The 119036-nt window shown below is 40.1% G+C and overlaps 6 protein-coding genes and 1 pseudogene across 13 annotated transcripts; 4 read left to right on the top strand and 3 right to left on the bottom strand.

Annotated features, from left to right (window-relative positions):
- Window positions 1–2553: 2553 nt before the first annotated feature.
- lim2.3 (lens intrinsic membrane protein 2.3) lies at window positions 2554–4350 on the top strand (the record flags this gene model as incomplete). The annotated part of the gene is made up of 4 exons (XM_080025187.1): window positions 2554–2728; window positions 3838–3987; window positions 4073–4207; window positions 4289–4350. The coding sequence occupies 4 exons, from the start codon at window positions 2554–2556 to the stop codon at window positions 4348–4350; spliced, it is 522 nt and encodes a 173-aa protein (XP_079881313.1).
- Window positions 4351–4949: 599 nt separating this feature from the next.
- hspa8b (heat shock protein family A (Hsp70) member 8b) lies at window positions 4950–10645 on the bottom strand. Its single transcript, XM_080025259.1, has 9 exons — window positions 10489–10645; window positions 7868–8077; window positions 7582–7787; window positions 7295–7447; window positions 6532–7087; window positions 6219–6421; window positions 5914–6112; window positions 5582–5814; window positions 4950–5469 (listed from the first exon to the last, which is right to left on the bottom strand). Exons 2-9 carry the CDS (start codon window positions 8070–8072, stop codon window positions 5272–5274), a joined length of 1953 nt encoding a protein of 650 aa, XP_079881385.1. The 5' UTR covers window positions 8073–8077; window positions 10489–10645; the 3' UTR covers window positions 4950–5271.
- An 11763-nt stretch (window positions 10646–22408) lies between these two features.
- On the top strand, window positions 22409–26380 carry LOC307248382 (zona pellucida-like domain-containing protein 1; the record flags this gene model as incomplete). Its single annotated transcript, XM_080024782.1, has 10 exons — window positions 22409–22422; window positions 23006–23121; window positions 23207–23343; window positions 23814–23998; window positions 24105–24177; window positions 24267–24364; window positions 24450–24530; window positions 24622–24793; window positions 24910–25009; window positions 26244–26380. The coding sequence occupies 10 exons, from the start codon at window positions 22409–22411 to the stop codon at window positions 26378–26380; spliced, it is 1113 nt and encodes a 370-aa protein (XP_079880908.1).
- A 3406-nt stretch (window positions 26381–29786) lies between these two features.
- sytl2b (synaptotagmin-like 2b) lies at window positions 29787–44475 on the bottom strand. 2 transcript variants are annotated; one of them, XM_080025322.1, is made up of 19 exons: window positions 44342–44475; window positions 42376–42536; window positions 41698–41815; window positions 40275–40323; window positions 40025–40127; window positions 39506–39935; window positions 39213–39418; window positions 36324–38858; window positions 34380–34493; window positions 34244–34294; window positions 33785–33879; window positions 33572–33688; window positions 32959–33128; window positions 32099–32201; window positions 31843–32004; window positions 31213–31297; window positions 30999–31101; window positions 30334–30539; window positions 29787–29958 (listed from the first exon to the last, which is right to left on the bottom strand). In XM_080025322.1, exons 1-19 carry the CDS (start codon window positions 44440–44442, stop codon window positions 29810–29812), a joined length of 5058 nt encoding a protein of 1685 aa, XP_079881448.1. In that variant the 5' UTR covers window positions 44443–44475; the 3' UTR covers window positions 29787–29809. The 2 variants fall into 2 exon arrangements, with proteins under 2 accessions (XP_079881448.1, XP_079881447.1); XM_080025321.1 differs by having other exon boundaries at window positions 40275–40326.
- A 3073-nt stretch (window positions 44476–47548) lies between these two features.
- picalmb (phosphatidylinositol binding clathrin assembly protein b) lies at window positions 47549–66349 on the bottom strand (the record flags this gene model as incomplete). Of its 6 annotated transcripts, XM_080053530.1 has the most annotated exons (22): window positions 65810–66349; window positions 61834–61976; window positions 61623–61698; window positions 61413–61515; window positions 60543–60636; window positions 60273–60384; window positions 60075–60181; window positions 59926–59967; window positions 58678–58763; window positions 58232–58355; window positions 57974–58107; window positions 57156–57256; window positions 56824–56976; window positions 56323–56406; window positions 55344–55436; window positions 55035–55145; window positions 53988–54104; window positions 53836–53866; window positions 53611–53710; window positions 53407–53466; window positions 51629–51733; window positions 51131–51223 (listed from the first exon to the last, which is right to left on the bottom strand). In XM_080053530.1, the coding sequence occupies exons 1-22, from the start codon at window positions 65937–65939 to the stop codon at window positions 51131–51133; spliced, it is 2199 nt and encodes a 732-aa protein (XP_079909656.1). In that variant the 5' UTR covers window positions 65940–66349. The 6 variants fall into 6 exon arrangements, with proteins under 6 accessions (XP_079909655.1, XP_079909656.1, XP_079909654.1 ...); XM_080053529.1 differs by lacking the exons at window positions 51131–51223; window positions 55344–55436; window positions 56323–56406; window positions 56824–56976 and adding an exon at window positions 47549–49113 and having other exon boundaries at window positions 60273–60396; XM_080053528.1 differs by lacking the exons at window positions 55344–55436; window positions 56323–56406; window positions 56824–56976 and having other exon boundaries at window positions 57974–58101.
- Window positions 66350–74108: 7759 nt separating this feature from the next.
- zpld1b (zona pellucida-like domain containing 1b) lies at window positions 74109–79775 on the top strand (the record flags this gene model as incomplete). The annotated part of the gene is made up of 10 exons (XM_080053569.1): window positions 74109–74247; window positions 76320–76540; window positions 76665–76846; window positions 77180–77252; window positions 77697–77794; window positions 78321–78401; window positions 78630–78801; window positions 78891–78996; window positions 79332–79361; window positions 79603–79775. The coding sequence occupies 10 exons, from the start codon at window positions 74109–74111 to the stop codon at window positions 79773–79775; spliced, it is 1275 nt and encodes a 424-aa protein (XP_079909695.1).
- Window positions 79776–81846: 2071 nt separating this feature from the next.
- On the top strand, window positions 81847–85794 carry LOC307248383 (zona pellucida-like domain-containing protein 1; annotated as a pseudogene). The gene is made up of 10 exons: window positions 81847–81943; window positions 82381–82601; window positions 83010–83180; window positions 83277–83349; window positions 83489–83586; window positions 83964–84044; window positions 84314–84482; window positions 84572–84674; window positions 85452–85472; window positions 85663–85794. The product of its transcript is annotated as a zona pellucida-like domain-containing protein 1 (transcript).
- Window positions 85795–119036: the final 33242 nt, after the last annotated feature.

Raw genomic sequence — 119036 nt, forward strand, 5'->3', positions numbered from 1 at the left:
TTAATAAAACAGAATAAACAAGAGAATAAATGAGTGGTCCTAGATATAATGTAATATAAGCCAACGGCAAATAGCAAGATTTAAGCCTCAAGTAAAATGAACCTAGAATTAAAAAATATGAGCAGGTATACAATGCATTTTATATATATTTTAAAATTTTTTATATGATTCAGTCTTTGCTGCAAGTCTTAATAAAATGCTCCATCTAGTGGTCCTAACTGAGAATTGCGGGTCAACTGTGAGGCCCAGTGACTCACATGTGCTGGATGGATTTAGTCATTATTAAAACCACCACAACTTAAAGGTGTGGTGCACATTGTTTAACTACAACTGATATTTGGAACATACAGAATAGGAGTAGCGTTATTACTGTATAAGCAAGTTAAATAGGCTGATGGTGTCAAAAAATTACTTATTTTACATTATCAAAAAACATGTTTGACTTGTCATAGCGAGAAAAGCACTGGTATTACTGATAACATTAATTATGTTTAATTTGTTCTATTCAAGTTTCCCAGTAAGACGTGATAGTGTCACAGTGAGCTGGCAGGCATAATAAAAGGACCCTGAATCTGAAGCAGCTAAACGGAGCTCAGCCATTGCTCATTTAACTATTAACACCAGTGCCTTCACTTTTGCAACAAACTTTTAAAAATGGTTTATTGAACACACTTTACACACTCTCAATCAGGATACCAAAAAGTAATTGAATAAAGTAAAATTGCCTCCTCGGTAGAATGTAAATCAGGTTAAGTGCGTTTTCATATTTAATAATGAAAAAATGATGTATTAATGACTCTGGCCGTGTCCCTGATTGATAAAATGGATTTCCTCGCTGACTCTTTATAGAGCAACACATCTTGGCATACACCAGCTGAACCATCTAAAGAGGAAATTAAATTCCAAATCCTCAGCCATATAACTTTCTTTTTCACCTCCTACTCTCGCTCTCTCTACAAGAAGTCACAACAAAGATAAATCACCTTTATTGCAGTTTTTTTCGCATAAACTGTACAGCACCCAGGAATGTTATTAGCCACCCACCTGCCAGCTCATCTGCCAAGTTAAACCAGGCACATCTTTTCATTTGAATTCATAAATGATATGCTGTTGGCTGTGTTCAAGTTCAGCATTTAACATGTGTTTTTTTTTTATAAATGTCTGAGCAAAATGTTTAATCTGTAATTAAATCAGTTTCTCTGGGCTGGCTCCGAACCAGCTTAGTGACAAGAAATTGAATATGTGGTACTGAATGGAGGAGTAATGACTGAAGTTTCAATTTGTCTTTCTGCTATTCATCATAAGGGATAGAGGTACATTAAACGCAACAGTGTAGTGAGTGTATAATTTATAGCACACGCCTGACATTTTATGTAAATGTAATGCAAATGTTAACACTTTGCACAACTAGAATTATGATCATTTCTACAATGTTTATATCTGCAATGGATTGAATATACAAAAAAATTACCCAAAATGCATCGACTAAAATTGACTGATTCTAAACGACAGCAGCATTCATATTTTGTAACCACTTAAAATAATCTCTGTTCAATGAACTTTTCCAGCAATGGCCATGGGTAAAACCCATTGCAGGCCATGAGTTTACTGTGGGTAGTTGTGCAGCGTTTTGAATGAAAAGCCCCCTGTCATCAGTATAACCAAAATGTGCACAGCGCTTTAACGTTTTGTATTTTCAGCAGATTCCCCAAAACACAAAACTCATCCTCTGTGATTGGTTGTGGCTCAGCATGCCTCATTGTTCCCTCAGCCCGTTTGTTCGCTTGGTTTCCTATGCACAAACAAAACTTTCCTGCCAGCCCGGGCAATATTGGTCCCCTCTGTGCTTTGACAACCCGAAATATTGGAATCTCTGACTTTTTCTGAAAGAGAAAAGGTAAAGGTAGGTCATTCATATTTTAAAATAATAATAATCATGTGTGAAAATGCTAGAGTATATACATGAACGTTTACAATTTGTTTTCCTTTAATGGTTAAATTGAGAGAAAACATTTTTTTATCTACATAAATATCCTGTAAAGTGACTTGTCAAATGGTTGAAAAAACACTTTTTTATGAACTATTGAAACTTCAAACATCATGCCTTTATGGATATACCATTTAATCAAATTGAATACGGAAAAGAAAAAAACTATAGATGTGTTTTGCATTGTTGTATACACTTTTTTCTCTTCAGCTAGTACACTTGGTATCTTTAGGAACCTGCTAGTGTAGGAATAATTTAAAATACATCCTATTTAAAAGATTGACCCACCTTATCAGTCTGACCATGTTATAGATTGATGACTAGTCAAACTGAATGTGTCTCTGTGTTTTTATTTGTTTTGGCCTAATGTTTCTATAATCAGATTTATCTAGCTGCAGCATAACATTTGATATTTAGACATCGTTTTATTCATATCCCAGACTTGCCCCCATGCTCTTTAACAGGAAGTGCCTGCTGTAATTGGTGTAGCTGGGGCCAAGTGTGGCGAGGCCCTGACCTGTTCCGTTTTTCTCCCTGTGTGTCAGTCAGACATTTTCTTTGGTAGGATGTACAGCTTCATGGGAGGTGGGTTGTTCTGTGCCGGAATCGGGAACATACTCCTGATTGTCTCCACGGCAACTGACTACTGGATGCAGTACCGTCACTCCAGCAATTACATGCACCAGGGCCTTTGGCGGTACTGCGTGCCCGGGAAATGCATGGCACACACAGACAGCATTGGTAAGACTCACCGGGTGTCTCCCACTGAATGTGCACAGACAGGCAGGCAGGCAAGTGCAGGCAGGCGGATCCTCATTCATATTCATTAGTCTGCCAACAATCAGGCCGTGAACTTGGCACTTACCCTCATTTACACACTGTTTTTTTCTTTTGGCGCTCTGCTGGGGTAGGCTAGTAAAATATTTAAAAAAAAACACTGATGTTTTTTTTCTATTGTATATGTGCAGTATTACGACATTCCTTCATAGAAATATACAGGTTGTTTTTGGTACTTTTAGGGCATAGTTTGTATATTTCCACCAGTCAAATAGCAATAAAAAAAAGGTTTCCTTTTTAGCCGCCCATTGTCACCAAATCAGGTGCAAATCCATTGCCAAACACTAGATGACAGTGTAGAGCTAGGAAAACATGAATATCAACCTAATATTTACTATCTATGATATCAACTGAGTTTTGAGTATAAAAAAGATGCTAGACTAACTTTTAAAGCGAGACATTGTTTTTTCAAGCACTAGTCAATTTGAGAATATTTGTCAAATTTTCTTCCATAACATGTCTTCTTTCAAACAAAAAGTCCAAAATGCACACTCAGGTGTTTATTTTACTAAACCTTGTCTGTCTGCATCTGTATAATTCTCCTATATTTTTAATTCTCTTGACTAAAAATCGCAACTTCTAAAGCACTTAGGCCTACGTCATCAACTAAACTTTCCATTGTCGTGAGCACTATTCTGAAGGTAATACAGAAGGATGTGTTCATATGTTGTTAATTGTCTGATTATGAGACATTTTGTTCTTACAAAAAACACTTTAAGACCTGTTATACTGTAGTATTTTTTTTCTCATGGAAAAAGTATATCCAAAATCTATTCTGTGAAAACTTTGGACACTCACATGTTGTAAAAATTAAATAAAGATTTTAACCGTGGCTTTATGAATAAACAAAAGTGTAATACAAAAGATAATAGTTTTAATGTTAGTAATCAACTGGCAAACGCTCATGATGATTCAATCTAAAAGCTAAAAATTGTACCCTATTCAACTGAAGTGACTCGCCTTAAGTTTGTTCTATCAGGTCTCATGCTCTCCTTGTCTCTCACTGTGTGCAGCGTACTGGGATGCCACCCGGGCCTTCATGATTCTCTCCCTGCTCGCTTGTTTCATTGGCATTGTGATCGGAGTCATGGCCTTCATCCACTATTCCTCCTTTGACGGGTTTGACAAGACCTTTGCTGCCGGCATCCTCTTCTTCATCTCCTGTAAAGCTTCTCCTACACAAGATTACACACATGATGCAGTAAAGACTGTGATTGGTTAGAACTAATGGTTTCATCTCTTGCACAGGCTTCTTTGTGTTGTTGGCCATGGCTGTCTACACAGGAGTGACAGTGAACTACTACGGCAAACGCTATGGCAGCTGGCGGTTCTCCTGGTCCTATATAATGGGCTGGGTGGCAGTGGTGCTCACATTCTTCTCAGGTATGCATCCTACCGAACCTGGATGTACCCTTACATAATTCTGATATTCTTTTCTTAATAATCTGATTATTATTTGTCTAGGTATCTTCTACATGTGTGCCTACCGGATGCACGAATGCCCAAGAAACTCTAACTCACGCTGACCTGCCAAAGACTTCCAACTCACACACATTAGAATCAGAAATACTCTATAGATCCCCAGGGAAAGCTGGGTAATCAGCACTGGTCCATAACACATAGACCAAGAGGAACCAATCAACGCCCCTATGAACTTTCCAACTATTTCCTAACCCTAACCTGAATATTCACGAAAGAGCAAAATAAATGATAAAAAAATAATTTAATTGTTGTGTGTGTTGTCTCTAAATGAATACAATATATATATATATAAATGTAATAATGCAATACAGTATAAAAGTAGAGGTGCTTAATACTGTCTTTGAAGCCCGCTGATACAGCTCCTTGAATGTGGGTGTAGCCATGGACATATAAAGAAAGGGGTGTAGCCAATTCATTAAGTGATAATTATCTTCTATCAAGAGGAGAAAGTGTTGTTCACAGATGCATTCATGAGTGTCATAGTACAATACTCATCAGCTGAGTGTGTAATGTTAAATCAATTACTTGATTCACAAAACTACTTAGATCTTAATACTTCACACAATCCACTAGGTGGATCAAAATAATAATTAGATTTTATTGTAATTGTTATAATTAAGGGAAATGAAAAGATGAGAGGGTCTTAATTCAAAATATTTTTTATTTTGTCTTATTTCAGCCACATTACCAACTCAGAAAGAAAAACACTATGATCATGCAAACATTAACTGGTTTATTTGAACGCAACACAGTTTTCCAAAAAGACTTCTAATTTTAAAAAAGCCACAGTGGAAAAATTGCCTTTAGCCCAGCCCAGCATACAAAAATTACCAAACAAATCCCGAAATAGGCATGGTGAATGGTTCTGAGTGGAACGATTTAGATGACTGTGATATCATGAGTGAGGTCAGCTTCACACTAGTGTCAAAAGAACAAAGCTCATGCATGTCTAGACAAGCTTTAGTTTAGTCGACCTCCTCGATGGTGGGGCCGGATGATCCTCCGCCTCCAGGAGCAGCTCCAGCTCCAGGGAAGCCACCTGGCATACCGCCTGGCATGCCCCCCGGCGCCCCACCTGCATCCTGGTACAGCTTGGTCATGACTGGGTTACACAACTTCTCCAGTTCCTTCTGCTGGTGCTCAAACTCCTCTTTTTCTGCAGACTGAGAAAAGAAGGAAAAACAAGAGAAATATTATAATATCAATCTCACGCCTGCCCGACATTTTGTTCTTAAACAAACAATCACTAAACTGGACTTAGCTTCCAATTCATACCTGGTTTTTATCCAGCCAGGCGATGACCTCAGTGCATTTGTCCAGAATCTTCTGTTTGTCCTCGTCGCTGATCTTGCCCTGCAGCTTCTCGTCCTCCACAGTGGACTTCATGTTGAAGGCGTAAGACTCCAGACCGTTCTTAGCAGACACCTTGTCTCTCTGCACATCATCCTCACCCTTGTACTTCTCTGCGTCCTGGACCATCCGCTCAATGTCCTCCTTGCTCAAGCGACCTGGTGGATTTTAATTAAAAAGAACACAAGGCTTAATACCATTGCCTCAAATGTCAGATGTTGTATACTGTACAGTGTTAAGGAACTTTCTGAGTTTACCTTTGTCGTTGGTGATGGTGATCTTGTTCTCCTTCCCAGTGCTCTTGTCGGCCGCAGACACGTTCATGATGCCGTTGGCGTCGATATCAAAGGTGACCTCAATCTGAGGAACCCCTCGGGGTGCGGGGGGGATACCAACCAGCTCAAATTTCCCCAAATGGTTGTTGTCTTTGGTCATGGCTCTTTCCCCCTCAAACACCTGCAGACATCATGTCAAATCAACCCATCAATAACATATTTATTTGAAAAGTAGTGTTTTTTACTAAATAAAGATATATATATAAAAAAAAAGAAGGTAGTCGTACCTGAATGAGCACCCCAGGCTGGTTGTCTGAGTAGGTGGTAAAAGTCTGGGTCTGCTTTGTGGGAATGGTAGTGTTCCTCTTGATGAGAACAGTCATGACGCCTCCAGCAGTCTCGATGCCCAGAGACAAGGGAGTCACATCCAGCAGCAGCAGGTCCTGCACGTTCTCAGACTTGTCCCCGGACAGGATGGCTGCCTGCACAGCTGCACAACAAAAAGAGGGAATTTGAGTTTTACATCTGCAGCTAATTTTTTGTTCAATGAATTATTTCAATAGTTCACTGCTACATTTAAGAACAATAAAGGGGTTCTACCTGCACCGTAGGCCACTGCTTCGTCAGGGTTGATGCTCTTATTGAGCTCCTTCCCATTGAAAAAGTCCTGCAGCAGCTTCTGGATCTTGGGAATACGGGTGGAACCTCCCACCAAGACAATCTCGTGGACTTGAGCCTTGTCCATCTTGGCGTCGCGGAGAGACTTCTCCACAGGCTCCAGCGTTCCTCGGAACAGGTCTGCGTTGAGCTCCTCAAAGCGGGCCCTGGTAATGGAGGTGTAGAAATCCACTCCCTCGTACAGAGAATCGATTTCGATGCTGGCCTGAGTGCTGGATGACAAGGTGCGCTTGGCCCTCTCGCAGGCCGTGCGCAGGCGACGCACCGCCCTCTTGTTGTCGCTGATGTCCTTCTTGTTCTTGCGCTTGAACTCGGCGATGAAGTGGTTGACCATGCGGCTATCAAAGTCCTCTCCACCCAAGTGTGTGTCTCCTGCTGTGGACTTGACCTCAAAGATGCCATCTTCAATAGTCAGGATGGAGACGTCAAACGTGCCACCGCCCAGGTCAAAGATGAGGACGTTTCTTTCAGCTCCAACCTGTAATTTGAAATGATTTCATTTCTAAATTGTAGTTCTTTTCACAAGAGTGTTGACTACATCTAATTTCAGCAAGCACTTGTATATATAAAAACCGTACCGTAAAGGCCATAAAGCAATTATTAGTGTCATCAATAAAATGCAGTTCACTACAATACACTTAAAACATGTATATTGTATAAAGCTGCAGCCTAACAATTATTTTACCTTTTTGTCCAGGCCGTAAGCAATGGCAGCAGCAGTTGGTTCATTGATGATACGAAGAACATTCAGCCCAGAAATGGTCCCTGCGTCTTTGGTGGCCTGGCGCTGAGAGTCATTGAAGTAGGCAGGCACAGTCACTACAGCATTTGTTATGGTCTGCAAGAAGGAAGGGATTTCAAGTTACTAATATATTTGTGAGCCTCTCAACATTAATAAACCGTTTAAGTTAAATTAGAGCTCAGAGATCTTTTGTCCACTAGTACACCACAACTTTTACATGGTTCTCTTACCTTCCCAAGGTAGGACTCTGCAATCTCCTTCATTTTAATAAGCACCATGGAGGAGATCTCTTCTGGGTAAAAGGCCTTGGTCTCACCCTTGTACTCCACTTGCAGTTTAGGGCGTGTAGCATCATCGATGACTGTGAATGGCCAGTGCTTCATGTCCGCCTGGACGACGCTGTCATCAAAGCGACGTCCAATGAGACGTTTTGCATCTGAAGGACAACATACATAAATTAGCAGGGACATCAGAGTTAACCGATCATACTTGACTTGAAAAAAAAAATTCTCATACCGAATACTGTGTTGGTGGGGTTCAGGGCCACCTGATTCTTGGCTGCATCCCCAATAAGCCTCTCTGTGTCGGTGAAGGCAACATAACTGGGTGTGGTCCTGTTTCCCTGGTCATTGGCAATGATCTCGACTTTGCCGTGCTGAAACACGCCTACACAGGAGTAGGTGGTGCCCAGGTCAATGCCCACTGCTGGTCCCTTGGACATGGTTCCTGATAATACAAAAGAATGAACAACGGTTAATCCCATATTGGCACTTGACTGAAAATCTGGGTGTAACAGATGAGTAACATAAGCCCTTCTTAAGCACTGTGGTAGGTTACCATGATGACGCACATTTATAGTATGGGGTAATGAGGCTATTATCAGGGTCGGAGCAACTCAAGTGCACGTCGCAACACAGAAGTGAAGCTCAACAGCACCTGTTTTCAAGACTCCCACGTTTGACAGCTTGACAACGGCTACATTTATTATGGCAACCACAGACAACACAGGAGAGGATTACTGTGGCCTTTTCGTAAAATATCATTATTATTTTAACAAAGAACTGAGATGTTTGTTGTTTAGTTAAGAGTTCATCAAAAGAAAATATGATACACTTGTGTGAATCCTTTAAAAATATAACAGGTTTGCTGCTGTTCTTTCCCTCATATAAAGAGTTTGAGACAGAAAATGTCTAATACATTCATATTAGATTCCAAGGTAGAACCTTTACTGGGTTTACTTGAGATAACCATATAAGCCTTGGGAAATGAGCTGATGGAGTAAAGACTTGTTCCTACTCTAACCAATTTATCAAGATGACTCAGCATGCAGTCACTTCTTGGAACAGGCCCTGTGTTTACTGTTGCTACAGTAGCACACCATCATATACTGTAATGGTAGCCTTGTGTTAAGGCACATGGGAGGTCATTATAGCGACTAACCCAGCAATGCTTCGCATACTCTGGAAAAGCATAGAGGGGGTGCATGATGAGGGGCGGGGGGGGGATGCTCTGATGATTCAAAAGGTTTTAGTTACTAAAATGCTAATTCAAACTTAAACAATCTGTACATTTGAGTTGATTGAGATTTTAGTTGATCTGAAAAGAAAAAGTTTTTGCAACTACATAATCACTTTTCAATCTCCCTTGGGGTTTGGGTTATAAAGAAATAAAATAAATCAAGACAAAATGTTACATCATGTCAGAAATATGAGGAAACTTACCTTGTTATAGAGTTCCCTTGTCAAGATAGCAAGAGAGTAGCCTATTGTGTGTTTTGAGTGTTTGTCAGTTCAAAGTCTAACGTTCACTTTTAAGTTACACAACAGAAACCAATGCGGAAACAGGCACGTGTATCTATGGCTATTCTAGATAAGATAATTGTGAAATTCAACTGGTTGCCAAGCGGTTTGTGCTCTATGCTAAGGCATAAGCTGCTGATTATGCTGAGGGCGTGTCACGTCATGTATTGGGTTGGGTTGAGAACTTTCTGGACTGTTCCTTTCACTTCCTTAGCACTCCCATAGCATGCAGGCCGGTGAAATGTGCATCACTAGGCCTACATAGCTTCTTTTTACAATAGTATCCAGCTGCAGCCCCGGAGAACAATACTGAGTCGGGGCGGGAGTACTGAGTCGGGGCGGAAGAAAATACAAATAAATCTCGAACGTTATTTAGACAAATTATATTGTTTTGGGGATTAAGTTCAGGCATCACAGCTGGGTGGTTAGGGCAAAGGGATAGGGAGAGGTTATAAAATATATATATAGAACATTAGATTATGTTCAGGCATCACAGCTGGGTGGTTAGGGTTAGGGCAAGGGGACAGGGAGAGGTTAGAATATAGATAGAACGTTAGATTAGCCAAGGCGCTAGCTCCACTCGGCTAACGGAACACCGCGGCGGCCATCTTGAGAAGGTCATGTCAAACAATAAAAAAGACCGCAGACCGATAGGCTACTAGCCCCGACACAGTACTCACGGCCCGACTCAGTATTGTTCTCCTGGTCTGCAGCTAGACTCTACTCTCTTTTTAAGCAACTTTGCGAAGGCAAATCTTTTGAGTAGAGTCTCGCTGCAGCCCCGGAGAACAACACCCTGGCGGGACATAACACCCAGGCGGGGCGGAAGTACTGTGGTTGGGCGGAAGTGGTGTGACAGCGTGATTTTTTTTACTAGTTAGCTTAATTTCAGCGATAAATACGTTTATTTGTCTAAATAAGGAATAATTATTTAGGTAACTTCCGCCCCGTTTGGGTGTTATGTCCCGTCAGGGTGTTGTTCTCCGGGGATGCAGCTGGATACTATTGAATCTTTTGATCGCAAGACGCGTCTCATTTATCAGAGGAAGGAACCAACCGTGTTAGCACGTCCATGCGTTAGCATCGTCATTTCTTACCGGTTGTGAGTCACGTACAACGTTAGCTTTAATGTTAAACACACGTCGAAAAGATTAGCCTGACCATGTACAACGATATTACAAAAGATTACCTTATAAGTTTCAGTGTATGACGTTATTGTAAAATAACGTGCCGGTTTCAAACAGACGCCAACACGTGACAGAAATGTAACGTAAATGTAACGTCTTTCTCAGCCTCACCTTCCGGAATAAGTTACGACAAAATCTATAGGCTACTCACCTCCGTTAAGTTGAGAATGTGTCGTAAAAGTATCTGTTTTTAATACTGCAAGCTGGCTTCACCCTGAGCAAGCGTCGGTCTGATGGGTCCCTGATCCGTGCTGAGAGTGAGTGGGAGCGGAAGCACCTCTTCCACTACATCCCCCTCAGAACCATCTAGAACACAGGAGGAGCAACGCTGCCCAATCACCAACCGTCCTTTCGCTGCTTCCGTCTGTGGTCCAATTAAAAAACACCATTTGTGTTGCCAACTTAGCGATTTTGTCGCTATATTTAGCGACTTTTCAGCCCCCCTGGCGATTTTTTTTTTCAAAACAGTGACAAGCGACAAATCTAGCTTTTTTTCTGGTGTTATTGGTGACTTTTTCGCCAAAGCAAGTATCACTTTTAACGCTTCTCAACGAGCAGCGGGAGCCTCCACGGCCCTTCCCCCTTCCCAGAGCACTGACAGGCGGTCCTCGCGCAGCAGCCCCTCCCAGCTGCGGTCAGAGCAGGAGATACACACCTCTCCGCTCTTGTGTTCCGTTAGCATCCCTATTAGCAGTTGTATTAGTAGCTTCCCCCCTCTTCTACAGTCTATAAGAGTAGTGCAATTCAAAATGTCATGCAGTGCTTTTTCAAACTATGAGCGTATGATTACTGCTAGACTTAACATTATCACGTTGGTTGTTTATGCGATTGTCACGTTCATAACACTAGAACCTCACCTATTCAAATATTACTGTATAAAACCCGTCTACAAATATGCAAATTAGGCGATGACGTCATCTGGCGACTTCTAGCGACTTTTTGGACAGCCAATAGCTACTTTCCTTACTGAAGAGTTGGCAACACAGCAGTTGCTACCAAGATTTTAGGCTAGCCTATTATTATATATCTGATCCTGATCTGAGTGGCTGAATCAGACGATGGCTGCTTAGTTATGGAAAAAAGTGATCCAACTAGGCTAGGCCTACTAGGTTCCAACCCGGTGGAGGACAGCTCCAGGGGCCTCATTTGTCAACAGTGTGTAGAAAAGGTTCTAAATTCACTCTTACAACTGAAATTTAGTAGGCCCTATGTGCTTAAAGGGACACTGTGTAACATTTTAAGTCATTCATTAGCTCAAATCAATATCCTCATTCATAAATATGTCGTCATTGGTGTAAAATCACCTCTGCCAATAATCGGAATTATCCTCCTGAGCGCAGAATTACAAATATTAATGTTACATTTTGTCCATTGAGCGGGCAAGTCGTATGGAGGAATCCATGTTTTTGGAATGTCATCGGGTGCATTGTTTAAAATTTAGAATTGTTCTTGTCCTTGAAGGCCACTGTAGCTTCTGTTATTATTCAAAAGGGGTGGGGTTAGGCTACCCAGGGAGCGTTGCATTCTAGAACTTTCTAGAACTTTCTTGATGATGTCACATTACACAGTGTCCCTTTAAAGGTGCAGTGTGTAATATGACATCATCAAGAAAGTTCTAGAATGCAACACTCCCTGGGTAACCCCAACCCTTTCGAATAATAACAGAAGCTACAGTGGCCTTCAAGGACAAGAACAATTCTAAATTCTAAACAATGCACCTGATGACATTCCAACTATGACACTTTCAAGATGGCGGCAATAGGCCTTGGTCCAAAATATGCAGAAATATGGACATATATGAGAAGGGAAAAAAATTATTAAAAACATTTTTTTCAGCTATTATGCACTAAATAAAATGTACTTATGGATATTATAATTACTTTCTACAAAATCTGCTTGGAAATAAAACCCCAAATTCTACACACTGCAGGTTTAAGTAGGCCTACAAAAAAATCTGTATTTATCAAACGTGCGCAGGCCTATGCACATTCAGTAAATCATCAATCTTGATAAATCCCACATGTTCTTAAGTGCATGGACATATAAAGAAATTAAAAAGCTTAAGTGTCATGCTCGTTCACGCTCAGACCATTTGCATTCAGAAACGCCTCCAATTAACCATATATGGTCACAACACATCCCTTTATCAACCATGTGAATGTGTTTTACCCCTCTCCGCAGGGCTGTACGCTTATTTTTTTAGGTGGTAGCACTGGTGCTAGCAAGCAAAAAAATTCAGTAGCACAAAAATAAATTTGGTAGCACACAAAGTATGATCAAAAACTTGCTTAACCTTAACCCTTGCATTTCGCTCTAATTACCTTTGAGCATGTCATCTTGGTCTCATTTGAGATTCTCAATTAATATTATATCCTAGTGTGTTCAGTAATAATTATGGAAAAATGAATAGGGGTGCACTGATAGAATAAAAAAAGAATCTAACCTGCCAATTGCAATTTTTTTGCTGATTCAGAATTATTATTATTATAATGTCCTTCTGTTAATTAAAACCAAACTTTAAAACATTAAACATAGCCTATTAAATAAATAAGTATACATATTGGTACAATTTAGGATAAATTAAATAGGTTGTTGTGAATGTGTTGGGAGTAGCTTTTCAGTGGCCTATTTAAAACTTTGTTTAAATAGACTAGGCTACTGATGACTGCTCGCTGCAGCTGAATGAGTTGCCTTTCAAGCTAGAAAAAAGCGCTAACTTCCTGTTCTTACCGGCTTCAAAATAAAAGTCAACTCACGTTTGGCTAGTAACAGGCTTTTAATGTGAAGGCGCACAGGAAATGTTCTGTTTGTACACGCGCTAACTTAACTGCGGTAATGTGCCGTCTCCTTCCGGTAATTGCCGTAGGTGAAGTTCAGATCCCGAGGACACATATCTTTCACCAGCCAAAGTGGAGGGTGGACTCAATAACTTACTTTCCTAAGACTCATTTACCCGCAGTGTTAATGTAGAGCCCTCTAAGCAGTGTTGTGCAGCACTCCTCTGTGTTTCAAAGACAGCCTCTCCTCATTAGCAAGCTGTCGCAGGAGTGCGAATGGATTTGTATTCATCATCGCACGTGATCAATTTCAGTAGCAAATGCGATCAAAACTGTCGCACTGTACAGCCCTGCCTCTCCGCCACAATGGCAAAGAGGGCAACGAAAAGGAACTTCTCCAGCACAGAAATGGAAACCCTTGTAGCCTAAACGAGGTTGAATCAAAGCGAAACATATGTTGTTGGCTCACTTAGTGCAGGAGGCATTAAAACAAAAGAAAGCTTGCTGCATGGGAAAATGTGATATTTTCGAGCAAGCTGTGTTAGGCAATGGCATTGTTTGGGGTCCGCGATCTGACAACTTGTGTGCAGTCATTCATAAACTCTTTCAATAAATAAGAGATGAAGATAAGTTCCTAACAACATTAGAGTTACTAAGTGAATAGTCTGGCTGAACCGTTTCCGCCAGCGTCTATTAGCGCTGGCGTCGGCTAACAACGCTACGCCTCCATTTCCTGCTGCTGGCGTTCCCGTATTGAGCTCCCCCTCAAATAGGAAACAATTTGCTCACAGTCAACCTGTGTGCTTCTGTGCACCACTCACACACACACACACACACACACACACACACACACACACACAGGGTGTGAGAAGTCACATTACTGTAGACAGAAATAAAGTAGACAGAAATAAAGTGTGGCGATACTTCGGGATAATAATATTGGCGGCGGTGGTCCGGGACGGAGCCTAGCTTAGCCTAGCCTAGCTGTCCAACTTCATTGTACATCTTCCCCCGGGCAGAAATACCCTCATAAACTCTGGAAAATTAAGCGTAGGGGTTTGAATTGAGCACCGGACCTTATAACCAGCTAGATTAAGATCCGCCGTTCCCTTTCTTTGGTGATTTACAGGACAACGGGCCGCCGATGATAATGTTACCAGAGATAACTGCGTGACTACGTGGCTAGTTAATTCCGGTTAAGTTTCCCCGTGAGCTCCTCGGGGGCTAAAGTGTATGGTGTCTTGACATGCTGGTTAGAAAGCACACTATGTGTATTCCTTTTGTCTTTAATAGTTTTTTTGTGGCGTTTGCGGGTTAGATTTAGCCATTTCTCTGACAGCCTTTGGACATGAAGACGTTCCATCAAAATAAGTTCTCCCCGGCACTATTAGTATTTTGCAGGACACCGCTGCTGTTTCCCGGGGTTAGCCCCGCCCTAGATGATTGTGATTGGTTTAAAGAAATAAAAACAGGCCAGCCCAGTTTCCCCCCGAATAGACGGCTTTAAACGGAGTGCTTCCAGACCATACTACTTGCTGTAGTTTGGTCTGGCTTTGCGAGACTACTTATGCCTCGTTTCCACCGAGTAGAGCGGGTCGGATCGGAGCGGCTCATAGCGGGACAGCTCACTTTTAAGAATCTCGGTGGTGTTTCCACCGCCGACCCTACCCTTACTGGTAGGGCAGGGTTTAGGCTGGACTGCGATAGCCAAGCTGACACAGCTGAATTAGCCGTGTGTCAGCTGGGTGTGAGTTCGGCGCGGCTCAGCTCCAAACTGACACAGGGGTAGTATTGACGGTACCGTAACATGGGATGCAAAGTAAAAACACGCACTTCATACAAAGCGCAGCGTGAACCTGTTGTCACTGTGCGGGAGACGCTCCCCTCTCCTTCATCTGATCGCTGAACACATCAGCATGCATTGCTTACGCGTCCTGTCTATCAAATGTAATATATTCGCTCGGGGCTCCCGGTCAAACCACAACTAATCTTCCTAACAATGGCGACAACAACACTTTCCTATAATGTGAAGCTGACAGCGATTTATTAAAAAAGAAAAGGCACAGTGCTTCCTGCAATTGGGTCGGATCGAGTCCGGCCAAATTCACACCACAAACGAACTGCAGCAGAGTACGTTTTGAAGCGCATCGAGACCACCTCTTCAACTGGGTCTCGGAGCGTTTGTTTGGTCCGCCCCCGAGTGCGATTGCTGTATTCACACCTGTCTGAAAGATGCGCACCGAAGGCGGAAGTGCATCTGAGTTCGTTTCAACTGAACTAAACACGGCATGTGTGAATACACCCTTAGATTATAAAACAAGAGGTCCAAAACACAGATGATGATTAAACAAACAACTGTATGACTTTATATTACACTAGAAATGCACGGGTAGATTTGACGCACGTGGCGATTATAGATATAAAGAGAATGCTGGCGGTTCTAGTGTCAATGCAGACGTTGAAACTCTTAAATGCTTTGCTTTATGCTTGTAATATCGCTATTCTACCGCTAGATTCTGTTCGTAAGCATGGTCAGAGCTGTGCTTAAATGTACACACATTCCTAAGTCGAAGTACATTTTGGTAAATTCCATACTTTGCGTGGCAATGTACTTACAATGTACCTTTTTTTTTTTTTTTTACTTACGTAGGCTACTAATTGCCGTATACACAGAGTGTATCTTGCTAGTAGTCACCAAGTTCCTTAGAATCATCACATATTTAAGGAACATTTGCTCCCCGGGGGGGGAGACGTCTAAAGGCCAGGACACACTAGTCCGACTACCCGAAAATGTAGACTGCCGATTCAGGGAGCTCCAGTCTTCCCGTCGCGGCCGAAAAAGTGCAAAGAACACACCAAACCGACTGCTGACTTTCCGTACGCTCTGCGCTTGCGCGGGACGTAATGTCTCCATAACAGCAGGCGGCGCTAATCTGTATTGTGGCCCGAAAAAATACGGAAGCCGGAAAGGATGGGACGGCTCTCTAGACCATAGACATAGATAGAAATACGTATTTATATTTATGGACCATAAAGAGCACCATTTTTAGCAGAGAGTGTCAAGCATGGTGTCGAGCAGTCAACAAGGGTTGATGCATGTGAGTACTCGCTGAACGAAACAAACAAACACATTAAAACGATGGCTAACTGTTGTTAGCTGTTTGTGCTACCCGCCTCACTTCCGGGCTTCACTGATTCGCTAGCCCTCCACAAATCAAATTGCTCCAACTGAAAGACTGCCCGCCGCCGACTGAACATGTTCAATCGGCTCAAAAGAAGCCCGACGACATCTACGACGACCGATTTCACGGCACACACCAAACAGATTCGTGTCCCCGCCCCCTTCCGACTCTACGACGGCGATTATCGGGCCGGTGTGTCCTGGCCTTTACAGTGGGGTAGGAGGAGAGACAGGCTGAGAGGCAGACAGTTCAAATATGCATACATTGATATTGTAAACATGGGAGGGGCAGGCCGACCAGAGAACAGTGGGGTTGGAGGAGAGACAGGCTGAGAGGAATATACATACATTGTTATTGTAAACATGGGAGGGGCAGGCTGACCAGAGAAACCGCAGGGGGCTGTCTGCATGGACAGTGTGTTATTCAGATGTATACAGGCTGGCTAGTTTCCCCCCACACTTTACTTACTTACTCACTTACTTACTAGTGCACCACTAAGCTTGTACACTTCTGTAATAAAAACACATGGGGAACTATTAACTATTAGATGCACATAAAGGAGTTTTCTCCACTGGAAGGACATTGTATCCCATTTCGCTCCAGTGACACCCTAGAGGCCTCAACATCCTCCTATATTTCCCTCTGAAATGTATTGAAAGTGGTGAAAGAAGAAAATATTAGTAAAGTCCATGTATCTGATAGCCTATTTGTACAACAGTAGCCTTCTTGAGTAAATGTACATGGTTACATTCCAGTACTGGCTGATCACAAAATGCTAAGTTTTTAGTTTTCCTTCATCCATTTTCATAATCAATGAAGAGATCTCAACGTCCAAAGATCATGGCCGGGACATTGTCGGCCATGGGGCCAATAGTGAGCTGCTTTACCTCCATTCCTCAACTCAGTAGTTTTGCTATGTAGCCCTGCCCCTTAATATTAGAATACAAAACATAAAAGCACTAAACTGATGCTTTAAAACTAGACATCACACAACAACCCTCCTAGAACCTGTATTTAGGCCATCCTCCTGTCAGTATATTGTGCTTTAGGGGATACTTTCACCAGTGTAGGGCGCTAAAAAGAAATCCCCCAAATGCAAATGAAACAATCCAAACTGTTATATAACATGTGATGAGCAATCATAAAAAAGACATTTGTTAACTTTAAGGCTTCACAAGTAACAATCAACAATGGTGGAAATTAAAAAAGAACATTTATTCAAGTACATTACTAATTTAATTTTTTTTAAACTTTTTTACTCAACTACATTTGTCTGAATACTGCAGTTACCTTGCATATACATATTTTTAATATAAAAGCATTTGAGGAGTTTATGAAAGTTTTAAAAGGGAAAGTTGTGCTCTTCCATAGAATAAGAATTACTTTGTTAGCCGTTCTAACAAATAACTTCTTCGTTCTAACATAGTTTGAAGACAGATATCAATCCAAAAGAGTTGAATCCTTGGACACGAAGAAACACTATTAAGACTAGTTTCCACTGAAGATAGTCAGGAAACGTGGTTTCGAAGAATTTTCATGTTGTACTGTGGGAAGCCCATGGAAATTTCCATGTGAAACTGGATCTTGCGATATGTGATCATATGTTGAAATTATGAAAAAGTAATATGGGCAACAGTGTACGAATTACTAATACACATCAATAATCATCAGTAAAAGTAATTTGTAATACTGCATATAGTACATACTGTACCACTCTGAGAGGGGCCAGCTTGCTGCATGAGTGCTCCTTCTACAACTTTCAGTACTTACAATTTTCAATGCATGATTTGACTTGAATATTAGTGTTGATCATTTTAATTGCATTTTAGTCAAGGGTGAGAACTTCTACCACCACTGTGTGAGTGATGTGCACAGTGCAAGTACAAGCAGACTCTGGGAGAATTGAAAATTTAACCACACCTATAAATAAATGCCAGATTATAACCCAGTACGTCATTTAAGAAGCATCAAGGAAACTGAAATAGGTCAATACCTCAAAAAAAGAAATAAAGGATATGTAGTTCAACACCAAGAATTCGTGTGAGATATGTTACTGAGATTGGGGTGGTTCCCTAAAACAAAAACTAAAAAATCCAAGTGGGTCAGAGATCATCATGTTATATGACAAACACTGGGATTGGTTTACCATTTACAGTACAGCACGCAAGAGTTGTGTCCTGATGTGGCCTTAATAAGAAAAGAGCGAGAGAGAGACAGGAAGCTCCTCCTATGTTACTGTTAAGACATATTATGATACTGCTCAGGTGTTGCAGGTGTATGATAGTGTGCATGGTCTAATTACAGTCAATACCTGTGGTTGAAAGAAATCAATTGTGAGATGACACAACAACAAAGAAGGCAATACTTTTTGGTTAATTTGATCCTTTAAAAAGGCAACACGCAATAAAGTCAGGAGAAGTTAGATTTCATAAGTCTTATATACAAATAAAATGTACGTATACCAAAACACAAAAAAAGTAGAGTTGACAATAACATGTAACATATAATAGAAAAAAACTAATATGTTAGTTTATCCAGAAGTGCCTGCAACTACATTTATGGCCAATAGGAAATGCCGGATTACAACTTTAAACCATTTATTTTTTGCAAGTTTCATATTTCAAGATGTGCAATATAAAGAAGAGCGAACATCTCAATTTATTTTGGCCTTCAAGTTGCCAACTATTCATGATTGTCAACTTGTGAATCATTCTCAGGTATTTTCATGCCCGCACAGGCTGTAAGGCTGACTCCAAGTGCTGGCAACTCCCTAGAGTGCTAGTAAAAATGTGATTATAAATGTTAGATCTTTGCCACCTCCAATGACTTTTGAAAAAGTTCAAGCTAAAGTGCACACTTTTTTAAGAATTAAATGAATGTCGGTCGGTTCCATTCAGGCCATCGCCAAACAAACGGGTCGACACAAAGTTGATAAAGAGTCAAACAGGTGATCAGTTAGACTCTCTCTGTATATCTCAGTATGGCAACGTTTACAAACTGGTGTTTCCCCCCAACACTGGCACAGGAGCTCAGAGAAATTCAGGTGGGCAAGAGAATGTATGCTCTATAGCTTAAAGTAATGTCTAAATGGTTCCAACTATAAATCTGTTACAAAATGGCAGCCATTTTTATCATTTTTTAATGTTAACAAAGGCTTCCTTCAGATGAAGGGCTGTTAATTGAAGGGTCAAATTATCACTTTCATCGGGTTATTAAAGCTACTACGGGTTATCTAGCAACTTCTGGTTCAAGTTAATTTTTTTTTTAACTTATTTTATGTTTCAGCTTTATATCTCTTTTCCATACTATCTCAAGGTAGTCTATAGCCTGGCTGGCACTGCCCGCTTACCTACTTCAGCTCAATTTTCATTTCCCTTCAGCAGTCAGTCTGGGTCCGCGGTATATTTGCGGGTTTTCCTCAACCAGATTTTTGGCTGTCCAATCAGCGAACAGAGGGAGCGGCTCAGAAGCTGGTGCATGACATACGTCACGACCAAACGTTATGCGATTGGTTGGCAGATCCAGAGCGGCACTGGGCAGATCCAATAGTTTTAAACTTCAACAAACACCTGCCTTCAAGTGAGTAGCGTTTGTCAATTGAGCGATTCCAGACCTTCTGTACAAATGAAATGAAGTATACGATGTTCTGGTATAGGACCAGGCTAGGTAGTCTGTGCCTTTCTTCTTGTAGCCTGTTATGTTTTTATGGCAAATTAACTCCACTTAAATAGCACTTTTCCGTGGTTTTTCACAGACCCATAGCGCTACACAACTTTATACAAATTCACCCAATCATTCCTACACCGATAGTAGCAGCTACCTTGCCCAGGGATACTTCGACATGTGGCGGGGAGACAGGCAATCAAATCACCGACCTTGCAACCCAGTGAAGGACCGCCCTACCCGCTTCACCACAGCCGCCCGTATGTAGCTATGTATGTTGTTATTAAGTTGTGCTCTGATTAATTTCAGGAGCAATACTTTTGTAACAATTTTTGAGTGCTATGATGCACTGTGGCACTACCGCTACCATACATTAGTGACATTTGTGACTTTTATGATTTTTTAAGCTTATTATTATTATTATTGTTCAATTTCTTTCTTTTCTTTATCATTTTCGTGGGGCTTGTTGATCTCTGAATGGTCCTCTCCCTATTGCGAAATTCTAATTAAAAGAAGAAAAATAACTCTCTAATCTTATCGGATGTTCTGGGTAGCCTTGTGTTATGTACGGGGTTATACAGTATATAGGCTGGGGATGAACTGCATATTTCACTGCAATCTTCCAAAGAGCCACAAGCCGACATGTTACAAAACCTATAGAGACTAGACACATGTGTTGTCCTTTGATATTTATGTGACTACCATTGTTGTTTCAATGTAAACATCCAAAAGCGTAGTTCCAAATTGAGAGGATGAAGTTCATTTTCCTTGCGTTTTGTGAGTCAAATGCATGGACACATGAAGGTGTTATGTTTGGTGGCATGGCATTGTTGCATAATTAATGCAGTGACTCCTGCACGGTCAAAATCCAAATCCTATTTTTTTTTTGTGTGTGTTTCAAGCTGAGTCATTATATTTGGATTGTTTAAAGAACAACATTTGTGTGAACCAGGCATTTAAAAAAGCATGAACAAACACCATCTTTATCCACTCCCTTTTAATACAGAACATTTTGGTTTTTGATTATTGGTCCTGACCTGAATCTGCCACAGGCCTCTAACAGGCTAGTGTTATAATTTTCCCAAGGGTGACCAGATTTACTGCTTTCGGGTCCGCTTTTTGAAAAAATGTGCCCTCAGTAACACTGATGGCATGTCTTGGAGACAAATACTTATTTAGACAACAAAGGGGACATTAAAACTGGCATTTGACATTGGATACGTCTAAAGTAATCTAGCAGGCACCTTTTTCAGGCTGTGTCCTCACGGTGCATTGTGGCAATGTTCTTTAGGGACCTGCGTTCCTCTGGAGTCCCTTTCCTGTCACGACTCTCGACAAAAGACTTTGAATTTTTTTTCTCTCAGATAGGTGTGTCTTTTATTTGACTGTACAAAACAGCACCGCAATTTCCTATTTACAGTTTACAGCCTGAAGCCATAACAAAAAATTATCCATTACAAAACCTGTGCTCTTAAGAACAATAACCAGACTCTTATAACATCACAATATCTTCAAAAGAGGACATCTATGATTACATCACTGATCCTGTTCTTTCACAGGCCCAAGAAAAATAAAACATTGTTTGCGTATATGAATTAGGGTTCCTATGCAACGCTCTCCCTGCCCATAGGCCGGCAGTAGTGTTTTTCCATTGCAAAACATCTTTCGAAGCCATTATACTTTATATAAAGTTATCTGATGCTAGAGCAAATGTGAGATTATGTCTAATGCATTACTTGAAGTTAGCCGACTGCTGTAAAGTCAGAATCAAGCTGACACCCTCCTGGGAAACGTCCACAATTCACTAGAATACACAAGACAGGAAAACTATGGATTTCACGATGTTGTCTTGGAAATAAGTGACAGAAAGTGCCTATGATTTAAAAACATTATTCCCTTTTTTAAAGAATAAATAGTTTGGAAATATTCATTTGTCTCTCAAGAAAAAGTCACTTTCAATATCCTTTATCCAGCTTGGAGATTTCCTGTCTGAACTCATTGAGGATTGGGATAAACTAGAATGAATAATCTCCACTGAGATCAATACCATCATATTAATAATACAATGGAGTAGCGGACATATTGCATGAGGATAAATAATTTTGAAGTAACCCATCTGACCAAAAACAGGCTGGGGATCATTGGTCAGTCTTTTCTGTGGCACTTTATGCATATTAATCACCTGAAAAGGTACATTCATTTCATCTCTTGAGTCTTGATTCCATAAAGTGTCACTACAAACGTATAAATGGAATTTTCCATGAATATATTATTTTAAATTCATTGGTATTCAAATTCAAAATGTATGTCAAATAATCATAGAAATGTTAGGAGATGTTAAAGGCCCAGCTCATGTTACACTTTTGTCTGGGACGTTCCCTCACACGCCCCTGTGGAAGCGACAATATAAATGGGCAGATCTGGTGGACGATAGCAAGACAGACACAAAATGAAGCTGTACAGGTGAGGATAACTTTATCTCTAACTCTTTTAATTTGATCTTTGTAGTTTGAAACCTTATGTTATATGTGTTTGTAATATATTGTGTGAAACATACTATGTTTTAATGAAAACTATATTATATATTAAAATTAAGTTGTTGATTTTTTTATTTCAATATCTTACTATACCAACAGTGGAGAAAAATCGGGTTAAAAATAATGTAAATTTGTTTCCTGATTCACTGGATCTTTAGATCAAACTTGACAAATGTGATATAATTTGACGCCCATCTGATAAATAGTGCCAGTTAATTTCTTATACTCACACAACATATGTTTATGGGGAAGTACAACTAGTATATCTTCAATTGTTTCTTGAATTTCTTTTTTTCTCAATGGTGCAACTGGGTTGAAGGACGATTTATCCTTCTTGAAAATGTAGTCTAAATTATATTTTTCTTTCAAGTGACTGCTTACTCGGCTTTAGTAACTCTAGATGGTTGATCTTTCCCCTCTGATCCTCCACGATTTATTTCAAAGCAGTTTCTTCTTGAAAGAAGATGATGAATGCTTTGGTTCCCAATGTTTTGCTGTTTTTCTCAAAGATCCGTACTCAACACAATGAGGCTGGTCATCCTTGTGTGCCAGCTTGGCCTCATTCTAAGGACAGAGGCCCAGACACCAGCAGCTTGCATTACAAGCATTACAAACAGGCCTCCAGGTTTGTGGTATTTTCTTTGATCTGTTATTTAGGTTTTCTCTTCCCTTGTAGTTTGTTTTACATCCTTCCTTTTCATCTCTTCCAGACAACTCGGACATACATGTGGTGTGCGGGACTAAATATATGGACCTGAGCATCTACCTTTGTCCGGTCTACCAATCTCGTTACAATGAGTCTATGTTGGCCCTCAATAATCAGTTCAACACACGAGAGTGTTACGGGGTTGCTGACTTTAACACTGACCCTCCAGTCTTAAAATTCAGATTCCCCTTAAATGAAAGTGCAATCACATCCTGCAAAAATAATTTTCAGGTATTTTTTTTTCTCTATCTTTATTCTATTTTGAATTATGCATTCATTAGAATGATTTTTCCTTAGCATATACTGGAAGATCTCGTGCTATAAGCATTATTTAGATATTATAGTACTTAAGAATATCTTAATAGTGTGGTAAAAGTTGGCTTTTGGTACATGTTGGAGAAATGTTATAGAATACAAAGGATTTTAAAAGCATACTATATTGTTAATTCTCGCATCAAATAATTTATATGAAAACTGCTTCCCATTGTCATAATGTACGGAATTGTGAAGCCCACTGCGGCAAATGTCTATTTGGGATATTGGGCTATACAAATCAAACTGATTTGATTTGATTTAAACTGATCTCATTGAAATATGTGTTCTTTCTATAGATAACGAATAAAGTTGGCACTGGAGCATTTGCTGACTACTCAAATGTTCAGTATGTCAACATCTCTGGCTTTATTTCCTCTGAAGACCCCACTCAAGGTATGATCACCTATCTCTCGACGCTCCTGTACCAATTCTCCTGCCTCTACCCGATGCAGTATCTCCTGAACAACACCCAACTTGCCGTGTGAGTGTTTATATGCGACACCCAGAGTGGCACGTACACTGCGTGTGAAAAAAGCAGGACAATACAACTTTATAATACAATATGCATTTCTTCTCATTTATTACAGATCAGGTGTAAACCTTGCCATAAGAGACAACAATGGTAGCTTCCTCAGCACACTTAGTATGGAATTATACGAGGTAAGACCTACTCAAAAATTTATAATTGAAATGAGTATTTTTGTTTAACATTTTATAACTTGACTTTTTCTCACTTTTCTGTCGAACAGAGTGCTGCGTTCAACAAGATCCTTGTTATCCCACAGACAGGACTCGATCTAAAGACCAAGATTTATGTTGAAGTCAAGGCTACCAATCTAACAGGAAGGTATTAAAGTGTTCTCAGTTTACAGTAAAGCACAATTTATATTAACAAGAAAAGACACTTTAAATCCACATGACTGTCATCAAAGGTTCAACGTGCTGCTGGACAGATGCTACGCGACGGCAGATCCAGATCCAACACAAACAAGATATTATGACCTTTTTGTAGGGTAAGTCATACTGTATATTTAACAAACACTATATTATGTCCACCACTTTCGCCTTGCACTCACACTTGTGCCCCCCCCCCCCCCACCCCAGGTGTAACCGTGACCCTCAAACTGTCCTGGATCTCAACGGGGAGGACCAAAAGGCACAGTTCAACTTTGAGGCCTTCAGATTTCTGGAGCACAAAAATCAGACTCTTTCAGTTTTCTACCTGCACTGCGTTGTCAGACTGTGTGAGGTTTCTGCCTGCACTTCACTATTGCCTGTGAGTAGACGACCGGGTTACTTAACAGTCCTAACATCATTTTAAGAAACACATTTTCTATTAATGAAGATAATTCATACATCAGTGTTTTGATTGTCCTCATTCATTTTGAACAGAACTGTAATACGAATAGCAGGAGAAGGAGAGAAGCCCATGATGAGTCCATCAACGCAACTGTCACCTCACCCCAGTTTATTGTGGGAGATAAAAGCATTGGTAGGTCTTTATTGCAAGATACAACTTAAAGCTGGGTGGAGGATTTGGGGAGAAAATGGCAGTTGGGATAGAGATTCAAATCCAAATACCTCAACCGCTCCACTTGTTCTCTTTGGTCCCTCCCATATGGTCCCTCCCTGACACGCTCTACACCAACAAAGTCATGCCAAAGTGAATGGACAGTCCCAACAGCCAATAAGAACAGAGAATCGGTGCCTCGCTCTGATTGGTCAAAGTGTACAGCTCATGTTAATTTTGACCAATCAGAAATCACATACCTCAGCTTTGAGAGATATCCCTTCATCCACATTCCACATGGTCAATGAATATAAACTCATTACAATCTACACAAATGCTAAAGTAAATAACACAACCTTTTCATCTGGCTGGGGTTTCTTGTTCAAACCAAATGCGTAACTTATATACATGGCAATAAACAGGATGTGTTTTTCTGATTTGACGCCCCTAGGGAACACAAAAAACACCGGTAAAAGATCATGGTTTTAATATAAAAAGTCCTTCATTGTCATGCTTATAAAAATAAATACATGGTCAAGGTTATGGTTATTAAGAAATGTGCTTATCTGCTTTCTTGCCACGAGTTAGATAATATAATTTGTACCACTCAACTGTCTGACTGCAATGAAGTAACATCCAGCAGCCAGTAAGGTTAGCTTAGCATAAAGGCTAGGGGGGAAACAATCATTGTTGTAACTTTTATAATTTTGAATGGATGAAACGAAGAAAATATGGCTAATGTGTTAACAAGTGAGATATGAATGTGCTGGTAGGTTGACTTGATAACCTCTAAACAGAGCCAGGCTAGCCGTTTCCTCCTGTTTCCAGTAATTATGCTAAGCTAAATGCTCAGCTGTCAGACTACAAGCAGTAGCTTTAGAAAGCAAATAAGGGTATTTCCCAAAAGGTTAAATTATTTGTTTTAACAGTAAATTTCCTTATTAATGACACAAACATGTAATCCTTTGAGTCGTTGACCATAGTTTTGGTTTAATTTTTCAGGCAAACCTCAAACGTTCTCAGCTCCACTCGGTAAGAATCTGCATTATTTTTTATCGTGACGTTCTTTTGGTACACTGTTACAATGTGTGGAGAGCAACACATTTGTCTTTGATTGACTACTTTGTGGGTCACTCCTTGTTCAGTCAGCCCCTTGCAACACACATTTTTACATAAAGTACATTATTGTCTGGTATGTTTATGTTTTCCCCTACAGATACCCAAACTGGGAACAACTACAGCAGCCCTGTAGTGGCTGTAATTGTCTGCATCGTCATCCTAACAATTGTCCTCCTCGCCATGGGTGCTTACTTTGCGTACTACATCAGACAGAGAAAGCCTTTCATTCAGTAACATGCCCGGACTGAGAGTGGAGTCCCGCCATCTTTCAAACAAACAAACAAACAAACAGTTTAATCCTTCATCATACACAGGATGGCCATTAAGCTACAGAGATAGTAAAACAAGTCATGAAACCATATACTCTCATACTATTTAGCTTTTCTATTTTTACAAAAAACATTGTAACAGGAAGGTCAGCAGTAATCTAGGCTTGAAGCTTTATAATTATTATGAATCACATAGTGTAACAATGTGGAGATGAGGGCACAGAACTTGTACAATAATTGTGTATTATAAGTAGGTGTTAGTTTTAATCATGCTGTATTAGAAGTATTTAATGAATGCTGTCATCCTTTGTAATAATTTAAAAATTGTGTAGTTTTAAAATGTTTTCCTTAGGAATGATGAAGAAAGTACATACTCTTTGATGAAACATTAAACTCACATTGTTGTACCGTTTCGTATATGGCTGATGAGAGGGAATCAGAGAGAGGGCTATCAGGTTGGTACAGATGATGTAAAACTGTTGAATATTTGTCAGGTTGGATATTTGTGCAGATTATACAGATCTTAACAACTGTTTTACTGTCCTCCCCCTGACTGTTTTAAGGAATAACTTTTAATTACATTAAAATATGCATTAATAAAAAAATATGATAGTTTGTCTCATAAATTCAGGGTAAGATATGTATCATTTCCTTTTTGGTAATTTTATTCATTACAAGTAGTTTGGTAATATATTATTACAATATTTATGTACAGCAAAATTGTTAAAGGTAAAGGCTCTGAGGGGGCTCCTACATGTTTACCACAGGTAAGCCTTGTTTCTAAACATACAGAAGCTTTAGGACTTAAAATATTTCAGTTGATATATATGGTAATTATCTTTAAACCTGCAATGTTTTGGCCACCTGGGGGCAGTGAAAACAAGTTCTGAAAAACAAAACCATTTGCATGCTGGTGACACAAATGAAAAAATAAGGGGATAACCAAAGTCATTTAGAGACTTAAGACTTACAGCCACAAATGTATATCTAATGATGACACAAAAGGAAAGGAATCATGTTCTCTGGACTTTTAAGGTCAATACAATTTTCCAGGAAATCCGTCAAAAAGCTGTTGAGATAATGCAATATCTCATTACCTAAAAGACTGTTTGTTGTTTTGCCATAGAGACAGAAAGTTGTGGAAACTACCCATCAAGTGTGGGTATTTTGACTTAACAAACAATATTTTAAAAATAAGATGCTGAAGGTTCTTCCTTAGTTTCTAGAGGGGGTAATCAAGTGTTCCCAGGGCTCAGTACCCATATTTATATGGCACCAAATGGGACGTTAAATTAGTTTCCTTTTCCAGTGGGATGGAAAGTGGAATGCGGTTTTGTTGATTAAATACAGTTGTAAAGTTAACAACACTGACTTCATGTTAAAGTAATGATTTACCTGATTGACTCATCTCTACCACTTGCACACAGTTCAGGTATCTTTTAAGTGAGTTAGCCTAGTTTCCCTCCTACATATTATCCCATTGAGCCCTACCCTGGGAACATTGATACGCTCCCGTCCAAAGGCTTTAGCAATGCTTATAGTGTAGCAGCTCTAGAGACGAGACGACATCAGTGGATTGGTCCAACACTTTGGTCACGACTGGATTCCCATACAGACATTCATTTTCCTCAGAGGATGAATACTAATGACTCTGCCGATCCGTTTAGTTTTTATCTAGTGCAATTGGCAAGTAACATTCTGGAACATTTCTAAACATCTACTGTATTAGATTTATTGGCACAACATTTAGTAGTAGTCATTCATGGTTGACAGACAATTAATTACACTGACTAGTTTTACTTTTCTTTTAGTTTTTCTTTTTTAGTTGTCTTTAATCTTAGAAAGACCACTTACAAATTCAACAAAGCTATTAGAGTTCTCATGATGTTAAGCTGGTAATGTATAATGTTTACCACGTTGATCATACTCGTTTAGCGTGTTAGCATGATAGCATCTGCTACCACAAATTACAGCTGAGGCTGATGGGAATGTCATAAATTTAGCATGTAATTATTGTTCAAGACTGGAGGACATTGTTGTTCAAGACTGGAGATGAGAATTTAAATCTTTAAAAAGTTAAGGGATCGCCAAAGTGTCTGCCATCCTGAAAGGGGGTATGAATAGGCTACTTGTACCAAATGTTAAGGCAAAGGTGAGCAACCACCACTGAAATGTATCAGATCATGCTAAATGACAAGGAAAAAGCAGACTTGTGTAAATTGTTCTGTGTTTCTTTAATCCCACTTGTGGTTAACATGATTAAATGCGAGAGTTCATCACATGTCAGATATGCTGTCAAATTAAATTAGATTCATCAATACTGTCAGAATAAGTGTTAGTGTGAGAAGTGAAGTTTTCAGACTGAATGAGTGAATAAAAGGATGTTTCGAACAGTTACATTACACGTGACGTAAGTCACCTATAAGACCTATAAGTTTCTCATAGGTCCAGCGCAATGTAAAACACATTACACAGTGTCTTAATTGTGACATGTTAATTTACTTTTATCGAGATCTTATAAGTCTTTGAATAATGGAATAAAACTATTTACAAAACCATTTAAAATGCCAGAAATTAAGAAAGTACTGACCATTTTCTTTTTAAAGTAACCCTGAATTTTTTCAACGGTCATTCCAATAATTTAACATAAATAATTTTTCATTCCAAGCACATTTGTCTTTTTTGTTAGCACTGTATGCCATCAAGTCTCTTACTGTTGAAGATGGTAATTATTAGCCTTATACAAAGCTAACTATAATTTGTCTCTTGAGATGTTTAAGGAGTACAAATTACTTTGACAACTAACAAATTACTTAACAACTGTTGGTAGTAAAAGTCTTTAGTAAAAAATATGTGCCAAGATGTGCAAGACTTGCACATGTTTTTTGTTACCTAAATGTAAGTCTGTATAAAATGTTTTCATTAAATTGCAGTGTGATCGATGTGGTTTCTTTACTACATTTCCCTGTGTTGCTTTTTTGTCTATTGATATTCCTGTTTGAACACCCTTAAAAAGGCAAAAAGTCAACACATGTACCAGCAGGTGTCTTGAATTTCTTCTTTCTTTCTAGGATAAAAGGTCACAGTGGTGCCAGACACTGGACTTACACTCAATTCGCTCCCTTGAGATTTTTTTCCTATTATTTTACAATTTCCTTGTGCACTTCTGAAGTTTCCACAGATATCTGGACAAAAGTGCTCAAAATGCCACTTTGCTAGGAAAAAGGTTTTGTTAGTTAGCACCACAGCAATGTTGTTAACAGCCATATGGTTGCATATCTTTTAGTTTCTTTCTTTTCCACTGTCGTTAAATTTTTTCAACCCGGTCTGGATTAAAATCAAATCACTTTAAAATAGTTAATTTACTGCGTATGGAGGTTTGGTATACATTTATTTATTTGAATGCGGTTTTGGCAGAGCTCATCATTCGTAATGGGAGTATGTCCTCCACCCACTCATTAGGGGAGGCTTTCATGCGCTCCCATAGGGCCATCTCAAAGGGAGTCGAGTCCATCCAGTCCACTGCCGCTCCAAAACTTTTCCCTATAGAAACACACAGGCACATACAAGCATTAAAACCATGCAGTGATATAAAGTGACAACTTGCTCTGATAATAAAGTATTATAGTATCGTATTGTATGTAACTAATTCACTCAAATACTTTTGTACAACTTGGATAATTTAAAAAACAAACCATACATTAAGAAAAAAATATACCGATTTATTGATCATTTCAATTTGCGGCCATACATTTAGGCTTTAACATTGACCTGAGAAATGTGAAACATCTAGTGTTATCTCGCAGAATATATGCTAGTTTATATTTAAAACAATGCGATGCACAAGCTGACAATCACTACCATTGCTACTACTTGCTTGAGTCAGATTTGTTACTGTGAAATTAGTTGGACAATTACCTGTCCCAACTCCAAGCCTCAGGCCCCCTAGCAGGTTGCTGGCTAGCCGGTCTCGGTCCCACACTGTGAGCTCCACACAGGCCTCTGATAAATCAGCCTCTCTGATGCCGTCGTACACCATTGTGTGGTTAAACGCTGGGTCGGCTGTCCTCCGCAAAACACGTGTCTTCTGGCGACTCTTCCTGCTTGTGTCTGGCAGCACAAAGCTTAAGACGAGGTAGGAAAAGGAAACGTGTTCACTGACACAGCAGAATAATTGAATTGGTACACTTTGTGGAAAAATTGTGACATTGTGGGAAATGAGTTGATGAGTAAGCTGTGAAGGTTGATAACCATTCTCATGTGTGTACCTTCAATACAAAGCTAACGCTGCAGCCAGGAAAGGGTTAGCTAAACTTAGCTTAAAGACTGGAAACAGGGGGGAACAGCTAGGCTCTTTCCAAAGGTAATAAAACTAAATATGTTGGCGCATGCTCCCCCGTTAAACCATAAACAGTTGTTTTAAGGCTACTGTATTTGTACTTATTAAAAAACAAGATATCAAGCGTAAATTAGTGAGCTTTAATACTGGTAGGCGATTTTTGTTTCTTTTGACACCAGGTTAGCTTAGCTTAGCTTATGTGGAGACCATGAACTTTCATGAACTAAGATGTATTGTGCCATACCATTTAACAAATGGGTCAATGGTGGCCCTGACAAGGGGCAGGTTCTTGCATTCTTTCACCCAAATGTGAACCTCTCCGGCGTTTGGAGCCTCCTTTGCTAATCCTTTGGAGAAGAAAGGACAAGATTTACAAAATGTTAAATTGTCATGGCATATTGAACATTTTTAATTGAAAAAAGTCCTACTTAAGTAATAGAATAAATCTGTGTTCAGACCTTCACTGTGGATGATCTGTGGCAGGAAACGTAAGGCTAGTCTCATCTCTCCTTGACCATTTGATGGCACTAGAGTGGGTGTAGTCTGAAATGTTTGATAGGTTATACATCACATTGACAGTAGATCCAAAATGCATGAAACCAAACAACTACCTGTGTACACAGGTTGCAAAATAACGGAAGCCTATCAATGTTCCCAGGTCTCAATAGGATGATATAGGGGGAAAACAAGGTTTACTTACTTATACTTCTGTATATCATAACTGAACCAAGTGGTATACAGATGAGGTTATCAGGTAAAGTTAACACGAATGTATCATGATGGATATCAAGTCAGTGCTGTTTACTTTACAGCGTTTGTTTATCCAGAATACTGTATGCATTCTGTTACACTGGAATAGTACATTATTAAACATCCCATTTGGTGCCATATAAATCTGGGAACTTTGAGCACTGGGAACATTGAGGATAGCTCCAAAATAACAACAGGTCAGTGATATATAACAAGATCATAAAAGGCTCTGGGGAAGTGAGCAGAATGATCACATTCTTAGATAACCAAGCCGTTGCTTGATGAAAAAACAACTTCTGAGTATCAAGCAGGCTGTTCATGCATGTCTTCCTTCTTACCCTTGCTTTCAGGGGTAAGTAGTTCTTCTGGGTGTGGTCAAAATCCCACTTTGAGAGGTCCACGTCTACCTCGCCAAGGAAACTGTTCCTGCCAAAGGTGTCGTGATGCCAAACAGAGAGAATGAGAGTCTGGGTTCTAAGGTACTCCATGCGAACACGATACTGCAAGGACAAGTAAGAGCAAGCAGCTTTTGTTTGTTGACTGTCATACATGCCAAGTATCAAGTGTGGGAAAGTGTAATCTGCAGGTAATTACTCTGAGGATCTCGTTGAAAGTTGGATTCAGTGTCTTCTTTTTGACCGATGTTTTCCTCTTTCCCAGATGAGCTTTGTCAGGAAGCAGGTAGCTTTTGACATACCTTCAGAAGCAAAAAACAACATCAATGCAAGATACACTTTTTTAACATACACATTACCTCATCAACTTGAAAACTGAAATAAATCAAGTACTAAGAATTATTTCGAAAATATTACAAAGGATTCACTGAGTATTTCGTGACATACTTGAGTACAGTGTTGTAGTATTCAAGACTGGTCTTGGTCTCGAGACCACTTTTAGAAGGTTTCGGCCTTGTCTTGGAATCATCCACATATTCTTCTTGTCTCGGCCTCAGACAAAGAGGACTTGGATTATATTTCAAGACAGGTCAAAACCACTACTGCAAGGATATCACTTAATACACCCACACATATAGTATTTATGGTAATACAAGAGGTGAATAAAGGAATCTTAATAAAGTTTTGTGGGTGTTTTTAGGGAAATGTCAATCTTACAGAGTGCTCATGGCTTGCATGTTCCACATTTTATCACAAGTGTGTCATGCAGTATGGGCTTCGCATTGGTCTTGTCCTGGTCTTGACTTGGTCTCAATCCCTAAAAGTCTTGGACTTGTCAATGCCTCGATAGATTCTGGTCTTGGTCACGACTTGGTTATGGTTTAGGTGGTCTTGAATACGACACTGCTAGGCCGCATGTCAACATACTCACTGAATTTCAGTGGTTGCTAATTTCGGGCACATCAACATGTCATTCTCACTTGGCAGAGGATGATCAAGACATATACTGTATAGAAATCCTAGAATATGATCCTGGAGAATTTCAGGTACAGTACTTACGGATCTGAGCGGCCCCTCTTTGGGTCGACTGCAGCCAAGTCTCGGCACTCGGCCACAAAGATGTGAAACTCCCTTAGCCTCTGAACGTAGTTGATGGAGAACTGGATGTTTCCCTGAACCTCCACATTCCCAAAGTCCCCGCTGTACATGGTCATCACACTCCCACTCAGCTTGGAGCACACACAAACAAGTAGGCAAACATTGTATACTGTCAATCACAACTGGAATCATTATGTAAAAAAAATGTATTGGACATTTTAAAATGTATAATGTATGTTCCTAATGTACAGTATATAGACATAGAGGTCAAGACAGAGCTGGTTGGTGCTGCAGGTGTGTAAAAAGTTGTACAAAGCCTCTTGTGTATCCAAAAACAGCTGCGGAAAATTTGATATACTGCATCACTTACCATGAGTCTGATGTGGCCGAAAAAAACATTGTTTAAACTTATAAACAGAGAAGGGAATAACATGACTATTGTTGATTGAAACAGCGATTCCACTGCTAACAGAAAATATTAATTATGGGTTAAAGTCAATCCCTGAATATCTCAATTTGCAGTGCTTAATGTGAAGCATGTGTAAATGACTCCCGATGTGGTGTGTGAACATACAGAAGACACAGACGCCATGTCAGGGGAACCAGTGAGGTCAGTCAAAGAGTTTCCCATCATTAGTCGTCCTCTGTGATCACTTTCATCGCAGGTGGAGTCAGTGTCTCTGCCAACGTCCTGCAACACAGACAGCACACATATAAAAGGTTCCGTGCTCACGGATGCAGAACAGTCTTTGACCAAGTGGACTTTAAGGTGCAGACTGGGCTTTACCTCCTTCTGTAAGAACGAAGGCACTGATTTGCGCATCTTCTTCAGGTGCTCCGGATCCGAAAATAAGGACGAGGAGGGTGACGCGACGGATGAAACTAAACAACAGTTGATCGGGAAGCAGAAGATACAAAAATGTAATTAGTTAAAGCTTGGGTATGTGATTTCTGATTGGTCAACAATTGGTTAACATGAGCTGTACAATTTGACCAATCAGAGCGAAGCTCCGATTCTCTGTTCTTATTGGCTGTTGGGACTGTCCATTCACTTTGGCACAACTTTTTTGGTGTAGAGCGTGTCAGGGAGGGACCATAGGGGAGGGACCAAAGGGAACAAGTGGAGCGGTTGAGGTATTTGGATTCGAATCTCTATCCCAACTGCCATTTTCTCCCCAAATCCTCCACCCCAGCTTTAATATGTTTGCAAAGACATCTACAATGAAAAGGATCAGGATATTTTTACCATCACTAATGCGCCTTATGTCAGCAGTCGGGTCTGGCCTTCTTTCTTGTCCTGTTACAAACAAAATAAATTAGAGTAACCCCCGATTCATCTGTGCATGAAGACGATCTGACTTGGAATCCGAGGACATGCTCACGTGGTGATAATGGTGCTGTGATGTCCTCCATGCTTTTAGCCAGATTTTTAGGCCGTGCTTCAGCTCGCCACAATGCTTTCCTTACAGGGTGTTGGCTCTGATCTTCATTATCACCTGCAGATAGAAAAAAAAGGCTTGATTCCACCTTTTTTCTTTGTTGGCTGACAGTTGTTCATGCTACAATATGTCAGTGCAAGTATTGGCATTATAGTAAACAGTGATGTTGATCATTATGTGTTCTGATTGCAGAGATTATTTTACCAAAGTTCAAATAAGTTGTGTGTCTGGACTAACACTTATTTTGTTATCAATAAATAATTTAAAGACATATTTTTTTGCATTTTTATGCTTTATTGATAGTGTAGAGACAGAGTTGAAATGGGGCAGAGAGGGGAGTGACATGCAGAGAACGACCGCGGGCTGGAATCGAACCCGGGTCCGCTGCTGGCCGAGGCCCATGGGGGGGACGCCCTACCAACTGAGCTAAGGGCGCCCCCTCAATAAATAATTTAACACTGCAAGGTCAAATACCTGATACCAGATGTTTGGAATTTTTGCTGAAAAGGGAATAATAATAATAATCATAATAATAATTGTTGTTAACAATTATAATCAATACACACTAATACAAATATTAAACTTTAATGTTAAGCTGTGAAATATAATAATAAAAACTGAATTCAAGGTATTCCTAGCAGTAGGTATCGGATCTGAAAGATAGAGGAACTGAATGGTACTTAGTTATAAATGTGTTATTATTTTTAGTTTTATTTGATTGCTTTAGTATGCATTAATTGGGAATTAGGATGATTTTCCATCGACCGGTTTGAAAGATACATAGGTGTAGTCCATACTTCATATTCAAACTACTGTAAAAGAACACCTGCGTTGTAGGTTGGTGATTATTTTTTTTTATCTGTGCGGTGGCAGTAAAGTTAGAAGAATGTATCACCCAGCCCACAAGTTAAACATGAGCAGCTGACCACAGTTTCACACAGTGTTTACAAGGATTTGCTTCTACTAACACAGATAACAGAGACACGGACATGATGTCAAGGATACTGCTGGATACAACCCATGGTAATAATAACTGTCCATGAATCTGCAAACAGCAGGAGTTGGATTACTTCAATAACTCTCTTTATTTTCAATACATTGTGAGAATTATGTCATACATTGGAACAGAATAAATATAAAAATATTGATTACATTAGATATTTTTCTGTTTTAGTAATTGTTTAAAATGCTTCTGTTGTAATGATCAGTATTTATATTTGTTAAAAATATATACATACTATTATAAAAAGAAAGAAAGAAAATAATTAATATTTCTGCCATATGTGAGAAGTTTTTATTTACTGTTAATCATATTCATGGAAGAACTCCTTTCCTCAAAACTTTAACCTTATACCTGATATAAGCAGAAGAGGGCAGATGCTTCCAGGCATAAAGACTATTGACTGCTGCCAAAAGGAACAAGCTCATACACACAATGCCTGCAAAAGCATGGCCTCCCCACCTGCAACTTCTAAGACCTCATCACCCGGAGAGCATGTACCAGCACATGACCCCAGACAGATTGCTTCCATCAGGTCAAAGATACAGAACTCTAGCCTGGAAACGGGCACGTTTTAGCAGGAGATTTGTTCCCTCTGCCTGACATAACTAAATAATACACCCCTGTAACTGGCGTATGGGAAGGTGCTGTCTATGCATCATGTATTTATGTTATGTTATGTATATTTTGTAAGGCTCTGTACAGACTGTGGCAACACATTTACAAAACTAAATAAATAATCGAATCTCATCTGATCCAAATGAACTTTGAAAAACTGCTCACGCTCATGTTACCAGAAAAAAGCATGCTAGCATGTAAATTGTATTGTGCTTTGACTTTCAACAAAAACAGCTTTAGTTGATTGTTCTTAAACTATAAAAACTCACGGGTGGAACTGTTCCTAGAGGTGGACCAGGTTTCCGATGTGCTGCTCAGAGCTGACTCTGGGCCTGTGTCTGAGCTGCTGTACATTGACCACAGGGGGCGTTGACTCGTCTTGCTGCTCCTCCTGCTGCTGTAACGCTCCTCTGAGCTCACTGGAGTGCTGGCCCTCATCGGCCCCACCAGGTCAAACCCATACCCAGACTTGCCATCAGACCCCTCACTCTTCACAGCCGGGGCTAGGGAGGTGTGGACGCTGGTCTCATCAGTCATGCCCAGGTAATGCCGGTAGTCTTTGGGAACACATGCCCGTGCACGTGGGGTCAGATTCTCGGTTTCCTCCGAAGATCTGCTCGACCCTCCAGCAGCCCTTTCAGCGTTCTGCCTCTGTTTCCTGCTCTGGGAGTGGACAGGGCTACCATCCACTTGAAAGTGGCTTTGATCGGTTTCATCAGGAGCACTCAGAGTGAACATGCTTCTGGCGCGACGCATAGAATTTCCACGACTGCTCGAAGTGTCTTTTCTGCGAGCCTCCTTTCCTGAACCGCTTTGTGGTTTGGTGGATTTCTCATCTCTGTTAGTGTCTTTAGAGCTCCTTTTGGACTCTCTCTGCTGCTCAGCTGTTGTATAATTGGACATAGCGTCATTCGCTGCTCTTGTCCCGAAGCCCGTCTGTCTATCATGAGGCGACTTCGATCGACCCTGTGAAGGTGGAGATGATTTCACGACAGCTGGTCTTGTTTTCTCAAAAGCAGGTGATACCCGGTAAACCTCAGGGTCGCCACCCTTTAACTCTTGATCTGTCAGCTGGGAACCCAATGGCTCTTTCCTCTTTGGGCTTTTGGGTTTGTCAAAGGTTAACGATCCCTTGTTATCTGACGTGGCCTCATCCCAGAACACACGCAGGGTGTTAAATTGTATTCGGCTTGTGCCCAGGCTTGGGGACAACTTGTCTAATCTTTGATTGAAATACTGATGTCGTCTTTCTGAGCCTTCCTCGTCGCTGTCTGAATAATTTCCCATTGAGCTAAGGTCATACTCCGACTTTGTAAATCTTTTAGTCAGTTTTGCCTGATTTGCACCTCGAGTGACCTTACCCTCCCCAAGAGCTCTGGCTTTGCCAGTGTAAAACACTGGATTGTTCCTCTCCTGCTCCCAGAAAGATTTGAGCTGCTTTATCTTCTCTGCAGTGCTTTCTTGATGCGATGAACCTCGTCTGTTTGAGTGAGGACTGTTAACTCTGTCTTTATTAGACGTATCCTCCTTTCGTTTAAGAGACATGCTTGACGGCACACCATGCTCCTCAATCTCCCTTCTCTTTAAATCTTCACTTGAACCTCTGCGTATTTGTGTTTTGGGGGTGATTTGTACCTCACCCCCACCTTGCTTGTATTCCATATATGGGATGTTTCTGGATGAATAGAGCTTGTCAGATTCTGGACTGTCCATTGTTTGGAGATCTGTATCCAGGTGGGACACAGAAATGTTCTTGGACAGTTCGTCTTGCGGCAACATTTCTTTATATTGGGAAATAGTGTCAGGTTGCGGTTTTGGTTTGACTAAGGAGACACTGTCGGACTCTGGACTCAGTCTAGACTGGATTACTGTCCATAGTTGTGGACTAAGTTTTGTAACACTTAAAACTTTAGTGTCTGATGCTCTTTTGTCTACTACTTGCGGACTGGCTGCTACCTTTAAATAATCAGAGGAAGATGGGTCGTTATGGTTCCTTTGAGTTGAAGTCTTCATCAGCAGACTGTCTACCTCCTGATCATTATATATGGGAACATTGTCTCCAGTGTCTTTCTGTGAGCTGATCACCACCTGTTGTTCTCTTTCAAGCCCATTTGAGGTATACTTATCATAACTACCCTTTCCATTGTATATTCCAGGCACAGAAGGCATATCAGACACTTTCTCCTCATCTCCCTCCACTGAAAGATGACCAGCTTTTTTTCCTTTGTCGCTGGGCGTGATTGATTTACCAATTAGTATTTTAGGACCTGAGTTGCTTTTCTCCCAGAATGACTTCAAATTGGAGATTTTTGCTGCCTGGTTTTCATCGTAAACGTCTTCAACCTCCTGTGACCACATTCTTTCACTCGTATCCTTCTTCACTTCTTCTTGTGTTTTGGCCAGTGCCTTGTTGCCTATTCTGTCTGTTGATCTTAACTCTTTGGCGTCGTCGGTCTGTCTTTGTAGGTGATTTCTCTTCATTTCAAAAGTTTCCATCTTTCTATCGCTTATAACATTGTCAGCATATTTTCTTGAGGAATCTTCACCTCTAAATTGCCGGATTTCTGCACGTTTGTCAGAGCCTTTTTTCAGCCCCTGAACGTCTTCTGTTTTTGGCCAGTCAAGGCTGTCTGTGCTGCGATTGAACCAGTCCAACACCTTTGCGATGGAGTCCTCATCCTCACCAGTTGGACAAGAGGTCTGAGTGGATAATTTAAACACTGATTTCGGATTTGATTTGGTCTGCATTTTCTTATCAGACTTATCAATGAAGTGGAGATCATACGATACTGGAGGATCTGAATCTGAAAAAAAGTGTGTAAAGAAAAGTAAATAACCAGACTAAGTCTGCAGCCATGTTAGCAGCAATGCGAGGCTGCACGTATAAAGGCTAGTGTCAACACGTTTACATTCTCACAATTACACAACATGCTGGTGCTAAGGAGATATCACTAAAGTTAAAACAAGAAGCACATTTTATAGCAGTCAATCTAACTACATTTAAAATTAAATAGTCTGAGAACTGCGCACAACTGTTCACATATACTGTAGCTTAATTTTAAAAACTTGGGAACCACTGCCTTATTTGACACTGAAGTCAACAAGTCAACACATACTTTTAACTATAGTAAACAGTTATTTCTTGTAACCGAACTCACCCACAGTGTTAAGGGTCAGACTCAGCTCTCCCTGCCTCGTTGATGTACCCACACTGCTGTTGTTTTCTCTGTCTGAACCCTGGACGCTGCCTGTGTGCACACTGACGATGTTCACCGCTTCACGTTCTCTCTGATCAAATCGTTCATCGCTCTTCTGTGGGATTTCTCTGTCAGTGGACAAGTCAGTCCTGGTGCGTGTGGCTGGTCTGAAATTGCACAGGTTGTGAATGGCAATGGAAGAATGAGAAGATTTAATTACATGTTGGGGGTCCAAGGATTTATCATACACTGACCTGTCTGTTGTTACCGGCGCTGGGTGTCTTTCTCTCTCCCAGCTGAAATTACAAGAAACCTCAGATACATCGCAAAGTGGCTGCTGGGAGTTTTCAACTAAAGATTTGGGCGGTGGAGCAAACTGAGATACTTGGCTAGAGACAACGCTTTTCTTTGGCATTTCCTCTAAGCCTTTTGGATGGGACTGTTTAGAACTGCCACTGGACCCTCGCTGCAGGCTCCGTCTTGGGGCAGGAACAACCCCCAGTGACCCTACCTGGGCTTCTAAGACGGGAATATTGCTATCTGATTGAGACGAGTTACGTCTTGAGATAAATGTCCTCTTCTTTGGCACTGGCCTGAACCCTGCAGAGGAGCCTTCTGATGTGACAGAGCCTGAAGTTTGACTGGCTTCTGCTGCCGCATGGCTCTTCAGTGGAGATACGGGCTCTGAAGAAAAACACAGAAGAAGTATTGGTTCATCACTTTGTAAATGATTTGTGTGAATCATTTGTGCAGTGTCTGTTTTCACTTCGAACCTATCTCAGTTGAGTCGTGGTCCCGACTGCTTGACATGTCTTTGATATTTTCAGGTGGTTCAACGACAATAAGGGAAGCTCGGTTGAAAGGGTTTGGCCTTGGCTTGAAGTGAAGTGAAAAAAAGAAAGAAAAAAAAAGAAAAAACAAACAAACAATGAATTAATGTTTAACATCGCAATATCTGCAATTCATAATGTGTAAAAGAAAGACATTTTTTTACGGAAAGGTTGTTTAACACGTATGCCATACCGTTCTTGGAGAGCGGACTGGGGAATTAAGATTATCTTTTTCTGCATCACTGCTGGAAAAACAGATGAAATGTTTGGTAAGGAAATGTGGATGTAATGGAAATACAAGTGCTGCTAAGGATCAATTGAGGTTACAGAGAGTAAGTAAATGTTAAAGTCATGTGCCTGCTGCAAAGCACCTCAGCAGCAAAGTCTGTGTGTTTTTAAGCAAACGTACAACTATGGTGTGCATGACTGGGGCTTGCTGATTCGTAAATAACACTGATTTCAAAGAAAAAGATGTCCACTCAATGTGATAAACCAAAGTATCACAAGAGCATAAAAGCATTAGAAAAACTGATAAATGGATAAAAAGATAAAAATTAAATCTCCTAACATCTTTTTGTTGCTGAATAAGACATTTCATATCACAGGGAAGCAAATATATTTAATGATTTAAAATCCATGTGATTCAGCAAAAAAACAAACAAAGGGAGTAGACTGAAAAACGTAAGATTGCGTCTATTTATGTTTTGTCAATTTGCAGCCCTCTGCTAGAAGAACAGAAGGTTAGCCAAATCAAACATTGACCCAACGTGTAGAGGGGTGTTAAATATGTCTCATCTATGGGACATTTTCTGTTGTTTTGGACGTTTCTGCCAAATAAAGTTCTTAACAGGATTAAGTGGCTCCGCACTGTTACAATATTCAGAATGCCATAATAATCCAGTTACGAAGAATAAAATTATCATTATCAGCCAGAAACTACTGGAAACCAGCTCAGAACAACAAGAGAAGAAACATTGTGATCCCTTCGGTAGAATTTCCCTCTAGAAATAAACCTTGCCACTAACACAAACAGTCACTTCTCATTAGGAGAAACTATGCGGCAAGCGTTATTGAATTAAACACTTTGCTCAACTGTCGACGTGTTTTCCCTTTTAATACCTCAGACCACATCCTGCAATGTTGTGAGCAGGAAGCTCCTGCTGGGCTATAAAGTTACCATGTTCCCTGTTAGCACCACCTATGTTTACACAGGTTGAGTCATACACTGCACACACACACACACAAATGTAAACTTATAGTGTAAGAAAGAGACAAGCTGCAACTGTCTCATAGTGATGAGGTTGTTAAACGTAAAGGGAAGTGGCCCTTTGAAGAAGAGTATTCAAGGGCCACAACGAGGCATATTAGAGTATTGTACACACCACGTGTGTGAGTGGAAACAACTAAACTAAAATCAATTAAGAGTGGTGAGAGATCTTTTGGCCAATCAATTAATTCTTTAGATGAAGGTGTGGCTTGCCGCCTTTTAATGTCTCCAACCCTGACCACATTGAATAAAGTCACCTCTGTGGCAGGCTAACTAATCATAATCATGTAAATAGGGAAATAAAGAGGTTATAGAAGGATAGATCTTTGCATAAGAAAAGATGTTGTACTTGATATCCCGTGGCCGTGGCGGTCGTGCATCCAAACTTCTGGCAGGTTTTGGTGGAGGGACGATATCCGGACCTCGACTGCTGGGTGCCTTGGATCTTTCCACCCTAAGAGACCCGTCTGCAGCATTAAGGGACAAAGAATGAGGCGCGTTTACAGGAGATTATGAAAACAACACAGTGTAATTAACCATTCTAGATTTGAAATACTGTTTTTTATTTTTATTTTAGACAGATAAAGTTATAGCTATAGTCCCTGTAGCAGCCCATTGGTTGCTTTGCAGTTCAGACGGACGAAGCTTACAGGGAAAATGGAATACATGGTTACTTTTTATCCAGTAGTAGCAGGTTTTCTGATGATCCAAAACGGTCTACTAGGAGGAAAAAATGTTTGGCGGGGCCAAATTTTTTTTATTTAAATCTAAGATTTTCACAAACTGGGCTGCTTTACAGTGATGTTCTTTTCTGCTGTCACGTCCATAAAGTCAACTTTGCAAGCCTCAGACTGTGAAAAGATTGGATTTATACTTTGGTTTTAGGATTTTATCCTTTCGGGCAAGAAGATAGGACCTGCAGCTGGATAAAAGGTTGAAAAAAAAGTACAGTGTGCTAGATTCTCTCCTTGATAGCAACAGGTGCTTAAAAAACAAGCCCTTTGTCAACAGTGCAAAGGGAACACACCTAAACCAGCTTTCCTCGGCTTCATGGAGGCTAGGATGATTTCCGAGCCGTGGATCTTGTCCATGTGTCTACGAGACTTGGCCTCGTAAAACCACTCTCCGGTCAGGTACTTACGCTCGGTGACCGTCTCTGAGCCACTGTTCAGTATTTTCTCCAGTTTCCTGAAAGGGGAAACACAAAGGAGCCCATGTAGCAATGTTTAAGTAAAAATGCTTTTCTATTTTGTCATTCATTGTGTTTTGTTTCATGTATTATTCCTAGAAATGAAAGTTACTCTCTGCTTCTCCAGCCCAGTGGCTACAGAGCCACATAAAGACCCTCTCCTGTGAATGAACAAATACGAGACAATGCTTACTTTAAGCGGAACGGAATGTGCATTTATTTCCAGCTGCCCTAATCTCCAAATTAAATTATTAAATCAAGGCCAGACAAAGTTGAGACGGACAACAACAGGGTGTTTTGAATCTGTTCACGCCACATATCTGAAACAAATTTCTGCTCAACTGGAAATCGTCTTTTTGGTTTGAAACCACCAAATGTCTGTTTTGCTTTGCTATTTTTAAAATTTAGAACTCAGATTAAAAAAATAAATAATTTTCATTATTGAATCCAAATTGTCACTGCTTCATCATTATCAGCTTTTATATAACAACTGCACATGTTCTAGCTAAAGGAAATAATTTTGTGTGGGAGAAAACATCTCCTTCTCCTAGTTCAAATTGAATCAAAGTCATTTAAATCGAACCACTACAACAACTCATCATTCCATCTTAATGGAGGACCACGGCGGTCATGTGAATAAAGGGCAGCACATTATTACAGGTTGTTGGCTTAATCCTTTTACACCAGACTGGTCGGGACACGGCGGGCATTCAGAAGAACAGTTGTCCAGGCCAATTCCAATAAACTCACATTTTTCATGGCATTCTTGACTCCTGGGAGTGAGTTGAAACACATCTCCAAAGAGTTTTGAGAGGTAATTTTTTTATGACACACACATGGTTGAATTCTGAAGAAGGGTAAGACGTTCCTGCTTTTGCGTCAGGACATGGGAGAGGTCAAAAAGAAACACAAGGCTTCTTGTTTGTCTTAAGAAAGCCTTGAACATACATCGAGAGGATTGGTTTTACTCCTCCCAGGTTAAATGGAAGGGCCAAGGAACAGCTAATTCGCAGGTTAAGCAAAAAATGTGGCCATCTTCACAGGTAAGGTGAAACTAATCCGCATGGCCTCTAAGGGTTTTCTATCCCTGTCTGTCGGGGCAGCATTGTGCTCTCCCATGTGTGGACTTGAATTTTGCTCTAATGTAATTGACCATCTCACGCTGAGAGGGGCAACGTCTTTGTATCCAGCCAAGCTGTTATTGTGTTATTCCATTACGGCAAGATGAGCATCATTTTGACCAGCATGGTTACCATCCGTCCCACAAAAGGCCTCATCTCAGAAACAGGCGATGGAGGGAGCTTATCAAATCAATAAAATGACATTAGCTCGAATGTTGGTCTGAGCATTTCTGCTCCTGTAAAATAATTCTGAAGGTTTGATATTGCCTTTACAACCTTTAATAGAAAAAACAAAAGTTCAAAGATAGCATGGACTTATTTTTCTTTTGACTGCCTGACAGAAGGGGTAACATATTTTCGGTAACACTTCATAATAAGGGTACATTAATGAACGATTAGTTTATGCTTAGTTAATGCTAAATAAACATTAACAAAGCATTAACTAACTGTTAAGAACTGCTTAGTCAGTGCTTAATACGCATGAACTTACCGTCAAGCTTAGTAAATGCTTAATTAAGTGTAGTCAATGCCTAACTAGGCATTGACTAACTGTTTATAACTTTGTATTAACAGTTAGGTAATGCTTCATAAGCATTAACTAACCAGTAATAGCATTAACTACCAAGTATTAAATAACAGTAATTAATGTACCCTTATTGTAAAGTGTTACCCATATTTCTAACCTGACTCTCTCCTCCTCAGCCTTCTTGAGCTCGGCATCTCTCCTCAGCACCGTCATTATCATCCCTTGCTCCTCCTCCGTCAGGTGGCTCAGGTCGATCATGGTTCCTCCTCCTGCGTTATCTCAGCGTGCAGGTGTGTTGGAATGACCGCCTAACTGTGTCTATTGCTGTCGGGAAAATCACGCAACAAAAAAATTTAATTGACATCTCTACAGAAGATCATTATTTTGCAACCATTGAACTACGGGGACTTCTGCTACATTACAATATTTATGACAGCATGTCATTTTACATTATTAAGAAATGAAAAAAACATATGAGTTTATAAAACAAGATTGTTGAGTTCAAACCAGTATTTCCCAACCTTTTACGGCTCTTGGCCTCTTACAAAAACAAACAGATGTCTCTAAATTGTTAGCAGTTTCACCAAAGGGAGATTTTCCCTCTAAACATACAAGTTGAATTCATTTTAATAGTTTTTTTAAAGACCAAAAAGGTGAAATAATCTAAACATTCACAAACAAGAGTCCAAAACCTGTGTAGCATAAATGTGTTTTTTCTTTCTTTCTTTCCTCACTTATGAATGAATAATTTTATGGCCCTTCAGATCTACAGTATCTTGCGACCCTTTGCAGGGCCCTAATCCCCAGACTGGAAGTATATAAAGTATGTATAACTAGCTCCAACTCAACCAGACACAAGAGTAAATTATGCTTATTCATTAAAGCATCCATATTAACAATCTAACAATGCCATGTATAATAGTGTTTATTTTACTTTACTCTTGATACATTAAGTATATTTTCATGACAATACCCAAGTACTTTCACTTAAATAGGATTTAGAATACAGGACTTTGACTTCCACCACTGTTTGTTTCTGCACCATAAACAATTTATATGGATCTTAGATCTTTTGCATGTTTATTTAAGGAACTGGCTGAAAACATGACATGAACTCTTGCTGAAAGACTACAAGCTCTATAGAGGAACTGTTAGAGCATGTATTGTCTTCAAGCCAAAAATCGTTGACTTTTTTATGCAGCACTCAACAGAAACACGATACAATGTCCGGTGATACTTCTCTTTGTGTGCAGGTGCAGATTCTGAGATAAAAGGGTGCAGTAAAATGTACCTAAAGTATCACCTGGACATTGTCAGTCTTTTATACTGCTTCTATATTCTTGCTGCATTAAGGTGCATGTTGCATTTGACTGTTTTAGATGTTTAGGGTGGAGCTAATTAAACTTTGTAACATCAAAGTTTTTAACTTTGTAATGAGCTCAAAACAAACAAACTGCTGTTTTCAGATTTTTGGCGATGCATTCTTCAGCTAATCCAATGAGCGAATAGTTTGTTTATCTTAAGAAGTAGTTGAATATTCTCAATCAATAAATAAACACTCAATCCTTCAGTTTATCAGAAACATTCAAATCGAATCACCAAATTTGTAGATGCTGGTTTACGACTGAACACTAAGCGTTGGAAAGATTGCAATATGAAAAGTAACTAAAGCTGCCAGACAAATGTAGTAGAGCAGAAGGTACAAAAATTGCCTCTGATATCATGAAGTGGAAGAATAAGTACAAAGTTGTATAACTTGAACAAACTCAAATGAAGTACAAGTAACTTGCAATTGCTACTACGCACAGTTGTTATTATGGTTATTCCACCAAGATAACGTTGATAAAAGTCACAAAGGTTTAGCTTTAATGATTCACATAATGATTTAACTTCTGGTATATTTTACTTTCTGAGTTCAAGTATTTGACAGGTTTGCCTACCTTACAGGACAGCTGGACCTTTGTCACAAAACTGTTCATATAACTCCCATCCTGAAGTGAAGGTAAAAGACATTTTTTTTTCAAATTAAAAGCAACAAAGTAAAAGAGTAAAAATGTATTCACCTCCTTTACAGGTCAGCTGCTGCTGCTGGATGGCCGGACTCCTATGAGAACAGCTGATCAGAGGGAGGCGGACTCTGGAGGGGGAGGAGGACCTGAGCAAAAACAACAGTTTGACTTTCATCCATCTTTCGATTCGGTATAGTGGTAAATGTTTATGATAAGACATTGATTGTGTGTATTTACTATTACTATTATTTAATTGTTTCATCAACTTATGCATCGTCCAAAAATCTGCTGTCTGCAGTCAGGAGGACCTTCTTGAGTTATGTCCTCTGTGGCGTAATGACGGGTAGCGTCCAGCAGGTGTCCTCAGTCTCCACAGGTTGATGTCATCATCGGTGTTTGACAAAAGGGTGTGAGCATCCGCCACTGGAAGGCACGCTCGAGGGCATGATGCACAATACAAACACATCGGCCGTACAGGTGTTTGGAGAAGGCTATAGTGGTCACTATTCCCACACTGACGTGACGCCATATCAATTTCAAGGCACCTGCATGGTTTTATCTTGATAAGCCCATAAAATATTAGAAATGTAGGAAAAACAGCTGGAGATCAGGCCGTGACAGAAGCAGTGCAATCCATTCTGGTGATCTACTTTGTAATCTCAATGTGTAATACAATACAAACCACTGATCCAAACTCTTGCACTTAGATGAGTTCATCTACTTGAATGAACCTGATGCCACCTGCTGATTTGAACTGAAGCATGAGAACCTTTAAGCTTGTGACCATGCACATTAAATATCTATTTGAGAACTCCCAGGGGCCCCTTAATCTCCCACATTCACTGCCTGGCGGATGGCATGTATTCATTTAATTAATTGTAATTTTGTCTAGCAGTAGGCACCACTAATATCACAGATCCCCAAGGTGGGTCTTGTTGTATTACCTGATGTTGAAGTCCTTATGGGCTACATGTCAAAAGTTACAAAACTTTCAGTATAGGCTATTTTGTCTATTTGGCTCAAACGGGTCATATTCCTTAAATGCTCGCTTTTTAATCAAATTACCATACTAAACTATATAGAATGGGCTGGAGATCACTGCACTAGATGTATACAACGCTAAAAATTGTGCTAGGCAGGCAGCATATATTTTAATCTGCTAGCATTCTCTTTAGAGTTGCTTGGGTGAATCTATGCAACATCTATTGCAAAAGCCCTATATACAAATCCTAAAGGTACTTTTTGTATCGTAAAATGTGCTTCTTGACCTCACAATGTATGCCGCACAGTTAAAATTCAATAGTTTGAACACTCAACGACAACAAGAAATACATGCGTGATCATTTTGTGGAAGCTGCTCTTTATTTGTAAAAGAAAGAAAAGACTTCAGTCGTTGTCTGCTACACGTTCAAATTACATAAAGAAAATATCTGCGGAGACAAACGCAGAGAAGATCCTGAATCAAACTTAGGTAGAGTCAAATTTGATTGAATTGCTTTCATATTTCATACATCTTTCACTTTTTGAACTCGAACAACAGTCAGTTTTGTTTATTTTTTTTTAATATATACACACAGAGCACCGATCAACAGTGCTCCTCACACTCTACCCCCGGTCCTCTGGATCTTTTATACAATTAATTTACATCAAATCTGAGGCCCCCTCCCCCTCCCGTTACCGCAGCGACAGCAAGCAGACACACCCCATCATCCAGTCACCCCCCCGCCAAAAAACTCCTGCTGAGGAACAGCAGTGAGGAAAGATGTGTGCAACATGAAGACAACTCTTTCACATTCAGAGTAAAGGCAGCCTTGAATACGGTCAGTGAGTCAATGGCATGCCAAGCTTAAAGCAAATGGAGCCCACCACCCAGTGCGACGCTTCAGATTCGTGGATGAAGTGTTTTTTTTCCAACTAGACAGGAAACTGGTCCATTGCAAATAACCCTTGGCACAGAACCGACTATATACTGTTAACCGACTCGTACCCCTGCAATTTAAGTACAACGGCGATTGTGACCTTTTTCGCCTAGGTAGAAAAAAAAAGTCTTAACACAAAACTCATAGAATATTTAGTGCTCTATCATTCCGCTTAATAGGTGTAATTTATATAATAGCTATTTTTAACTCTACCTCTCAATGATAGTCTGAGATGCTTGTTTAATGCTGAAGCACTCCCACAGGTGTTCAATGTACTGTAGATTTTACATTATTTTCCCCTTGCCCCACCCCCAATCTTAAACCAATAATCATAAATAAATACAAACAACACACAAGGAATGTCTACTGTAAACACGGTAAAAAAGACAAAAACTAAACAGGTGTAAACGCCATTAGCATCACTACTGAGTGACTGTTAAATAACTGCAGGGACTGGACGACTGATGATCGGATCAAGAAAGGGAAGGACCGCTCTCCTTTTGACCTTCTGCCCCCTCCCCGCTGAACATCAAAGCCTTTTACATCCAACCACAGTATGTCCAAATACATTACATCAAAGTTGTTCTCCGCACCCAGAACTATCTTTACAGATTACACTGTAAAATGGATTAGGAGTCCTCTTTAGAGGAGGGGTTTAGACAGCAGCATCACTCGACATCTCGGACAAGTTACAGAATAATTGGGTGTGGGCAATCGCCAAAAATCATCATTTGGACATGGTTACCATGGTTTCTGACAGTCGTCTGCACCATTGTGTTCTTGACGTTTCTGTGTTTGTTTGTTTGTTTCTGTGTTTGTTTGTTTGTTTGTTTGTTTGTTTGTTTGTTTGTTTGTTTGTTTGTGTGTGTGTGTGTGTGTGTGTGTGTGTGTGTGTGTGTGAATGTTTCTCTGAAGAGTTAGACTGCAACAATGACAAAGCTTTGCTGCTAATTGCTCCTTCTTCCGAGAGACACCTTCTCTTCAGATTACATGAACTGCATCTGCAAGACAGGAGACAGAACATATCAGTGAAAAACAAAAAGGAGAACAGAATTGATTGAAGCGGCAACGAGTAACTTTTAAATATCTTTTAAACAGCCTCATGTTTCCTCTAATAATCATAAATTACCTTTAACAGCAAATGAGACCATCAGTGCAAAGAAAGACGTTTTTATATAGTTTTTATTACTGCATTTGATCTGGTCGTACACCCAGTCCGATTTTCGGTTCACGCGTGCATGCTCTATGTTCACATATCCGTATTGGTCGCAGATTTCAGTGTGGCGCAGGGACGCGATTTGAGAAGCCTATCACTCCAGGTGAGGGAAGGGGAGCGGGAGCCTTGTTTGAGACAGTTGTTTTTCGTCATAATGACTGATAACGGGGCTGAACCATCAAAGAAAAAAAAGAGAATGCAATGAAGAAAAGCTAAAAGGGAGAGTGATAGTCGGGCGGGAGGGCGTTGCCAAGCAACGTATACACAATTTCACGCAGCGAACCTAGACTGCAGTGTTTACTCCTAAATGAATGAGCGGTAGCCTACTAAAACAAAGTTTACTTTCCCTCACCAGCATCATCAGATGACCATTATTCATCTGAAATAGTCATTATTTACAACATAAACACATTACCTCATCGTGATCCATACTAACTAACTGCCATCTCTCGTTCATTCGCTTTGTGTGAGGACACGGGGACTCGTTCAGCTCCGTGAGAGGTGACAATGCATCAACTCATTGCAATCAGGTGTGTTTAGCACTTACTGGCATTAGTTGATGCTGTGTCACCCATAGACTCACGGAGCCGAAAAGAGTCCGGTGCCCTCACACTTTCAACACACGGACACGCACCATATTGCTTCCTGATTATTTGAATCTGCACTCCCTGCACGAGCTAGAAAACAGCTTCACGACAGCTGGCGTCGTAATAATACTACCGCTTTTGTTCAAAGGTGTCGCCAACGTGCCGACTTACTCGTAGTAGCTTTAAGTAAAACCGACTGTTCGCCAAACCCTTTGCCAGAGTGGCATTTTCCAATCACAGCTTTACAAACCATAGCTAGGCAATGCTGGTCCATCAAAGTTAGGAGTTAAATGTATATTAAATTGGGATAAATGGCTGTATTGAGAGCAACACTCTGCAGATTGTGCTTTTTTTAGGCTTTTAAAACTAAAAACAAGCAAGCACCAAACACTTTAGGAATTCCACCAAAGTATCCAAAGCTAGCAATACGTTAGTCAAACCCCATTAGTTGGTTCACCTTGAAGCCATTTCTCCTAGACTGCTTGAAAATACAACCAAATATATGCTACGCAGTTAAACAGGGTTTTTGACAGAACAAAATAAAAGCCTGATTTTACATGATTCCTCTTCCCCCAGGACTAACTAGTTCTACACTACAATACAGGGACAACGATGTTTTCTTTGACATGGATCCTAAACTGGGGAGAATTTGGAGTTCTTGCATTTCAAGCAACTCATGGAGCTCAAATTAGGTTAATTTGCTAGCCATCTAGCCCATAAAATAATCTGCAAGTGCCAGTTTGCATTTCTGCTGGCGATTCTGATAGTTGGTCCTTAACAATCTGTGTCCCATTGTTTTAAAAAAAAATTACGTTAACACTGGAAAATGCATATGTGTGGTATAACAATGCAAAGCTTAAGTAGCAGCAGCATACAGACATAAATAGCACAGCAGACGTTCAGTATAATTAAATTCAGCAATGTGGCTACAAAGTACGAAAATATGTGATGACGGTGGAAGAATAAAGGGTTAGAAATAATGTGTCTGGCTATGTTACAGATGCAGCATGTGCGTCAATCCAGGCAACCAAGAGTCAAGATAATAAAGAAACACTGAAAATGATAAAAAATAGATATAGCATATTCTAAATCAGATGGAGAAGACATCAAGTATGCAATGATAAAAAAAGAGACAAGAAGGGGTTCTAGCACTGGGCATGCGAAACATGCAGGTGCACCCGCAAGCAAAGAGCATGCTGTACCTAAAGAGATGCTCTACAAGAAATCCTTGAGAGAGAGGTGTGCAAACGGGTCCTGTCCAGGGGCTCGGAGAGGACTCTGGCTGGAAGGACTAGAGGCTGCGGAGGGCTATTTCAGGAAGAAATACAGGAAGTAGGAGGACCAGAGGAGAAGTCAGAGAGTCAGTACAGAGACTGAAGGAGGGATAAGATTAGTTTGGAACAGCTGTGACGGATGAAAGTAGGGTTAATAAAAAGGAGTTGTCGGGAGGAGAAACGGGGAGTCAAAAAACAAGGGGAGATGATTCACAGTTTTGTCCCTGTCAGCTCCTGGAGAGCGAAGGGATCCATTGTTCAAAACTGTCATCATCCTCAACAGATTTCACACCACCAACAAAGCTTACACAGTGACTAATCATGGTACTAGACGTCACATGCACAATGGATACACCTATTTACCCAACCTGATTACTGCTCTAACAGACATTGACGTTCAACACAGCTTAGCGGAACTGTCAAACTGCGCTACACCCACCTGAGCACTAGACACGGAGCCAAAGGGGTTGGGAGGCCTCATCACAGGCTGGGAGTACATCATGGTGGGTGGATTCATCATCCCCATGGAGCCCATTTGTGGAGGCTGCAGTGTGTTGCACAGAGACGAGAGAAGTTTTTTTTATTCGTAAAGGTGTATTTCTTAATATTTGCATAACAAATATAAAGTGCATGGGTAGTATTGATGCATGATTAAGGCCGAATAAAAAATATTTTTTTATAATCGGTTGATTTGCTGGTTAGTTTTGGGATTTGGTCTGTAATATGTTAGAAAATAGGAAGAATATCATTATGGCCAGGAAGTTTAGTTATTTAAAATGTTGGTCCCATTAACAGGCTAAACACAAAAGATAGTATGTAGTATAGTATTCTAATAGATGACTTTGAAAAATGGACACATTTGAGATGCTGGAAGAACATTTCCTTGTTGTTTTGTTAAAAAATTGTTGCCGTTTGAATGTCAATCGACTAAGTTTTTCGGCATATTTGGATTGTTAAAATACATAACTTGTGGACTGTTAGACTGAAAGTCAATATGAAGACTATTCAGACATGAATTATGTGTTTAAAGAAAAACTGGTTATAAAAGCGCAACGTTCATGTGGTAGGATGGCCTAGAGGAAAAGGGGACGACCAGTAACCATGAGGTTGATGTTTCGATCCCCGGCACCGGACAGGAGGGTGTCACTTGTAATACTAGTGGTGGCTGGTATTACATATACGGACCGGTTCCCACCATCTCTACCATTGTGTCTTTGACCCTGTTTCCACCTGGCATTAATATGTGGTTCTGAGGAATCCGATCGTTATATGTAAATGTAATATGCTTGTTCACACCTGGCCTTAACAATGCGTCTTCTATGCGCGTTTGCGATCCGGATTTGAATTCCCCGCGCTGTATGGAAATCAGCTCGTACATCATTTCCGCTTATACACTCCATCTTCAATGTTTTCTGTTTTCTGTTGTCTGTTTACCTGCAACGGTGCGCTTTTATGACGTGAATTGTCGCGTGAATGAGTACGCGTTTCCGCCCAGTCACTCGCCGCAGTTGAGTGGGCGGGGCCTAATGTTTATGAGATGCGCATACGCGTTTCCACTGTTAATGGGTATGTGGATAAGTGGTCTCAAACCACCTCCGAATGTGGATAATTTCAATGCGCATTCAATGCGCATTGAGCGTGTTTCCACCTGTAGTTAGCGCGATCGGATCCTAAAAACCACATATTAATGCCAGGTGGAAACAGGGTCTTTGAGCAAGGCACTTAACCTCAAACTGCTCCAGTGGCGCTGTACTATGGCTGACCCTGCGCTCTGACCCCCTCCGAAGTGTCGTAATTTTAGAGGGGATATGCGAAAAGACGAAATTCGATGTTCCTCGCGTAAATTGACTTATCAAGATAACTTAACTTTCATTTCCCAAACAAGAAATAAATAAAGACAACCTTTTCTGTCCTGTCAAATGTAATATTAATAAGCCGAGTGTTCTTTCACTTAAAACTATTGAGGATTGTCCACCCTTCATATAATATATAAAACTCAAGGGAACATTCATAACAACAAAACACTCCCTTTACCCAGTTAAAGTGCATTTTATTAATTCTCAAAAAAAAATTAAAACTGAGAAAAAACAAGAAGCTTTTACATGAACTGTTTCAGCAACTTTAAGAACTTAATATCTGAAAAATATTTGAATAATTTCAGATGCTACACAGACTGTTGAAAAATGCTACTACAGTTAATGCACACATTATACTGACCATGCTGTAACCCATCATGCTTGTGGGTGTGGTGGCAGGGAAGGCCATGATTGATGGTTGCTGGAGGGAGACATAAACAGGCCAGTGAGAATTTATAACACAACAATGACAACAAATATTCACCTAGCAGCGTAACATTGCAACAACCAGCAAAATCAGCCAGAGCACTAACAGCGAAAAAAACTTAAAAAAACTGTGTGTCACCATGGAGACGGGGTTCCAGGTCGTGGAGGGCGCCGCTTTGGGCTGCCAGTGGGTGCCGCCGGTCATCCTCCTCTCCCCCGGCTGGCTCCAGTGGATGTCACTGTAGATTAAGACACTTGATGTTAGCACCAGTTTGTAACTGCCCTCGGAGCACAAAGCTGCAGCTGTTTAGAGCACAGCAGAGTGGGCGTGTTTGGAGCTGCACGGTGCCGATCCATCACTTACTTTCTCATCGTGCCGTTCCCAATGCCAAGGTCTGAGAGGAGAAAAACAAAATAAAAATCACGGGTCTATCTGTAAATAGTTGGGCACTTATGTGCTTTAATCAACACATGCTTTCATTAGAGCAGCTGAAAAGCAAAAGTGATCACACTCACTGCCCACAAGGTTGGCCAGAGATGAGTCAAGGTCATCTGACACCAGCTTGTCTGGCAGCAGACCGGACGACTGGAGGGAGCCGGCGAGAGTCGGTTTCAAGATGCCCCCAGAAATATCTGACAAAACATTCACAGAAAACAAACCAATTATCTTTTTTAAACCTATTGTTGACTTTGTCTGGAGTTTTACAATGAATGATGAGAAATAAGTCTGGGCCCCTCATCAGTCTCTTTTTGACAAAGATTGCTTTGCTATAGTTTGGTCTGTATCATCATGATAACATATGAACACAATACAACTTCTTCCCTTAATCATTGATATTATGTTGTGCAGTTTGATATAATGCCTTTATTAGATAGCCAACACAATACAAATGAAAGGAAATGAGTAGAAATAGAGACGGTGAACAGTAGACATGGTCACTGCCCCTTCAATGTCAGTTTTTGACTTCCCAACAAGGGGACAGCGATACATACTTTTCAGAAGGTCAACATTTCTGTATTATGAATCCTTTTTTTAAGTGGTCCTATGCAATAGTCTAATAGTTTGAGATATTGGATTTTTGATTTTCATGAGCTGTTAGAAGTTATCAACAAAATTAAAACAAAAAAGACCTGAAATACAGTAGTTCACTCTTCGTGTAGTGAATCCAGAATATTTAAAGGTTTAAAGAAGGAGATGTAAATATAGTGCAGGGGCAACAACACTCTGTTCTGGAGTCTAGGATGGGGCTGACTGTCGCAGGTGCTTCGGCTGAATCTGACGTCAGGAACAAATGTAGTGTGTGTCTCGATATCATAGTTTCAGTAAGTGGCGAATCATTGTAATTTTCATAACATAGCATTGAACGAAAAAAAACAGTGGATGGATCAGATAGTTTTTTTTTTTAAAACATTCATGTTTGTTTTTTGCCACGACTGAGTGACTTTTGTATAAGAGCTCCATGCAAGACTGTCCCCTGATTTCTAATTTAAAAACAGCCAAAACGGAAAACCGATGCACAGGTATTGCACGTTGACTTATGATGTAAATGCAAAATTCCTCACCATCGGAATCGAGGCTGTTCCTGCCTGCAGCATTGGCTCCAAAAACGGACTCAAAGTCAACCTGGAGTTCCCCCACTGACTGCTGTGGGGGAGCCTGTGGTGATGAGTATCCTTTGTAAGAGAGGAGAGAAAGAAAACAGCTGCAGTTACTTGCATTTACGTGATGTGAAAGTGACCACTGTTTGGACTTTTCGGGGTTTTTTTGGCACTGGACCGTGAAAGTACAGTGTTGGTCTCATATCAATGCCCTGGTGACCTGCACAGAGAGCTGAGTGCCACAGCATCAATATAGTGCTGAATGTACTCTACCTCTGAATAGACCTGCTACAGTAGAGGGCTCAGTGGGGTAAGGAGCCTGGTGTGGGAGGTGCTGGGCAATGGACACTGGACCACAGAAGGAGTCTGAGACGCCACAGGAAGCAGGAAGACACAGAAGAGACAGAGAGGAAGAAAAAGAGCAAAAAAAAAAGAAAGAAAAAGAAGGCATTTCAAGGCCAGGCCAGAGAGACAGGTGGGAAATGACAGAAAAATAAACAGGCAGGAAGAAGACAGCTGGCTAACATGTAAAACAGCTCTGTAAGTTAAGTTATATTCTGGGTGTGTTAATTAACATTTTAGGAGTTGTAGAAGGATTTTAAAAAACAGCATTTTAGCAAACCAAGAAGGAGGGATTAAAGGAGAGAACAATTTGACATTTTGGGAAGTGCATTTTCTTACAGAGGGTTGGATGAGAAGATTGATACAGCTCTCATATATGTATGCTAAAATACAAGCTACAGCTAGCATACCATTAGCTTAGCTGAGCATAAAGACTGGAAACAGGGAAAAGGCTAGTCAGGTTCTATCCGATGGAGAAAAAAAAAACCTCTAAAACATAATTAATTAAATATTGTCTGTTTAATTGTAAACAAAGTGAATTTTAAATAAAAGAAGTCACAGGGTACTGATTTATATTACCTAATTAATGCACAAATGGGGGGTATCATCGTGCAACCGAAAAGGAGAACAGAGGAAATGAAATTTACAGAGCAGATTTATGTGCAGTCACAGACAAAAATAACATGCAATTTAATTTCAGTTGGACAGATATGGGCATGTTTTCTATCTTCTCATCTAACTCTATGCAAGAAAGCGGTTTTCTCAAAATGCCAACCTTCCCCTTTTCCTATTAGTTAATGTCTACATTTCTACCATAAACATCAAAATAAAGCCCTGTGGGTTATTTGCATAATCCTATGTTTGCCAGGGCTCAGGAAACATAGGCTGAGATGGCGAGCCATCGTAGTACCTGAGATGGAGTGTTCTATCCGCACTGTGCGTTTGTAATTGGTTGAAACGGACGAGTTTGTGTCAATAAAGGGATTGTAACGATCTGGAGAATCAAAAATAGGGTTGGTAAAAGAAGAACAGGTTTAAACTTGAAAGCTCTATGGCATTTTTATATTACAATGCAGCACCAAACTGTTCATTTAAAGAGGGGATGGAAGGTATCACTAAAGCGGAATGGGTGTATGGCCTCTATAGTGGGACATGGAGGGACCTGGTTGTTACGAAAGAGGAAGATAAAGGCCACTAAAAATAAACAACACAATTTGAGCTTTGTATGAACTGCAATGAGGTGCACTGCACAGACAAGACAAAAGAAGATAATTAAAGACATAATCAACATTCAAACTACAGCAGCACAGTGAACATGCAGGAGGGCTAGTCGTGCTTATACAGTAGGTGACCACAGAGAAATGAAACAAGAGTGACAAGACTTTGGAGGAGAAACAAAATGAGTCGTTACCACCAAACATTTCATGAGCGGATGTCCTAGAGGGAAAGCTAACACTGTCTGAAGACACGACAGGTAAGTGAGTGGCATCGACAACGAGTTTTGACAGGAAAGGGTTAAGGTTTGGCATGGATTCGTCTCCAGCTTCAGCAGAGGTGAAAGGATCTAGGCAGGCAGAGGAAAGAAGAGAAGACAGAGAGAGAAGAGAAGAGATAGTGGAGAGAAAGAGGTGGACATCAAAGTCAGACAACAACAGAGAGAACGAGAGCATGCAGAACAGGTCACCAAAGTCCTGAAACATTGGTTGTTGTTGGTTGGTTGGTTGGTTGGAGGCTTCTCTTTACCTGCCCACACTGTCGCCACTGGAAGCCCCGTTGAGCCTGACTGCATGGAGGCCTGGAAAGATGACTGCAGGTCAAAGAGGTCACTCTCCATCTTGACAGCTCTGCAGAAAAAAAGAAAAAGAAAAAAGAGAATATGTTTTACCTCTTTATAAGCACTAAAGTTGTTTTTCAAATAAAAAGGTCACAGCATTGATTTCTTAGTTGTTGTATTTTTAAACCTTTTGGTATATTTTTACAACTGTGTTTTGCATACCCCCCTCTTGAATTGTTTTGCAGTTTTTGTTTTCTTAGAAATGGTTGACAAATAGTCACATGGCTTTATGCTTTAAAAATGTGTTAAATAATACGAGAGGAAATAATTAGCGGAGTAATAGATAATGAAAAGAATAGCTTCAATGAAGAGTTTGAGAAATTGTGACACTATAATAAATAGATCTTTACTATGACTTAAAAGTAATGTGAAAGGGCACACTTGGTAGTGATGAACATTAATAGAATTAGTACTAGAATGAGCTTAACAGTGAGTTTCAGCTCATGGTGTACCATAACTGCTGAATGTGTAAAAAAGCATCTGTTTGCAAAGAAGTTCATGACTGAAACCGGTGATGATATGAATGCTGTGATCACAACTTGTTTTTCCGCTGCCCGCCCCAAAGAGGCCATGAAAAATAAAATCAGTCACTGCAGGTTTAAAGCCTAAATAAAACGTTAAATGGTGTTTGCAAGACATTGCAATATGGGTATGAAATGGTTAGAAATTATATTAAAAAAAATATTTCCAAACTACATAGTGGATACACTGGTAATGTGAGCAGTACCCGTTAGAGCAGCTGGGTGTGGAGAAGAGGTCGATGGCTGGTGCTGTGCTGATAGTGCCCCCGGTGGTGGAGATCGGCGATGTATCTGTGGTAGCGAAGGAGGGCCTCTTGGAAAGCTCTTTGAGCCTCTGTTCCTTGAGTGAGAGCAAACTCAAATTCAAAAATACGGCAGCGACAATGAGAGAGACAATGCAAAGATTTGATGAATATACATTAAGTGTCTTTTTTTCTCCTTTTTGTTTAAAACATCAAAGCCACCTTGAGAGCTTTGAGTCGAGCCTGTTCCTCTTCAAGAGCCGCCTGCTTCTCCCGCTCATCCACTTTAGTGAAGGACATCCCCGTGCTGGCCAGAGATGACACTGCATTTGACAGAGTACTGGCCCTGGAGAAAAGACACAAATTCACACTGGATTGTTGACTTTTTGAAATCAATTTTATTCCTTTTGATATCACTTTTCACGATTTTTCTCTTGTGTGCAGTTGTCTCAAATTAATACTGTTTAAATCTGTACTGTCACATGACTAACGGGGACGAAAAGATGCTACACAAATAAAGTGTGATTGATTGATGAGATGTAGTAAGGATGAAGCAATAACTAAACTAATGAAATTTTACATCCTCGAGGACTATAAGCAGAGCCTCTGAGATTCAAGAAAAAAAGATGAGAGGAAGTCAGAGCTAGTGGTGGGAGGGATTAACGTACCTGCTGGCTGCGGTGGAGTCTTTGACTTTCTTGCCCTCTAAAGAGGCCAAGTGCTGCTCCAGAGCTTCCAACAGGCTACTAGGAGCCTGTCGTGACAAAGAAAATACACAGTCAGCAACTTCCTGAGATGCAGGAAATGTAGTCTTTATGTTGGACATCCAAGACCATACAAGACAGTGGTGGGCAACCAAGAAATTAGCAGAAAACACTAAGCACCATGAAATACACCACAACATTAAAACACAGGCGTAGATAGATGGCCAATTGATTAGGAGGTTCAATTTTGCTCAATAAAAAAAAAAGGTGAACTATCAACTATTAGTTACCCACCACTGATTGGTGACTGCATTCCAGCCAATAAAAAAAACTACTTTGGATGAGAGTTAACATCGGTGTGGGATGACGTACAGCACCATGGCGCTTTCAACAACCCCGGGGGCGTTGTTGAACTGGCTTGTGTCTAAAGCACAACGGGCCGGCCATTTCACAATCAGGATGAGCTACACTGGGTCACACCTCAACAAAAAACAGGGAACCAAAGTGAACAGAGATTTACCACGGCGAGCGTTTTTTCCTTCAACTGTTTTTATTTTTTTGCACCACGATGTAGGAGACACGAGTCGGAGCAGAGGCATGCAAAAAGGACAACACTGAAGCAAGTCACTGACATAGAAGAAGAGTGAAATGATAGTACTTACACAAACTGTGAACTGAAGTGGAAAGATAAGGGGGAAAATACAGAATATAAAGGTGGTGACAGTCAGAGAGGGGGTGGGCGAGGGGAGGAGGGTGCATTTTTAGCCGCAGTTCTCAGGGCTTAAATATTCATGTGAAACTGGTCCCAGCACAGCACAACAGTATGTGTGCACTTTGTTTTTTCTAATTGGGCAAACATCTAACTGTCACTGTTCAGATTTACTGAGCAATTACAGTGATTACTTTAAAACACCTTTATTTACTGTAGAAAGAAGAAGAAGAAGAAGAAAGTAGGGAGGGGTGAGAAGGAAGAAGAGGAAGGAAGACAAGAAGAAGAAGTAGAAGACGACCACCTTCGCCTCTGGCAAACATGCGCTCAAGAAGGAAATCATGCAAAGTTTCATATTTTTAAAAGAACATTAGTGTTGGGTGTGCTATACTCTATTTGGACAAAGACAGCACTAATTAAAAACGAGTTATAGTTAAAGATAGAAACAAGACGTCAGTAAGCAAGGACAGACTCCCTATTAAGTGTGGAAAACCTGCTGTTACCTGTGATAGGTCTGGAATGTCTCCCCGGTCGATGCCCACTTGCTGTCAGATGATGAAAAGAAAAAATTACAATCGAGTCTGTGCAGCAGTAGGACACAAACGCTGTATATCTGTAACACAAATATACTAAAAACGTGTCGTGATTTTACCTCTGCTACTTTGAGGAACTCTGATATCCGGGTCATCCGAGTGAGAAACTTCTTGTAGATGTCTAACCCTTCTTTACACTGGATCTTTTTCATGTCAAAGTATTTTTCTGTTTGGTGGAAAATAAATAAAAAATTGGAATGACCAAACAAAAAATTTAAATAAAATTAAAAACAAAGAGTGCGTTCAAAAGGTCTTACCGAGCAGGTTGATAATGCCTTCGTTGTAAGCAGCAAAGAGTCTGATGGAGTCTTTGAAGAGAAGCATGAAGGCCGCGTTGATAACTCCATTCGTCAGCTCGTTGGCATTGACCTGGGGAGGAAACTGTCGCATTTATCTAACAGCTTCTAACCACGGGGGTTGACGTAGGAAAAAACAACTGACTTATGCTCAGCCTCCACACCGCCATTTAAAAAAGAAAAGTAACCACTCGAGCTAGAGAGCGGCAGGAGGCTTCACCTTAAACTCACATTGAAATCAAGGAGGGCGTCCATCTGGTTCTGAATAATGGGGATGGTCTTGAGCAGCTTCTCTGTATTCATGGTCCTCATCACGCCGTCCACTCTGCGTGGATAACGTGGAGAGAGGGAAGATGGAGGGGGCACACAGATGGATGAGCAAAGCAAATGTGTAGCTCCTTATACATGGCAACAGACTGACTCCTTTGTCAAAATCATTGTGTGGCCGCAACTAACAATATAGTTATTGATTTGTTTCTTGATAAATCCTCTTTGTCTGTAATAGGTCACAGTTGTGATAAAAATTACCACCATAATAATGTCCCACAGCCCATGGCGATGTCTTCAAATGTCTTCTTTTGTCCGACTGAAAATCCCCCCCAAAGACATCCACTTTACATTATGTGTGACGAAGAAGCCGGAGCACTAATGGACTGACTGGCGTGGATGTTGTGAGTAATTTTAGATTTCTTTATTTAGAAGGGACGGCGCACATTGATAAACATGAGAGCCAAAGTTCAACATGTAATGGTGAAATGGGTTTAAAATTGGACACAACAAGTAGCCCAACAAAAATTGTCAACACATATTGAGTTGGTTCAATTTTGCATTTATCAAGGGAAAATTTAAATATTTGCTGTGCTACTGAATACATTTAAAGTTTTAAAGTTATTTGAATGACATGGGATCTTGGGCATTGTTGCTTTGGGAATTAGTTTTTTTCCAGGACCAACAATTATTTAATGTAAAAAAGGCTTGAATAATGAATCAGTAATAAACATAACAGAGTATAGCACCCCTGAAAATAAGCATTCCAGGTGTTCAGGTATATACAACAAAAAGGAAAGATATTTGCAGTTTAAATATCAGATAACTACTTACCCGCGTTTCACTTTTGTGAAGTCAAAGGCAACCTGTCTGTATGAAACAGCTTTCTCGTTCAGGTATCGACTATACCTCCTGATAAACGTTGACATGTCGTAACCTGCAATGTAAAAAACGACAGTGGAAAAAAAAATCCTTTTGAGATTTATTCTAATCGATCAAATGGTGAACACATTGAGAATGACTAAGAACTAAAATCAACGTCACCTTGTAACCCACTTTTGTCCAAAAAATTACTGAGGTTGAATAGTGTATTCCTTGAAGCCAAGTACTGCACAAAACGCTGTGGGAGAGGGGGGGAAACACATAATTAATAACACATCAATGTTGGAAGTAATTCTATTTTTGTAACTTCTGATGCCATATATCCAGTTCACTGTATCATCTAAACACAACGTGAAGCCGTTATGTGTCTTACCTCATTGCCATAGACCATGAGGTGTTGTGTGGTGATAAGTGACTTAAAGACGACCACCCAGCTGGTGCTGGTGGTCCTCTCGAACAGCGAGTCCGCCAGCTGGGGAATGTTCACATTCATCTCGTTGGTGCAGTGGATCAAATCTGAAACAACAATAAGATCAAATTGTTCAGCTCTTTCCCAATATACAGTAACATGTTTTATTATTCAAATATAAAGGCTGCAAATACACACATGTAACTACTGCTATACGCCTACTTTTTCAAGCAAAAATACAAAGATCCAACTACTTTCAGTTGCTCAAATGTCAATATTTGCAGGGATTATTTGCCCTCTAGTATGGTAAAAGTTTTAATATCTTTGTGTTTTGCGAGTTTTGGGTTGGACAAAACAAACTATTTGAAGCATCACCTTGGGTGGTTAATTAGCTTCTGGTTAAGTATGTATGTTTACACTATTTTGTGAAGACATGTTGTAGTGTAGTGCGATTGCTGCATGTGACCGTAAGTAAACTTACTTAAAACATTTATACTTTGATATCTGATTGTATTTAATATGATAAAATGTTTAACTGAAAGATAACCTTTAGTTAATTGTCAAACGGGCCTCATTGTTGAGCTGGCGAGCAGACAAACACCTGCTGCCTACCATGAACGAGTAAAGAAAAGTGACCGCAGGTACTCCACAAACTAATTTATGGAAGTCTGAGCCAAAACCAGTCTGTGTGATGTGACTCATTATACTTTGTGTCCTCCGCATCAGGTCTCACATATTCAATTTGTTCAATTTGGAAACATGTGAACAGCAACAACTAATCCCAAAATGCAGATGGCTTCTCATTATTGGATTTAAGTGGATGTGTTTTAGTCAAGACAAGACTAGAAATGCTGAATGGAAAATGGCTTCTCTAAATGCATCAAAAAGGATCTCAAAATAATATTATCAGCTCCTCTGTCCCAAAATAATTAGGGCTGAGAGAAAACTATTCTGCCTATATTTTGACAGGATCAACTGATTTATCAAGCTCAAATACCAAATAAATCTGAGGATTTGCAGCTCTGTTTAATACAATTATAAACTGTGGGATTGGTATTCCAAAAAGTAATTTCATAAATAAATAATTCATGTTTTAATAAGATAAGTTTTCTCTCCCTAAGTTTTGGCCTCTTAATTAAGTTGGCAAAAACACAACATTTCTAATATTATACAATTGTAAAAAAAATCCTTAAATCATTATTAAATCATCCACATTTGACAAAATATTCCCAATGGTAGCTCCAGCCCTGGCTGTGGTGGCGTTTTTCACATTTTAGAATCTACATGATTTATCCATAATGCATGTAATAACTCTACAATACATACCTGGGTTATAATCATGCATCTATTCTATCCTAAATACTTTGCAAAACAGTTTTTTAACCAATGATGTTTTCGACATAAAATCTGCATTATAAACAGTAGAAAGTAATGTTTGTTTATTTTAACTGCTAATGGCAAGTTGGCAACAAAACCTCCTTTTACCCAACAACCAGCATAAGGTGAAGGACATCGAGAGAGGTTCTGTCCCACTTTCTCAGCTCATATCTTCATGCTAACATCCTTGTGCTGGTTGAACTGTGTTACCTCAAAGCAGCCCGAGCCCATCAGTGCCAACAACCCTGCCAGTCACAGCAGTGATCAGACTCACGGGGTAATTGGGCCTCCCTTTTTCTGTCCTATATTTGACTCTTGGAAAGGCGAGGGGGACTTTAAGTAGGACAGGAGGATAACCTTCCAGAGATGTAGCAGCAGCAGTAGTTGTTAACTTAGTATGGGTTGCTGAAATGCCCAGAGAAGAAGATGATGACGAAGAGGAGATGAGCAGAGGAGGATACACTGACATCACTGTCATGCTACAATCAGCCCACTCAATATTCACAGTGGTTGACATTAAAGATTTCGAATGGAATTATGAATTAATTTATGGCACAAAAAATGTCTTTAAAAAACAGTTGTGACGGTTCATGATGTTGCCAAAGAATAACATCTTAATTCAGAAACCGTCAACAAGAACCAAAATTCTGGCAGGTCAGTTTCACGATCCTGTTTACTTCAATGTTCCCTATGGACTTTTTAGACACTGTTCCTCTGTTCAACAGGTGGGGTGCTTTTTTGTCCCCTCTAATGCAATGTTATAATTTTTAGGTGAATTTGGTCTAGGCTGCAGACCTAAATTCTACATAAAGTTTATTTATGATAATAAGTTGTAACAGTAGTACTGCCTTGCCCTGTACTGATCATGCATTATTAGGCAAAGTAAGTTTTTTTTAGGGAGATTTTGAACTGATATTTGAGAGTTTAAGGAATCAGAAAATGATATAACGTTCTACATTGATTCACCTGATTTGAATGAAGATTACGCCAATTATAGAAAAAGTTCTTGGGTTTCTACAATATTCAACATTTGAGAAGTTTGGCCTCTTCTGTACCGTGTCAGCACTAATATCACAACATTATATTATGTGGGCTTTATTGGGGGTCAATCCCCATCTACCACTCCCCTCATCTCTGCATTCACAATATATACAATCTACAAGGAGATATGAGGAAACATTAAGCTAATATTAGGAAAGGTATACAACAAACTTGCTGTTGTGTTTGACTGATCCTGGCTGTCTGAAACAAGACAACGTTGTGGAATAATCTTTGTCCATATACCATGTACTGTACTCTGTGTTCTATGAGGCATGTCAGCCACATTGGATGGCTGCTGGCTGGGTTTGGGATGAATCAACAGTGTCACCTCTGTGCCAACTTTCACTCACCTCAACATCAGGGGGAGTGACCTAAGCAGCACAACAGGTGCAGAACCTAGCCTAAATAATATGCATCACAAGTAGCCACTACCACCAGGTGAGGAAATCCGATTAATATTTGCCATTGTAATGAGTCTATTGTATGAAGATAAAGTTATTGAACTCTTACGAAGACGCAGGGCCTTCATAAAACCACTTTCATTACTACCATCGAGCATTTGCAAGAGCAGATCGATATGCAGAAAATCCACTGCTGCACCTCCGAGTACAGACAGACCGTGACTCCTCTGACTGCGAGGGCATCAGACAATCACACAAGGATTTAATCTCTTATGCTTAAATCAGGTTACATATTTGATGGAAAGAAGGAAGGAAGGAAGTAGGAGAACTTCCTTCTTTTGTGTCCTTACAGTGTGTCACCTTATTGTATACTGAAACATCAAGACCTCTAACAAGAGAAACAGCAGGTTTCACATTACTACACTGTCAAGCCTGAACTGACACACACACACACACACACACACACACACACACACACACACACACACACACACACACACACACACACACACACACACACTTGCCCCCTAGTGCAGGTGCACCACCAAGATGGGAGATGTGCATGGGGACTGATATTGGATTGCAAGCATTCCTGTAAATGTTAACTCAGGGCCTGAGTGCAGGGGGCCCCACCTGCTCACAATGCCTTCATAGTAGGCTGCTTCCTGTTATACACCGGTCACATAACCATTTATCCTGATTGGTTGCTATGTGGGCTAAATGTCCAAGCTAAATATCAAGGAACTGGCTTAATACCAAAAAGACTAGAGCTGGTTGAACAAAACCAGACAGCTAGACAGGCTAGTTTGACAGCAACTAATGTCAAAATATGCATTTAAATAATAATAATAATAATGATTTGTAGGCTTTAATAAAGGCTGTCAAAGCTTTAAACCCCTCTTATTTGTGCTCAGCACTATGTCAACAAGGCCTGGCCTCGGCGTTAAAACAATATAATCTCCAGTGAGTGACATGAACAAGCAGTAGGCTAGCTAGCCTATCCTGAGGCTTTGAGGCCTTGTAGGTAGCTCCTCCATCGACCTAACGGAGACAGTTAAAGAGGCGTTTGGCCGACAGTAGCCTGCGGTGCTTTTCACTCTGACTCTCAGAAAGATACTCACAGTCCAAGTGTTTCTTTTTCGGGCCCATGACTTCGTGAGTGGTGGCCTTGCATACTGTTTTGGAAACGGCGGATCCCGTTACACTGTGCTGGGCTGCAGTTATCCTGTCCGTAATGCTTTGCCCCGACATCTTCGCTCACTCGCTCGCGACAAAAAAGGCGTCCAAAAATAGTGTCCTGGTGTGAGCTTTATGAAATAAAAAGTCAAAATAAAACCTCCACCTCCTCCGCAACCTTGCCGGATTCTCTCCCCCCCACTCACTGTGGTGGCTGTAGCCTACAACTCAGAACTAGGCTATGGAAGACGCGGACCGGGGGAGGGCGGAAGAAAAAGCAGCGGAAAACAACAACAAACCTCACACAAATATCAGACTATGTATTTCTTGTTGCACCGCTCGTTTCCGTCCAAACTCATTCAAAAATCTCAGCGGGTGCCGTGATTGCAGGCTCCTCTCGCTGACTCATCCGAACCGGGTCTCTGTCTCGCTCTCATCCCGATGTGGCACACCGGATCCCTGCGCCTCTCCTCCTCTTCCTCCAGCCCTATGCACAAGCACAGCTCACACCAGCCCAAAGCACTGCGCTCCACCTCCTGCCGCTATACAGCCGCTGCCCGACTTTTACAGCGCTATGAAAGAAAAATACCAATACTATGGTAGTAGAGGGGAAATGGCTGGCCTGCTCTGCTCAGTCACTAGAGAGAGAGAGAGAGAGAGAGAGAGAGAGAGAGAGAGAGAGAGAGAGAGAGAGAGAGAGAGAGAGAGAGAGAGAGAGAGAGAGAGAGAGAGAGAGAGAGAGAGAGAGAGAGAGAGAGAGAGAGAGAGAGAGAGAGAGAGAGAGAGAGAGAGAGAGAGAGAGAGAGAACACGCCGCCCTGCAGACCCCGAATCAGCTCTTACACCGAGAAGTTCCCATAAGGCCTGCTGGCTGTGGTGCAGGTGTACACCGACTGCTCGCAGTCCAGCTGGGAAAGGGACGGGGAAGAAAGACTCAATCCCAGAGGCCTTGTGTGTGAGAGGATGAGGCCTGTATTGATTTAGGGCTGGCTAGACCTGACAGAGCAACGAGACACAGGACTGGCTATTCTCAATGCAACATGTCCACTCCACAGTGAATTCCAAATGACTTTATTTAAGTTTTTACAGGGTTTCACATCACTGCTTTGCTTTTATAGCCTACTGCAATAAAGAGTATTTTTTCAAAATATGATTATTTAAATGTAATTCACATGGCTGTAGCAGGGCTGCAACCGCATGCGGATGAGCTAAGAACAGAGTCACTCTAATTAACACACACTGTTTTATAACATTCATATTATCATCATCAATGTAAAATAGAAATCCAAGCAATGTAGGTTATTCTAGGCCATAGAGGCATGAATGCATGCTTGTAGGCTACTGTATTCACCCTATTCATAGATATGAAGTAGGCCTAACCTATTAGGCTACATTCATCATTTTATAGCCGTCTTTATTCCAGCACTCTTTGCACCCCTCATCCTCGCACTGCATTGTATTTTTGTTTAAAACTTCATTGTTGCTTCTTAAGTGTATTAACGTTCTGCATGCATTCAGAAAAAAATCATCGGCACACAGGAATATTTCAAAAATATTTACTCATATGGTGTCCAAATCGAATTCCAACTTTGCAAACAACTTAATCAAAACGGTCCTGGTGAGTCAACACAGAGACATTTTATTCTATGGTTACGAAAAGTGAAAAGAGATAACACAAACAGGTGTCTGGCTTTTGGTTGAGTAGCAAACTGTTTTTATGTACACTTCTTTATAGGAGATTATAGAGACTCACCATAACTGTAATACAATGTCCAATAAATATTTGGGGTTAGTTGCATTGTTATAAAGTTTTACATATCTGCAGTAAAGTTTGTTTTTCTTCAGAAGTAATAAAGCCTAATATAATCCTAATATTAATATTATTATTAGTGATTTGGAGAATGTCAATAAACCAGGAATTGTATGTTCATTGATTTGTTTTCTTATATAAGGTGCTTCATACATCAACAGCATAAAAAATCTGAAAGAAAACAGAAAACTCTCCAAACAAATAACGAATGTCTGGCGTGCCACTTGAAATAAATTAAAGTGGTTTGCTATTAATGCAAACCATTACGTTTTTCTGGAAAACAATCTTGTTCACTTAAACCTGCAGTGTGTAGAATTTTGGGTTTTAATTTCCCAGCACATTTTGTAGAAAGTAATTATAATATCCATAAGTACATTTAATCTAGTGCATAATAGCTGATTTTTTTTTTAGAATGATTGTTTTTTCCCTTAGAAAGGGTCTCATATGTCCATATTTCTGCATATCTTGGACCAAGGCCTAGTGGCCGCCATGTTGAAAGCGTCATGGTTGGAATGTCATCAGGTGCATTGTTTAGAAATTAGAATTGTTCTTGTCCTTGAAGGCCACTGTAGCTTCTGTTATTATTCAAAAGGGGTGGGGTTACCCAGGGAGCGTTGCATTCTAGAACTTTGTAGAACTTTCTTGATGATGTCATATTACACACTGCACCTTTAAGGCAAGTTAATTTTCCTTCAGACTTTCTTTTTCAACGAGCAACACATTTTGCATGTCTATGGTTCCACATTGAAATGTATAGGCTCATAAAAAGATGTATTATGCATATAAATCTATGATACATGAACATGTAGAGATTCACCTTCATGGAAAGTAACTGAGCAGGAATTTGTTCTTCTTCTGCTATACCTGTCTCTTCTCCACTGCATTTTGGAGCAACATGTCTGACTTTTTACAATACAACAGTTATTAGATGAACTTTAGTTATTGGTTACTTATATTATTGGATTGTAAATATCTCATGCATTAATGTGTTAATCACTTTAATTTTGCACCTGGTAAAAGCAATACTAATTGTAACTTATTTATATACAGCTGATTAATCCATAATAATCCTTCATAATTATTTAGTTTATTATATTTTGTATTGTTAATCTGCTTAGGCAAAGTTACTAATAACTACAGCTGTCAGATACATGTAGTGGAGAGTTAAGTAGGCTACGATATTTCTATCTGAGCTGTAAAGGAATAGAAGTAGTAAGTATGCGTAAAATGGAAATAATCAAGTTAAGTGCAAGTTTCCTTTAGAATTGTACTGAAGGACATGTACTTTGGTATACTGTAGCTGGCTGTGCGAGACTAGTTCTTTGGTAAAGTGTTGCTCAGTTGAGGCTCTTGCTGTTATGTGACACAGTGAGCACAGGAGGGCGGCACAGTGCCATTATTATCACAGAGCCTAACACAGAGTCTGCTCACATATACAGAATTCATGTCCACCCAAATAGTCACACTTCATGTTTTAATTAATGAAACTGACTCTCAAGCAATTAATAAATAATAATTATCTAGTCAAACTTTAGGTAATGTCATCATCTTCTTTGCTTTTACTATAACTAAAATGTAAGGCTTAATTTTCCTGCTAAAGCATTAATTTAAACCAAAACTAACTTATTCAATATCATTCTGGTTATTTGATCTATTAGTAAAACAAAAATGAATTAGATCTTAGCATGATTATTTAGCTTCATAAATAGTAAAATGATTAGCTTAATTATTTATTTTTTATAGCATAAATCCACATTATTTGGGTTTGCACATGGATAAATTAACAGTGTGAAGTGTGAACCACACAAATAGCTTTGGTTTCCTCTGAGTGATATCCTTGACAAGGTCGTGTTAAAGGAAACGCAGCACTCCCCACATGTTGTTCTCTAAATAGAGGATTGGGTTTCATACATTAACAATAAGTCAGCCTGTTGTTTTCGCTTCTCACCTGGGAAATTTTCACACATTTCAAGCCCAAACAAAAGCTGTATGCAGAAGCCTCAAGCAAAATCCCCTAACATTGACATACAAACTCTGCATTATTAGTGCATTGTATGGGGTCATATGAAAATGAGAGTTTTCTATTATCCTGATAATCATCAACACAATCTTAAAACTTTTTAAAGCATACTGGAATCGATTGACCTTACATAATTTTCACAGAAAGGACTCATATCTTTTCTATTCCATGACTGAAAAGCTGCAGTGCCCCATTAAAGCAATTCAAAATAAACCAGGAAATTACCTAGACAAAATGTTCAAGTCAGAAATGGGAAAATATTCACGATTATTCGAGAGATACCATGGGAGTTCTATCGCAATACAATCATGTATTATCAATCAAGAGTGCATTAAAAATAGTGCATCATTCATTTGTAAGTGAGTCACTAGTCTTTACCAACATCTGTGTACCAAATGAGGAATTATGTTTCACCCAAGAACTTTGTAAACTTCCCTGCTGCACAGGTTGAAAAAGAAAAAGAAAAAGAAAAAAAATTGCTGGCTCTGGAAACGTTAAGTTGCAGAGCGGCCTTTGATGAGGGTTTCCTTAACAACTGGAGCATCAGATTTCAGCCACACTCTCACAGGTTTTGTTGTGCGGCCTGGATTGTACGATTCAGATGTCTGTTTGTTGAGTCTACAGTAGATTGTTCAGGTTGATCAGATAGGCGATGAGCCTTTAAAAGTCTCTGAGCACAACGACCTGCAGGAGACATCCACAAAGCTCAGGAGAGTGAGTTCCACAGAGACTGGTGGTATTCTGGTGGCGTGCGATAAACAAGGTGTTCCTGCAAATAGGCAGCTGGTAGATGAGGTCTACCTTAAGCTGAAATAAGGGAGCTTCTCATGTATCTTTAAATTGTTTTTCACAGACATCACCTTTTATCTTAAAGAAAGTCATGTGACCGAAACACAAGCAATGAAAAATATGGCACATGACTAAACGTCGGCCAAATAGGTCATTTGATGGGTGAGATTTGTAAAATAAGCAGGATGGTGACGGGTTCTTTATATGTATTCATTTCATGTACATCCGGCCATCTGATCCTGGTCTACTTGTGAGTGTTTCATATTTGATTTCAGCCCTACCTCATCAGAGGGGACAGGTAAGCAGCAATGAATAACAAACACCTGTGTTTCAGGGGCCACTATATAGGTCCCTATGCGGTTTCAAGTCCGGATCTGAGTCTTACACGTGAGGCCAGATGCCAGGACGAGTCTCAGCCGAAGTGACAAACGATGTATGACGAGGGCAACTGTATCACGAGTGGGAAATAAACAACAATCCAAGAATATAACGTTCCCATGTGCACATACACAAAGATTCTTATTGTTTTAGTAGGAAGTTGATGTGAATTCACCTACAACACATGTAACACATTAATTTGCTTATGAGACAGATCAAATAGAAAAATAAATAAAAAAGTTTTTGAAAGATTTGCTTTCAAAATATTGAGATGGGCCTAGAGGTCCAGATCAACCTAGCGGGGGAGACCTTGGAAAGGAAGAACTGTGAAAGCATTCAGAACCACTACGACTAAGAAGTACATATTTCTAAATAGCGATTTTAAGTATTTTTCAGAGCAGACATTTTGACTTTTCATAGCATGAAAAGTAATAATGTTTCTTCCGGGTTTCCGATTTATTCAAGTGTCCAAGTAAGCCTCGACAGATGCCAAATACCCGGAATTTTTTTTGTAAAAATCGTCAAAACAAATAGCTAATTAACAAACGCTTCGCTCCATTACTTGAGCACATTTAAGATAAAAACACTAATGTTGTTGCCATTCAAGGAGAGGGCGGAAGTAGAAGGCGTTTGTTTGATTCATGTATTCATTTGTCTCCTCATCGCATCAACACAATGCTGCTCCGTATACAGACATGCTATAGATGAAGTCTGGAATCACCACAGATCTCAAAGACAACAAATGTTGGCACCAAATTGCCTTAAGCTGTTGGTGTGAGCTGTTTGTGTGAGCTGACAGACAGCAATCAAACCCTAGGAGATACAAAGTAAACTGGCGTTTTGCAACATTGTCCAAAATTGATATGAGGTAAGTTAATAAAGTATCAATACCAGCTTTTTGTTGATGAGCTGCTCTATAAGAAAGGGCATCAAGTACAAAAAATGCTGGATCCACCTTTGAGCCTTTACCATTTAGCTTTTTTGTGTTTTTCACTTGTTAAATGCCTACTGATTTATAATTAAACAAAGTAATTATCCTCCTTACAGCCTGGGGCCTTTGGGGAAGATGCCTACTTTAACCAGTTGTTAATCGAGTTTGGGCCTGCTGATGTGTCTAATGATGCATCTGGTTCTTAGGAGTTCACAAGAGAAAATCATGTAAACAGTATAGAGCAAAGAAAATAACTCTGCAGAGGAAGGTTGTGGAATACGAGTAAAAGTGCCAGAAGAACTAATAAATTGACCTCGTGGTGGCTATTCTCTGCCAATTACATGAAGACAGATCGTACCCCACTGAAAACAGGCAGTGAAACTTTTTGCTGTTATATCTTTCTGCTGATGGAAATTCTTCTGCCAATATTCCAAGGGAAAATAATAGAAAAAAAAATTATAATTAAAAATGGTATTGTCAAACCTAGACTTTTATTGATTGAGACCACCAATTAAATGAGACAGAAATTGGATTAGTTTTCAGCAATTTCTTTTGGGGAATTTGTATCTAATCTACACATTCTATGTAAGAAAGCAAACTAAGGTTCTTACCAAAAAATGTATTTTAAAGGATAAGGCTGCTAATATAAAACTGTTTTGGGAAATGCATGGGCCTTTTTTAAAAAGAGAAACTTTATATTTGTGAGCTGTTTTGAAAGATTTCTGTCTTCAGTAGAAACCAATGGGCTTGGACTGAGCGCCACATACAGGGATGTTTTATTGTCATGGACGCCCGGAGGTAAAGATAAGAAGGACCTTGGAGGGGTACCAGACTCCCCGGTAGAATTGAAGGATAAACGGTTTTGACCCACAGTTGCCCACTTGTTATTCGCTCCCGGGTGGCGTGATCCGACATGGCTGCTCAATAAAGATGTTTGTTCTGTTGAGATGTTTAGGCATGTGTACTTGCTTTGCCACAATCATAATATAAACATGTTCTATATACGAAAGTTAAAACTACTAAGGCACAAATCTATGTGTTCTAAATTAATATGGATTTAAACCGGCATTTAGATTCAGGGCCAATCAAAACTGACTGGGCTTTTTGGAAGGCGGGGCTTAAAGAGACAGGCACTAAAACAGAGCATTTTAGAGAGAGGCTATACAGAGGAGATTGAACAATGGCACTGTGAGAAATATAAAGTCTTTTTTGGACACTACACCATGAAAAAAGTTTCTAGTAGAAACCCAAATTACAATTTTGAACCTGAAAATTAGTATTATATGTTCCCTTTAAATGTCAAAAGACCTGCAGACGAGAAAAAAGTTATTTCTTCTGATACAAGTTCAGCATATTCAAATTGTTTTGGTTGATGGATTGCAGTTAAATCAAAGGGGTAGTGGGTAACAACTCACTTTGGCCCTCTGCAACGTTGAACACGCCATGCAGGAGCTCTACACACCACCGAAGGCCTTCACTCTAAGTGATGCCGTGTGCATCACAATTGCCCACACACAGCCCTGCATCGGACCGTGAGTTGACTTTTATGTTCCTGTGAATGTGGGCTGCAGCAGCAGCCGATGACAGCTTAATTCGTGAGATGGGTCCCCCCCTGCTGAGGCCCAGCCATTTGTGTGAACTGACAGACGGTGATCAGACCGAGGAGAGACGAGTGGGAACCCTTGCGAGGCCGCTCAGGTTTCTGGGCACTGTGAAAAGATTTGCCCAGGCCCATTCAGATCTGACGGAGTTTCCCATGTTTTAGGGTTTTTGTTGAAGTGTTTGGATAATGAGTCCCTCTATCTCCATCATCTGTGTGCACACAACAGATCCACGTAAGGCTGACGCTGTGTTCAGTTTGGGCTCTTTTAATGCCACCAAAAAGGACACGCCACAGTGTTGAACTTTTCTCTCGTCACTATCCAGGGGAAGAGGGGTTCCAACCAATTACTGGGGAAAAGGCAGGAAACAGGTGAGGAGATAAATACAAGTGGGGGATAGAGAGAGAGGGGAGTGGGATTAAATGAGCTGGAAAGAAGGGGTGACCTTAGTTTAAAAGGCTTTGGGTGATACAGGTTTTGGGCCTTAGGTAAAAGGAGGCAGAGGGAGCTGGATAAAAGGGATTAGGGGATCTGGGGAGAGAAGGTTGTACTACCTTGATAGAGGTCAAACTGAGCGTGCAGCAGTCGAGGAAACGGGTGTGGCAGGGGGGTGCATTGTTTTTGAACATCTCATTTTGAGACAAGTGCTGTTTGCTTTTTGTTTTTTTCAACACCTATCCGTGGATTGTGGGTAATGCGATGCTGACCTTCTGAAAATGACAGTGGACAAACCTCTCTCGAGTGCTGCCATGACAAGAATGTGCTTCATCTTCCTGCTGATGACAAACGCCGTCTCGGTCTCCTCACAGTTTAATGGGTACAACTGTGACAGCAACTACCACAGCAGGTTCCCTGGTGAGAACACTCTTCTCTTTACAATCCATGCACACACTCCTGCTGTCCGTAGGAGAAATGGAAGACAAATAAAACTATAAATAATGCATTACAACAAGCTATACTGTTGTTGTAATGCAAACATAAGGACACTTTCAGTTGTTTCATGGCAACAAATAACAATCCTCTACCTATGAAACATCTGTAACAGGTGTGACAGTGTTTGCTGTCAATTAATTCTTAATTGTATTACACATGTGGACAAGGCTTGTGTGTTACAATGCATTTATGAGCTTTATCAGGCACTTTTTCTCTGGCACTGTTCATGAATACCTTTAAAAATAATTAATAATTACCGGTATGATATATTTTGTTAGCAAGCATTTGATAGCTGCTTGTTAACCATTTATTGATGCCTCATCTGAGTTTAAGGAACAAGTAAAACAAATTGTCAAGTACATATAGAAATTCTAGTTTGTGTTTTAAATATATTATTCATTTTGTACATATTGATTATTAATGCGTAATTGGAACGTTAAAAGTGTGTGTCATCTTAATGGAAAATGAAATGTGCACAAGTGCAATGCTTTAAATGGTACTAATTGTGCTTTAGATGGAAGATACATCTACAGTAAATAGTTTACTTTCTACATTTAACCACTAAATTTGCTCCACTCAAACTAGTTATACAACATTAAAAGTATGATTATTAAAAGTTACTTTGTAAATGTAGTATATTTATCTAGTAAATATTTTAAGTAGAATATTTAGTAAAAACTTACTCATTTTCAGACTGCTTCTTTATTTACATGCTCGCTTATAAACAAAATAAACAAATGATTCAATATTTTTCTACCAGAGTTTTATTCTAAGCAACATACAGAAGGCTTTTAAACTGACCTTGATGTTGCAAAATTAAACGCTTACACTTTTGAACAGGTCTGGTATTTCCTAATACTCTCCTCAGAAGTTTCATGGAAAGCATTGGACAACTGCCTGAAAAGAAACAATGTAAACAAATTAATTAATTTCAAGATTTTAGAGATACCTGGGTAAAATCCTCCCTTCAGCCCTAATATAGTGGATGAAAACAAACTTATAAGAAACAACATTTCTGACTTTGATCCATAAAATAATAGATCATATAAGGTTGAAAACAGTTTCTAATGGATGCTTTGGGTGTTTTGGCCTCTGCGCTCCATAAGTCCTCATGTATTGATTTCAAAATCCACATATAAAGTGCTGATTCTCAACCATCTTTTAGCTGGAGAATATTGGAAATTGAATTTCAGCTTCATATGTCTCACGTTTGCAGCAGCGTTTGTGATTAAGTTATTATAGATTTAAAAGAAGTAATAACTTTTTGAAAGTCCTTTTGGGAAAATCCTGCTGGGTTCCCAACATCCAACCAGGGACCTGCGATGTCAGATGAATTCTAATTGGATAGTGAGGCAACTGTGCTCTTTAGGATCAGGGGTGAGTTTGATCAAATTGAAAACATGCATACATTTTCTGCCAAATATCAATTTGCATAAACATATTTTTCAAATTGATTTACACACTTCACAAATCAAAACCAACACTATTATTGTGGCCTATGCTCCAAGAGAAAGCAAGGTACATTTAAAAAATCAAAGAGGTATCTGGATGATTAATTTCATTTGGGTAAATGTCATGTCCCTGGGATGTTTAAAAAAAATATATATAAAACAATTCCCTTATATTCATGATATCGCTTAGTATGCTCAATTACTCCTCCACACTTCATTATTCTCTTTTTTTATCTTCATTTATACTGTTTTATGTTGGAATTTCACCATTTTCACCTCGTGCCAGGCCCAGAATTTTGATGTTTGGTCCTGTAATTCTCAACAACAACAAAAATAAATCATGTACTTTTCAGGAGGTATTACTATAAATACAGTTCTTCTCAAATATTTATCAAAGTTAAATTTATGACTTAAAGAAAATATACAAAATATGTATGTAGGAAGTGCTCACTTGTTACTTGTGGAGAAGGCATTTTATATAAACCAATATTTTGTTTTGTTTGTAATTATTCTCCCTGCCCCTATTCCTCCATGTCCCTCCAGCTGAGCGGGACATCAGTGTGTACTGCGGAGTTCAGACCATCACCCTGAAGATCAACTTCTGTCCCGTGCTCTTCTCAGGCTATACCGACGCAGATTTGGCCCTGAACGGTCACCACGGTGACACCCAGTGCCGTGGCTTCATCAACAACAACACCTTCCCCACAGCTGTCCTGTTCAGCATCAGTCTTAGCACCCTGGAGGCCTGCGGGAACAGCCTGGTGGTAAAGACTACTACAAAATATAACAACATGGCTTTAATGAAATATATGATCAATAAGTATCTTCATTTGTGTTGTTTACTGACTTGGGAAAGAGCAAAGTAAGCTGAGATGTTTCTCTCCATAGGTCAGCACAGCCTACGGGGCCAATGCCTATGGGAACATGTCTCTGGTACAAATTGGGAACGTATCAGGCTATATCGACACCCCTGACCCACCGACTATAATCAGCTACCTGCCTGGTTTGTTGTATAAATTCAGCTGCAGCTATCCGCTGGAGTACCTGGTCAATAACTCACAGCTGGCATCGTAAGTTGCTGCCAAAAAATATCCCTCAGTTTCCAAAAATAGAAAACCTTCACCTTGCAGGAGTTACTTAGTGGATTTGATATGAAGATGTATTAATACATTAAATAATTAAGTTTTCTTTATGATTCTCCTTAATTGTGGTGACAATTAGTAAGTGCCTGGTTTAAAGGCCATTTTCTTTATGACTTTGATGCTGTTGTTTCTTTAAAAAAAAATAATAATACATGCTCTTTAGCTTTATCATTATACTACATCAAACCCAATGCTTTCAAAACAACACCCACAAAGGGTCAATGAAAAGCATTGACGTAAATGTGCTGCTTCTCTTCACAGCTCCTCTGCTGCTGTATCTGTCAAGGACAGCAACGGTACATTTGTAAGCACACTGAGTATGATCCTGTACAATGTGAGTAAACAGCTGCATTCCCCTTATTATATTCAGCAATTGATGGATCTTTGAAGTTTTGAATCATAAGCTACGGAAGGATGTTTCTTAGTGAGCTGTGTTTTCTTATAAATAATCTGTAAACTATTTAAACAAATTAACCAGTAAAGAGTGTGATATCACCTGATGTATCCATATACTGTAAGACTGATGATATGTCAAATGTTTGTTTTTGTTCATAAATGCATTTATTCCTGATTGTGTAATGTTCTAAAAACTACTGTGCCTATCTGCTATGTAAATTAGTAAGCCTTTTTTTAATGTGAAGTATACCTTTTTTATGGGATTAATAAAAAATTACAAAAAATATCAGGACTGAGCCGTCTCTATTGATTTTAAGTTTCCAAACTACAAACTAACCAGTTTCTCTCTTTTTCTCTCCACTTTGACTTTTTTCCTGCTAAGGATTCAACATACAATCAACCTCTTGCTATTCCAATGGCTGGACTGGCTCTGAAAACCAGAGTATTTGCGGCTGTGAAGGCCACAAACTTAGACAAACGGTACTATACAACATCTTATAATTCACTATTGAATAGGGTATAGATTTTCAGATATCGTTATTTGCAGAATTATTGCTCAAGTAGACATATTTCTAGTTGCAGAAACTTCAGTGAATCAGAGATGATATTTTGCTCAATCGCACCATCTTTTTTTTTTAAGATTTTTTTTTGGGCATTTACAAGCTTTATTAGATAGTACAGAGTTGAAATCGGGAGACAGAGAGAGAGGGGGGATGACCTGCAGTAAAGGTCCACAGGTTGGATTTGAACCCGCAACCACTGCAACAAAGGCCGGAGCCAATATGGTACGCGCTCTATCCTCTACGCCACCGGATCGCCCCAATCGCACCATCTTTTTGACTGATGTAGTCTTTTTCCCTAAGTTTTACCTACATTCAATATGCCATTATGTTATTATTTCACGTGAAGGCGCCAGTCTGCAGTAGAGAAAGCCCCAATATGTGCTTTCCCATGTGCAGTTAGGTCTCTATCCCTCATCCCATCTCACAGTTTTGTCCCTCTACAGGTGGAACATCTTGATGGACTACTGTTACACCACCCCCTCAGGGAATCCTAATGATGAACTCCGCTATGACCTTTTCTTTGGGTAATTTCACTTTTTTTCCCCCTCTGCAGATGATGACTTGATAAACCACAAAAGGGAGTCATTACCTATTCAGGCTCCCCTTAACGGCTTATCCCTGGGAATGATACTATGTCCCCCTTTTTCACTGAGTGCTTAAGTGTAGGCGGCCTACATCTAGACATCAAATCTGTCATGTTCAGTGTGCAAACGTACGTGTGTGTATCTGTGTGTTGTGCCCTAATGACATAGCTGCGACAAGGACCCACAGACGACGGTTTTCGAGAATGGGAACAGTCAGATGGGACGGTTCTCCTTCGAGGTCTTCCGTTTTGTTAAACACAGACACCAGAAGATGTCCACTGTGTTTTTGCACTGCGTCACAAAGCTTTGCCGGGCCGACGACTGCATCATGCTCATGCCAGTAAGCATACAAATCTTGAGTCTCAGTTTGTGACTACCCTGTGTCTCCTGACCTCTATGGGCAATGAAATCTGATGATGTGATTGGCAGATTTGTGGGCGGCGACGCAGACGGGATGGAGAGGAGAGCATTGATTCGCCGCCAGCAGCATCTGGCAACGCAGTCATCACCGCCGGACCCATCATCACCAGGGATGGTATGAACAGTAAGCCGGCTCTTAAAGGAAGAGTTCAACAGTTTTGGAAATATGCTTATTCGCTTTCTTGCTAGAGTGAGGTGAGAGGATCAATACCAATATGTAGAGATGCAGATTTAAGAAGTATTTTGAGTGGTCCCTTAAGTTTTCTAATGCTGTATGATAGTAGTCACATCAATCTGCATATCTAACTTACAGCAAGAAAATGCACATTTCCCAATGTGTAAGGCTATGCCTTAACATTTAGATGGAAGATCAATCCACAGAACCTTCAAAGAGTAAAAATGTCTGTAAAAATGACTTCAATAAACATGTTTAAACCTTTTTTTTTTCAGATGAATCGCCTGTCAACAACTCCCAACTCGGTAAGGTTCCTTATGCAATGCAACAAAACATAAAAAGCTATTTAACACCGCCCGTGACTAAGTCCTGGAATAGGCGTAAAGATAGTAGATACCCATGGAAATTGATTTACTACTTCTCTTTCTGAAAGGAAAACATAAGAAACCTCAGGTCATGTTAAGCCCATGTCAAAGAACGTGTCTTTTTCAAGTTTGTGCTTCTCTTCGCCTTTTCAACCCCCCCTCCTTCCCCCCCCCCCCCCAGCATCAGGGGACCCCTCCCAGCCGATGAACCCAGTGACCAGTGCTCTGATCTCAGGCGTGGCTCTCCTGGGCGGGGTCAGTGTGGGCTTCTTCCTGCTGTCAGTCCGCCTCCTGCAGAAGTCCCGCCTCCAAGCAGCCACAGCCTCAGGTGTTTGGAACCCCACCTTTAAATGAGTAAACAACTGTATATGGTGTTACTGACAATATGTGAGGCATAAACAAACGGTTAATGTACATGTGCATGCGCATTTCTTTGTTCGATGCTTAATAAATGTAATAATTGTATTGTTTAAGGCGATGCGTATTTATTGCCCTCAATACCTCATCCTTCTTGTGATTCATTGTCATATTGTCATAATTGCAGTGTTTTGCAGGAGCTTTACACTCTGATGCTAATGGTTCAAGCGTTATAATTTTAGGACGTGTAATAAAAGATGGCATGAGACTTATGGGTGTGTGTAGCGTTCCCTTCCATTCTTTAGTTCAACACATTAGATTTATAGTGACGGTTGAGAAAATCACTTGCTTTGACAAATTTTTATCTTAATTAAAAAAAATCATATAAATGGGATAAATGGGTTGAAAAAGTAATACAAATATACAACTATAAAAACACGTAGTTTCTTGTGTGCAGAATTGTGCAGAAAATGTTAACAATTTAGGAAATCTTATTTATTTTCCCGACAAGCGTTAGATAAAAGGATTAAAACAACTCTGTAAGCTTTGCTAACCTAACCACCCCCAATTGTTAGCTTAGCTTACAAGACTGCAAACAGGGGGAAACAGCTACCCTTCCTCTGTTCAAACTTAACCAAATCAGCCTACCCAATGACACATAATTGTATTATGGGGGAATAAATAATTATGTTAAAATATCCTCCATGATTTATCTGACCACTATCAGTACAGTTTATTCAGTCCTCTGTAATATTGGCACATATCTGTGAAAGTTTTCCAAATGTCAAGACCTCCTGGGTCTCCAGTCTCCACGAAAATGGCCATGAGAGAATTAACTTTCCAATATATTTTGCTGTATTGATTTTCTCTTCTGATGACCTATTTAAATGTCTGCTGGCAGCAGCTGAGTCTCACGTGTCTGACTCTGCAGCTGTTTTTGTGACCTGCACGTCTCTGCAGCATTCACTGCTCTTTATCTGCTCAATTCCTCATTTCAACAGACATTTTGTGATGTGTTCTGAGGCCACAATGACAACAGATAACTGAAATGGAGAGGAATAAATACCTTTTCAGTTTACAATTGGCGATAATTGATTACGCCCCCCCTCCCCCCAAATAAAAAAATTGAATACGGGGCTTAGCTTCTTAGCTTTGAAAGTTGAAAGGTTCAGATGGGTCAAGATCAAAGAGAATTTATTTTCTGTAAATATCTATGAAGATGAGAGGGCAGAAGCACCCCTAGCATGTTTATGTACACATGTTTTGACAATAACACAGGGTCCTGTATTTTACTGTGTGTTTTCCATACATTTGACAAAAGACGGAGACGCCCATCCTTAAACTTGACCCCCATCAGAGCCTTCTCTTCCCGGGTGGCTCACCTGACAAGGTCAGGCTTCCAACTTTCCTTCAATTATTTTTCTTCCACTTAAACCTTAATATTAACCTAATTTTAAATGATTGTGCAGGATATGGAAATTTCTGCTTTTACTTTCAAGCACAAACACAAATATCTCAAATGTAAAACTGTACACAATCAAGAAATAAGAATAACCAAGGCTCAAACGTAATGACTGTCACTCACATTGTTAGTCTGACTAACTAGTGATATTCATAAAATGAACAAAATGATGAGCATCGAAAGCCGTCATATACAAATCTATTTAATGCCAGTTTGTCAAATTGAGGGTCATCCTGGACCTGGTCCCACTTAACCACCAAACACCTCAATGAGGGGTCTTCTTTCCACTATTATATGTGAGGCCCCAGGAGAATAGAAACCATACATACTCTTACTTTATTAAGTTTCATATCAGTAGGCAAAGAGGGCTGTTTTCACATAGTCACAAAGCCTTATGGACAATGTTCAAGCATGTAACTTTGAAGGGGGCTGTGTTAGGTTTCATCATATGCCTCCTGGAAAGGACCCCTTACCTCAGCCACAAAAAGTGGATTGTTCACACACACACAACCAACAATATGACAGTGACAGTGATTAATTAGGATTTTTCTGTGTTTGACATCTGTGTGTTAGCCTCAGCATTTTCACAGCGGGCACAGCAGTGAGATGGCTTTCTGCAGCCTCCTCATCCTGACCTCCCTGTGTATTGCGGGCAATGAGGCCCTCAGCGTAGCGGAGTGTGGCGCGTACTCCAGACGACCAAGTAAGATGGCTGTGACCTTTTAACCACATATTTGTTTGGATGAAGAGGTCATATTGATTTTATTTCAGATGTAGACCTTTAGGGGGGCTTAATTGATTTGAGTTTACATCAGATAGCCCATTGAATAACCCCACTTGAAAGAGTATTAATTGCACTCGTAAAAATGTGCACAGAATCAAAAGTAGAACAGGTAGAATGAGTGTAATATTTATGATATTATAAACTGCTGTGGTTCTGAAAATTAATTAATTACATTTTTATACACTTGAAGCATTTTTAATATGAATTTTCAGGATTTTCCATGTTATTTGCCACAATTTTACGTACATTTATGAAATTCCGCCATCTGAATGTGCATGCTGAACAGTAGTTTGAACTCCGTTGAAGTGAATGAAAATCACATCAGGGTCTTTCAACAACAATGTTGTCTTATCACTAATACACTGATATCGCTGTTGTGTGTGGCATATCCTCCATCGATCTTGCCATTCAAATATGCCCTGTTATCTACACTGGATACAACGAGAGCTTACTGATCCTCAACTACATCTTGGACGATTTTGACTGTAAGGGGACGCTGGACACGTCGGTGACGCCTCCTGTGGTTAGATTCAGCTTCCCCATCAGGGCGGGAAATGCCTGCGGGAGTAATTTCTTGGTGAGTATGTCATAAATGTAGTGTCCTGATTTTTAATGACCTGAGGGATGGTAATTTTTGGGACTTGTTAACCTTTAGCTAATGGGAAGATTTAGGAAACTGAAAGAGTATAAGAGACGAGTACTACACTGTTTTGGCCCAGGTATACAAAGACAAGTAAGAAGTGACCAAGACGGAAGAAATAAGGGAACTTCAGCCAGTAATACATGATGTGAATCAGTTTTCTCTTGACTAAATTTAAGACACAAGCAACCCCCACTAGTATCCTTTTTGTGTCAAGAATTAGAAAGCTGATCCACTTTCTCGCCATGGTTTCATCACTGCTGCAGGCTGTGCAAGAAAAGTTGGCCAAGATGTATTTTTAACCAATTTTTTAAATAATCATGTTTCCATTAAATAATCTCTCAGACCACAAGCGCACCAGGGACAGGAATATTCTCAGACTTCTCCAACATCCAGTGGCGCGATCCGATCCTTCGACCCCACCATGGGGATGATCACCTACAACGCAGAGCTAAAGTATTACTACTCCTGTGCTTATCCGCTGGAGTATCTCATTAACAACACCCAGGTGGATGTGTAAATTGACATGTATGTGGTTTCAAATAAAAAGGCATTAACCCTTCTAACATTTCAGTTGTGCCAAGTGTGATCTAATTCCTTCCTTCCACGTAGGTCTTCTTCCTCCATTGCTTAGAAGGAAAATAATGGAAGTTTTGTCAGCACCCTCAGCATGTCCTTATACCAGGTGTTGCCGCACCTCTCTCACATACTATACATAACCTCCTCGCCACCTGGCCAACATTGTAAAACTGTACCTCAACAAGATAGACCTTACGTAAGAGCTCCCTCAATGTTTTTTGCTTTATCTTCTCTTCTGTCACCAGGACATAAATGACACCACGCCCCTCATCATGCCGCCTCTGGGAGTCGAACTGAGAACAAACATCTACGTGGAGGTCGAGGCATCCAACCTGACCACACAGTATGAATCACTTACATCATATACCTTCTGCAGCTTTTCCTTTTGTCTATTATTTTAAAATAGTCCGCATTTGATCTAAGTAGGAAAAGGGTAGATATGTATGCATTAATATGATCAGGATTTACAAATTACAGTTAGTAATACTGTAGTCTTTACTTTTGTCATCAAAGATCAAGTGAAGGACAGATGTTTACATTTTAGCAGTGTTCTAGATACAGGTTCTGAAAGTCGAAAATATATTGTATGGATGGCTGCAGCATCGTACATCTGAGTGAATGTCCAGGTGTTCTAGTCTCCAACCACATGACTGTGATCTGAATTTGATACATTACAAATTTGAAGTTTCCACTTGTGTGAACTTATTATTTTCTCCACGGGTACTTTGTTCTTCTAGTCCGGTGCTACGCCTCGGTGAATCCCCAGCCATTCAACTCCACCTTCTTCAATCTGTTTGTCTCGTAAGTCAGCAGAACACCTCAAACTTTTTTTATACAACAATTAACGAGTGAATTTCTTCCAGTCCTTCAATGAATGATAATAGGGTCTGTCCCTCGGTTCAGCAGTCAAGCTTTCCATTGAAACCTTTAGACTGCCTTCAGGTTTTCCTCTCTTTCATTCAATTTGTGCAGGACAGCTACAGTACCTCCAAAAGCAAAGGGAGCCCTATAGTCGTGAATATGTCTGCCTGCCTTTCTATCATCAATATGCCTGTACCTTTTATTGAAAGGTGCTCCATAGATCAGCTCACCACCGTGCTGGAGAACGGGGATAGCCAGAAGGCCCGCTTCCACTTCCCTGCATTCCGCTTCATCGAGCAACAGAATGAGACCGTCTCAACATACTATCTGCACTGCATAACCCGGCTCTGCGAGCGCAGCACCTGCAGCACGTTCAAGGTAAGGAGGCCCCTCATGCATTTCAAGCAGAAATACGCAATTCCAGCTGGATCATCAAGTCGTGACTCTCCATCTGGTTTGATCCATAGCAGTGCAACAGGAGGAGGAGGAGTGTTGAGATCACGGGCATCCAGGAGAGCATCACTGACTCGTCCGTGCTCAGCGTGGCTATAAAGGCCAAAGCAGAGAGCCGTACGTGCCCTATTTGTCATGTTTCTATCAAACAGAGATATTTGTCGGACATTGTCAAATAAAAACCACTGAGCAGACCATGACACATAAAGACACAAACATCACTAAGGTGGTTTTGATAGTGATTATTAAAGCAACAGTTTGGTATTTTGCATCAAAACTGTATGAAAATAGCATTGTTTGCAGTGATGGTCTTGTTTGCTGTTACATGTAACTTATGATCACCAGACAAAAAATTAGACTGTTTCAGAAATATTCAAAAGTTCCTCGCTTAGTGTCGACAATAAGATGAAGCAACACTCGTTGATACTTCCCCATGCAGTGGAAACATTTCTGTATTAAAGCTGGGGTATGTGATTTCTGATTGGTCAAAGTTAACATGAGCGGTACAGTTTGACCAATCAGAGCGATGCTCCGATTCTCTGTTCTTATTGGCTGTTGGGACTGTCCATTCACTTTGGCACGACTTTTTTGGTGTAGACCGTGTCAGGGTCGGAGGGACCATAGGGGAGGGACCAAAGAGAACAAGTGGAGCGGTTGAGGTATTTGGATCTGAATCTCTATCCCAACTGCCATTTTCTCCCCAAATCCTCCACCACAGCTTTAAACGGCTGGAGAAAAACCAACCAATATGGAATAAAATACATAAGAAAATAAGATAAACAGTACATGCATATTTTGCAAAAACATGTTGCGTCTACAAACTAGGCTACATTTATACAATTTGGATATAATCTCCCTCATAATGAAATACTGCCCCTTCCTTCTTTCTTTCAGCCAATCTCTCCAAAGAACAGGGTAAGTATGTTTTAGTATACGTTATTTATTTAGCTTGACTTCAATGAGAACAACCATTCACAAGGTTTTTTACTAATTCAATTCCTTCAGAAAATTAAAGAAAATGTCTTATCTGCAGCAAGCCATAATGTTTTCTGTTTTCTGCTGGAATTAAACATACCATGACGGTGTCACTCTCATTTGTGTGCAGCGCTGTCTGGTAGCCGGTCTGATGGCAACGGCACGTCTGTCGGCCTGGGGATTTCCGTGGCTGTCCTCATTGTGGGTGGCAGCCATTTTGGCGGCGGCATCTTTTTATCGAAAACTGAAGTGGCAAAGCTAGCAGCAGCCCACTTATGTTGATTAACGGAGGTCAGCACGGGCTAGATGATGGAATGAGTTTGACAGGGTGACATTCACTTACTGGTGGAGGTGCATAATGTATGCATCTAGGACTCTGCTGTATCGAATCAAACTATTGATCAGGGCTCTTAATGTATCTTTCCAATCCTTCACAGACAGTTAGATATTATGGGAGGTGAAGTCTGCATAATGTACCTACCAAGATGCACTGTATGTTAAAAGGAAGAAAAGATAGGGAGAACATAGAAAGAAAGAAAGAAAGAAAGAAAGAAAGAAAGAAAGAAAGAAAGAAAGAAAGAAAGAAAGAAAGAAAGAAAGAAAGAAAGAAAGAAAGAAAGAAAGAAAGAAAGAAAGAAAGAAAGAAAGAAAGAAAGAAAGAAAGAAAGAAAGAAAGACGTTCCGGCATCATAGTAAAGGTATAGTATGACATTTTGGGAAATACGCCTTTTTGCTTTCTCCAGGAAGTTATGAAATGAGAAAAAGTTAAGAAATAATGTGGCACATACCTTCCTAAAACATTTTCAACAATATCGGACTATGTCTTTAACTTACAGCCGGGGCAAAGCAAAAAACTATTGATTCAGTTTATTGTAGAAAATATTCTTTTATTTAAGAAATCAGGCTTCTTGTTTATAAGACACGCAGTCCATAAATAAGTTAATACATCTGTGGATGAATTACAAACATGAATGATGGATTGCACACTTTGTAACAATTTCTAATTACGTTTTGATAGTTTCACAAGCAACATGGGAGATATTGTGCATGCCAGGTCTGACATGTTACATGTTATATGAAGAGGCAAATGTTTAATTGATTCAATTCTAGACGCAAAATGACTGTACCACTACCCTCCTGTTGGTCATACAGACTACAGTACATGTATTAATTTTTCATCATCATCATCACCATTTGTTATTATTCGCAGAATTGCTTTTTTAAATTATGTATTCAAGCACACATTTAATCATGGGACTCTACCTAGTTTAAATACATGTAATAATGTATAACCTACTCTGGCAAAAAAAAGTTTGTATATTTCTACAAAGCCAATGATTGCGGCAGTGTATTTCTTGTGCCATTTTCCCCCTGTCCATGCATGCGTTGTTAATACAATTAAAGCTTGCAAGATGTAAAAATAAGAAGCTTTTGCGCTGCACTCTGGGAATTTAAAGGAAATGAAAAGGATTAATTCATCAATCTGAGTATAACTGGCACTCACACTCACTATTTTATAACTAGAGGAATGCAGATTGTGCCAAAAGTAGAACTGTTCAATATGAATATTATCATTTGAAATTCATACTTTCCGTAGTTTCCTTCGGTTTGACGTTTGATGTCCCTTGCTTTGGTAGCACATTTGATAAAAGAAAGTTTGTGTTGAGGTTTCTGGAGTGATATTTCTGTAATGGTCCTCCACTAGAGGGTGTATAATCACCATTTGTTTAATCATATTTTTTAAGGCTGCATGATGCAACAACTTTACCTGTCCACAGTGCCATCCATTTGTAGTCATGGATAGGTTTTCAATGTCAATTTAAAAATGTTGAGTAAATTAGGATTAGAGGACCGTTTTATTGCCCACAAAGCTTATTTTTCTTCATATCAGCTTTAGGGTGTTTACAAGCTGCCTATACTTCGAGTTTATGTGCTGGTCATGGTAGGGCGAAAGTGACCCACTACAGAAAGAGAGATGACGCTTCTTGAACACAATAAAAAGAGCAAGCCAACAAAATCAGCGTGTGGCTTGACAAACGATCTAATTACAAGCTCCTCTGTTGTTAAGTAGGCCATGACAAGCTCCGTGACAAGACGACCCACTTTGAGACATGAGGGGGGATAAATCAGCTGAGCTGGAAGGTGGTGCTCCATTAGGACTGTGCTAACTGTATGTTCGGGACAAATCCCTCTTTTATGAGTTCCATGTAATTGAATTAAACCAACAGGGATGAACGCATTCTCTGTGGCTCTCTTATGTTGAAGACATTAACCTTTGGATTCAGCTGCTTTGCCCTCTATAATGTTAATAGTCGTGGGGGGAACCAACATAAAAAGCAGCTGCAAATCCATAATGCACTTGCTGCTTATGTTATTCTTAACAGCGCATATTTTACTATGCATTAACATATTAAAAGTCAACTCGTGTTGTGGTTGCATCACTGTATGCAGCATTTGTATTGCTGCCATTAAAACTGTTCTCTGCAACAGACATGCAATCTCTGTGAGGATGGATTTTGTGTTTTTTTTTCCATTTTGGGTGGTGTTTTGTCTTCAGCTGAAATCATAATTTTCCCGCCATTTCAATTCTAATCAATAAGCATATGAGTCTGTCTTCAGGCTATACATTTAGTTTAGTAGACAGCCAAATCATGAACAATCCATGGAGCAGTTGTAATTTAGGGCAGGCATATGAACATGAAGACGGTAGGAATATGATGACTGTATAAACAGTGACAGAGTTGTGCTCACGGGCTGATGTGATGAGATAATAAGCTACAAAAATAAGAAAAAAGGGGGATGGATTCTTGCAGGTAAAACTTTACAAAATTAGGACTGCACTGGACTGCTGAGCAGCTGAAGTCATGCTGGAAGGTCCAGGTATTTCATTAACCTTCTGTAATGAGACAGTAACGCTGGGAAACTGGGCAAAAGTGTATTTTAATCTTCACGTCATATCAAAGGAACCAAAATAAGTTCTACACCGTTTCTTTGCTACATCCTGAATATATTTATGGGGGGGGGGGGTGGAAATCAACATTTAAGGAAATACAGTTAATTGGATTTGTGCAGAGAGTTAGACGAGAAGAGAGGATCAACACTATCTGTCTTTTAGCTGAGCAAACACCTAAGCCTGAGCAACTGTTAATTTAGCATAGCATAATATCTTTATGCGTTTCTTCAAATACTCAGGCACACAACTATATTTATTTATATATGTATGTATATATATATATATATATATATATATATATATATATATATATAGCTAAATATATATATTTCTTTTTTACTTCTATACAAATGAGATAGAGTAACCTTTGGAAAGAGCCCTGTTAGTTGTGTGTTCCCCATTTCCATTACACAACGCTTTAAACTAGCCATCTCCTGGCTTCAGATTAGCAGTCAGCTATAGCAAATAGACAGATAGTAGCCTATGGTGTCAACCTTCTCATATAACTCATGTGAATGAGTAAGTGTAATTCCCAATAGGTCAAACCTGATATGCCGACATCCAAGTTGTTGTAATTACACCTGGAAAGTCAGACTTTTCAGAAATGCCTGTTTTAATTGCTGCTTAAAAATATACTGCCTAGTGCCTGTAAAACAAGCAAATGTGTGTTGTTTCATGAAAACCTGAATTGAAAGGGTTCGCTGACATCCATCCCATGTAGCATGAACGATGCAAGTGCCAGACTAAGCAGTTTTCCTGCTTCCACGGACATTATGCTAATGTAAGCTAACCTCCTCCTAACCCAAATTCTCACCAAGCTAACAATTATATTTCCTAAAATGTCAAACTATTCCTACTTTGCCAACATTAGAAAATCCAAAGCAGAGCAATACTGGAGCAGGCAAAGAAATCCTACCTGTTCAGCAAAGACTTGACGAGCTAGCACCATTCAGCAGCTGGTGTTTATGTGATACAATATGAATGCAGCATATGCCCAAGTGTAGTTGCATCAGAAGTGTATTTGGACTGTGCGAGTTAGTGTTGGTCCAATTAGTGTTGAGAGTGGGAATGGACAAGGGTGAATGTAGGACACCAGAACACACTGTTAAGCCTTCAGGGGGTGTTGTGGGATGAATTCAACAAACACTTATTGCTGGTGCCCCACTTGGCAATACATGTCTAACAAAGGAAGATTATTTCCATTCATTGATCCCTGTAAAATGTAAGGCAAAGGAAGGGAAGAAAGTCTGAGCCTATCATGAAAACAGTATGATTGGCATGTAGCTTTGAGCCTAGAGTGTGTATGTAAAAGCATGAACCTCCAATTAGCTAAGTTTTTTTTTCTTAGTAGTAAGTTAAGCACGTCTTACTGTTTGTGGACATTCAAAATCAGACTTCTAACTTTTGAAAGAAAAGTGTACTGGTATAATTTAGAGTAAGCTTAGAGCCAACCAAATTCCAGCGAGTTCAGCCCAGTTAAATGTCTACATTTAAGAAACACATTTGAATGAGGGCAAATAAAGTGTGAGACACGACACAATGCTTTTTTGCAATGTGTTTCAATGTGTGGATTTGACACTCTTCTGGACTCTAAATTAGTTGAATCAGGAACTCTGATTGCCAGAAAAAGGTCATGACTCAAAGTGCTGATGGGGAATATATTTCGAACTTTTCAATTTAATGACAGTTTCTTTGGTCTTTGGTGCACCTGACATAAATGTCTTAAACTTCTGCTAACAAACGACACAATTAGTTAGCCACTTGCTCATCTTCTAATTAAAAAGTGTCAAGAAGGTGAGCGACAATGTGAAATAGTTGATCCCCTAAAATGTCAGCTACACTCAACAAAAATATAAACGCAACACTTTTGTTTTTGCTCCCATTTTTCATGAGATGGACTTAAAGATCTAAAATTCATTCCAGATACACAATATTACCATTTCTCTCAAACATTGTTCACAAATCTGTCTAAATGTGTGATAGTGAGCACTTCTGCTTTGCTGAGATAATCCATCCCACCTCACAGGTGTGCCACATCAAGATGCTGATCTGACATCATGATTAGTGCACAGGTGTGCCTTAGACTGTCCACAATAAAAGGCCACTCTGAAATGTGCATTTTTTTGCTTTATTGGGGGTCTGGGGACTCAGAACCAGTCAGTATCTGGTGTGACCACCATTTGCCTCATGCAGTGCAACACATCTTCTTCGCATAGAGTTTATCAGATTGTCAATTGTGGCCTGTGGAATGTTGGTCCACTCCTCTTCAATGGCTGTGAGAAGTTGCTGGATATTAGTGGGAAGTGGTGCACGCTGTCGTATACGCCGGTCAAGCACATCCCAAACATGCTCAATGGGTGACATGTCCGGTGAGTATGCTGGCCATGCAAGAACTGGGACATTTTCAGCTTCCACGAATTGTGTACAGATCCTTGCAACATGGGGCCGTGCATTATCTTGCTGAAACGTGAGGTGATGTTCATGGATGTATGGCACAACAATGGGCCTCAGGATCTCATCACGGTATCTCTGTGCATTCAAAATGCCATCAATAAAATGCACCTGTGTTCTTCGTCCATAACAGATGCCTGCCCATACCATAACCCCACCACCACCATGGGCCACTCGATCCACAACATTGACATCAGCAAAGCACTCACCCACACGACGCCACACACGCTGTCTGCCATCTGCCCTGAACAATGTAAACCGAGATTCATCCGTGAAGAGAACACCTCTCCAACGTGCCAAACGCCATTGAATGTGAGCATTTGCCCACTCAATTCTGTTACGGCGACGAGCTGGAGTCAGGTCAAGACCCCGATGAGGACGACGAGCATGCAGTTGAGCTTCCCTGAGACGGTTTCTGACAGTTTGTGCAGAAATTGTTTGGTTATGCAAACCAATTGTTTCAGCAGCTGTCTCAGTGGCTGGTCTCAGACGATCTTGGAGGTGAACCTGCTGGATGTGGAGGTCCTGGGCTGGTGTGGTTACACGTGGTCTGCGGTTGTGAGGCCGGTTGGATGTACTGCCATATTCTCTGAAACGCCTTTGGAGACGGCTTATGGTGGAGAAATGAACATTCAATGCACAAGCAACAGATCTGGTTGACATTCCTGCTGTCAGCATGCCAATTGCACGCTCCCTCAATGCTTGTGGCATCTGTGGCATTTTGCTGTGAGACAAAACTGCACATTTCAGGGTGGCCTTTTATTGTGGACAGTCTAAGGCACACCTGTGCACTAATCATGATGTCAGATCAGCATCTTGATGTGGCACACCTGTGAGGTGGGATGGATTATCTCAGCAAAGCAGAAGTGCTCACTATCACACATTTAGACAGATTTGTGAACAATGTTTGAGAGAAATGGTAATATTGTGTATCTGGAATGAATTTTAGATCTTTAAGTCCATCTCATGAAAAATGGGAGCAAAAACAAAAGTGTTGCATTTATATTTTTGTTGAGTGTATGTTTATGCACATCAAGCTGTTTTATAAGTGGTTATTGTACAGTTTGCTGTTGCCTAGCTCATCATGCTAATTTTGCTCAAAATGAGAACATGATTTGTGTTGCCTCCTCAAAAAAGAGAAATATATTTTTTACTTTGTACAAATCATTGTATGTGTATAGCCAAAGCCTGTAATGTCTTATTCCTCTGTGCCATAGAGCTCCAATGTTGTCCTTAAACTATTAAAAACAAATTTGATGTGTTGATGAGCTGCATTGTTCCGCTGTTGTTGGGTGACACGTTCCTTCATTACCATGAACACACAGAGTTTATTTTGAGTCGATACTGCAAACACCACTTTGCTGTTGTAAATACTATTGCCCCAAATGCGTGTGTTAATCCACAACTAAAAATAGTCCCCTGCACTAACACAATCTACCCCTGTTTTACTATGATGTTTGCTAGTTATTTTATTATTAAGTTATTTTATTGAGAGACTGACTAACCCACTGTGGTTTTGGTCAGTTCATTGGATTTGTTGATAATAAAGAAATATTAAATGTTAACAGCCGTATCCTTTAATATTTAAACCTGCATTTACATATTTCTCTGGTCACTTGGGGGCAGTGCAACAAGCTGTGAACGCAACAGTGCACTGTAAAGCTAAGTTGTTCCAATGCTGTGCAGAGCTGAAGGAAAACAGAGTTCTCTGACTCACATTACACAGTCACTTGATCCATTGAACTTTAAATAACAAGGTCTATGTCTTCAGTACCTGATCACACAACTCAACAGGTAAGATGACAAGTAGGTGCACGTCTTAGGTATGCTCACTGCGGACAAACAAGCCTGAGGTTTTGGTCTTCATGTAAATTTCCGTCGCAATAAAGACAGCTAAAAATATATAGAATTCCTCCAAAAGGGAGAATAATCCTATTCTGGCTGAACGGCTCCAGTATTCTTCTGTATATCTGCAGTTGGAATCCTCTCATGTTTTTTTGTTCTGGACTTTTGGGACTCGATTATCAGAGTGTGCATCATTTACACCTGGATGAGTATGAAAAACCACAGGAATTTCTCTGAGAAGAGCTGGCCACCCATGAGAAAAGTATTATGTGTTGTATGTGCCACAGCATCTCAGAATCCCTAAAAGCATCAACAAATTTACCCTGCAAGTTCAGTTAAGTCGAGTTTAATGCTCTGGGAGAGAAAAAACCCATAATCCATTATTTCCCTCCCTCTCACAATTATGGCAACTTCTATTCAGGATCGTTTCATTTACCTCCATTAGGATATTCCATTGTTGTGTTATGAATAAATTGCCTGAAAAGTGGAAAATGCCAGCATCACCTTGCCCCACTTCATCTTAACTTATTTGTCAAGCTGTCCATCAGCCTTTCAGCAGGGTCCTACTGGTTAATGATTGATGCGGCACCTCTCAATGTGATGGATGAATCTCCTGCTGCATGATGGGACAGGGGTGAGTCACCCTACCCCTGCTCCCCCTCCCCCACCGCTCACAACTGTTCTCCATGTAGGGGAGACACACGCCTTGTGTCCATCCATGGAGGAACAAAGGCACATTCAATTTAGGCCCCATCAATAATGTACAGCTGAGGAGGCCTTTTGCTATAGGAGTCCTGTAGAAGCAGGGGCATTGTGGTGGTGCAGCAATGATTGTTGACTGGTTTATAATCTCCGGTCTACTATCGGCACACTGAGTCATATATGGTATCATCATTTTATTTATTGTTGATGTGGAAGTGTCACTGTGATGTCTGAGAGTCCTCTTGAGATGCTTTGTTTCTCTGGAGACTGCAGTGCGCTAGAGAATATATCAAGAGCAAGATAAAACAGAATGCCATAGTTTTTGATTTATCACCCATGTCACATATTTGCACACACTGTCTATACAAAAAGAGGACACACTTTAGCATTAAGTAGAAGATGGACTTTGTATACAATCTGACATTTTGAGAGTTTCTTTTTTTAATATATACTGTATATACAACTTTAAAAGTCACAGAAGGATTAGAGAGACAGGAAGGGATTATAAAGGAGGAATGAACATGGAAAATGCAGCAAACTTTAAACTATTGAAATACGTTATAAAACAAGCACAGAAACACAGAGCTATGAAGTATTAGACAAAAGGAGATACAAACTTTCTTATAGAGTTAAGGAGCATAAAAGCATTACCAACTTTTATTTTTATCCAAGACTTTTGGATGACCCAAAATACCCTATCATGTGATGGTCTCAGGTTATACACAATGTCTAAATGGCATTTTTTTTTGAAGACCAGGGTTAAAGCTTGGGGACACACTCTACACAAAATTTAAAAAAAGGAACAGAGCCAATGATGCAGTGCTTGGGGCAGTGCATGGCTCTGTTTTGTACTTGTTATTAATCTTCTTTTCCACAAACATTCAGTCCAAAGTAACACAAACAGAAAGTTTTAATATTAAATATCCCAGTTTTGGAATGAGCGTCACCATCTTTTGAACATCATTAATAGTGTCATATGTGATGGGAATCCATAATGCAAATGGTTGATATATTTCATTCTGAATCATCCTGAATCATGGCGGTGAAGCTTCCTCCTTTGGGTACCATCAATGTCTAAACCCAAATTTCATGACAATCCATCCAGTATTTGTCTGAACCAAAACAGAGGACCGACCAACCCACTTTTCCATTCCTGGGGCTCTATCACTAGTGTGGCGCAAAAAGGAAAACAACATTATGACCTTGGTCCAAACCGTCTGGCATTTGTGACAATCATATTATACAGTATTGGAGCTCACATTTGTCAGTATTAAGCCGGGACATTCAACTTTGAAGGTCATGAAGACATTAGAGGAGATTTTCAACTGTGTCTCCGTCACTTTGATCAGAATATACGGCTGTATCTTCTGCGTCAGCGTAGAAGGTGAGCTTATGTATTTGAGTCAAGTGGCCCAAGGGTAACACATTACAGGAAATCTACATCCACAGAAATGCCCTGAAGGGGAACCCCACAGGGCCTTTTTAACAGAAAAAGATCTACCGTTTCCAGAATCAACAGGAAAAAGTCAAAGTGCTTTAAAGGTGTTTCATGGCAGCACAGTGTTTGGGCCTGTCAGAGAGAATCACATGATCAGTAGCGTCAAAAGCATGCAGCAGAAAGGTCTAAATAGATGTTTTCCTTCTGTCTGTGGTTGATGGACAGCCATTTATTCTGTCATAATTGTGGGGTTAACAGCCATACTGAAACTAAGCACAACAAAAATGTTTCATCCATGAATGCAATCAGCTGATTAGCAATTAACTTTTAAGTCACTTAATGAGGTTGACTGCCCTGACTCCCTAAATACTGGATGAAGTGCTTAACATTGGTCGATTATGTGTGTATTGACCTGGAATAAATCTTTTGTCAGGCATCAATCATGGTGGCCAAAATGAGCTTGACACTTGGTTCGTCAAACCATCACTTCTTTCCACATATGTCCTGCATCGCTATATATCAAAAGCCATATAAAATCCTTTTAGATATCGCCAGTTAGGGTTAAGCTGCTGTCACACCTGTTCACATGTAGGAATCTCTGACCCATCAAGCCTTTACATTTACCTGACACCAATTTGGTTCACAAGGGGCAAGGGGACACGCAGCGCTTTACACAAACAACTGCATCCCCTTGCACAATACAAATGCCCTTCGACACCACTGACTGAGATGGGCAGCTTTTCCCCCAATCCATCTGTGGCCACCAGGGAGCCTGCAGGGATCATGGTTCATAATTCATGGCAGGAGCCAGACATCCAACCAGAGAGACAACCCCAGGCAGGAGGGGCCAGGGGGCCGTTTTCATTATGCATTGAATTTCTGACTCCAAGACACAGAAAGCAAAAACGAAGGATGCACATGCTTTTTTTAGATCTGTATATGTGGCTTATTAGCTTAGTCAGAAGTTTACACACAGTAGCACTCTGTAGACTGGCAGGATATATAAAATATACAGTACAGGTAATTGCATACATTCCAATGTGAAGCAGACTTGTGTTTGCATAGGTCAGTGATTAAGCTGGATGAGCTAGGGAACTCCCGGGATGTAAAGAAGTGACAAACATATAGCCTACTGCACTAAAGGTTTCGATAAATCCCCTTTGTAAATCAAGACTCCCACTTCTCAATTAAATCCGGCAGAGCTGCATTCTCAAGTGTTGAGAGAGATGAGAAATGCAAATAAGAGGTTGAAGCCAGCAAGTCTCCATTTTCACATAAGCCATGTTTCAGGGGATGTTATTATCGTCTCAGCTCACATGTAGTCTCTAAAGTCCCTTGCGTTAACACAGCAATTGTTTTAGTTGCTGAGATGTAGTAAAGACAAATTTCCACTACAATGGACAAAATAGTTGTATTGAATTGAATCCCTTTCCATACCATTGTGGTGCAATGGTATGGAAAGGGAGGTCCAGATCCAACAAGAACCTGATGTGTACAGACAAAGTAATAGGTCTCTTTTCGGTTTATTTATTAATTTATTGTCGTTTCCATGTCAAAAGTAGGGAAGGGCGCCATAAAAAGCAAACTATGCTTTACTTATTTTTGTCACCATTTCGTGTGGGTATCGAGTGATCCAAAAGTGTCCCAAGAGGGTGGAGCTACACGCTGCAATCTCTTGATTTGTCGACAGTCGTCGTCTCCGAGCTAAATTGCCATGTGTAATCACCTTGCCAAAAGTGAAGAATTGTGTGATTTGAGAAGACTGTTGGCGCACAGCTTATTGTGTGTTAAGAAACTCAGATTTGCTTCAGGTGTGTACAGAACACCAGCTAAGCCGACCTCAGAACTTCAAGATAGCAAGAGTCATGCCTGCTGGTGTGTCCTTGAAAAAAACTGACACTGCTAGCTTTCAAGGTGCCAATCTGGTGTTCACTTTGGATTCTGACCTCCATGTGTTTAAGTAAAACGCAAGCATTCTATAGGACTAATGAAATATCACATCATTTTTACGATACTTTGAATAATTTAATGTAATGTTAAGCTGCTTGTTTCCGGTTGGCATTTCCTCCAAGCGTTCATTTGATCGATTGATTTATTATAATGCATCTGGTGATTTCCTGTGGATAAAGTTTGTCATACTATATTAAGAAAGACAGATACATTTAAGCTGTTAAAGTATTGAGTCCATTATCGAGAACAATGCGGTTAAAACCGTCAGACATAATAACATCAAAACATATTTCCATTATAGATTGACAAAGTAGGAAGGTTTGCTTGTCCAGCAATAACCCACTCCATAACTCTCTCACACATTAAAATATTTGATTCCACCCTTTAGTCGAGCAGAATGATGAATTGCATTTTGTGCTCGTCATTTGTCACTTCTGTCTTCATCAGCGTTTTTTCTTAAAAACACTCCCATTTTTCTCTCTGATAGAGTGTGAAAGAGTGCAAACATTTAATGACTTCCCTTGTTCTTTTCCTCACTCCACCTGCAGCATCTGTCTCCTTCAGTCTCAGCCCGTTGGTCTCTTTCTGTTTAGTTTTGTATATTTTCTTTTTAGTTTTAGACTTTGAAATAACAATGCATTCTAGTAGTGATGCAGCCTCGCCCTCTCTTTGTTGTTTTCCTCTTCTATTGAAAAGAACAGCCAGCTGATTGGACAATGTATGCTACTTCTCAACCCCCTGCATACTGCATATGTGTGTTTTTGTACACACATCCATATGCATGTTTGTATAATTAGGGAATACAACTGCAATGGTTTTTATTCTTTTCATCTTCATTATTAGATGTAGGTGTCTGCTCCTTTGGGTGCACGTGCATAGGATTTTGCAAAAGCACTCAGACTGCATCGAACATGTCTTTGAAGTCCTTGTTAACTTCACGTAGGGAAATGATGGCATGCATTTTGTGGTGTATGTAAACGCATATAGCAGGGGCACTTGCAAAGATTTCTATTTCTTCTTTTTTTGTAATGGCACCAGCAGTTAAAACAACAGGATACAAAGAACAGAGACGTTACGTTTTGTGCGTCAGAGCTACTTGAAACCCACACAATGTGACAAAGTGCCCTGGCTTTGCAACAATATGTCCCCATGATAAATGCATTGTCAGTGTATGAAAACACTTGATTTCATTAATACCAACAGCACTCACACTGATGTACTGATTACAGCAGAACTGTTTGAAACCACATCTAACTTCTACTGCACCACATAGTTTTCCCCACAAAATGTCCATCACTTGCTGCCATTTCATTCATAAATAATCACTTCCTCGTTTTACTACAGTAATGCATAGCTTGCCAACAACACTTATCGTAAAATCTATATACTGTCAGGATGCCTGTTATGTAAACTACTGCAGAAGAGAGGCACTCTTCTGGTTAGCGGTCCAGAAAGTAATCTATGAGCACCATATGTATTAGAGGAAATGTTATAAAATAGCATTTTGGAAGTATTGTTTCTATTTTCAAAACAAAACTTGACTAATGCATCCTACATCAATTTCCGGTGTCATTTTCTTATTCCATTCTTGCTCTATATGCACTAAACTTAATAAACAATCTCCCTAGCGCATGTTTGTATGAGAACTGTTTTTGATCTCTATCCAGAGGCAAAGAAATTAAGTATGCGCTTCACTAGCTCCCATTCTTTACCCTTTTTAAAATGCTGAAATAGTACACAGTCCCTGTGGGACTCTGAGGAGGGAACCCAAAACACAGCAGCTCCAGTGCACAGAGAGCGGCTCCCATGACACATTTGGACTGAAGAAGGGGATTTATCCTGTTTTGGGGGAAGCAAGATCTGAGCATCTGCTCTCCAGCTCGGTACTGTGAGTGCTGGAGGCAAGGCACATCACCGCCGTTTGATTAAAGATTTATACCCTTTCAGAGATGTTTTCTCTCATTTTTAGCAAACCTTATCTCCTGTGTTTTGCTGAGAGCTGTTTAAGGAGAGAGTGGCTCCTGTCACCATTGTTTTGCTTGTTTCTAGACTCCATGAAAAAACAGAGTTGTGGTTTTTCTTAAATAATTGTATTCAGTTTTGTCGAGATATTAATGTTGAGATAAATAATGTAATGGGGCAATGTTTAGGGTATTTACATATTTTCTCAAAAACAGAGCAACATCATTATTTTGGAAAAGTTATTTTGCAGATTTGGATTATCTCCAGTTGACGCCTGAGTGGACTGGAGTTGAACTCCATTCACTCCCTATTCTAAACAAATGTTTAAAAGCCTTCGTTCAGCAGATTTGCATTTGAAATGGGGATGTCTCTGCACTGTCTGTAAATGTTGAATCACTATTGTAGCTGTTCTACTTGTGGATTTTTTTCTTCCCTCAAATTCTGCCAGTAATATAAACCTTTAATCAAGCCATAGCCTATGTGAAAAACATTCTAAAGCCCAACATTATATATTCTGGGAAATGGCAGTGCATTTGAAAAAAAGGAAAATAATGTGAGCCATAAATAGCTAAATTGCCAACAGTGAAAGTACATTTGAGGATGCACCTCTCATTGCTGGCTCCATTGTGTAGGTAATTCTTCCGGTTACTGCTGATAACGGACATAAGGCAGGCCACATTCAGATAATTCAGTATAGCTGTTATCCAGTTTAATGGGTAAAGGGCAACAATGTGGTAAATGTCAAGTGTTTAAGTGATAGAAAAAAAGGATTTTTAACTAAACAAGGGTACATAGTTACCCCGTAGATTACAGCCTGCAATTAACACTGTCCTATTTTGTAAATATCGTGTAATGGGCACCAACTAGGTATGAGGGAAGAAGCACCGACAGCAGGGGGTAACTAATTTCCATTAAGAAGGGACCTAGAAATAAATTACACCATAAGTACTTTTTAATTTCCAGACACACATTAAATAAGTACAGTGTTCACAGAGAAGTAGCAGACTAAGCCTGAGTGTCACTTTTACAGAGCAGGCATTTTGGCTTTCAGTAGGAAAAGCACAGATGTTACTATTATCATTAAGAATGGCTCCGATCCATTCATGTGGGACAGAATCTCAGTGAGCCAGCACAATACTAGGAGCCTGACACTGAAGCAAATAAATGCAATTCAGCCACCATTCACTTGAACGTTTACACCTGTGCTTTTCCTGCGAGGGAGGGGACTGCTAACTGCAGTCACTGACAGGAAGTTAGCTAAACTGACCATTCCGCTTACTGAACCTTTAAATATAACAATAAACTAAGATGGTGGAAAAACTTTAATCCTGATCAACATCAAATTATCATTATGAGCATATTTTGCAGTTAGCTCAAAGTGCTTAAGCATTTGCCTTGCAGAGCAGCTAGCGCGGCTGCAGACTTTAGTTGGTTGATAAATGACTTCAACTATTCGTGCTTTCAGACTAGTGTTGTTATTTATTTTCCCAGACCTTGAAGCTAATATTGTTCCAATGCATTTCTACTTTTCTTTGTTAAGAGGTGAACCGTGCAGGGAACCCACAAACCTGTATTATCAGTTCCTGTAGACTCTTTTCCCTTGCTGTAGTTTGGTTTGCTGCCACAGTGACACTAGTTGAAATAATTGATCTGTCTTGTTCCTGCCTTGATAAGCAGTAGCAATATTGTTGTGGTCTCTTATTATGAAATTGGGAGGAAAAAATGCTTGTGTCATTACACAGAGAGTTGTTCCATAACCTGCCGGCTCCTTCCCTACTACTTACATATTTGCCGGAAAAAAGGACCCAGTAAATTATGGACAAAATAATTGCAGTGTAGTTCTCGGGCTGTAATGTGGTGTAACTGGATACTCTGCAGCTGCACAGCACAGCACAATGTGTTTTGAAGAAAGGACTGTTGACTTCTGTTGTTTTCATAAGTAAAAAAAATGTGTTATAGAATTTACTAAAACTGCCTGATTTTTATCTCTCTGCATACATGTAAGGATGCAGGCAACAAGTCCGGACAGATTCTATAGAGATCGATGAAAATGCGTCTGAAAGTGCAAAGATATGAGGTTAACCATAAGAGAGAGAGAGGTAGTGAGGTAGGGAGAAAAGGGCGACTATAAATCACAGCTCTGGCTCACAAATGACCTCCTAGAAAGCATTAACCATCACAGATTGATGATATGTGAGAGGAGTACATTTGCTTTAAAGGCTGTTGGTTCATATCCACCTGAGTGGACTGTTTTCTACTGAGGGTGTCAGTCTGTCTATGCCCTGCAGCCGTGGCCAACACTACTAGTGATTTTTAATTGGTCTCTCTGTCAGAGAATCAAAACGCAAAGCCAGCTCTCAGCCCTCTAATTCTCCACTGATTTTTAGCGAGAGAAAAATCAGTGGAAAATATAGGAGAAGCTCCACCTTTTTATAAAGTCGTAAAATGTAAATGGTCGAGCATGGGATGAATGTGTCATTGCAAACATGTCCTTGTTAGATTTTAAATATTGGTTTGTCGCTGCTGTGCTGCTGAGGGACGTCAGGGATTCGGTTGGAACACTTAGCTCTTTAATTAACTGTGTTTTCAATCTGAAAAAGGTCTCAAAGAGCAACATAGACACCATCAGACGTAAATATATATTACATTAAATATTGAATACAGTAGTTTCAGTGGAGGGTTGAAGGACTCAGCCACAAGGGCTGATGAGAGTGTTCATTTTTTTATAAGATTCGCAGTTGACTCATCGCAAACCCGTGATTGAGAGAGATCTTAGTGGAAGTGGTGGAGGGTGATTCATTACTCAGGAAACTTGATGGACTCACGCACAAGCACTTCATTGTTGCTTTTAAAGCCTGTGGAAATGGAAGTCTCTTCGCTGAATCCGAGAGGGTACCGCCTGTCAGGACTCAGGCTGGGGAGCTGACCTCTGACCCTTTGTAATAGGAATGTGGCCGGTGCTGGCAAGTACGGAGGGAGAAGAAAAAGTGCCAGAAGGCCATGCGGGGGCCCCAGTAGTTAAACCATCCCTGGAAGAAGAAATACAACTCTGAGGATCGTTTCAGAGGAGATAACAGAATGTGACATACAGGGAAATCGGCTTTTGTTACATACCGTCTTATTTTTGTGTAGTTTTGTCCAGGTTTGTTACAAAGGTACAAAAACATTTGCCTGACTAATGAAATAGCGACGAGGCAGTCTTTACATTACAATGGAGTCAAGTGGGACAAGAAACACGAGTCATGACATTATCACACAGGTGGTAAACAAGATGGTTGTTGCACAAAAGCAGAATTTACTGGACATGAAAATGAAGCTGAAAACACCTGCAGTATCTGTTACAACAGTGCATTACAGTATAAAAACAAAAAAAATGCAGTTGACCTTTCATGTCACTTCCAAACAACATATTTGCCAACTGCTTATCCTAAAAATGTATTTTCTCCCCATTTGTTATGTCAAATACTACTACATAATAAAAAAAGTTGTTGGCTGGCAGTGTCTCTGGAGGTTGAGCGGTTGTCCACTGATCGCTGGGCTGATAATTTAATCCCCACCCACTGCCACATGTCCAAGTGTCCCTGTGCAGAACACTGAACCCCAAATTGCTCTTGACAGTTGGCCAGCACCCTGCGTGGTATACGCTGCCATCACTCTATGATTGTGTGCGTTACTGGAAGAATGAGAGGCAAAAAATACTAAAGCTCTTTGAGTATGAGCCTCAGTCTTTGGATAAAAGCACCACATAAATGCAGTCCATTTACCATTTTACAAATTACTAATATATGTTTTGAAGGGTATGTTGCTGCCTCCTGGATTTTGTTCACTAAGAAGTGCTCCTACGGTCTTGTAATGCACAGAAGTCACAGGAGGACAGCTGCGTGGAAAGATTGGTCTACAGAGTTCAAATGCTTCACATCCTGACATTCAAAAGGTTTAGGCAACAACAGGTTAGGGAAACATTTTAGTTTTGGATCCTTACTAAGAAAAAGGAAGATGTCCTGCCTTGTGCTTAAAGCCACTGTTGACCTATCAATTTTTTAACCTAGACCACAATCTTTCCCTTACTTTATCCAGGCACTTTGAGTTGCCTGATCATAACTGCCCGCACCATGCTTTTAATCAAGTGAATATTGTCAAGGAAACAAGTGAAATATGTGATTTGTGATCAGTTCTGTTTGAACATTTTGCAACTTGGGGAGATATTTTTCCTCCAAAAACGTTTCCTTGTTATGTTGTCTATAAAGGGATAAAGTCAGCCATTGTATGTTTCTCTTCAAATGTACTACAACAACGACAACAGTACTGTAGCAGATTAATAGAATATAAATGTAATGTGTAGCAGACAGGAATGTGTTTAGAGGGCTACTCCAGTGATTTAGTCTGGAACTTCCACTTCCAAGGGATAATTTTGAAGAAATAGTCAGAATTGATGAGGCAGACACTGAGATAACCTGACTTTTAGTCCCCTAGTACGGGTCAGGTTTAAAAAAATAATAACTTAATGCAACTTGGTAGCATCTTACATTAGACTCTTTAGAAAGCTTTTAAAAGCTATGACAGAAAACTTCTTGAGCTGTGTCCTCCCCACAATGAATACACTGTGTTGTAAAGGCCTTATTTTAAGAAAATCAAAGACTGGGAATGGGTCAAGCAACTTGTCTGATCTTCAGTGGTGATGCTCTAAGGTCTTTAACACATTTACCGAGCGATAACCACTCTGAAAGCAAATGCCATCCTGTCTGACCCTCAACATCCTCCTCATGCAGAGTTTGACTCCTGCCACACTGGGAGAAGATACACATTTTCAAAGAGGGCCAGATCAAACAGTCAATTGAAATAATTTGTTCCCTCAACTGTTGGGTGGTTAAACAAACTGGGGTTGTTGCTGCAATAGCTTTTTAACGAAGTATGTACTTTTTTTTTTTCAAGATAATTTTTTTGGGGATTTTTGCTTTATTAGACAGATTGGGGAGACAGTGTTGAAATGGGGCAAAGAGGAGATGACATGCAGAGAACTGACACGGGCAGGATTCGAACCCGGGTCCGCTGCGGGGCCTTGACCCGGGTGGGGACGCCATACCAACTGAGCTTTGGGCGCCCCCAAAGTATGTACTTTTTAATTGTGCTTTTATGGCCTGTCCAATGTGTTACCATGATATCTCCTGTATGTTTTACGTTTTAAATTCATGTTTATTTATCTATTGTATGATGCTGTCTTTACTTTACTGAACGCAAAACAAACTGCCCTTCAGATACAATAAAGATACATAAAGATTGGGTTAGGGTTAATGATCAGCACTGTTGGTGAGCAGCCTAAACTATTTCATAACCAATGTAACCGATTGCCCAAACTCTGAAAATACTTGAAAAATTATGAGTTCTTGATCACGTAACATTTTGAGTAAGAAAACTCAAAGCATATTTAAGATCAAAGTAATTCCTCAAAGAAGTGCAAAAATCTTTAAACCTTTAGCAGGTGCCGCATATAGAGGGAATGTAGCCTATTCATCTATAAAATATCTGATAATATTTTCTGTGGAATCTATGAGTGAAAGGACAATACAGAAAAAGGATTAGCTTGGGGGAAAAATGGAATACCACACATGAGACTTTTTCGAGAGCAGAGGCACTTGCGGGTGTGTTCAGGAATGTGAACGGGCCATTATGCTGTCCACGTGTCAGACCTGATTAATGTTTTCTTGTCGTCAGTTGCTGTTGCCAAGACTGCAGGGAGATGAATGAAATGTGACTTGTTCCTGCAGAAAAGGGACACGAGAACACACAACGAAGGAGATTTGATTTCCAGAGGGATGTCTAATTAGTGACAGATAAAGCAGTCCTATTCATTATCGATACATGCAGACCGCTGATGTGAAAACAGGGTGGACACCGGTGAGTAATTGCATCACCCCTCATCACCTCTATCTCCCTTGTACGCATTGCTACGAAGTGCAAAATGTGAACCGATTTCCCCGAATGATCAGGTAGACCCTTCCATGTGACAAGCACATATTTCTACGTGGAAAATTCTAGTAAATGTAATGTAATGTAACTTTATTTGAACAGGGACAGTGTACAAAAGAAACATTAACCGTGTTTAAGGGAGGAGGCGCAGCATTGTGTATGATTTTAAAAATTAAGCGCACATTAGCAAACACAATGCGATTTTCAAAATTAAGGAGATTGTGTTTATCCAGGATTTTGCAGTGGTGATATTGACAAGTTTTTTTATCATGAATTTCAAGAGAGTTTTTATATAATAATTCAAGTGGTCTCAAGGTTGTTTTACCTGCTGGAGACCAACTTGTCATACAGTAGGAAAAATGGGAAAGAATCATAGCAGTCAGATAGGTGTTTGAAGAGTTTCTTATGAATCGATAGTTTGCCAGATTACATTTTCTTATTTCTACTTATTGTAGAGTATAGTTTGGATTAGTGCTGGCCATTTTCCATTTTCACAGTGCACATATATTCATTAGGCAACTTTAAAGGCAATGTTTGGGTTCCATTTATTATTAAATGGGAACTGATGGGCTCGGTGTGAGAGTTAATGGCTGATAGACATCTAAAGAAAAATATTGCAAAGATGAGCTGGGCCATTGTTGGAAAATCGAAGGAGAATATGACTAAAATTTGGTGCAAATCTACCCAAGGGGGCTGCAACTTATTTTCAAAATACTAATCCTCTAAAGCCGAAATAGATGTTCTAAGGGTGTATTCACACTGGGAAAGTCCGCTAGTTCACTTGCTTTGGTCCAGACCAAATAGAGTTTAGATTTTTTTTGTTTGGTGTGGTCCACTTTCACATTGCCCCTTTTGCTAGTGAACCAGCATTACGAAGCAAAACCACACGTGAGCTGAGGTCATTCATTCATTGGACAGACATTCTGGGGTGGAGAGAAGCAGGAAGCACGGAGTTAAAACTGCGAAATATACCATTGATATAATATGGGGTTAAAAATAATAAAAAGGCCTGCATCTAACCTATAAATAAAGAGGAAAAACATCAAATTATTGTTGTTTCATATGGTTATAATATGTAGCCCTATGTCAATGCCACGTTATGTGGCTTGTAGCCTACGATATGAAACATCATTTTTACTGTATTTTTGGTGCTGGACGCGCGGCTCGCGAGAAGAATAGGCTCAAGCTGACACTCAGCTGATTTAGCTGTGTATCAGCTGGGTCGACGCAGTTCAGCTCCAAACTGACACGGGGATAGTATTGACGGTCCCGTACATGGGAAGCAAAATAAACACACACTTCTTGCGCAGCGTGAACCTGTTGGCACTGTGCGGGAGACACTCCCCTCTCCTTCATCTGATCGCTGAACACATTCAGCATATTTACGCGTCCTCTCGATCAAATGTAATATATTGTTCTGGGCTCCCCAAACCACAACTTATCGTCCTAACAATGGCGACAACAACACTTTCCCATAATGTGAAGCTGACTGCAATTTATTAAAAAAGAAAAGAAAGAAAAGGCACAGTGCGTCCTGCATTTGGGTCGGATCGAGTTCGGACAAATTCACACCACAAACGAACTGCAGCAGAGTGCGTTTGGAAACGGACCGAGACTACCTCTTCAGCTGGGTCTCGGAGCGTTTGTTTGGTCCGCCCCCGAGTGCGATTGCTGTATTCACACCTGCCTGAAAGATGCGCACCGAAGGCAGAAGTGCATCTGAGTTCGTTTCAACCGAACTAAACACGGCATGTGTGAATACACCCTAAAACTAAACTTATTAGTTTTGTCTGACCAACTAACCCCAAAAATTGAAAGAAAAGACTGTAAGTCCACAGCCATGCTATCAACTCTGCTAGCATGGCTGTAATAAGGCAAAGCTATGGTTTGAGTTTAATGCTAATTTGAGCATATACCATGTTCACAGTTAACTCTGAACCATGTTCCCCATAATATGCTGATGTTTTGGCTGGTAGCCTATTTGTTCATTAAGCAAATAATAAAAAATAAAAATAAATCCAAAAGGAACACAGCACTGCTAAGAAGCATTAGGTCATCACACTGGAACAATTGGAAACCCAAATGTTTAGCTTTTGTCTTGAAAAATTACCTAATGGATGAATTGATTATCAAAGAAATGGCCAATACATCTTTTGTCAGTCTACTAACTGATTAATCAACTAATTGTTTTAGATCTAGTTCATCAACCAACATGCCATGTAGCCTATCAGAGAGTGTCCTTGACTTTTCAAAACAGTATTTAGTATTGCATGATATAGCCTACAAACCACTGACAAAATTGTATGCAGCAAGTTGTTCACAGTGATGGATTACTCCAGCAAGTTTGAAATCTCTGCAAGCTGATTTTAACAGTGCACTGAAATGAATGGAAAATAATGACTGTCTGGAAAATAGGAAATCAATCTACAATCATATGTTTCGCTCTGGAAAGCAGCCAACACTGCAGAGTATACATGACATGTAGCTAATGGGATGGAAGATGCAAAAATGCCATAATGGCCCTTTCAAGGCCTCCATGCTAATATGGTGTGTGCAGCAAAAAATTCATTCAGCACCGGTTACACAATGGTGATGATACATATTTTGCTTTCCTTTCCTTGGAGGCGTGGCAGGTTCACAAGAGGTGTAAGCAACCCATTACCAATGGGAGCAGCCCAGCCTTTTCTAGAGAAAGCTAATCTTGTTTAACTTTGCAAATGCATTTGCCTGCACTTAATTGCAGCAGCAAGCAGTCTGTGAGTGGATCAAAATACAAAATTGAGCGATTGTTTGCTGCTCCTGACCTCTCAAAAATGGTAGGGTTAATCTGTTTAAATCACTGACTGATACATTTCATTTTGAAAATGTGGTTAGCACCGGAAAAGCATTGATGTCAGTCAAGAACAAAGCAGTTGTAATGGGAAGTGCAGGGCTTGTATATCGCAAAATAGTACTCTATAGGGCAAATACTTTTAAAATAGCGCGGTTGAATTTTTTTTTGTTAAGCTCGAAGGTTATCCTACCTTACTCTGATATTTGCATAGTTGACTCAGACATTGCAGAAACTTTCTCTGCAGTGCATGATAAGCTGCATCTCCTGATCCAGCCTGACAGCAGCCCGACGAGCCAATAATGACTCCCTGAGACACTCAGGTTTCCCTTAATGTTTTTCACCTCAGCAGCACACGGCTTGTTTTTGAGTGGCAAGTGCAGAATACATCAGCTGAAATGTGCGTTTAATGAGCGCTTGATATCTTTTACGCTGCGGACATGACCGCACATATGAGAGCACAAACATGAAAATCTTTTGGGCTCCAAGCTGCACTAATCAATGTATGTATATTAGCAATGGATCAGATGAGTATGTAAAAGGTGTTACCATATTCTGAAGTTCCCATCGGCTCTGTAGAACATTTAAGCCTCTGAAGATATTGCTTTACAGGCCTGCAAATGTACTGTTTGGGTCTCCTCAACCTTGTTCCCATACCACAGCTGCACACTACCCACGCAGCACCAAACGGCAGATAAACACAACTCCAAATGAATACTAATGTTGCTCTCTATCGGCTGGATGTGTATAAAGGCAATTGATTAATGCCAAGTTCACTATAGGAAGTTAATAAGGTGATACTATGTCAGCGTTGCCTTCATAGATTGTCCTGAATTGCAATTGAAAAACAGTCTGGATATTGTGTGTGTTTTTTTCTTCAGTTTGAGGTGCACCTTTTTATTCTGAAACTTAAACAATTGATTTGCCCTTCATAGAACAAAATCTAAACGTTCTGTAACTCGGTTCAGGAGGGGGGCACTAGGAATTTCTATTAAAGAAGGGGTAGGGAGGTCAGGTTTTATTGGTGACTAAAGAGCATTCACTTAAAAGTTCCCACTTTTTCAACTTGGTGTTAGTTTTTGTAACTCTATGTGAAAGGGTATCCACTCAGTGAGTTCTCATCAAACATATCATTTTGTCATTCAGAAGTTTACCCACTGGCTAAATTGGCCTCTTAGAATTTACAGGCGTGCATCATAGCCCTCAAAGTGTTTCAAATAAACACCATCTGGGTGTAGAATTATCCGGTTTTGTTGGCTTGCTTTACTTTTGAAAGGGTTATTTAAAGTCAATCAAAACAAATAATAAGCAGTCATGAAATTGAGAGTCTCACCAGAGGAAGTTTAGGGTTGAATGGCACAGCTAGCTAATCTGCATATGAAATGCATACAACAAAGGGGAAAATTAGTTGCAAACAGTAATTGTTTCGAAAGGGGGCATTGAAAAAGTCACACAGCACAGCACAAGAGAGTAAAGGCAGCAGAGCAGGGTCTTGTCAAGTAAAGACCTAATCTATACATGTGTCCCTCGAGTTCACACATAGAAGCTGTTTTTGCCTAAAGCAATATTAAAAAGAAATCCACAGTCCAGTTAGCAGGATTAATGCGACGTTGACTTTCTAAACAGGATCACACAGAGGAGTTGAAAATACAGAATCAAGCCCGGAGCCTGGAGTTTTTCAATCAAAAATACCATTTAAGCCCTTCACGTCTACAAAATCCTTTACCATCTAATAGCAGAAACCGCTCCTTATCATTGGAATCATTTCATCCTAAAACGTAACCTTACATAACCACAACAATTCACAGCCGCAACCAAAACAACACAAAGTCATTTAAAGTACACCCTTAGGCACATCAGGGTTATTTAAATGTAAACATGAACAGGAGACCAAAACATGTAAACCCTAAGCAGAGGCCGGATTTTTATATATGTGCTGTTGTTGTAATCCGTGCCGTGGCCTCAGGCAGGTTTCAGTCTTATTTGCATTCTTTCAAACAGTCCCAGAAGAACGAGACAATACCAAGCAACATGCTATCCTCTACGGCGAGCTATGACAGCAGCCTGCTCTGCACCACCCAGCTGTCTCCCTCTGCGGCTGAAGTTGCATTGTCATGGACACGGCATGAGGCGAAGGGGAAAACTGGGTAGAAACAGAGCTGATTGTTATGGTAACATCCGTTTGTTTGGAGGTGGGGTGTAAATGCAGGTGTGGCTAATTGCACTGTGTTCTCGTAGGTCAACGGCAGGGAGCACGAACTCTGTGGCTTGTTGTTCAGAGCCTGAGGACATTGAAGAGATATTGTCAGCCCCGGCCTGGGCCAACAAACAGATCACCACTCCTGCCCCAGACTGGTATTAAAGCTTCAGGGCAACGATGCAACAATCCCTCCACATTCCGGAGTCCGTGGGCTTGGGATGCCTCTCCTCTGCACTGCAACCCGCCTGTGTTTAAACAGTCTTAATCAGATCTGTGTGTCGGACGGTTGAGGGCAGGGGGGATCCGCATTGTTGCCTTACACAATGACCGGCTTTGCAGCAGTGGTGTGAGGTGACACCTGTAAGGTGCTTCTTTCACACCCTGCAAACAAGGTATTAGGAAGTCCGTTAGTAAGCAAACTTTGCTTATGTGGCGCCTTTTCAAAACAGGGGTCACAAAGTGCTCTCTAGACTGAGGCCAAAGAAAGGTTATCTTGATAGACTGACAGGGGCATTAGAGGCATTAAAACCAGGAAAATGTAAAGGTGCTATCTCAATAAATAGCTGAAGTGATTATAGTTAAATGCTGGTTTTGATTTGAAATAATTTAGCTCAATGTAATCTCTCATTCCGTTTAATTTGTTGCCATACTTACCATTTAAACCCCTCAGGTAATGCAAAATACTGCGCTTAAGATCTTGTCTGTGAAATCATTGGTTTGTTGTTTGGTTCCCTAACATTTCAAAGTGACTGATTCGACTGATAGCAATAGCAACACTTTTAACAGAGAACTTAAACAACGGCTCAAATCAAATCAACAGTGCTCACACAAATAATTTACAACTGGTTTATTGTTTGATCATGCTGCCTTTGTTTTACTCTACGTAGCCTATATACTGTATATATTTGACTCATTATATTGCTGCTCTGTACTCTATTGTATTCTGCATTTTTACTCTTTTAATTATCAGTTTTTTATCAGCATTTGATCTTGTTTCTGTTTTGTTTAGTTTATTTTGTTGTTTTTAAAAAGCCTCCTGTGGACAGGTGTTGTAAACTAGCATTTATGCTAACACACTGTAAACAATGCATCTGGTTCGTCCAATGACATTGTCATGTCCATGTCCAAATACAATCTACTATACTATACTGCATGATGTTGGAGATGCTTCATCTATTATTGTTGGTCGAGGGACTCACTTGAGGCATCTCGCAAACATCTAGCAATCATAAAAGTCTGAGGAGAAATCAGCCAGCATCTGATAGCAGACGACGATTGGAAATAATTGATGAATGCAGCAAACAAGTGCAAGAGTATCGTCAGTGCATGCAGTGTGTTTATATTTGTGTGTGTGACTGACTGCCACCAATTGGGAGCGGCACAAGGCTTGTGAGCAGCAGTGCATTGAGAAATATGACACCCCCTTCAGGGTTCAACATAACTTTTTTTTCCTACTGGCCCGCCGGGCCAGTGGATCCGAGTTTTACTGGCCCCTTGTATATTTTCACTGGCCCTGCACACACTTTTTTTTCTTCATAATTTAGTGTCAATAATTATAATACCTGTATTAGAAAAAGAACCAGATCTAAAGGGAATATCTATACTGTAACAGTATAGATATTCCCTTTAGATTTGGTTATTTTTCCTTTAGTTAATTATATGAAATGTTGATATTGCTCATACACATAATATAAAACCAGGCAAACATATTGAATTTGAAGCCTACAACTGAAAGTATGTTGAAAGAGTCGGCCAGTATTTTAAAGTCCAGTAGTTTGATGGTTGTTTTTATTCTTGAATTTGGGCAGTTTAATGAATAGTTCACCTGCAGAAGTCATGTTCAAACATAAAAAAAAAATAAGAGATGAAGGTCTGATCATTCTGGTGTGGTAGGCTGTTTTTATTACTTTCTCATTTCGCTTTAGGGATGTGAATGTGTCGACCGAATGACCGGTTTTCCACTTGCGCTCAAGTTGACTTTAAAAATAGAATAGAAATCCGAAAATCAGTTGGTTATTTTTTAATGGGAGATTTCACCGTATATGCGAGTTCACGTCTGGTCGTGAGCGCGCTGCAGGAGTGTCACTTCTCCATGAAGTGTCAGCTTCACATAAGAGTCCGGTGTGGGACCATTTTTTCAAACTATTGATAAAAAACAATGCAGTGCAAAATATGCAGCATAAGTTAAACGCTCATCTAAGACTATGACGTTAAATCACCTTAGAAACACACAATGCCTTCGTCCGATCACAGCAGCGTTTCACCGTGTGATCTCGCCAGCGAGTGAGCCGCCGCGCAGATGAACTGTGGTTTGTGGCTAAAATAATAACCGGGGATATTCCCCCCGTTAGCGATTTCAATGGGAAAGACTTCCGCGATCTGATTGAATGTCTCGAGCCTGAAAACACAGTGCCAAACTGCGCGACTATAGGAACTGTACAGTGAGCGGAGTCCCTCCGTTCGTTTCTGTCTACAACCGACACAATCACCGGAGACGCATTCACAGCGTTTAAATAACGCCTCTCATTTGTATTACCATTGGGGCTTGGATGCAAATACTGTAACATTACGGCGGCAGATAAAGGAAAAGTGCAGTTATAATGTTCTGCAGGCGGACGGTAGGCAGCTCTGCCAACGGAGCGAGAGTGCACCCGCTTGTTGCTCCTCCTGTCAAAACGCCCACGCATCGTTTGTCCACCGGCCTTTCATTAAAAAATATAATTTATATTAGGTTTATTATATTGAGCCTTAAATAAACACTGCTTTCATTCCGACTCTCAACGCGCATTTCAATGAACCATGATATAGTCTACAAAAAGATACTGAACTGTGATTGGCCAGTCACTGGCCCGGGCGGGCCAGTGATTGGCCAATCAACTTGCCCTGCATATGATTTTACTGGCCCCGGGCCATCGGGCTATACGTTATGTCGAACCCTGCCTTTATTCTAAAAGGGCCTTTTAGAATAAAAGTGAAGTCCTATTCTCTGTCAGAGACAAGCAAACATTTGGAGAAGGTCGGGGAGCTACAGATGTTTTTTCCCCTTCCCTGCAAACCAGCTTCACTGGAGATGAATGTGGGCTATTTTGGACACAGCTGCATATTTATTTCATGTCAACTGGGTTCGATCAACAGTGGCAAAAAGGAGATACAAGTGTCAACCTCTAGCTTTGAGGTGGAGATTTAAACTAATAAAACTGACAAACGGGAAAAATCCTCTAAAACATCAGCAGCTCTGTCAAACAACAATACTTGTGGTCAATGGTCATACTCGTAAAAAAAATGTATTTGCTTCTTATCACTAGTGGGACTCCATGATATGTATTTTAAACATTAAATACGTCGGTCTTATATTACCATCAATAATATGAGCAAAAAGGGAAAAATGTGGAGCAGCTGTTGCAAAAACAATCCCACACTCTCCAACCCACACATTTAGACTTCAGTGACCGTTGACTGTGCCACTATCACTTTTACTACTACTACTATATGCCACTGATGCCTCACTGGTCTAGTTGAAAGCTCACACAGTTATTATTTTTAGATGCTGTATAATACTGTACTGTATAATGCATTTAACATTTTGGATATGCAGATGATGAGATTTCACAACATCATTCCAAATTTGCTCAAATTAAACTTATCTTTAAATGCTGACATAACCAGGCTCCTCGGTTGCTCAGTGACAAGTGGAAACCACCCCTGGGTTTCTGGAGCGGTTGCTCAGGGTCATAGGAATGGTGATGTTGTTTTCTTGGATCAATAGGTGGAACTTCATACCTCCTCACAATGTTATAAACTTAAGCTGAAACAATTTGTCAGTGTTTAGTAAGTCTGTCACTGGGTGTGTATTAGAGTCCCAACTAGGAGCCGGCTTAGGTTATAAATACTTTGATGTGTGGCCTTTGTCCAAGCTATGATGAATACATTATAATACCGATATATTCTAACAGCGACAACAATCAATTAGTATAGCTTTTACCTTCCCAAACTCTCAAAAGCAGGTCTTCTGACACGTTGACAAACAGCCAAATGAGAGCAGCGTTATTGTAATGTATAAAAAGCTCAGCATGTAGGCCAGTGCAAGAGAATGCCACCTACATTTTTGTGAAATCCCCACATCCTTTACTCCCAGGACATTATTGACAGTTTTTGAGGGCAATACAGTTTTTATTCAACTTTTTACATTTGATTATTTTGTCATCTGTTTGATATTCTTGACATGCCCTTTTCCCTCCAATATATCAAGAGATTGTATCGCATTTGGGCTGGTATCTACCTCTTCTGCTTAAAAGATTACCCAGCAAGCTGAATGTCAACCTGCTTTCACAACTGTATAATAATAAAAGAGAAAATCTGCCGCAAATGATAATGGACACTGACAGGCATATCATTCCAAAAAGTTTGCCTTTGAAATCCATGCACCGCTGGGAGTTATTTTATAATTCCAATAACAGAGATTGCCATTAAATGACTTGTCTTTTGTTTAGGAGTTAATTTCATGGAACATTTGGGTGTTGCACATCGTTATGAGAAAAGCGGTGGGGGACGTAATCACTGCCATGTTAAAGGGGCATAACAAGAATATGACATTGTGTTTATTCTAGGTTGTTGCTCAAAGCAACAGCCCACAGCAGGCGGCATTTACAGTTAGTACTGCCGATTCATGACAAGGGCCGACATTAACTGACAAACCAACAAATAATTTCAGGCTTAGGTGAGAAATAAACAATACTGACTGCTGACAGATGCCGAGAGTTGTAGCCGACCGGTCTACATTCTCATGAATAATTTCACTGCCTTTCATGTTGCCAATGAATTACATTTATACATTCACAACCAGGTAGTTTGGGGAAAACAGACACGACCAGCAGCCAGCAGTCAAGCCTGCCAGACTGGGTGGAATATATCACATGCCAACAGCTGCTTCATCCAACACAGAATGCAGGCAGAGACAGACCGTAAATATTTCACCTGTAACACACCTGCACTATATTTGCCACCCAAACCCCAAGCACACTGTTACAGTTTTTCTCAGTTGCTTTGGTGCTTTTCTCAGATCAGAATGAAAATTCCCATAACTATTAGTTCAACCTCCGCAACATTTAGTCATTTGAGCACATCATAGTAGCAATTTCTCCTTCCTCTGAACAAATTGCAAATGCTTTTGGACATTTATCAGTTGCTTTCATACAATTCTCTGCTGTTTTATAACATTGCCATTTGCTTATGTCATGTCAGTCAAAATGAACTATACTTATGGATGCTGAATAGTCGTTCCCAATAAAACTAATAGTCTTCATTTCATTGCTTGAGTCATTACATACAAAATTGTTGAACTAGTTATCAAATTCTGTCAAGCAAATGTTATACCTTTTCTTTATCATAGATACTTTCCTCGCTGCATTGCAAGGGATAATATCCGTTGTGATGTAGATGAAAATATGTGGCCAGACAGACAGGAACGTCTGGATGTGCCAGAATGATTTACCTGTATATGTTCAGTTACAACATGTCCTGTTATATTGTTCACATTTGTGCACAGCTCTACCAAAAGGGTGATTTTGATTTTGATTTTGTTTGTTCTAAATAAGTGACTGAAGTGTATTTTTCTTTTGCACAATGCTGTAGAATTGCAAAGAGCATATACAGTACAGTAAAAATGTGAAACATACGTATTCAGTGTCTTGTACTCACTTACTCCCCTAACTACAGCAATGTGTAACTTTACTGTAGTTTTCAAATGGCTGTACAAGTAGTGTAAAGTGCTGTCTTGAGCTTTTTCAGGTAGTGTCACCGAGTTCTGACCTTTTTTTTTGCATTGGAAAACACTGAGAGAATAAACTGTCATAATGAAAACATGACAAAGCCATTTGACTATCTTGTTCATAAACGATGGTGTCAAGACTTCTCATTGTGATGACACTGGCAGTTTCATTGACATGAATACTTGCTTTTGAGGAATAGACTATCCATTTTGAGCAAGTGACGTACTTTTGCAGGTTATCCACTAGGTTTTGCAGTTTGCACTAATTGTTTTGAGAAATGCACCAACTGCTGTGCAAATGTTAATAGTGATGTGAGAAAAGCACCAAAGCGACTGAGAAAAACTGTAACTGATTCTCTTCCACAAGTTGTATCCAACATAGGCCAGATTAGTTTGGTTGCTATTTGTGTGGATTGTTACTAAATTTATGTTGCCAGTTCATACCTGGTCTAATTGGGCAGAATGTGTTCAGCCACAGAAATCCTCTCAACAACATGGACAATATAAATGTTTTATTTGAATAACAAAGAATCTCTTTTGATCAAGACTTTATTGTAAATAGATACAATAGATAGATAGATAGATAGATAGATAGATAGATAGATAGATAGATAGATAGATAGATAGATAGATAGATAGATAGATAGATAGATAGATAGATAGATAGATAGATAGATAGATAGATAGATAGATAGATAGATAGATAGATAGATAAGATAGATAAGATGGATAGATAGATAGATAGATAGATAGATAGATAGATAGATAGATAGATAGATAGATAGATAGATAGATAGATAGATAGATAGATAGATAGATAGATAGATAGATAGATAGATAGATAGATAGATAGATAGATAGATAGATAGATAGATAGATAAAATGCTAAGCTTGGCTCCACTGTATAAATGCAGTGTATTTGTCTTTATAAGATTGATGATTATTAAATAAATGCATCAATGTAATGCTGCACAGTCTTCCCTGAGCTTTCATTCAGCACTCTCCTGCTAATACTTATTAAAACTATGGTCGTTCGTTTCCCTGTAGCATCTTTCCAACAGGTCATAAGCCTGTAGGAATCGCTTGCTTTCACCAAGCACAATGGCTTCCCAAGGAATTTGTCTCTGTGAATTTGTGCCGACGTGTGAACACAGCTCCACAATACGGGATTAACAGACTACGAGCAGGATAAAAACGTCACGTGGTGAAAAGACATATAGTGTGACATTAAACTATAGAAAAGTACAATAACACGCTCAAAGCTGAGGAACTTGCTTGCCAGTCTGAGAGTGAATATGAACAAACATGCACTGAGAGAACAGATCAAAGTGCAGATGTTCTTGACCTTTAATTTTTACATCTTGCCAAACTCTGGCGATTTAACATTTCAAAAGTGTCTGTAAGTGTCCATTTAGCAATGATCTTAATGCATTCAAAACCACTTCTCCTGTAATTAAGGGGGAGACCATGCACTCCTTTGACTAATTATTGTATTTTTATGCAATCTCTTACTGTCACTCACTCCTATTCAAACTGCTACTATTCTTCTGTTAAAAGTACTGTATTTCACAAGACAGTCAGAGAAATAATGTGTTGCATCAAATCAAATGCAAGCTAGTGACTGGAGGTGTATCCCATTACAGAGACCGCCTCCTTGGTAGGACGCGGTCTCGCGGTCTATGAAGGCTATAGCCTATGAAGGCCGATTCGAAGGCCGAACCAGGGCCGAACGAGCGTTGTTAAACGGGACGGTCTCCGCAGGTCTCCGTTTACGAGCATTTCCGGTTTGCGTAACAAGCCGTTACCTTGCGTGACGACTCGCCGCTCCTGTGCTGCCTAGCAACCCTGATAGCTGCCAACGGAAACAGCCTTGTCAACAGAGGAAAAAAGAAAAAGAAGTTGCCTACCAGACGAAAAGAAAAAAAAGTACAAGAAAAAAATAAAGGAAGATAAAAGTTAAGAAGATGGAGCAACACGTTGCTGTTTTGTTATTTTTTATTTTATTGTATGCCATCTCTGAAAAAAACGCAATGAATCATGGGATATGTTGGGCTGCGAAGGATACATCTGATGCAGCAGCCTTCAAAACCGTGAAACGAAGGCTGCATTTCTCGGCCGCATATGAGGAGCCTTGCAAGGAGCCTTGCAAATGGAACAACCTTTGTGCGCCGCTATGACGCAATCGGTCTTCAAATGCAGCCTTCGTAGACCGCAACCCCTGAATCGAGATACAGCCATTGAGGCATCAATCAACATTGTGTGGGAGAACCAGGAAAAGCTCAATAGAATTACATCAGTTTAACCTGTTAAGAAACAAAATTGTTTTGGTTTTACAGATACATAGCAATTTTTCTGTTTTGCTGCATCCTCGCTACTCTCATTAGGGTCATTCCAAAAGCACAGCAGGCATAATGCTCTCTGCTCCACTGCTCTAAAACATTTAAAAAACACTGCACGCTGACTGCCCAGCACCAAACAGCAAAAGGACAAAGTTAGCAGCTAGCCTGTGAACACGGCGGAGCATTTATCAGCTGAAGTGGCTTGTATTTTTTCTCATGAGCTGGAGGTGACCAAGAATTGAACAATTTAGTTATTGTTCTTACATTCATCAGGTGGTTCAAAAACAGTTTACTATCATCTTTGAAATATGAACTTTTTAAGGTTATAATACATCCATAATGGATGAAACAGCTTTTTTCCCGCCTATCATCCCCAAGTGGCTGTGAACTTTTAGCTAATGCAGCTTCAAAGGTCCTACGTCCAAAACTACATTGTCTGAATGACAGTGAATGTAGTGATACACACACAACATATATAATTTGCGCTACGTACAGTCGGTTAAACCCAATGTTATGGTGTAGAAGTGTGCATGACCTTGCGTGCAATGTATGCTGAATATTGTTGGCACAGCAGAAGCCCTTTCAAACCACAAGGAAAACCACAAACAAAAGTGTCACGTCATTTGGTCTCCTCATTTGTTTGACTGTTGCTATCAAGAAGGGGCTTCCATTGATCGGCACTCTAATAGCACGGAGGTATGGATGGCATGAGGAGCTCAGACAGAGACATCCATTCTCCTTTTCTTTGTGTAAATGTGAGGATTAGTTGGGGGGAAAAGTTAGGCTCCACAGAGAACAATAAAATCAATAAAACACAGACTCCTCCGCTGAAAGAGAGGGAACTCTGCATTGACTACGGACCGCTCACACACTCAATCAGATTAACTAATGAAGCAATTATTGATCCACAGTGGGGCTGCTGGCAGACTCAGGACTGGCCATAAAGTGGATCTTCCCCTCCCTAGGCCACGCTAAAAATGTCAGGGTCACTGTGCTTGGTGCTTGACACAGTTTACTGATTCCCTATATCTGGGAGACTAATCACGTCGCCGGCCTCCCGGGAGAAGTTGTGAAGTGGCCGACACTTCCACAGGACATGG

This window comes from Ammodytes marinus (assembly GCF_949987685.1).
Source record: "Ammodytes marinus genome assembly, chromosome: 3".
NCBI classification, from domain to species: Eukaryota; Metazoa; Chordata; class Actinopteri; order Uranoscopiformes; family Ammodytidae; genus Ammodytes; species Ammodytes marinus.

Excerpts from the sequence above, each read along its gene's own strand:
- hspa8b (XM_080025259.1), bottom strand. The coding sequence starts at position 8,072 with ATGTCCAAGGGACCAGCAGTGGGCATTGACCTGGGCACCACCTACTCC. Across the intron at positions 7,448-7,581 it reads CAGAGTCCTACCTTGGGAAG|ACCATAACAAATGCTGTAGT; the intron begins GTAAGAGAACCA and ends TCCTTCTTGCAG. Across the intron at positions 5,815-5,913 it reads CACCATCACCAACGACAAAG|GTCGCTTGAGCAAGGAGGAC; the intron begins GTAAACTCAGAA and ends AAAATCCACCAG.
- sytl2b (XM_080025321.1), bottom strand. The coding sequence starts at position 44,442 with ATGATCGACCTGAGCCACCTGACGGAGGAGGAGCAAGGGATGATAATG. Across the intron at positions 39,936-40,024 it reads CCACGACTCAACTGAGATAG|AGCCCGTATCTCCACTGAAG; the intron begins GTTCGAAGTGAA and ends GTTTTTCTTCAG. Across the intron at positions 30,540-30,998 it reads ATTGACCCATTTGTTAAATG|CTTTGTGCTGCCAGACACAA; the intron begins GTATGGCACAAT and ends CCTCGTCTTAAG.